We start from the raw sequence: 113,504 nt of genomic DNA on the forward strand, positions 1-113,504 counted from the left end.
TCCTACTCTGCAATCTTAAAGATAATCAAGCACTAATAGAGCTGCACTACAAGGCCTGCTTCACTACTTAAATCCATTGGCCTGGGCATGTAACTGCTGGCAAGTCTCTGGAAGGACCCTAGTTGATTGAGTTGGGGAAAGTGAGTGCAGATGGTGTTGCCTCTGGTCCTAAATAAGCATTGTGAGGAAAAGCCAGTGATGCAAATGAGCAGATAGTGAAACCAGCAGAGGAAAGATTATTGGAGCTGGATGAAAGGCGCCATGGAAAATCAGCAGTAGCAGAAATGGTGTTAGAAAGGAAACAGCGTCCTATAAATGTGATGTGTGTGACCAAGAGACATAGTGTTTTAGACTGCCAGCACCAGTGAAGATGAAATACCAGCTAGACCGTGGCATTAAAAAAAAATTGAAATCTTTCAAAATCTATTCAAATCTATTAAAAATAGTATAGTATCATACAGTACAACCACCAGTGTTAAAAGAATCTCGACATGAAGACCAAATACTCAAAAGTAAAAGCAGAAACATAAATAAACATTAAATATTCAATATAGATGACTATACACATATTTATATTGTGAAATGCACTCTCTACCTTCAAACCACCATTATGTGATTACGTTTAATGCTTTTTCCTTCTGTTAAAAGTAATATTCTTTGCATTTTAATGGACCAAACTTGAATTCATTCCAGGTTCATCTGTTGTTATTTGGATGATGCAAATATATCTGTTTAATGTCACATGCAAATTGAATTCATGTAATCATTTTTTTAAATATATATAAACGAAATGAGCTACAAACTCATGGTTCCCCAGATCCACCTGAATTACAGCTGCTTGCAGTCTAAAGATTGAAAGTCACTTGTAAGTCATTATTGTAAGTTATACAATCCTAGTGTCTTAGTAAAACTAAATACTCGCTAACTACCTGTTACCACACCTGTTCTGGACAACTGCTTTTCTAAAATTCTTTCCATTAATTTAATTTCTTCATATATGACATAGAAAATTTATGGGTTAACCGTCTCAGGATTTCACCGGGATTCATTTATTCTCACATTGCAAGGTCAAATAGTAGTCTCCCTAGTTGATAGCATTTACACATTGTGACTATAGATGGCGCTATACCAGCTCTTGACCCAACACAGACAGACACGGGAAGTACACTACTGAAATAAAGTGCTTTTATTTTTTCTTTGCTCGAGTGGAATGTCTTCCCCATCCCCACAACACTACACATAATACTTTCCTTTATTTGCCCTCTATCTTCACCACTCCTCTCCGGGAAGCTTAGTCCCTCTCCTCCCGACTCTAGCTCCCAGAGTGGTTGCTGCTGGCTCCTTTTATAGCCTACCCGGAAGTGCTCCAGGTGTTTGATGACCTATTTCTTGCTGTACTTCTGGGTGTGGTGGGAGGACCACCCACATGGGTTCAGAAACAACTGCAGCATCCCCTGGCAGAGACCCCGAATACCAACAGGGTTGTAGGGAACTCCATCTCCCGTGGAGCCCTATGGGAATCCAAGGCATCACTGCCACCCAGGGGGGCTGACATCTAGCATTCCGGGGTAGGTACTGTTTTAACCAGGCTTGCTCCCCCGGTCCATACAGTGGTCGGACAAGGATGCCAGCTGTCTGTGACAACATGAAACGCTAAGGTGCACCACATTTCAGAATCTCTAATCACCAGCTTGTTTTTCTAAAGAGGAATACACTGGTAAACATATTATTATTTCAAATAGTGTACTTAAATTGCAAGGACACACTTATAAAAGGAACCATTAAAGGGAAAATTCAAAACAGATAAGTATGAAGCAGAAAGGTTCAGAAATATGCCATTGCATTTTTAATATTTTGGAAAGTTGCATGAGCGACATTTTTTCACCAAATGCCTGTGGCAGATATATTACAACTTTAGTTGTCCCTTTGTTATTAGGGTATACTTGCCATGAAGCAAACAGATCATGGTGTTATATATGTGCACTGTGATATTAATTGCAGGGTTCAATTATGCAGCCATGTACGGTAGGTCTGCTTTTTGTGAGAAGAGCTTGATTGCTTAGGTCTGAGAGGTGTAAGAGAAAAAGGAAACAATAAAAAAGGTTTTGAGGGTGTTGCACTTACCAGCTATCAGCATCTCTCTCTTAGACATAAAATTTGGTGAAGAGAACGGCTGTTTTCCTTTTCACCACCCCCCGTCTCCCTTCCTACTTTTACCCAGTGAGCCTCCAATTCCGTGGACTCGTTGGCTACAATCCTTTGAAGTCTATCTCACTACCTTGGGGCTTGAGGATGTTTCGGCCGCTCGCAAAAGGGCGCTACTCGTTCATTGCTTGGGAGCGGAAGGGCAACGAGTGCTTGGGTCTTTGGGACTGGCTGACACATCCGATACTGCAGTTACACTTTTGAATGCCCACTTCTCTGCCCCACAAAGTGCTCTACTATGGATAACAGGCCTCAGCTCATCAGTAATCAATTTACCTAATTTCTGGAATCAAAAGGCATTAAACATGTTCGCACTGCATATTATCATCCACAGTCTAATGGAGGGGTGGAACGTTTCAACCAAACACTAAAAAATGGCCTTAGGGCAATAATACCCTCTTGCACTACAGATCATCCCAGCATAGCAAAACTGGAGTCTTGCCTGCTTTCCTCATGCTAAGTCGTGAGCTTACCCTACCACTCGACAGACTTCGTCCTTTTTTCGGTCAGAGTATGCCCTGTGCCCTCCCTTCAATTCCTCACGTTAAGCACTCTGTCACCAGACTGCAACACAGAATGAAACAAAGGTTTGATCAATGAAAACGGGTCAAGGAGATCAGCATAGCAGTCTCAGATTGGGTCAGAGGTCGGAAGCCTCATCGCAATAACAAAATGGCCACTTTCTGATCCTCACCAGTGCAAGTCACTCAACAGCTTGGCCCAGCCTCATTTGGTCTTGCTGACGGTTCTCGGTGGCATGCCACACGTCTTCGAAAGGTGTCACCACCATCATCTGTTGTAGAATTTCATCCAGCTAACAAAAGCAATGCTAATTCTTCAGCCATTCCAAATGCATGGCTGGGTGACGCTATTATGCAGCCTGATGTAGCACAAAATGAAACTGAGCCTGTTATTCAGCCCCAGGAGCCTTCTCCACGTCCCAATCAGTTGCGTTCTCGCCCTGGACATTTGCAGGATTTTGTTACTACGTTTCATGTTTAACTGTTCTTAGATTTCTTTTCTGTTGGTAGGAGGGGGGAGAAATGTTATATATGTTCACTGTGATATTAATTGCAGGGTTCGATTATGCAGCAATGTGTAGTAGGTCTGCTTTTTGTGAGATGAGCTTGATTGCTTTGGTCTGAGGGGTGTAAGAGAAAAAGGAAACAATAAAAAAGGTTTTGAGGGTGTTGCACTTACCAGCTGTCAACGTCTCTCTCTTAGACATAAAACATGGCTGTGGCTGTTGTAAACTGTGTCAACAATTTCCTTTATGCCTTGAATAGAAGGAAGCTTCACATTTCAAAATTGTACAATTTATTAACACCTTCCAACCTGCTAACCTTAGTAAACAACTAAAGTAGCTAGTGACATAGATCTTTTCACTTACTATGGGGGCCTTTTTATAAAAATATGAAGGGGATTTTTTGTAATACATCAAACGAAACTGTACTACTAGGGTGTTGTAGTTAGGGGATCCAAACCACACGTTGCTGCGCAACGTAAAGGGCAAAACACGTGTCGCTTTGCATTATTTGACAGTAAGATTATGCGATATACTGTATATATATATATATAGCATTTTTAATGTAGGTTGATCATTTCATTTTAAAAGTAGCTTGCAAGCCGAAAAAGTGTGGGCACCCCTGGACTAGATTCGGGATTCCCGAATTCCCAGGAATGGATAAACCCGTCTGGGAATGGATTCCCTAGTTGTAGTGTGTTAGCCATTATGAACGTAGTGAGAAATCAAGCAAAATGACACCTTATATTGGCTAACTAAAATCTTGCCTGAAGAAGGGGCCTGAGTTGCCTCAAAAGCTTGCATATTGTAATCTTTTGTGTTAGCCAATAAAAGGTGTAATTTTGCTTGACTTCTCACATCAAACCAAACTAAAAGATTTTGTTTGCTGTGAGTCACTCTTTCATAGGTTTTCAGTTTGTTCCTGTTTATGGAGGGAAAACCTTTGTAAACTAAGACCGCCTTTTCACTTGAACATGGCTCACTATGTACACTCTACAGTGTAATAAACTTTTTGAAGTTCTTGGTCCTCTGGATGAATTCACTCATTTAGCACTTTTTCCAGCTTTTTAATGCTGATAACTTTTTCATAATCTGCTACCTTTGACTGAGCATGTTGCAATTTGTGTTAAATGATCAATTAATATGTCCAAACATTTTTCTGTGTCTTGGATTTAAAATTAACAGATGCTAACATAGTATATTTAGATAAGAACTGTGAGCTAAGTATAATTTTTTTTAAATAAGGAGTCTAACATGGTGAAGAGAAGAGAAAAATTGTGGACTAATGCAACTATGAATATTTTTAGTCTATAGTTACAACAGCATTAAGAGGTCTTTAATCATCAATCTCTATTTAGGTTGCCTAAGTTGCATTCATATTGTGTGCTTCCCTTGTATTTCGAAGATCAAAATAAATTCTTTAGAAGTATCTCTTTTTAGCCCTTATATTGATAAACATCATTTCAATATGGATTTAGTATATTTGTGACACCCAAAGCTAATCTTTTGAGACCTACAGTAGAGCTATTTTACTTCTACTTTACTTCTCGTAACAGCAAAAACGTTAGTAGTAACATGTAATCTTGCCAGATATCTTTTCTGCATTTGCTAGTCAACAAAAGTCACAGTCTGCATATGTCAGTCAATCCATTTTGAATGTATAGCCTCTTCTGCTTAATGGCTGAATAGTGATGGAAGTAGGTAAGGTAAGGTAATGACACTTGCTTGTCAGGGTGCTGGAGAGTAATGATGTGTTACACATAAGTAAGATAAGAATTGCCTTGTATTCTTTACATGTGACAATAATAAGTGTGTAAACATATAATCTATAATCATGTTCATTATTTTGTAAAATAACTTGTGATGATGCTTGGTAATATATATGCTGCATAATATAATAAATTATTCAGTGATTTGCTGATTGATTAATCAACTGATTTGTAACTAGTAAATATACAAAAAATGATTGTATAATAAATGATAAATGTGAAGAATGTAACAAGTAACAATATTGCATGGCACCTCATTTTTAGATTGGATATAAATCATTTTCCAAAGCTGGATCTGAATTATTCATTTTGTAAATAAAAAGCATCGATTTAGACTTGATAGAAAATCGACTGCACTACAAACACAGATATTGAACTCTGTGTCCCGGGACGGGAAAGATCTTACTTCCTAATCAAGCAATTGTATTTTTATTTATAGAAACAGAAAATTTACCATTCGAATGAAAAAAAAGTTGAAGTGACGTGCTTTGTCTTTACAGAGTTCACTGTCCCTCTTGTGCTTGGAATGTTTACTTAGCATTTTGGCATTTTGTGTTTAAGGTCTTTGGCCCACTGTTGGGACCATTTATTCCAAGCATGTGTCCAGTCTCGTGTATTTCGTGTGTTCCTCATAGCACCAGATCATTCAGGTAAGATGATTTTCAATTAAAACATTTTTTTATTATAACACCCTGTACAATGGAATTTCCACAGTATATTTAACTGCATAGTATTTTAAAGTTTAATATATGTATATTATACAGCAATAAAAAACAACAGATGCAAAAATATTTAATGTGCTTCAGTATATGGAATCATATATTGGGAATGAAAATAATAAATAAATGACACTAAATGCAGATGTAAGAGCATAAAATGTCTCTTAATATTACAATATGAAGACATACAAAGGCAAATGTAGATACACAAGGGAAATAAACGCAGAGTGACAGAAGCGGCACTGAATGAGATTTCTAGATCTTTGTGCTTCCCATATGGAGATACTATACCTGTCTGAGATCACAGGGAATGGGGGGCATAAGATGTACAGATTTTGACTTTTATTTTGTGAAAGCACTCCTTTGTGAATAATTTAATGATAGTGCTATGAAAAGTAAAATGGGAAGCAAAGTGCTAGTGTATTTAGATAGATAGATACTTTATTAATCCCAAGGGGAAATTCACATACCCCAGCAGCAGCAAACTGATAAAGAACATTATTAAAGAGTGATAACAATGAAGGTATAACAGACAAAATCATTTTGTATAATATTAGAGTCGCATAGTGTTGGGGAGGAACGAGCTCCTCAGTCTGTTAGTGGAGCAGGACAGTGACAGCAGTCTGTCGCTGAAGCTGCTCCACTGTCTGAAGATGATCCTGTTCAGTGGATGCAGTGGATTCTCCATTATTGACTGGAGCCTGCTCAGCGCCCATCGCTCTGCCACGGATGTCAAACTGTCCAGCTCCATCCATACAATAGAACCTGCCTTTCTCACCAGTTTGTCCAGACGTGAGGTGTCCCTCTTCTTTATGCTGCCTCCTCAGCACACCACTGCATAGAAGACGGCACTCACCACAACCGTCTGTTAGAACATCTGCAGCATCTTATTGCAGATGTTGAAGGACGCCAGTTTTCTAAGGACGTATAGTTGGCTTTGTCCTCTCTAGCACAGAGCATCAGTATTGGCAGTCTAGTCCAATTTATCATCCGGCTGCACCCCCAGGAATTTATAGGTCTGCACCCTCTGCAGGGTGATGATGTTCATTATGAGGTGACATCAAAATTGTCTGTACTGTATTTCTTTTTATGATCATGCTGGGTGAAATAAAAACTGTATTAAAACCAGTTTACTATAAAATCAGCTATGCAAAATTAAGCATGCTTGACCCTCAACTAGACAGGATGGTTAGAAAATAGACGGATGCTTTGTAATGCATGATATAAGGCCTGCTTTAAACCACTGGAAAAACAAGATTACTTTGAAAAGCAGCATTTGATTGTCTATGAAATGAATTATGACAAAGATGAACTACTTTCTAAAGTTCTTTGTCATTTTGTTCATTGTGAAAGGTACCATTAGGAGTAAAGATCAGTGCTTTGAAAAGAGTTACAAAATTATGCTTATACTGAAAATTACTATAAAAACTAAACATTAGAGATCCTTTAATTTCTAAAGCTATTTTCAAACATGATGATTATGAAAAGTACTGTAGATGATAAATTGTTGAGGCTTTCTAAAATATTACATTACTGATGTCATAATAGAATGTGTTATGTTAGTTAAAAGCAACCTTAATTGGAAAAATCTTGCACTTGTGAACAAAATGACTATGTGGAATAAAATAAGAGTGGGCAAGGAAAAACATGTTATGGTTATGCATATTAAGAATAGGCAATCTATAAAATGAACATTATCTTGTTATCTGTAAACCATACATATGACCATTGACAGATTATGGCCCAATTTTCAGTACTATATTCTTTATCTCCTTGTTAATGGTTTGGTAAAATCCTGCCTGAAAGTACACTAATCCATAAATGTGTGTAGTCAAAACAGCCTCACAGTGACATGTGCTTAAATATACAAATTCATTACACAGGATGTCAAAGTGAAATAACAGGTTTTATTATAATAATTAAAATAACTATTTACATCATACAAGATCAAAGCCAGAAATGCAGGAAAGTACCCAAATATTTGATTTCTACCTGATAATTAAACTATTACCGTCTTCACAGGTGCCCATAGCTGTACCCTTGGTTAAAAAAAGGCTTGTCAAGAATGAGCATGTTGGTGTTGCAGCTCTCAGGCTTTCTGGCGTCATTCCTGGGGTTCATACTACAAATTGCCTGCACCGTTTCCAGCAACTGGAAAGTCTCCAGCATGTCAGAATCTGTGATTACTGCTAAGTGGATGTTTGAGGGCCTATGGATGAACTGTGCTGCCACCTCATCTGGATCCGTCCAGTGCAAATGGTTTTCCAGTGTTCTGGGACTTGAAGGTATGTGTGCCAACAATTCCTGAGTAGGAATTCAACCATGTATGTGATGACATTATGTTTTGATTCTGCCCTACCAACTAAAGAAGCGGTGGGTTCAGGTCAACATTGACCTCTTAGGCGATGAAAACTTAAAACTCTATTTATCAGTTTTAAAGTAGTGAGCCTGCACTTTTCCCCACAAAATGCAAAAGTTGATGTGCCGTTTTAGGGATTTCCATCCCCTCCTTTTACTTTAGCTAAAATCTTGACAGAAATTCGGAGGCAAGGATGTTCATGATCCACCTATACATTAATGTTGGTTCTACTCTAAAGCATCTAACTGTGCCTAAGCATTTGGTGCCTCTTGCTTGCTACTGAATTGTTTAACTTGGCATGCTGACACCTACTAGTTTCTCATGCACTTGAAAACTTTTCCCAATTATTTAGGTGCACTCTGCTTGTTGCTGCTGTATCACAATCCTAATTAGCCAGGTTTGGAGCCCAAACCAGTTACTCAGTGTGGAGTTCCCACATTCTCCCCATTTTCGTGTGGTTTCCTGTTTTACTTAAATGTCCTCTCCTATTACAATTAGTGCAGGTTACAATAAGTTAATTGTAGAAAGTTGATTCTGTTCATCTGAACATAGTTTTTTTTTTTTTTTCGATACGTTTCATCACTCATCCAAGTGACTTCCTCAGTCTCAGTTGACTGCAGGTTTCTCCAACCTTATAAACAGTACCTTGGCCTAATGACCGAACTAGCACCATTGTTTAACAATGGGCCATGTGATCAATGATATGCAAATTGTCCATTGATCAATTGCCATGAGTACCATTCACAGAGAGTTGGGGAATGGCTGCAATCACCGCATTGTAAGATGGTGAAAGATGTACCCTTAGGCCCCCTCCTCGGTTCAGAGATGGTAATTCCTTTTTCATGTCAAAAGGCCTCTTTGTCTCCTCGCTCAAGTTCCTACCTGTCCAGGATATGCACATCTTCATCACTGAAAGAGTGACCACTGTCCTGTAGATGTAAATATTGTAGACTTACCATCTTACAATGCAGTGATTGCAGCCATTCCCCAGCTCTCTGTGAATGGTTCTCATGGACGCTGATCAATTGACAATTTGCATATCATAGATCACACAGCCCATTGTTAGTCAATGGTGCTAGTTTCGTCATTATGCCAAGGTACTGTTTATAAGGTTGGAGAAGCCTGCAGTCAACTGAGACTGAGGAAGTCACTTGGATGAGTAATGAAACATATCGGAAAAAAAAACTATGTCCAGATGAACAGAATAAACTTTCTAGAATTTCCTTACCTGGACTATTGAGCATGCATCGAGACAATAAGTTAATTGACAACTCTAAATTTGCTCTGCAGAGATGGGTAGTATCCTTTCCTGGGCTAGTTCATGTCTAAAAAAGGATTTGACTCCCTGCAACTTTGTAATGGAATAATCAGGTTCAGCTAAGCTGGCACATTTGTGAGAAAACGTTTGTGAAAACTTTGGTATTTTTCTGAATTCTTGCATGAATGGGTCCTAAAATGAGAATTGTGCCCTTATTTATCAAGTTTCTCTGAGTAGGAAAATGGTCCTAACTGGCTCAAAAATCTTGAGTGACACAATTCTAGCCCTACTCTTACTTTACAGGGATTTAGCAGAGCATATGAGTTGTCCAATCTCACTAGGAGCTGCCAGAACATGGCATTCTGGCAGATATCTTCACGGACACCCTGGGAAAGGTAGACTTTTGTAGAAAAACTGCACAACAAGGAGCTTGTAAAAAGATATTGATCTGGCAGAGATGTGATAATATTCATCACATATTTTGTCAGTTATGTTATTGCTCGATCTACAGGGAGAAGCCATGCGCTGCTGGCAGAACTGTAGTAATGAAAGTGTAATGGTACATGTGAAATGCAGCATTACAATAGAAAATATTTGTATATTTTACACCAAACTTTAAATAATGCATGAGATAATAAGCAGATTAATATAATATTGTACTCACTACTCCATGTAAGGTAATGTTAAAGAAAGCAGTATTCATGCAAATCGTCATGCACATAAAGATCATTGCCTCACGTGTAGATGAGCATTCATATGAGAATCACAAGTGATATCACAGCATCAACACACAGGTGGTCATGAGTGCAAACTATATTGTAGCAGCCAGCATATTATCCTATAAGATAAGCAGGAATGGCTGGGTGATTGATAGCAAAATGTCACACAGTTATGCTGAATTTTACATTACGCAAACCCTCGGAACATTCCCTTCACATTTTACAAGCCTGGGAAGGCTCTGGAAGGCAAATACTTCTGGAGTATTGGATAAAGAGAGTCTTGCAAAGATAAGGTAGGATCACTGAGCGAGACATATCACAGCACAACTGAAGACGCACTGGAAGAGTGAGCTTGACTTCAGAAACGCTGCAAGAATACCTGTGGTTAGTTTCAGTAACTTTTACTTTACCAAGTGTTTTCTGTTGGCATAACAGTAGGAAGTTGATTCATCTGAAAGTACAGCTGTGGATCACCATCAGTTCATCCATTTTCTAAACTTGCTTTATCCTGAACAGGGTCATGGGGAAGCTAGAGCCTACCCAGCAACCACAGGGCACAAGGCATGAATAATACCTGGAGCATTCATTGTTAAATAAATATAAATAAATACATATATTGCAAACTAACTTAAAACTACATGCTCGTGCTCCTTATCACCTCCCACTAGTAATCATGTATTGCTTAAAAAAAATGATTATTTTGAATATTCGTGATCTAATCACCATATAAATTTGGCTATGTCCCTGAATGAAAGCTTTACTTTCAAACCATGGCAGAACAAAGAAAACTCCCTGAATGTGAATGTAACATTTTACTCACATTTGACGGAGTTTAAGCCCCCCTTCTCAACTGATGTACTTTACTGCCTCATATTAAAGAGTCCAGGGGTCACATCCCAGGTGCTCCCTGTGTGGAGTTTGCACATAGGTCCGTGTGGGTTTGTTCTGGTTTCTTCATAGTCCAAATACATGCCAGTTAGATGTATTGGCTATGCTAAATCATCCCTTGAAGCATGTGTGTGTCTGTGTGTGTATGTATTCAACCTGCAATGAGCTAGTACTGGAGTTGCCTGTGCCAGTTGCATGCTAGGATAAGCTCCAGCTATGTTCTGCCCTGGATAAGTGGGTTTAGGCTGAGGATGAATGAACAAAACAAATACTGCAATCTATCCTCCTCAAAGCAACTCTCTTTTGCGCATCACCAGTCCTTAAAACAGATTGAAATCGTACAGACTATTTCTTCATTACAGGTTAATTCACTGTTTCAGAATTAGCTTAAGAGAGGTGATTCCAACTTGAATATGTGGTGTACAGTTTTTCCCTTTATAAATGCCAGTCAGTTCAAGCTATTGAAATGGTAGTGCATGTGACTGCAGCTTATGCCTGCTTGTACAGCGGCATGGCAGTCTAAGTAAATCTCCATCACATGTCACAACAACATTTATGTACTGCATATAGCATGTTTTCATACAAATAATGCAGCTCAAAGTGCTTTACAAGATGTCAAGGAAAAAATTACAAGAAAAGAGAAACAAATAAGATTCTTTAATATTATTGCCTTTTAAGTAACAAAGAAAAAAATGAATCTAAACGATCTTAAAAATAGATAAATATCAAGTAGAAGAGTCGCATCCTTATATACAGTGTCATGATGTAAATGTCTCAGGATGAGTCCGGTGATAAGGTCAGATGGCTGACTGGAGGCTAAAAGACCACTGGGCATTCTACCTAACATAAATATTCTTAGGTCAATCATCTTTGTTTCCAGTCTTTATATGAGAGGATTCGATTAAGTCAGTCTTGTGGTCAGGCTGGGCACCAACCTTCCTCTCAGCAACACAGGTGGCTGCATTGTGCCTTGATCAGGTGGAGGTGGCAAAGACCGCCACCACTGAAGAACCAGAAAAGACAGCACAAAAAAGCAGAGATGAGTAAGATTGCACATCCCTGAAGAATATGATAATTCTATGCCCATATAGTCTATTAGGAGTACAACTAAAATGTAGCTACATAAAGCCAAATTAAAATAATTGGTTTTTAGAAGTTTGTTAAAATGTTCCACAGTATTAGCCCTGCAAATTTTTGTTGGTAAAGTTTTCCAAATTTTAGGTTCATAGAAACAAAAGACCGCTTCACCACTTCTTTTAAGCTTGGCTCTTGGAATTATAAGCAGACGTCCATTATAAGATCTTAGGTTAGGACTTGGAGTGTAGGGGGACAGGCATTCCAAAATATGGGACAGAGTAAGATTACTTAAGGCCAAAAACCATTTGTAGTATTTTAAAGCAAATTCTGAACGACCCGGGAAACCAATGGAACGATGCTAAAACTGGTGAAATGTGCTCAGATTTTCTTTTTCTAGTCAATATTCTGGCTGCTGCATTTTACACTAATTGCAACCGATTGATGTCTTTCTTAGGTACTCCTGTTAGGGGTCCATTACAGTAATCTAGTCGACTAAAAACAAAAGCGTCAACTAATTTTTCAGCGTCTTGTAAAGTTATAAGAGGTCTAATTTTTGCTGTATTTCTTAATTGAAAAATATACAGTCCTAGTTCTCTGTTTAATATGTAATTTAAAGTTTAGGTCAGAGTCAATGATTACCCCTAAATTCTTTACCTCCATCATGACTTTTAAAACTACGGGATCAAGTTTTTTTTTTTCTATCACCCTCACTATTTCCAAATGTGACAGTCACTAAGACTTCTGTTTTTTCCTTATTTAGTTTTAGAAAGTTTCTACTCATCCAATCGGAACTACATAAGATCAGAGAGCCAAGAGCATCTGGGTCATCAGATTTAATCGATATATACGGCAAGGGTAACTCATCTTGTGCTTTGAGATAATCTGACCTAATGGAAGCATGTAGCTTGAAAAAAGCAGCAGACCCAGAACTAATCCTTGTGATACACCATATACAATATCATGGGTCTCCAAAGTACAATCACCACAATTAACAAAGAAATTTCTACCTGATAAGTAAGACAGAAACCAATTTAAGACGCTGATGGAGAGGTCCACCCATTGTTTAAGGTGATTTATAATAATATGCTGCACTCAAGTCTAAGAGAACAAGAACAGATATACGGTGTCTGTCCGCATTAACCCACAAATCATTTACTACTTTAACCAGTGATGTTTCTGTACTATAATTTGTTCTAAAACCTGATTAAAACTTGTCAAGAATAGAATGTTTATTCAAATAATAATTTAGTTGTTTTAAAACTGCCTTTTTTAGAATTTTACTTAAGAAAGGCAGGTTAGAAATTGGTTGTCAAAGATAGAGGAGTACAGATTCTTTTTTCTGAGGGGTTTAACAACTGAGATCTATAGACGTCAGGGAAAAACGCTGTATCTGATGATGAGTTCACTATGTCAAGTACACTATCAATTAGCACATCAGAGATTTCTTTGAAAAAGCCTGTTGATACTGGGCCAAGGACTCAGGTGGAGGGTTTCTGCTGATAAATTACTCTATTTAGTTTGAGTAGATCTATTTCAGTGAAAAAAATTAACTTGGTTAAAAGGAAATGCTGGGGGATATACTATATTATTTCTAGTATCATTTCTTATTTTGCCACAATTAAAACACCTAAACAAACAAAACTTAAAAGCACAATATTGTCATTTAAATATTGCTAACTGTAGTTGTGACTTCTTTCATGATGATTCCTGACCCATAAGCCAGAAAAGACTTCCTAATGCTGTCCTCTTGGTACTTTATGCCGAGTTGGAGCCTACATTACAGTGACCATCACACAAATGTCATGTGATCCCTGTTCTATTACAAGTTTAGAACAACCAGGTTTAGAAAGTGAATGGACAGACACACACTGAAATGTAACTGACATGTCAACGAAATATGCCATGAAAGAGATTTTTCTTTCATGTCATTCTCCTGCTGCATGTAGATGTTAAAATACCAACACCAAAAAAGTCTGTGTAGGGTTTACAGATGGTAGGAACATTCTGTAACTCTAAGACAATTTCCATGTATTTTAATCTTAATGTTTGGATAAGAAATTGCTTACACACGTTTCTGAGCATAACGAGATTTATACATGAGGCCCGTGGTGTGTGCCATAGCACAATATTTTGAAATAATGTTACATTTATATTAATTTTCTCACTGTAGACAAATATGTGAAACTCTAGTTAACAAAATAATTATAATATACAGGCTGGAAAGGGAAGGTTACAATCGTTTTGAAATTAGACTAACCAGAAATAAGGATACAGTATATACTGAAATTGACATGTGTTGCTACACATCTGCGGTCTCCTACAAAATGATCAAATCCTAGCCAGATGGTCGGTGTCTCTTTCTCTCTTGGACTGTCCCTGAAGTTCTTCCCATTCCGAAAACTAAACTGTGTGAAAATCTCAGTCACAAGGAATGCTCAGTGTGGATCAGTGAAAATCAGGTTAATTAATTGCTGTATAGTGTGCATCTCATTGGAGAAGCAAAGAGGTATTGATAATCAATACTATAAACCACAAATGATGGAAATTTGTAATTTACATAGAACAGTACACTGGAGCTACCATAATCTCTGGCCACTTTGAAAATCAGCAGTGTCGAATACCACCGTTAGGTTTAAGGTTTTACGCTATTGATCACATCTTTTAATCCATATCAGGGTCACAGTGGGATGGATTAGAATGACAGCTGAATTGACTGCATGGCAGGAAATGGGGCCACACAGACCACACCCCCAGCAGCAGCTATAACCACTGATAGCAACACCATACTACCCTATATTTAAGAAACACCAAAACAATAACAGGTAAACATTTCACTTTCCACTCATAAAATCTAGCCGAATGATTTGTCAGCACTAAATGCCTTCTCATTACTAGTCATCTCAGTTTGATCTATTAAATTCATAGAATCTGAAGTCTATGGGCTTTTTGTGTTTTTGAGCATTTTAGTTTGTTAAACAACTTTACGTTCATGAATTTATTGGACTTTTCCATGTCATACTAAGTTTAGGGTCAGTTTTCTATTCTTGATCAATATTAAAACACATTGCAGTTACCTTTCATTACATTTAATCCATCTAAACCCTGCAACCCACAAAGTCCATCATGATCAACTGACCTTTACTGATGGGTCATACAAGTGAACAAAACATACATCTGTCAGCTTTATTGTTGGAGTTATGGCTTGATCCATCCTAAACTCAGGGAGTAGGAATCCCTGCACATCAAGAATATTTACCAATGAAAGTGCACTCATCAAATGGCAAGAACTGTGTCTCGGGTATGGGACAACAAACTACATGCTTTTTTATCTTACAATCTGACTTACTGTGTGACCTAAACTTGGAGCAAAGTTTGATATAAAATAGTTATTACTCTTGATAAAGCCTGAAACCACCATAAGACATAGATTGATAGATTGATAGATTGAACCTTTTGAAGTCTTGCATATTCAGTTTTCGAAAGAAGAGAAGTAGGCAGGAATCACTGCCCTTGGTGTTCCAAACACATCCAAAAAGTTCATATTTTGCTCAAGTTAAAGCTTTACAGGTAATGCATCTTGCTAAAAGGCCACACAGTCTTTTGTTGTAGGATATATACTGGTATACAAACTGAAGATACTGAAAGCCTGAACTTTTTAGCTTTGCAAAAAAAGTGGCAAAAAAAAACAACATTTTCTAAAGCACATAATAGAATAGGTGACAATTTAAACAAGCCTGGTATGACATGGCCTGTGATAGATTAGAATCCCATCCAGAATTCTTTTCTGACTTTCATCCAGATGCCATTAATCTGGTACATTATGTGTAAATTAAGCTACCTAAAAATTAGATGAATTAAATTATATTTTATGAGTGGCATCATGGCACAGTATTTAGTGTTGCTTCTTTTATAGCGCAGGGAACCTAGCTCAATCCCCAGCATGGTCAACGTTGTGTTTGTGCAAGACTTCCCTAGGTGGTCTGGCTCCTCAAGACTCTGTACGATAAAGCCTACATATTCTTATTGATACCGCACTTGTTCTGGTGCTCATTTACAAATTTTTACTAATACATCAATCAGAGTGATAATTCTTAAGAGTATATGTTCCACAGGAAAAGAAATTAATTTCTTTTAGTTTTAAGATATCTCAGGAAAGTTTTTCAGTTTGCACAGAAATTATCAGTGTGTCTACTAGCAACTCCAATAAAGTTTATTGAACTGATTTCCCAAGCAACCATTAACCCTCTCCAGTTTTTGGTTGTAATTGACCTGTAAGTTCACCTGCCACTCCTTATGACTACTAGAGGAAGCAGCTGTCTTATCATTTTATAGCCTCTGTGCAAAGCTCAAAGTATCATCCAACCCAAACGGCAGACAGGACAGACACGTTTTCAGAGGGCTCCATCTGAGCACAGGAAACAGATCCCAGCGTAAACGGGACATATTTTCAGCTCTTATACTCATTCGTTTAAATTGATTTTGCTGAAACATATTTAGAGATCTGTATATCTTTATAAAAAAAACATGTCAACGGGAATACAATTGCTGGGATTTTTGCTGAGTGTGGGAGGCTGGCTTGCCACTCTTGCTTGCTTGATGAACAGTTACTGGAAAGTGTCCACAGACTACGACCAGTTGATTACAACCACCAACTATTATGAGAATCTGTGGAAGACCTGTGTCCAGGACAGCACTGGCCGAACTAACTGCCAGAACTTCCAAACACTACTCAATCTCGAAGGTGAGTAACCATTGGTGGCAGGGTGGGATGAGATTGAAAACTTCTGTGAAACATAATTGTAATAGCTGAATATAAGTTATGCCTGAAAGGGTAAATGAACAGAGCAGATTTTGGGAAATAAATAGGAGGTAGCAAGGAGCCTAATTCTACACAACCCACAGGCCACACCTTGTATATGAATGGAGTACAATTGTTCCTAAACTTTTAATTAAAAAATAATAAATGATAATAATATTTATAAATTAAATAAGTGAAATTTGTACCACTCTTATTCACCACTGATTTCAGTTTTGTGCATAGCGCTGCCAGAAAAAAAACTATAGCTGACAGTAAAGTTTGGGGTTTTAGCAAACAGATGGGTAGAAAATTATTCTGAAGAAATTTCACAAAAAATGTTAGAAAACATTTTTTCATGCACCAGTTTAATAACATATGGAACCAAAAACCTAGCGATAATTTGGAAACCACTGAGTTTTCATGTGCTGTTTGAAAATTGTTAGGTAAATAACTTTTTATAATAAATGGTGGGACCTCATCAGAATTTTTCTCTTATTTTCCTAATAAAAAAGCCCTTGACATTATTTGTGACCTTCCAGGATTGGATTCAATCCCCAAAATGGTATATATTCGGAGAAGTAAGCTCAGAAAATGAATGAACAAATACTATCTGTGAAAGAGTTAATGTTCGGATTGATTAAAATTTGCTTAGAAGCCCATGCTGTAACATAGCCGCATTGTTTTAGTTCCTGAAAATGCCTTGATGATAGTGGTAATTTGGATAGAGAAACCTTTTTATATTTCTTTTATTCTTTGTCCTATGCTGTTCTCCATTTCATACTTCTCTCTGTCCTATGACCCACCCATGTAATGGCGCCATTTTCTCAGTCTAGCAGGCTTGAAGCAATGATAGTAAAAAGCTGGGGCTACTACCTATGACTTCTAAGTTTTGCAAATCTAAAAATTATAATTATGGAAGTTACACCATCAAAAAATAGCAGCCTGTTGTAGTCAGTAATGGAATTAGTGATTAATCTGTACATTATGTTTGTACTTTTTCTCTTTGACTTTCACTTTCTAATATGACTTTAAGACTATACTTCTGTTTTATAAATAATTATGACACCAATTAAAAGGGTACTCTTCTACAAGAGTATGAAGCACAATCTTTCTATAGTGCAACATGGCTGAGTATTAGCTTTTTACAAGATATATGATGATGTCAGATAACTTGGGGTGACTTATTTTTATTGATGTGTTGAGGCTAGTTGAATTGCATCAGAATAGACTTCCATTTCCATAAATCAGTGAAAAGAGGGAAACTGTGCATCAGCTTTGAACCACTATTTAGGATTACCTACAACATGTTAAAGGTCAAAACTGAGACAGTTATGCTACGGGGAATGTTTGATGCATATAAAGGATGGTTTCAGGGTTCATAAATACACTCAGCACCTCAAAGGTGCTGCATCATAACTGACATTCTTCTCATATATGATCACAAAAGTAATTAATTTTCTCTAAAACTGAAAAAGATTTGTGCAAAGTGCTACAAAAAATATAAGAAATCAGATCACACTAAAGCTGGCATAAATCCATCCATCTGTCCATTTTCTATACCTGCTTATCCAAAGCAGGATCATGGGGAAGCTGGAACCTATCCTTCCAAGCATCGGGTGCAAGGCAGAAACGTGAGGACAAGGCATAAATCTATTTATATTATTTGGTCTTTATTACTCTCTACTAGTTTTCTTTATTAAAGGTTCTTTTTTAAATAATATTGCTTAAATTGCTCTGATGAACAACAATTAAATACATTTTTGAACCATGCACATGTTTACAGTGTTACTTCGTGTTAAGTCAGTTTATGTAATTTATATTATTCTTAACATGAAGAAATTGAAACCAGCCTTCAAGTAAATGTTTAGCTTTGCTAGTGCTGATTGTCCAAAGCTATAGAAACATGAAGGAATGTTCTTTTATCAGATCAAGCTGGGTTTTTAATTTTTTTTAAATACTTTTTTGAGCTCTAGCTGAAGACTGGGCTTTGAACTCCAAAAGCTACAAAAGCATCTGGCACATCTGGTTTGCCACAACAAAAGTATAATTAAAATGTGACAGAAGGACACACAGTACAAAAATATAAAAACACAAGAATCACTCTGGTACCTTTATGTTTCTATAAACTCAGGACACATTGTTATTTTGTCATTGTTTAAAAAGAAACCGCCCACCTCTAACATGTGAACCATTTCTTTAATTTTAATATAACTTAAATAAAAAAAATGATAATAATGATAACGTATCAGGTTCAACTGACACAGTTTAGTTTGTAGGTTGCAATGCCTTGTTTTTTTGCACTTACAAAACAACTGGGGCCTCATATATAACGCCGTGCGTAGAACTCACACTATAACATGGAGTAAGCACAAAAGCGGGAATGTGCGTATGCACAGAAAAATCCAGATGCATAAAACTGTGCATACGCAAACTTCCATGTTCTTCCGCTACATAAATCCCGGTCAGTGTGAATAGTAACGCACGTGCATGCACCTGCTGTCCTGCCCCCTCTCCTCCCAGAATTACGCCTCTTTGAATATGCAAATCAATATAAATAGATAGATAGATAGATAGATAGATAGATAGATAGATAGATAGATAGATAGATAGATAGATAGACCTTAAGCTCAGTGTTTTGTGAAAAGGCAATGGCAAAAGCACGAGGGAAAACAGAATTTCAGCGAATACCAAGTGGAGGAAAGGAAAAAGTACTATTTGTTGGCTTAAACAGTGGTATAACCAACAAAAGGAAGTTGATCGAGTGACAGAGTGTCGGAGAAACTCGAAAGCTCAAGTTCACAAAGTCGCACAGTGCCCGAAATAAAAAAGAACTCGCATATCAAAGTCGCCGTGAGAAGGCGAGTCATAGTCCACCGTCTGAGTGTCATATGAAAGCTTATTAGGGCACAGACAAAAAAAATAGGCACACAGTGGGGAAAAAAAGCACGAAATGTCAACTTTAATCTCAAACTTTCCACTTTAATCATATAGTTTGTCATTAAAATAGAACATAAAAAACTTCATCTTAAAATCATTTAATTTACTAGTTTCTCAAATCCCATCGTAACTAAAGTTACTAAATGCTTTGTTTTGTATTTTATCCTCTATGTACTCTGTGTGTGTGAATCACTATGTGCTTCTGGGCTTTCTCTTCCTCCGACAGGACACAGAATCCATTACATTCGTGATATTACAGCTCTTTGAGTAATTAAAATACTGAGATGTATACGTGATATCATTTTCATGATGATAGGAGTTAAATCATGTTATTAAACATCTCACACAAGATGCTTTCTGCGCCATGCACGACCTTCAATGAAATACTTTATTGTAGCAGTACTGTCTCTTTCAAACATACTAACCCCCAATTCCTGTCCTTGCTTTTCTTTCTCCAAATACCCAATTGCCACACAATCAGCTCTGTAATAGACGTTAAGCCATCTGTAAGCTTAGAATGCCGATTCTTCAAAACTTTTAATGAACATTGAAATATCTTCGTAGTACATGTTTAATTATTCTATCCATCTATCCTTCCAGTGTCACGCCAGCACAAGCAAGAATACAACGTGATGCAGGAACAATCCATGAACAGAATCCAAGCTCCTAGCTAGCGCTGCGGCACCGTGTCCTGGCATGTTTAATTATTAACAATATAGATTAATGCGGTGAGCTGGCGCCCTGCCCAGGGTTTGTTTCCTGCCTTGTGCCCTGTGTTGGCTGGGATTGGCTCCAATATAGATTTTTAAATGAAGTTAAAGTTTTATCTGTATAATATAATAAACATATTTTGCTGCATTTCATCTTAAAAATTATATCGTCATCATATGTAAATACGCACTTTATAAAGTGGCTCAGGTTGTGCAAGATTATAACTGCAGTGCAAGTTTACAGTGAGGTAATTCTACTTATAAGTACAAACAGGTCTACAAGGAGCACTTGATTGAGTGCATTTATAGTTCTTGGGATGAAACTGTTTCTGAACCGCGAGGTCCATACAGGAAAGGCTTTGAAATGTTTGGCGTGTAAAAGCAGTTCAATAGACAGCATGGCTGAGGAAGTGTGTGCTTGATGCAGTATACCGATAATTCTCTTTCTCAGATTCTGTAGATCTTTGATTCCCCTCTCAGATACAGTGATATAAATGGTGGTGCAGTGAGAGTAATATGGAAAAAGTTGATCTGCTCTGGCAACACCTAATGGGAGCAGCTGAAAGAAGAAGAAGGTGCAGTGAGAGTAACAACGCTAAAGCAGCTATTGTATTTAGAATAGATTGACCATTCCGTGGACCATTATATTGTTACTGGTTAATTACAATCAGATGCATTAAACTAATAAACAATATGCAGTTAATTTCAGTTTATTTATAAAGCCGCATCAGGGATGTGGATCTGAAAAAGAAAGGATAACCACACAGGAACAGTAGCACTGCTTTGACGCTAGGTGGCACCAGTCTTCAAAACCGAGCAGAGAACTTGCATACGCCAGGGTATGAGGTACCGTGGAAATGTGCGTGACTTTACGGCAAGTTTAGATTTTATACATCGCGATTTGAATGCGGAAACATTCTTGCGCAACATTTTTGTGCGTATGCACTGTTTATACATGAGGCCCCTGGTGATTCAGTTAAGCTTCAGTGAAAAAATAGAAAAATATCCAGTTTGCCAATATGTTCATTGGCCCATTCTCTGTGTTTAAAATTTCCTACAACAGCTAACTATATTCTAAATTCACTTAGTTCATTCAAAGTTTATAGAGAACTCAAATTTATTCCAGTAGCACCAGGCACAAAGTAGGAAACAGCCCATTTGCTCACATCAACAGAGTGGTGGCTCTGAGGCTAGTGATCTGCTCTGACAATCGGAAGGTTGCTGTTTGAATCCCGTAAATGCCAGAAGTGATTCCACTCTGTTGGGACCTTGAGAAAGGTTCTTAAGTCACAATTGCTCTGTCCTGGGGATTATGGTAACCTGCAAGCAGGTCTTCCAACTTGAAGGGAAAACTCAGGGGTTGGTGGCAGGATTGGTACATCAGCCACTGTATAAAACCTCACACTGTTCCATCCCATTGGAACTAGTGTGGTGCTGAGGTGTCACCCATTGTAAGGCTGAACTCGGGATCCTGAGGTAGTTTATCATGTGTGGTTGGTGTGGTAACAAGCTGTATCAGTGCATGCTTCCAACCTCTGTAACTGTAAAATCAATAGCTCAGTATAATCATGTAATTTTGGCTTTAACACTCAAGCTATTGCATTTCAGTGTATATAAAGTTTAGACTAATAAGTTGTAAATAAATGCATAGTTATGCTGTTTGACTTCCACATGTACATGAATATTTCCCTTTGATTCCCCAAACTACACCGAAGTATAATGCTGTTACATTTTAACTTTTAACACCACCAAGTACAGTATTGTAAGGCAATGGTAACTTTTAAGTCGCTACTTCATTTATCATGTGGTTTACATAATAAAAAGTTCCCTGATCACATTCCTTAGCTGCCACTGCTGAGTTTTACATTTATCCATCACCTCATTCTCTAACCTGTAATTAAGTGGTTTTAGAAAATGAATTGATGAAAAATGTATGTAGTTTTCTTAAAAATCAGTCCATCCTTATCCATCAATGGATCATCCGTTTAGGGTGGCAGCATTGGGCACAATATCAGAAACAACAGTTAATGGTGCATCACTACAACTGGAATTTTGAAATTAGGTTACTGGTTATGTTTTCTTGTTGTGCAGAGAAAAACTTGCTAAGTGACTTGAAGTACTGCAGAAATAAAAAATGTGATGGATTAGGAGGACCTGTAGGCAAAGGTTTTGTTTTGAACTGGGAAGGCCACATTTATCTATTTGAAAAATGCAAGTCACTGCTTTCTTTAAAAAGATAAAAGCAAAGTGGTGGGACATCACAAAATGAACCAAACAAGATGCAGAAAAGAACACACTCTGCCTGGGAGAGTTAGGTAACTGCATAAAGTAGGTAAATTCTGCCAATTCTCCAGATAATCATGATTTCGACTACTTACTTACTTAACCAAGTGAAGGGTAATTGAAGCAATTACTTTTACAGCTTTTAATACTTGTGTTTCTCTACATTAATTTACAATAACAAAATGTTTCTGGCTTCCTCTGTGCAAGTGGTAATTTCCAGTTCAAATTGAACACCATTACTAGCTCAAGCTACAACAGGCACTAGAAATTTGACTATAGTCCAGTATTCTTTAGACTATTTTTTTTCTCAAAATAAATCCAAAAAAAAAAAAGTTAATATTTTTGTCACCTAAAGCATGACAACATAGGATGTTAGTGGCTATGACATCAAAACTGCATCATTGAAGGTGTCTACATTGGTTACACTTAAAATACTGAGCTAGCACAACATGAAAGATTAGGTATTATGAGTAGGTCAAGGAACCGTTCTGGTGTAAAATGCTAATAATTTAGCCACTTACAACAGAAGGATGCTTAAGCAGCTGCTCTGGGACACTGCTGTTTTGTAAGGTCAAGGACAAGGTCATATGTGTTATATACACCTGCACAAGACCAACAAATAGGGTTTACTGGTTTATAGTTTGCTTGCTGTAGACAATTAAAGCTCAGTAAACTGTAGCCTTCATACAAAATGATTGAGATAGAGGGAGTGAGTGAGAGGGCCAACAGAAAAAAGGAGGGATTTTCAGTTGAGCAAGTAACTTAGTAAGCTTAACATTGGGCAGGTAGCCAAGGCATTAAGAACCCTAGGAGAGCTTTGTATCATTACTCCTTCGGAAAGACGACTATCAAACAGAAGCAACAAACTCTGTCTTCACTGTAGGTGACACTATAGACAGAATCAGAATGAAACAGATGAAAACCACTATGTGAGATATTAGTTGGAACAAATATTGGTAGGTCCCTGCCTTCACCAGTATAGCCAGGATTTACAGTATTCCATAATGTTAAAAAGTAGTGTATTTTGGGATGGTGATGGGGTTGATTAGAGTGGTCTAGTGTACCATAGTAGCTCTTAATCTCAAGAGTCCCAGTTCAATTTCATACTCTGACCCACAGTTTGACCCCGCACAAGTCCTTTCTCAACCTGTAACAAATATTTATCTAAACTGTTGCACCACACAGGCATATTTGTAAAATACCTTGGAGTGGTGTTCACTAGGCAGAGGTGCTACATAAAATAAAGGTTGATTGCTTGTGTTTAAAAGCTACTGCAATGTCTTTTATTAAATTTTAGTTGATAATCGTCTGGATCATTTCATTTGGAAACAGAACACCACATTAGAACACAATTCAATTAAACATATGAGAATTCCATAACAAGTACTAGTATGTTTTGAAACCAATACATAAAATTCCACAATCATACAAATAGAACAATACAAATAGAGAACCCAGTCAAAACCAATTTTTTATATATGATAAAACAAAAAGTAAAATAAAAAGGGTGAGCAAAGGTAATTTTTACTTTAAAATTATAGTTTATTAATTTATTCTCCTCCTTAATCTAAAATTTCAATGAAATCAATGGTTTGTCTAGGTCCTCTAAAAGTAGTGCATCAAGTTGCATTAATTTTAAATTCTCAAGGATATTGTTAACATTGGCATCTCTCTTAAGCAGAAATATTAAGCAGTCACAATCTTAGTATTTCCACAGTATTTTATGTAAATAGATTTCTGAAAAAAATGAAGCAATCTTGAAGGATTTTCTTCTTATTTTAATATACTGCATTTACTCTGTCTTTTGATAAGCACTACATATTGAAAACATAACTGGATCTTCTTAAAAGAAAAGAAAGCAACAGAAAAGCAGCATTTAATGTGGCACCAAAAATGGTATTTTCAGCATTAAAATTCTGGTGGATCCATACCATAATTTTTCTTTATGTGTGTAGATTTCTTTATTGTTAACATTAACTTGCCTAAATAGTAATTTCTGCCTCCCTTACCCCCTTTGCTGATGACTAACAAGTCTTTCAAGTTTTCATATTGTTCATTTCAAAAAAATCAAAAAAATAGGATGGTGATGCCTGATCTGTCTCAATTAGCATAAGATAAATTATGATACTTTTTAACAATGTCAATGTAAGATGTAAAAATACAGTAAAATAAATTTAAAAGTTAGGCAAACTGAAAACTTTAAAACCACCTATTGCCAGGAAAATATATTAGCTATAAACTGGCCAAATTGAAACACCGCCTCAAGTTTAGAATGAAATGGTTTTGATGTCAAAAAGGACAAGTAAAAGGATACTAGAGAAAGCACAGAGAGACTACACACACACACTTCACACCTTGCATTCAGCTGTATAGGGGTGTCTGGTTGTGGCTCTAACCACTGTGTATATTCAGGTGTTTCCTGGACAGTGTTATGCAAGAAAACACCTGCTATTTCCACAGTAGAATTCCATGCTTCTTTGAAACAGACATACTTGTAGCTGCTTTTCCATGTAGTGGAAGTTGTATGCGAAAGTTACCTTGATGGTGTTTTCAAAAGTAGTGTTTTAAGGCTTTCCACCTTAGGAGTTGGAAAAGATCAAGATGACATTCAGCTCTATCAGTAATACCTTATATTTGATGCATTCCTGACAGGGGGTGGCACAGTGGTGCAGTAGTTGTGTTGCTGCTTTGCAGTAAGGAGATCGGGGTTCATGTCCTAGGGCCTTCCTGTGTGGAGTTTGCATGTTCTTACCGTGTCTGCATAGATTTCATCTTCGTGCTCTGGTTACCTAGAACAGAAGAAAGACATATAAAAGTTAGGTGAATTGGTGATGGTAAACTAGCCCAGGTGTGTGTGTTTATTTGCCTTGTCCAAGAGACTCTTCCTACTTTGCTCCCTATGCTGGCTGGGATAGATTTCGGTTCCCGGATGACCCTGCTCAGGGATAAGCAGGCTAAGAAAACGGTATGGTATGGCATTCCTTATATTGAATTGCATTCCATTCAGCCATACCAAAAAGTTAAATCAATGTGATGTAGGGATAAAATTCAGTGGATCATAAATAAGAATATACAGATGGAAACAAAAAATAAAAACTGCAAAATGTTTGCTCAACAAATCTTATCAATAACATATGAATGAAACACATTCTACATTTTTCAAACTTTATTATTACAATACAGGTAAATAGAAATCCAGAGCCAAGGAGCACAGGGTGCAAAGTAGAAACCCACCCCAAATATGATGCTAGTCCATCATAGGGCTCACAACTTACACTCATTTATACTATGGACATTTTAGAACTGACAGCTAACCAAATATATGTGTCTTTGAAAGGGGGATGGAAACTGAAAAACCTTTTCAATCTTATAAAGAATGTTCAGTTCCCACAGATTAAGTGATCAGGCCAGGATTTCAACCCAGGCCACTGGACCTGTGAGGCAGCAGCACTAACCACTGCACTACTGTGCCATTCATTTCACTGATAAAATATTTTTTTTCTTTAGGCATAACTGGCAAGTGTGTCATATGCTGAATATTTCAACAGCCCAAGACTAATGCAGAGCTAATAAAAAGGAGAGAAAAACAAAGAAAAAGGATTGGGGTACCACCTTGGTAACCCTGTTTACTTTTGAAGCTGTGAGAGAAAAATATAGCATGGCTTTATAGACAGGAATCCAATGCAGAACTGAGGGAAGAAACAGGTGTGCTGGTTTATGAAGAGTGACAACAGGATGGTGCGGGTCCAGGAAGGTGGATACTGGAGATGATGTCACTGGTGGAAGGGCAGTCAGTCAGTCTGCAGAGGGAGGAAGAGAGAAAGGATCTGAGAATAGCGCCAACCTCTGGCTCTGCTTGAAATAACAAATTACTCAAGCCAGTAAACTGTCTCCCATGCGCACACATGTGACATCGTGCCTTGGTGTTTCAAGAAAAAGTGCACTGGCCTCATGGGAATAGTAACTCAAGATATATCTTTACTTCACTTGCTGATGCAAAGAGCATAAAGTAAAATTTTCCTTTGTGTATCTTCCTGTATAGTATACTTCTTTAGATTTGTGTAGTGCTTAAAGCTGATGGCAGAGTGAAGGCCATTAAGTAGAATACCGATACTTGCTCTCTGCTCTACCTGAGACCAGAAAAAAAATTTCCTAAACCACTAACACACACACACACACACACACACACACACACCTCTGTTTTCATTACAAAATGCTTTTGAGTTGACCTCAAATACCCAATCAGATTTCTGTAACTGAAGCCCAACAACAAAAACACTTCTCCCACCTCCACTTCAGCACAAATGATTAATCTTTTTTCTTTCACTTTTACAGGGTATATCCAGGGCACACGTGCGTTGATGATTCTTTCTCTGGTAGTGAGCCTGATTGGTGTCATTACAGCTCTTTTTGGGATGAAGTGTATTACAATTGGAAATTCTGATGAGCAAACTAAAGGAAAAATATCTGCCACTAGTGGCACGCTCTTCATTGTTGGAGGTAGGTCAAGATGGAGCATCCAATCTACTTTTGTGTTTGACACTTGAGGAAAAAAAATTAAGGAATTAGGCAAGCACACCTCTGATACACATGTATGATTTAAATAAGTAAAAGAGGGACACAGTACAGAAAAATAATTCAAAAATGCATCAAATGTTATGTGCATTAGACTTGGTTAAAAGTAAACAACCAAGGACAGTTTGTATGTTGAAGCAGAGATCTCTAACATAACATTTCATTTGTTGGAGGCACTATGAAGGGTGTGTCTAGATAAAAGCTCACTTTGTTGTGTCAGTGATAACAGCGCTGGACATTTCTTCCTTTTTGTGCCTACAACCCCAAAAGGAAAACGATTCAGCTCTTTTTAAACTACTTAACCTCTCTGTTACTAAGGAGGTCAAGAATTTAAGTTAAAAAAGAACACTGCTTGGTTACAATTGAATTGTTTGTATTTTTAATACTAGTTAAAATCAGTGTATTTTTAGTTGAAGTTGCATCATCGTGCCATAGTGATTGCTCATGTCTCATTAAACTAGGGATGTGCGCTCAATGTCCATTCACTATCAAAATGAATGGGTTTTCTCCCAGTACTGAAGATACATGTCCTGGGGACACTGAGGTTATTTCCAACTTTAAATTATCCCAGTGTTAGCATGTGTATAAAATGTGTTTTGCATTGGACTGGACCCATCTCCAAGGTTGGTCACCGTCTTAAGTCAGATATTAACTGGATATTTTCCTTTTACCTGTGGCCATAAAACTAGATAAACTGGGTCTCAATTAATTGGACAGGTGGATGTTGGGGGCAGAAGTTGTAGGGGCAAGTGATAAATGGAAGGAAAGAAAAGAAAGAAAGCAACTCATTTATTTATTTAAAACTCAGACATCTTTGAAGCAACATCTCACTATTTTAAGCCAAAACAACTAAAGAGTGATATTTTGTTCTTTAATCAAGAAATATGAATTCTAAAATGCATAAACATCATAACATGGATAAATCAATATACTGTATTTTGAAAGATGGAAGGTTAAAGGTCTTAAGCATGAAATCAAGAGCCTGAAAGTGGTTTCACATCTTAGCATATTGAAGTCAAAAATGGGTTTTGTGCTGGAAACTCCATAACCTTGCTAATGCACTAAACATTCCACACTAGAACCACAACAGCTTGAATATAAGATGCAATAATCATTCTGACTCTACACCTGCACAAGGTGGAACTGAAACAAGGATTGGCTTTCAACTCAAAAATTAAAGACTGCATAAACTTTAAATTGAACAGAAGTGCCAATTTAGACATAGTTCTAACATTTTACAAAGTTGTGTCTTGCTCAATATACAGAGGAGACAGTTTTTAGGACAGAACTCCAAGGTGGATGGCTTGTGTGGCAAGCCACATCTGCCCTAAACTCTGAAGCTATTCATCTTTTGTTATCTACAAATAGCTTGGCACAGTTTCCTGCATCTTTACTGTCTCTAGATCAAGCTTCTAACTGTCCTATAATCTAGTGAACTGATGAATCCAGTTTCAACAGATTTGGTTTGCATCCATGAAGATATTCAAATGGGGATATATTAATATATACTAACAGGTGAATGATAAAGAACATTTAGTGCAAATTCTGCCACAGACAAAACAGAACTCCAAATGTTCTTGAAGGTGACATTTTTGCAAGTGCCTATCCATTAACCTAAAGTTAAAATTAAAGTACAGCCAATTTTCTCCTAAAAGAATTACTAAATACAAATTGAGGGGCATGATCATAAAGTTATTGAAGTAAGAGATCCATGCAACCCAAAAACATCTGCAATATAAGTATCTGCCATTTCTTTTGCCATTTGGAGTTTTTTTAATGGCACAAAATGATCACTGTTGGAAAACTGGTCTGCAATAATGTATATTATATTGTATTGTTGAGATGGGGGAAGATCTGTGGTAAAAACCATACAAGTAAATGCCCATGGTTTATTAGTGGCTAGGATATGCTGTAATGAACTTATTGGAAGACTCAAAGATGTCTTAGCTCTGACAAACAACCTCACATTCCAGCACATAATCATGAATTTCTTTGACACACATTTTTCCACCAATAATACCTCTGGAAGAGTTCAATGGCTTAATATTAGAATGACAAAATATTTTAATTAAGTGTGCCCATTCTAGTACTGTATTTCTCTGTGAAACTCAGTAAGAACATAAATTAATCCCAATGATACCCGCAGTGGGACTGAGCAAGAACTAGAATCAGTAATTCCCTTATTAATTCTGTAGGACTGATTAGTAGAGTAGTGGCTAAACACTGCTTTGAAAGATTGATGTTTTCAATTTTATGTGATAATGAATCAGCTATCCTACTCTTATTTGCCTGTCTATAAATAATTACAAAATTGAACAGGCTAACAAACAAGTTCCACTTGGCTTGTTATGCATTTGAAAGCTGTGCCATGTTTATGATCAGTGTATATGATACACAGAAATGAAGCACCCCCCAACCAGTACCTCAAGTTCTCTAAAGCCAACTTTATAGCCAGTAATTCCTAAATACTCACATCATAATACAGTTTGGCTGCAGTGAGGAAAAAGGCTCAACCATGCAAATTATTAGACTCATTCATTTTTTGAGAAAATATGGCCACTATCCCAATACTTGATGTGCCATCTTCCATAATTAATTGTTTTGTGGGGTAAGTGTAACCTAGTATTGGTAAAGTGGTAAATAATTATTTTAATAAATCAAGAGATTCCAGAAATTTTGTGTATAATTTTGGTAAACATATTTATTGGATAAATAATATTACTAAAATTTCATGATAAAATGTCAATAGAAATTAGTGAAATCCACAAATCTCTAAGCTTCAGTCCAGTAGCTGCCAATTTACCACTGTTAAAACTTTAGCCTGATCTATGCATAAAGGATAAGTTCTGTATTTTTCAAGTCAAAGTTATTTATTCACATACTACATATGCATTTGCCACATGAAATTGTGTTCTCAAGTGATAAATTTGAAAATCAAATTATATCTTGCCGGCACTTTACATTGTAGTCTATGGCACACGGAGGAAAAGCTACAGACTTATCAAATACGTCCATTTTTCAAGTCAAGACAGTTGTTGAGTATTGACCTGTGTCATATCACAGTAATATGACCGAGACTGAGAATTCACATTTCTTAAGCTTTGCAAACAAGAACTTTTCTAATATGTTTCACATGGTTATCCAAATCATTTGAGAAAAATCAGTATGTTGTTTATATATATATATACCAGTATAGAAATGTCTAACAAATCTCAAAAAATATAATTTAACAAAAGATTAAAAATCCACTTGGGCTGTGGCTAATCTCTACAGCACAGATTTTTATTAATAATGACCTGTGGATGTATTAAATGACATCTTCCATTCAACGCCCCCCTTAATGCATATTGACTTACAAACGTCTTACAGCTTTAGTGAAAACTGCAGAACTGTTAACATGATTAAGTAATGATGATATTAATGAAAAAGGGTATTTTTCACTGTGATTTTACAGTTTTCAGTAATTGATACTGTACAGGACGTAGCCTTCCAGCCTTCTTCCAGCAAAAAAAAAAGAAGGGACTATTGGATTTTTAAATAAACCCAAATGCTAAGTTTTCATTAATATATTTATTCATTACTTAGGTTTCTGGTCTAATTAAGGTATAAACTTTCCATTTAGATTAAAGAGCAACAGTTTTATGGCATAATCATAAACACGGCAAGGAGGTAACTCATACGTTTTGAATTTGTTCATCAACTGAAAAATTATCATAGCTGGAGGTTATTATGCTTTATTAACAAGTCTATATAGCATGTTATTATATAGTAATGATTAGCATGATTTTGCTGTTATTAAACAACTAGGGGGCTTTGCCCCCTGCTCGTTTTGCTCGCCAACCCCCAACCTGCGCTACGCACCAGCCACTTCGCATTTCTGCCACTCGGATATGTGGATTTCACTTTCACCAAACAACAAATTTTTTAATTCTCGCGGATACACCTCTTCACTGGGAAGAACCACTACTTTTGCCTGATGGCAACATAAATTAGACAATCTACATGTCTTCAACTTAAAAGTTTAAATCCGAACAAAATATATTCAATCTCTTTTCGCTGTTCCGTTATTTCACCAAGTAATAATTTGCATTTGTTTGAGCTAATGCGATCTTTACTATCATTTTTTGAGGCTTTCGAATTTTAATACTTTCATTATCTTTAACCTGCTCTGCATGCGTATTGTGCCAAAATTTTTGAATTCTTTACGACGAACTACTTTGTCATCTCCTCTTTGTCTTTTATTTCCGGCCCTGGCATGATTAAATCTCTTGTCACAAAGTCTCATCTCACAGGACTTGAAAGTATCTCTCTGAAAAAGTCATGTCTTGTCCCAGGATTTTTTTATATAATCGAGAGATTGGTCTGGCAATATATGCACCACTGGACAATTTCCATCGGTTTCCAATTGATATCTGTTTTATAACCCAAACTAACAATTAAGAAAATGTATGCAGGGCATAACATTTAGGTGCTGTGCAACTGCTATTTCCCACAATGGACAGAGTTCAGCAGGTAGGATCTAGAATGCATTTCAGGTTGATAGGAACCAAAGACTTGCCAAGAATGGACAAAATGTTGAAAACAGGCATGGTCAGGACTCTAGCTCATCACAAAGACCACTCTCACTCAGTCACTCTATCACATACACAAACACCATATTCACATGCAGTGACAATTTGCAATTACCAATTAACCTAAAAAAAACCTAAATAAAAAAATGCAAATAATCATTTTTTGAGCTTTTTCATGAAATGTGCAACTTGCAGTTATGACAAATGCTGTGGAATAACAATAGTAAAAGGCTACCTTTATTAAAGTGAATGATCATTGTAGATATGAAGTGTATTTGGCACTATGATGGTAAATTATAGAGAAACCAGATTTTTAAAGTCCCAAACTGGGACACTTGCATAGCATGTATGACTACTCTTAAAGCTCATGTTCATTTGTTCAATGCTTACTTAATCACATCCTCAGCAGTAATGGTTTAGGGCATGGAAAAATAAAAACAAATTTTCACAAATGAACATATATAATTCCACACAGTGCTAGAAGTGGAAAAATACATGGCTGTACTGGCTGGCTTTGTCTGCTTCACTGACATCCTTGCAATGCTGTTTAAATTTAACACAAGTCCTTAATCATTGTTTCTTCTGTCAGAGTTTTGGTGGTCTCCCTTGGAGCTTTGTACACACAGTTCTACGTACTGTATATTGTGAGGATGTTTGTTACAGAAAAGCAATATTTTATTAGATGGGCAGCCTGCTAAAACTGGGACATTTCTTGATATTGTTCAGTTATTTACACATAGCCTAAAATGGGGACGGTCCCTATCACTTGGATGATTGGCAACCCCAGTAAATTATACTTAAAGTGAAAAGGTGAATCAATAAAATCGGCATATAATTTAGCTACAAACTTGGTTTAGTGTAAAGTAAATAGTACTGACTAAATGTTTATTTGCTCTGTGCCACATGGTTACGTCATTCACATCTAGATAATCAATTGTGTTTTTTGTTTGCTTGCATTTTTTATTTTCTCAGCTAGTAAGATCATTTAACTTACCTGCTCAATCTGTTCAAGATAACTGAAAGAAAACTGAATTGTCTTGACAAATTTCCTTTAAGAATTTCAACAAAAGTGGTCCACAGGGGGATGAGTTGTTTCATGTGGATGGACAGAAGGTCGCAGGGGTTACTGGAGCATACCTCAGCTAGCATAGGGCGCAAGGCAGGAACAAACCTTAGATATGGGGGAGGTCTGTCACAGGGCAAACACACACTATAGCCGATTTAGGGTAGCCAATTCACTTAACCCAGATGTGTTTGGACAGTGGGAGAACATGCAAACTCTATGCATGGAGTACACGGGATGCAAACCATGGTCTCGTGGCAGAAGCACTACCATGTTGTCACTGTAATTTTAATATCTTCAGTCTTAATTGGTTTGATGCTATTGCATGTTTAAAACATAAAAACTATACTTACATATTTTTAGAAGCAAATTCTTCCATTATCACAATTTTTTTGTCCTTGCAGGTATATGCTCCCTGGCGGCCGTTTCCTGGTATGCAGCACAAGTCATTCAGCAGTTTTACAGTGCAATACATGGAAAATCTAGGTAAGCTGTCTTAACATGTTATGAACAAATAAAGGACTAGATATGAAGGGGGTAATCTGAAGAAAATGTCTTCTCTTTATTGTAAAAATATAAGCAATGCAGTAAACCTACACCTGCTCACCTATACCCTTTATGATTTGCACCTTTATAGTGATTTCTTCTATTACATCCATTATTTTGTATGATCAGTTTTGCTCTATTGAGTACTGACAAACTGAGCATCCTGGGGGAGATTCTAAGTGAATCACAGTCACTTCTGGGGAGTTGTACAGTAGACTATAAGCAATGTAATTTTTGAGGAAATAAGGTAAAGCAGCGAAACCAAAAATGATCCAATTGGAAACCACCCACATTACTCAACTGGAGGTGGGACTCTTTATCAGTATTCTATTTGATCTGTGCAATAAGTAATGTGTTTAAGTTTATGTTGTGTCACTGACTGAAAGCAAAGGACACAGTAATGACAGACTTAATTGCTTGCAGATATGAGCTGGGATCTGGGCTCTACATTGGTTGGGCAGGATCCGTATTGGCAGTTCTTGGAGGCATCTTTCTGTGCTGTTCTTTCAAGAAATCAAGGAAGTCTTCCCCAAGGTAACAGTTATTGATGTGTTAAACAGAAAGAATACGGTCATACATTAGTCCAAGAAACAGATTAAGATGCAGCTGACGGAGCTCAGAGTCCTAAGCAAAGAAATCACAAGAGAAGGAAAGCAAAAAGAAAGAATTACATCTTGCATTTACTAATTACCTTTTCCTTAATTTAACTTATAACATTAAAAGAAGAAAAGAAGTGCACAGAGTTTATATCACTTAATAATACAGTATCTCTGTCAGTTTTACAGCAAATATGGATGTGTGCAAGAATGATGATGTGTATTGCATTACTGAGTTGTTCTTTTTAAATAAGTCTTTTTAGAATGGCACTATATACAAGTAAATTTATGACATATTTTACACAAATTGATTTATATGCTAACAACAGTCTGATGAAGGCCATGGCAATTAAGGCTTTTCTGGAATCAGGACGGCAAACACAAAATATCTCTCTTGTCCACAGATTAACAAAGCTCACATCCCAGGTGAAGGCAACCAAGCATTTCAAGAAAGGTCCATCATTAAGAGGCTGCAAGGCTTCAAATCTCTAATACAACATTGCTTTTTCTTAGAGTATATGTAGCATCTATAAACATGAACAATCCCTAGTTATTTATGTCATGGCCTAGGAATAAGAAATAAACGGTCTACCACTTTACTCCTGTCCAGTTTTACTCCTTAAAAAAAAAAAGTAGCCGAGTTTCTTTCATTAGTATTCTGCAGCCAAAAAAGGGATAGTTGCTAGTGACCATGACTATCTTTGTGGCGATCTTATGCCCTTCTCCTTTGACACTCTCAACCAGTGATTCAAGAAGATGGCACACTGCAGGGTCTGTTCAGGTCAACAGTTAGATGTTGTATTAAAGTGAACCCTACAAGTGACCTTTCACATGAAAAAGAAAATGGCACTATTTTGCCGGAACTGAATGGAGCTCAGCTTCTGACCCCATTTCTGATCCTGTTTACCCCAACCCAGAGTGAGGAGTGGTGGCTGTGAGGCTAGGGATCTGCACTGGCAATGGAAGGTTGCCAATTGAATCCCGTAAATGCCAGAAGGGACTCTACTCCATTGGGCCCTTGAGCAACACCCTTAACCTGCAATTGCTTTGTCCTGGGTATGATGTTAATCTGCATTGAGTCCTGTAAGCAGGTCCTTCAACTTACAGGGAAAACATGGGGGTTGGTCCGCACTCCAGTCACCATAAAAAAAAAACCTCACACTGTTCCAGTGTGGTGTTGAGGTGTCACCTGCTGTGCTTGGGTCCCAATCCAGCTGGTTTCTTGTTTGGTGGGTGCAGCTATGCATTATCAGCGCATGCTTCCAACCCCTCTCTCTCTACCCTAACTCCACCTTATCTGTGTTTGATATTATTCAACACTATTTTTTATTGCAGTCAAATGTTGAGATGGGAATGGGTAAAAATTCAAGGAGTTCAGATAGTGATATTTTCCTGGCACTGTGTACCTTTGTACCTCTGCACTGTTCATTTTTTACCTTAATGTGTATGATCTTATTCTCATTCCTTTGTTGAATCACAGACAAAATTCTTTTACTTATTCAGTATATTACTTTTTAAGTTAGGTCATCCCAATCTGCAAACTTACTAAGACTCATGCTGCCAGTCTTGCTTTAAAGCACCATCAGCTGAGCTACAGGCTTGAAAATCAGCTTTTTCTCTAGAGGCAAAAGGTTATATACTGTCAGATGAGGAAAAAATAATCAGGCAAGAGTTGTCACAAGCACTATGCAAAAGCAGAATCTAAAAACAGACAGATTTCATAACAAAAGGACTATGAAAAAATCTTAGACAATAAAATATATATATATATATATATATATATATATATATATATATATATATATATATAAATAATCAAGCTATAAGAACTATTAGGAGGCCTTAAAGTGATGGTTTTTGCAGTGACAAAAGGGTACTTATACAATGTCAAAGCAACATCACAATCCGTGCTGCTTCTTATTATTTCCCAAATTCCCCCATAATGTGATTGTTATACTATTAATGTTGCAGAGCAAACAGCATAGAAATGAGGGACTAGATTAGATATCAAACTAAAGGAATAAAATAGCTCCAGACAGTTCTTGGAACCATTTAATTTAGAGAATACTACTCCATGGGCATGTGTCTCATATGTTTTGGAAGTAGTCTTTCATAAATGACATACTTTGGTTCTGTACCATTGAATATTTTACTTTCACTCAACAGCATATATTTCCTCAGTCCTTTCAAGTAGTGAACCAGTAAATGCATACAGAACATGAATGAACATACTATTTTTTGCCGTCAAAATCCACAGAAACTAGTTTAAATCATTGTTTGGACTTTATGGACAATAAAAAATAAAGCAGTTGTAGACTCCACACATCCATCACCCTGGTGCTGAATCAAGTTTTAATGTAATATAGAAAGCTATCCTCCACATGCTTTTTAAGAAATGTTCATTTTAAATCTTAGTGACACATGGTGAAACTGTTGGGCGTCTTATCTTTGCAGGGCGTACAAATATTCAGCACCCAGCAATGAACAGAAGATTTACAAGCCACCATCTCAAGCGGAAAAGGCTTATGTCTAAGTCTTTGGTTTGCAATGTTTTTAACTTTTTTTACTTTGATAACTTGCTGTTTAGAAGTTTACTTGAACGTCATGCTCCATGGAACTTTTTTTTTTTTTCTGCCAAAAATGATTTTCTCCACCATGTTACGGACAAAGAATAAACAACTTAATCTTAGACAACTCTCACTTTGTGTATAAGGGGAAGATTTGTTTTGGGTCCTCAATTGTTGTAATGTTTTAATTAATTTTTACTAATGAAATCATAATAATAGAATAAAATATAATTCAACTCTCTTAACTGCTTAGTTTCAATTTGCAAGTGTCTGAGACTTCAATAAAAATGTGTTTAATAAGTTATTAATGTTTCTTCATTTGAATATTGAATATATACAGGTATTTATTTATATATACAACTGATCTAAGTAACCTCCATCTTTAACCATGGTGCCATTTAAAAATGGCTTTTTTGCATAAGATCAATTCAACAAAAATGTTGGGCAAAATGAAACAATTTCTGAACGATGGCAGTCTTGACCTAAAAGGATCAGGGCTCTAGGACACGGAGGAGCACTTTCCTCATGACAGTTGTCACTCAGGTCCTCAAATGGCATTCCCAGTCTATTTTTACTTTGAGCCTCAGATCATTTTGCCTGTCTCTCCTGCCCTGTGCCTGTTTCCGAAATGCAGAGGCTCTGTAAAATAACTGATTCCCTTTTTATTTCCAATGCTCGGTCAGCGTGTAATTGTGAGTTTCTATGCAAGGAGGGGATCACTCTGTGCATTAATGTGTCCAAACAGCAGCCTTTCCCTCATCTAGAGCTCAGCACTATTAGGGTGCCAGTTCATGATCAACCAACAGAAAAACTCTATGAGCATTTTGACTGCTGTGCTGATGCTATTGAAGGAGCTGTAACTAGTGGGGGACATGCTGTGGTATACTGCAAAAATGGCCGCAGTCGGTCTGCAACTATCTGTGTGGCCTACCTGATGAAGCACAGAGGTCTTGGGCTTCTGGATGCATTTCAGGTGAGCTAGCTCTACATACAAGTAAAATAAAAATGTTTGGGGTGTTACCACAATTGCATGCTGCAAATGGAAACTATTTCTAATGACAGTTTTAAGTATTATTAAAGGGAGAATACCCTGTATTTTTACATTAAAGGGAGATAACGAGAGCTGAGAAAATAACTATGTGGAGAGGAAAAATAGATAAGAGGTCATGTAGAAGGCTATGCTGCTGATAGGCAAAATATCAAGAATAAACAATTTTTTTGCCTAACAATGTAATTTCAAAACAGAGCAATGGGGAAAAAAAACACCACAAGTTCTGGAAGGGATTTAATAATTTTATACTTCTACATGATGTTATTTATTAATATGTAAAGTCAACTTCTTCAAGAGAAACTCATCCAGACAAGTAAATATTTTGCAAGTTAAATATATGGATATGGGAGAATTCTAAATGCCTGTTTTTCTTTTCCTAAAATGTAAATGTTAAAGTAATTCGTAACTTTATACAGATTCTACAATAATGTATCTGAAAACATTTTCTAGGTGTTATGGGTATTTAGGATGTCTTTTTCTGGTGGTGCAGGGATTAGTTATATTGCATAATAATCCCAGGAACCTGTATTTTGCAATCATTTGGAATTCTAGTCAAGGTTAGTTTCTGCTTTGTTGCAACTAAGCAGCTCACTTTGAATCTATATTGGAAATGTAGGTGCAGAAAATGAATCTACCATTTAATAAAACACTATTATCTCAGAGTAGGTTGGTGCAAGTGTGTGTATGTTTTGTTTTTTTTTTTACGGTTAGTTGGGGGTCTGGTCCCACCAAGCAATCTGATTAGTCAGTTTGGTTTTAATGGCTAAGTGGTAGGCATGATGACATGATACTTTAGGGGTGTGAGTTTCAATTCCTGATTAAGGACTTTGTTTTCTTTTACAAAAATACAGCATTTCAAGAACAGCAAAATTAACAACTTACCAAGCAATGCTGGGTTAGTAAATACTAATGAGATAAAATCAAAGTCAATGCGGCCTGTCCACTATTGGTGGTATTCAAAAAGTGGATGGAAAGCAAGTAAGGTATCCCCAAATGACAGAGTCTATAAAGTCGTTTTCATAGAAATACAATTAATGCAGAGGCACGAGAGACTGAGGCATACAGGGATAATGAGAAAAGGCATAGGACAAACACTAAGGGTACATGTAGGCCAAGAGAGGTTGAGACATGCAAGGATACCAAGAAGAGGCACAGGAGGAACACTGATGGTACATGTATGGCAACAAAGGTTGAGATGTGAGGATACCAAGGAGAAGTGTATGACGAATGCTACAGGTACACATACAGCAAGAGAAGTTGTGGCACTCAAACATATCGAGACAAGGCTCAGGGACAGATGTTAGAACAGGTATATATCTAACTCAGGCAGTGCTTGCACATGGCCAGCTATCTGTGGCTCTGTCTAGAAAATAGAAGATGTGAAGGAGATGATAGCTGGTGAGGAAAGAAACATAGTATATAGAGAAGTCCTATAGAGTTATAAGTATAACAGGGTTTGGGCACATGGTAGCAGAACATTTTGGTTTCATTTCAGTGAAAGCTATATTTTGAAGTAGTTGTACATGTAGTATTTGACAATACTATTTGATAAAGATAATAAATAAAAATGGAATTACAGTATATACACTTACTAGCCATCCCCTGCGGCTTGCATGATGTCAGGAGTGGGGAACCAGGCAGGGCCCTCTTCACTGTCCTGTTTCACTTCTATACGGGTGAAGCCAAGGGGGGATGGCTAGTAATACATAAATAAAACTACAATACCAGTTAAAAGTTTTAGAACACCTCAGTTTTTCTTCAGATTTGATCGGTTGAAATGCAATGTAGGATCTAAAATGACAAAAAGGTAAGATGTAAACTGCAAGAGGTTTAAATTTAAAGTTTAGATTAGCAAAAAAGGAAATTTCAGAATATTACAAATGGGTCTTCTACGGGGAACATCTAATAGGTTACAACCTACAGATATTCTGCAGCATTTAAAGTAAATTAAGCCTTGCAAGTTGAAGCAAACAATTTGCACAGTTGTCCTAACTTCTGTTGATTACTTAAAAACCATCTGTTTGTCTTAAAACAGAGTTGGAACAGACTGTGTTACTACACCCTCCAAAGTACTACTTGGACAATATTACACTGGCATAGAACAAATAAACAATGGCAAATAAAAAATAAGTCAAGGAATCATTAAATGTACAAAATTTTACTCAAATTTCTGATTCATCAAAGAAGCCACCTTTTGCTGATATAACAACTAAACTGTGGTGCCCTTTTGATTCAGAATGCCAGTCACTCTGTGCAAGTCACCAACTCTGCCTCCAGCAAAAGAAACCCAGACCATTCCACTTCTTCCTCTGTGTTTGACAGTTGGGGTCACACACTCAGCATCCCTTCACCAAATCGATAGCGTACAAACCCCCTGCATGATGAAGCAAAGATTTCAAATTTTAATTAATTGTACCTTAAGACTTTCTTCCAGTCTGCAGTAGTTCACAGCCAATATTTCAAGGCCACGTTTTGTCCTTTAAAGAATGGCTTTCTTACTGCCACTTGGTCTGAGGCACAGAGTCTCCTCTTTAAAGTAGAAACTGAGACTTGCTTTTTTCGACAACTGTTAAGCTGTACTTGAAGCTGCTGTGCTGTGAGGGGCCTATCACACTAGCTGTTGACCCTCAGTTGTCTTCGGATTGGGCTGTGACCTTGGGTCTACCAGATCTCTTCCCATCACAGTTTCTTCCAGTTTCCAATTACCTTTGGATTGTGCAGGACACAATTCTCACTGACACTTTGATTTTTTGGCAATTTCTCTAAATGAATGACCTACACTTCTAATGGAAATAATACTTGGTCTAATTTCATTTGTTAATTGCCATTTTTTTCCATTATCACTGGAATTTACAACTTTCTAAGGTGTAGAGGGTAAAGTAACACAGTCTGTTCCAACTCTGGTTTAAATACAGACAGGGGATTTTTACATAATCAACAGAACTTACAAGGCTTAATTAACCTAAATTGCTGCAGAACATCTGTAGGTTGTAATCTATTAGTTGTTTCCTGCAGAAGGCCCATTTGCAATATTCTGAAATTTCCTTTTTTCAGTTTTTGCTAACCTAAACTTTAAATTTACACCTCTGGCAGTTTACTGCTTAGCTTTTCACCATTTTAGGACATTCAATTGATCAAATTTGAAGAAAAATTGAGGTGTTCTAAAACTTTTGACCACTAGTGGATATATCTAAAATGTGACACAGACTCTCACTCAACAAAAATACCGTTGGTCTTTTAATTGAAAACCTGAAATTTGGCAGATTGGTATATCAAAGGCAGTATTTATGTCTAAGAAAGAAAATTTAGGTATGTAAATATTTAGGTGTAAAAACAATCTACAACTGAGAAACCCAAGTACTCCCAAAATCTCAAAAATGCTTTTACTACTTTGATTGAATTTTGATCAAGTTATATAAAAAAAAGAAAATTGCATGATCAGTGTGTTTTTTTTTTTATAATTTTTTAAATGTATGCATATTTATTTATATTATACTAACATACATTTTCTGCACTAAGAGTGCTTTATGCGAATGAAGGACAAGTAGAATCAATTGACAGGCTGAACAGCACCACTAAGCAATACGGAAAGAAGGGGTGGTATTCTAGGCAGGAAAAAAAAGGGACATGATTACTTTTGGGATGTATGGTCGGATTTGAAATGGAACAAAAAAGTTCTGCAAAGCTCAAGGAATATTAGAAGCTCATTGGTTAACAAGCAAATGATAAAACTCCAGTAAGGGTGCCAAGTGCTATAGCTATGAGTGTAGGTGTTGCATTAAGGAAGAAAAATAGAGGTATAAGTGGTGTCCTCCAATCCAAGACAAGCCTCAACTGAAGCAGTGGAGTTGGGTGAGGGGTTGGGGCTTTACAGGTTTTAGCTCCAGATCTGTTGCACCCAGTCCCGGATCTATTCATCAATTATATACAGTACATAATCAATAGCGGTAACCCCTGATCTTTATGTCCATTGTATACATAACCCTGAGCAATATTACATCATTATATGAACATAAACGAAATCCCAAAGGGAGCAAGCCCCGACTCTTTGATTTTACATTCATGAAAAACCTCACACAACAATTACATAGGGGACTAAGACCTTGATACCATCAATTCCTAGAATTGCCCCTGAACCAACGGTGTCACTTTAAACTTAATAGATCCTTCGTGACCTACTGCATTGTAATATAAATCCACATCTACAGTCTTCTGTGTTAGATTAAGGATACACATATAATATTACTGTGGTGGGCTGGCGCCCTGCCTGGGATTTGTTCCTGCCTTGTGCCCTGTGTTGGCTGGGATTGGCTCGAGCAGACCCCTGTGACCCTGTGTTAGGATATAGCCGGTTGATGAATGACTGATTGACATATAATATTAAGGCTATGTAAGATACATTTGTGATGATTATATTGTTTTGCAACAATACTACTACATACTTTCGCAATAAGAGCAGAATTTTGCACTTCATTACAAGCCTTGTCTTCCCATGATTTGCCCTATATGCTGGGTCATTGTTGGTTTTCTTATAAATAAATGTTGGTAATGTTTCTTGCAGATGGTAAAAAATGCACGCTCAGTAGCGGAGCCAAATGAAGGGTTTTGGACACAACTTCAAAGGTATGAAGAAGAGCTGAGAGAAAGGATGGCACCTAAAGAAAAACAAATCCATGAACTCACAAATGAGAATTCTGTACTGCTGCTGGAAACAAGTATAAATGGAATGAGCACCTAATACAATGATTGTCTTCAGTGTCTTAAAGGAACACTGCCTTAAGGGAATCACAATAGATTACTGTATGCCTGCAGAGATGAAGAATAATGCAATTTTAGATGAAATGGACATAAAACAGCTTGTTGAAAAAGAGCTAAGATTGGTGTCCAAGCTTCCAATAAAAATTACTGTGCTAAACTACTTTCTAGAATACTGTAACACACTATATAGGGATGATATACATAATGAACAAAATATAAGCCATTTGAAATTCTGCCTGGAACTGTTTTTAAGTACATTCCATACTGTATACTACGACATGCTTTATTATTTTAGAGTTGTAGGGGACTGAAGCCTATTTTGGCAGTATTTGCTATAAGGAAGAAACAAGCCCTAAATATGGTGCTGATTTGTTAAAGGTCCGACTTATGCTCACATAATCAATCATACTGAAGCCAATTTAGAGTCAACAGTTAACCTACCACACACAGCTTTGGGTATGCGGGATGGGAACCTGACAAGCTAGAGAAAAACATATGTAGACTATGGGAGTATGTGTTATTAAATAATAAAACTGAAATGATCTTCACTTAAAGTCCTGGGTCATAAATGAAGCTAGTCAGCACTAGGTGGCAAAAGCAACTGACTCATTTACTTTGTACCAGCCTGCTGGTAATGATAGGTGCCTAGTAATGCAACACCAAGCTTGGCAATCTTTATGTAATAAATGCACTGCGGTTTATAATATAAGATGATGATAATAAGTTTACATTTATAATATTCATTACTTTTCCAATCTAATTGATCACTTAAGTGGGGCAGGAAGCAATTTCTTACTGTACCAGCAATAAGTGCACATTTTAACTGTCCCTTGTATGTCAATACATTATGACAGTCATAAACAACTCCCAGTTAGTTTAACCTGCTTGTTTCTGGGCTGTGGGCAGAAAATCCAAGAGCCCAGAGACACACACCCTATTAGACATCAGGTAATGTGCAAATTTACAAAGACAGTGCCATGAACTGTGATTTTAATCCAAGATATGTGAAGCAGCATCACTTACTATTATACCAACATGTTAACTTACTTGTAATATTTTTACATTACGCAAACTATATTACCCTGTATTACATTATAATATATTTTAAATTGATTTTATAACATTTGCATAAATTAATTGCAGACCTAAAACGCCATATTGGACTGAAACAGAATTCAACACTCACTTCCCAATCACATTTGAGATCAAGAAATAAGAAGGTAATCATACTGAGGCATCGTGAATATTAAGAAAGCCTCAGGCCATTCAGTTCAGTTCAATTCAGTTTATTTTTGTATAGCGCCCTTCACGGAGTGATGGTGCAGAGTTCTACAAGTTCTTAGTTAACATGCCAAGTACAGCTTTTATAATTCACCAAATACAAAATTAGCACAGATAAAGACACAGATTTGTTAAAACACACAGAAAACAAAGAAGAAACTGGTTAACATAAATGGAAACCAACAATAATCTGTCCATTAATTTATTGTTAAACTATGGTCAGTTGACAATGGAGGAGAGAAAAGCAATACCTCCAGTCAGCAGCATCCCTGAAAAAAATAAACCCTGGGGGGTTTAAAGGTCAATTGTATGGGAGATAATCAAAGACACAGCCTCCCTCCAATCTGATGAAAGATCGCTCCCAGTACCAAGTAAATGAGTTAATTAAATAGTTAATTTCTAAATTAAATTAGATAATTAAGGACAACAGCAATCCATGTCTTCCAGCTTCTAAAGAAGTGTTGAACAGTTCTTTGAACAAGTGAATTTGAGTTTTCTGTAAACTTACATACATTTTACAAGTTACATTTTAGTTTCAGATACAAAGCAAGGATCAGCTTCCTATTGACCCATTATTTTGGGAACCGTCATGCACTTGTTAAATTTCATCATTAAAAATTAGTTTCTAATCAACACAACATATGATAGGCAGAAGAAAATCATAGCACCAGAAAAAAAATCAATTAAAACAAACTTCACACTGCAAGGGACCTGGTTTGGGACTAAACATTCTACTGGGAAGCAACAGCACTTCCCATACTGTATATTCATTAATTTAACAAAACACACAAAATATTGTAATAACTAATATTGTATAATACAGTAATAGAAATAAGTTAAATTGTAAATTATACCTTGATTTTTTTCTGAGTGTACGTATTTCATTATACAGTTTTTGTTCTCAAGCTTTTTTGCAGTGCGTCAGAAAAGAAATAAATTATAATAGATAAAATAAAATGCAACCTCATGTAATCGATATCTCGTATAAAATACGCCTTGGAACATTCTCAACAGCGTGCACGACTTTGGATGCAATAGAATAACATGAAATGGTTACAGAAAATGCTTCTGAGCGCCTCAACATTAACTAGATAAGGATATTGTCCCTGCCTACATTAAAAATGTAACAAGAAAGAACACAGTATACAAAAAAAGACCCGAAAACACAAATGCACTTTACCTCAAAGTACCTGACAACATGAAAAGACGTTCGATTTGTTAGCTACAGTCACCGGTCGAAAAGTATACAAGAGACGCAGGCAGCGTGAACTGCGTGTCACGTTGCAGCTTCTGAAGCGGTTTGGGGGCGTGACCTCCTTATCACACCCCGCCTCTAATTTAATAGTAATTTCGATGTCCCTGTAATGTGTGTGTGTGTGTTTTAACTCAGTTTTAACAAATAACTAAACTTCTAAAAAATATATATCAATTGTACCTCACGTTCAAGCTGTCAAACACGCAGAACTGTTGCCACCAAGTGCATTTGGGTAACCTCTGGTGTCACTAGCGACAGGTTACGCTGCACAACAATTTTTTTGAAAAGTCTTGCTTCCTGAAATGTTGCTGATTATGACAGGTACCTACTGGGTATGCACAAATATAGTTGTGGTTTTAGTGCATCTATAAATAGACATTTATATGTTTACTGACAATAACGTATTTAGTCACGTTTATGTTTCGCATAAGCTATTAAATTCAACAGAATTAAAAGTGTTTTGCTCCTGATTTTCTTTTGTATTTAATGTCTGGTGCATCATTTTGAAGTGTCCAACAGTAGTCAGCAAGCATTGACGGATTCCAATTGCCCTAGTATCATTTCTCCATTGTATCAATGTCCTGGTGAAACCTTTCACAGTGTTCATCACTGACAGCACCGAGATTTGCGTGGAAGAAGTCCAAGTGTGAGTGGAGGAAATGAATCTTGAGTGACATGTTGCACTTCATTGTCTTGTAAGCTTTGAGAAATTTGTCTACCAGCTGAATGTAGTTTGGGGCTCTGTAATTTCCTAGAAAATTGTGAACAACGTCTTTGAAGGCTTTCCAGGCAATTTTTTCTGGCCCAACTAACAGTTCTTCAAACCGCTTGTCACTCATGTCTGATTGGGGTCCAACAAAAATACCCTTTGATCTTGGCATCAGTTATTCTTGAGAACATCTGTGTTGAATAATGAAAACCTTCGCCTTCCTTGTTCAGTGCTTACACGTAATTCTTCATGAGTCCCAGTTTTATTGAAGAGGAGGCAAAAATATCTTTGTCAGGTTGACAAGCGATTCATGTGCCACATTTTTCTGTCCTGGAACTAACTTTTTACGGAGTGGCCAGTTCTGTCGAGAATAGTGAAACTCTTTGGCACGGCTGTCCCATTCACAGATGAAACAACAGTACTTTGTGTAGCCGAACTGCAGTCCGAGTAACAGAGCAACGACTTTAAGATCTCTACAGATATTCCAGTTGTACCTGTTATACAGGACGTGCTTCAGCAACAGTTCCATATTCTCATATGTTTCTTTCATGTGTGCTGCATAGCCAACAGGTACTGAAGGATAAATTTTGCCATTGTGTAGCAGAACAGCTTTCAGGCTTAACATTGATGAATCAATGAAGATACACCACTCTTCCGGGTTATGATCACAACCCAAGGCAGAGAACAATCCTTCAATGTCACAACAGAAACAGAGACTGTCGACTTGTGCAAAAAATTTGATTATATCATAATGTAGGCCTCGAAACACAGAAATTTTCATACCTGGTGACAGCAAATACCATTCCTGCCGTCTTGAACTCAGCAGCTTGGCTTTTGGTTTTGAAAGACCCAAATCTCTGACCAAATCATTCAATTCAGACTGTGTTATCAGATGTGGATCACCTGATGAGCACAGTTCAAAATCAATGTCACTATCAGTACCCTGCATTGCAGTTACTTCATCTGGTTTGTCTAAGGTCCAATCCTCTGGTGGTTTCAGAATTGGAAGACTGTCGTCATGTGGCACGGGTCTCATTGCTGACAGAAGATTAGGATATTCAATTGACTTGTTGCTTTTGGCAGAAAAACCAGACACATTAGTCAAACAGAAGTAACAGTCTGTCACATGGTCTTTCAGTTCTCGCCATATCATCGGAACAGCAAACAGCATTGTCTTTCAAGTGCCTCTGAGCCAGGCTCTCAAACTGACAGCACATGTCGCACAGCAAATGTGAGGCGCCCATTACTTGTCTTGATCACCAATTTTGCAGCCGAAATACAAATGATAAGCTTTCTTCACAAGAGTAGTCATTCAACGTATATGAGGCGCAAGTGTATATTTGCCACAGATATAGCAGAATGTATCACGGCTGTTACAACATTGATGAGACATATCGCCTGAAACTAAAACGTCAATAGCATTAAGCTTACTTACTGTTTTATTGCTACAGATACTATACTTTACTATACTGATACTATACATACACACTGACTATCTATATATACCAAATGAGCAGGATCGATGTATACAAGCCACCTTTATAGCATGCTGAGACAGCGTCAAGCTCGTTCAGACCTTCCTAGGCATGCCCAGGATGTCAACTTCCACAAAACAGCTTCCAAATTGGCCTGATTCCACACCAGGACATGCCCAGGCAGCACAAATCGTTGTTGATAAGTCACTTACGGGAACAAAAATGTTTGGATACAAATATAAGTAAAAATCACAACAAAACTGAAGATTTCTCTGAAAATGTGATTGGTAAATTTTGATGTGAAATTCGTGATCAGCACCAAAAAATCTATAAGAAACACCCAACAGTGTTCAAGAAGCAAAAACCTTTTTGTGCAGTATTATTTTGCTACCCCATATTTGAGCACCCGGAAGGTCCACTCAGGCCTTATCATTAGTTAACCAACTATGTATAATTTATAAACATCAAAAAGTAAATTTAAGGAGCCATTGCAACAATAAGAAAAGATGCAAACACAACACTGGCGCTATATATATCATAAATCACTGACCACAGCACTTTATTACTGTATTTGCTGTCTTCTGTACTTCTAACATTGAGTGGGAGGCTGCTGTTCAAAGACAAGAAAAGGGATGCACAAATAAGTGACAAGCATGGAGAATGAACAAGAGACAGAGACAGAGGGAGAAGAGGTCAAAGGAATTCCAGAGTGTTCCATGAAATACAAGCTACTAATGTTGACCACGCAAGTCAACCATGATCTAAGCATGGCTGAGGCAGGTAGGTTGATGCTGCCTCAGGAGAGCTGGTCCACTGTAACATCCATAATGCAGACATTTCAAAAAAGAACAGGTACTATAAATACTGTAAATCCATATATAATGCTAAACAAATATTTAACCTTTAAAGCACTGCTTTTTTATTCATTTTGAGTACTGTAAACTAGGTCATTATATTCATTATATATAGTGGGTTATTGTCATCTTTACTATCATCTGAAATGGAACTGAACAACAATCTATTTTTTTCTGTATAGGCATATGATTAATGATATTTTTATTACCAGAGTTGAACCAATGTCCTGAAGGGATGGCAGAGGTCCAGTATTCTCAGCTGACCAAGAAAATGAGGTGCTAAATATGGCAAGGGCAAATAATGCCATTATACTCCAGAAGGTCTAGCACACTGTTGTAGGGAACAACTCAGCTGTTAATAACATCATGTCTGTGACCCTGTCAAAACTGGGAATTGAGAAAGAATGTATTGTCAGTGAAAGAGCTTTATTTACAATGTTCCTTTCGAATAAAATAGTGACAGGGTAAAAAAAACTAAGACAACTACATATACAGGTAAGATCACATAAGTGCTGCTGTTTAAACACATCCCTGAATGCTGCCATGCTATTTGACTGAACAGTATGGCATGTACTGTATTTGAGAATAGGTTTGTGCTTAGAATACATTGCACTATCATTTTAAATTTGGTGCTAAAACATTTAGAATGTGTGTTGATAATTTACATGTAACTTTCTCCTGTACAAACTTTTTCAAAGGGTGTTGGAGCTGGAGGGCAGTGACATCCAACACTCATTTGTGTATGTAGATGAGACAGACGTCAGCCTCACCAAGTTCTCATAATGTGAGAGGAATATTATTGGGCATAGTGTCACAGTGGATGTGTCAGTACAGTGTGGTGGCAACATCCCCATGCATGATAATATGTCTAGACAGGGTGTGCTTCACTCCCTTTGGGCCCAGTGATACAGATTGGCTTCTGCTATTCTTGAATGGATTAGTCAATGCCATCATTCCTGAGAATAAGAGGGATGTGATGAGATCAGACCTGTCAAATTTTGTGGTGGTCTGGGACAATGTCCAGTTTCACCTTTCCAGTCGCACAAACAAGTTAATTTGCCACCTATCCAAGCATGCTGTCACAATGTTCCTGCCACTGAATTCACCCTCTCAACCCATCTGACAAGCTTTTTTTAGTGTGGAGGTAGAGGGTATATGAGTTCCAGCCACAAAACCAGAAAGGAAGCAATGAAGACTGGCTGTGAGAACATGACATCTTATATTTGCTGTGGTTGTGTAGAGCATGCAATAAGATCAAAAGAGCCTTGACAGATAAAACATAAGGTGTGATGTCGATCCAGATATGTGGCCTAAAGCAGAAGGGGGAATTGATACCCCAAGAGGGAATCCATTCTTACTGTTTTACAGTATTACATGCTCTATACTGTTGTCTATGTAGTAATTATTTGATTTCATCAATGACATCACTGTGCAATACTTGTTCAGCTTCAATGTGTTTTTTTTCAGTACTGAATGTTTTTACGTTTATTTTCTGCATTGGTTACTTTATTTTTTTACTTCGCCAATAAAAGAGAATAATGTGGTATGTTTGTAAATGATGAAAGGAATCATTTGGTGATGGTGTAAAACTGATTCATTGACTTTGTGCATTTTGATGCATGTAGCAACTACATGTTCTAAGTGTTTCAGGGTCTATTTCACAAGTGTGTTCCTGTTTGGAGAAATGCATTCACTGTTTTGTGAAAAGCTTTAACAGTTGTCAGACTGACGTTTCTGATGTGTGTAATGTGTAAAAACGATTGTGAAAAATTATAATATAGTCTCCAGCACATAACAAAGGTTCTATTAACAGGGCTTCGCTTCATTGGGTAATATTTTACATATATAAACATGGTGAAAAGAACCTTTCTAAGTGTTAATCCTATAAAACTGATGTTCAAATCGCGTGAACGTGCCTCTTTAAATTCCCTTTAACTTCTTTGCACAACAACCAAATTAAATCAGAAGTGAAAGTCCATGTAACCCTTGTGGTTAAAATTGGGCTCGTCCGGGATTTGAACCCGGGACCTCTCGCACCCTAAGCGAGAATCATACCCCTAGACCAACGAGCCACCTTAAATTGACATATGCTATATTTATATGAATTCCAGTACTACCATTTTTTCTTTGCCAAAGTTGGTGTATACAATATTATTTCATTCCACAGCAACACAATCTGAGTAGAGAGCCGTCTTTTTAAACTTTTCCAATATCAGGTAAAATGTGTCTCTGTCATTGACTCATGACATCATCAGACAGCGCCCGTCGCTTCCTTGTGTGCAGATGTTGCGCATGCTCTTTTCACAGGCTCCATCTTGGGGTACTGAAGTGCGAGAGCGAGAGAGAGAGAGAAAGTAGAAGCGAACGTGTGTTTATTTTGGAACTACTGTTCTGCTTTTTTGCGATTATTCCCTACTCTCGGTACACTTTTAAGATACAGTTTCCAGGGGGAAACTTCTGACGCTTTGCTTGGCAGGATATAAGCCGCAGATCGCTGAAGCCGGGTGGGTAAGGCCCCCGCTTACGACTTGTCTGTAAAGAGGTCTTGAGCGGTTGTGTTGGCTGTACACTGAAAAAAAGCATTGGAAGTGACGGTGTCGCGGCGATGGACGTAGAGGAAGAGGAGTTCTTTTCCGGTAACCAGTCAGGTAAGTAAATCGCACAACCAGCTGGATAACAGATATACTATTGACTTGAAGGGCCCTGTACTGCTAAATGAAAGTCCCCCCTACCCCCACTCAATTCAAATAACAGTAACTATAATTAATTAATCTTGTTATGCATTGCCTGAATGTTTTCGGATTAACTGTCGCATCCAGCCATGTCCATTTGGAAGCTGATACATTTCGTTTGATAGATTGCTTCATCTTTGTATCGGTATATGGTGCAGTCAAGTTGTGCACGTTGTCAGGGGAGCACCTAAGCTCCTTTGCTTGGCTTGTTAGTCAAAAATCTGCACTTGATATGATTGCCTTTGTTTCAACATGCTCCAGATGATGGAGGCGCAACCCCAGTCCAAGACGAACACGAGTCAGGGTCCGAAGCAGAGATGGAGACTTCACGGCGGCAGTCTGGATCGGAGACTGGAAGTGCTGGTCGACATTCCGAGGTGTGTGTTTAATTGCGTAAACTTTTACTATAGTTTAGATAAACGAGCTGACGATTTTGCAGCCTCGTCTTATTGTGATATTTTCGTTGATTTACTCGCTGTAACAGTGAAATGTTATTAATATATAATCACGTGTATCTTTAACCCTGCGTCAAAATTACGTGGACTTAGCTGCTCAGCAATGTGACAGCATGGGCTCATCTTAAAAAGTACTTGAAATGTTGATTAGTGGAAAAAAGTTCGGTAGTCTTGACATAGACACTTTTGGGCGCACACTTGCTGTTCTAATTTAGTATATTTAGATATCTGACCAGAATGACAAAAGTTAGTTAAGTCCAATGGCTCGTAACCTCTATTCCTCCAAGGTCCCCCTGTTAACCGTGAGAATATGTGAAGATCGGCCGACATTATATGTTTCATCTTGTATGTTTGCTGCAATTTTGAAAGACGCCCTTATTTTTTAACTTCCATTTATCAACAAAAGCATATTTGCTGCCAATGCAATTACTATGCTTATACTTTTTTAAAGTCATAATGTAAAATCAAGAAACATTTTCATAAATGGCCTGTATGTTTTATTAAATACCTGTAATATTATTTACAGTGCTTGAATATGGTAATCATAACAAACGAGTTGCCATTTTTAAGGATAAGTACTGTAATATCTAGTAGTTACAAACATATATTATTTCTCATTTGAGATATTTTTCCTAAAAAGCTGCTCACTACTCAGCATGGTTTAAGTATTTCTTTAAGATTTACACATAAAATTATTACATAGTTCTTAAATTACATTTTTTTTTTATTTTTTAAACTACAGAATTAATCCCTGCAGACATTTGTTTCTTAACTTTATTAGTGACCACTTCATTATCCTTTAGATTCAGCACTGAAGCATGGCATTAGCAATAGCCACATTTAACATGAGTGTAAATGCAAATGTGTTTTCTCTACACATACAACGATAAAGTCAATGGAAAAAGACAAAAGTATTTGTGTGGGAACGGTGGGAGCAGACCAGTAAACCCTGGTAATCTGGGCAGTCCTGGCACCTGTGTGATTTTAAGAAATGAGCAGAATGGCATCAACAGCAGATGTCGACCTGCATCTGCTTTATGAGACTGTTACACACTTGGCATCATGCTAAAACACTATATTGCTTTATTGCAGTGTGGTAAGCCCCTTTGATTTAACTTTTTCTTTTTTAAGTTTCTGATGACCATTACTTCTGATAACATCATTGTCCATTAACCTTAAGAATTTATTTTCTGCTGATCAACAATGCATATTACTAAATATGTTAAATTAACTTCCAGTAACCTTAATTTCATCAAATAACTTTATTTTGCGTCATAACTGTCATCAGATTATTATCTATTAACTTCAGACTCAGCCATGTAACTTTATTGCATAGTTAATGCTTGAATTATCTACTGTTTTTAATACACACACTGGCAGGAGTGTTTGGAGATTTGCATACTGGACAAACACAAAAAGAAGGGTTTCCCATTGCTACCTGAACTGGGGGCTGCAACTAAATTGTGGAAGAAAACATAGCCAGTTGTCTTCCCTTTATATTAATTGAGAATATTAATTGCAATATTCTCTGTGGTGTGGGTTTGCATGCTGGACAAAAACACATTCAGATGTACAGTATATGCTATATTGGCATGTGTGTATGTTTTTAAGCTGATGACGTGTGTTAAAACAACCAGGCCTGCAAATTATGGTGATGCACTGATCACTACCAAGACTACTTATTCAAAAAAGACAGACACTGCTCAGTTGTTTATATTTACTGATCTGTAGTTAAATACATAGTTTGCAAGATATCAATTCTATTAATAGATCCTTATCCATTTTCTTTGGAAAGCCCATGTTTTTTTTTCACTGTTTACATTTGAGCTGAAAATTAACATTGTGTTTATGTAGCAGTTGCAAAAAATAAGTTTGTTGTAATGTGTAAAATCTTACTGAAGTCCTTTAAATGGTGATTCTTAATATTAAATCTGTTAATGAAAACTAGTCTGTCTTAAATGCACTTTAATTTATTTATTTATTCTCTAAAAGTCCTCAGAGGAGTCAATTGATGCATTAAAAAATAAATAACTTCTTTGCAAGTAAGTAAAATCTTTTCTTTTAGTGGTGGGATTTTTAGTAGTTATGACTCCAGCCGATCATTTCATAGTGTGAATCAGTCTGTCCTTGGAGGAATTCTGGCCCATTTTTTTCACAAAACTGATTAATCTGCAGTTTTGACCAAATATTCCACTTTATCTTTGAATATTTCATATTTTGACTGTGTTGGGTGAAGTTCTGTACTTTTGACTCATCCATCCTCAAACAAAATGTTTTCCACCTAAGCCGTTCTTTGATTGATTTTTAGAAATTTATAGAAGCATTGTTGTGCTAACAACCGTTTTCTTAACTAAACTTCAGTTCATCAACTCCAATCTTGATGATCTTTTCTAAAATATGATATCTGTGAATTCATAGTTCCTACAGAGTTGGAGTCATCCATGTTCATGGTGAAAAAAAGTGGACCACAAATATAACACTCCCACCTTTGTTTCACAGAGGGAATATGGTTAATTTAGTCATTTTTTCCCTCATAACCCTCCATGTCTGTAAAAACAGAATATTAATGAATTATTATTTAGACTCTTTATGACCATTTAATGAAGCAGTTCTAAGAAGTGAATCATAAAGTTTAGTGAGCTGCCAATATATATATATATGGTATATGAAAGACTAATCTGCCTTCTGTGTGTGTATGTGTGTGTGTGTGAGGTGGGAGGGCTTATTTTGGTCCTGTAAAAAAAATGCCAACTTGTTTTGCAGCAAGCATGAGTAAATTATTTTATTTGGCCCATGCACTGATTGATTAGTTTAGTAAATGACTTTGAAGAATACTTGTTACTATTATGCTAGGGGGTTTTGTGTGTGACTGTAAATGTTGACCTGGCTTTAGTTTTAAAGTGCACTTTGTGTTTTGGTATGTATGATTTGGAAAGGTTTACCTATATGAATTCCTATTTAGTCTGCGATCTATGTAGTTAAACTCTGTTTCTGAAAAGCAAATTTAGTGGTCAAAGCGGAATGATTTTTTATTTAGTATCCGGGCTATATTATGACCTAAAAATATCTTGGCTAAAAGAAAATCACCAAAAATACAAGGGGCTTATGACACTTCCATGTCTTACTGTTTATATGTGGCTTAGTTGCTTTCAGTAAATTATTATAGTTGAACTGGAATAGATCTTTTAAATTGTGTATAAATTAAACTCCTGAATATGTTAGCTGATTCAACAGTTAAAGAGCTATTTAATACAATAATATTTCTCTTAATCAGATTGATCATAAATTCACAAATTGTATAGAACCCATCCAATACATTTGGGCACAGAACGATATCAAAAGTCATCAGCAAAAAGACATTTTATTCTTGAAGTCTTTTTTTTGTAATTCTTTAGACCTCCCAGTGTCTGAATTTCAGTTATTGACAAGATGGGAAAAGATTTCTCCATGTAACTACAAATGAGAAGGTGGAATTCATCATATGTATTAAAAAGAATACAGTCATCAATGGCTGCATGGTTTACCTTGTGTTTACACATTAAATTTATTTAGTGATATTTTCCTTTGCTGGGTACATGTGTGTTGCTGTAGTGGCCATAGCAGCTTTGTAGTAATACATGTACCTTTAAATCAGCCTGACAGATTCATCTTCCTGTGCTTGAATCACAAACCTGGAGGCGTCTGTATTTTCAGATTATGTGTGCTTTTCCTCTGGCAGTTAAAGGCTTCAATCCACACACCAAAAGACATAGGTATTAAGTTAATTAACAGTCCAAAACTGGCACAGTGTGGTTGTATGTGTAAGTGACTTGTGATCAACATTTACTTGCATTACACTCCGTGCTACAAAGGTAGGTGTCCTGGACCCAGAATTGGATAAAGAGAGATTAAAAATGTAATTCTGCTTGTTAATTTTTAAAATGTTTGAGTGCATTTCCATTTGAGAGAATCTAAGACATAAGCATGTTATAGAGTTGCAGTTTTAGTTATGTGACCATTATCTCTGACTTCTGTTAGGATGAGCAAAGTGAAGAAGGAGCTCCTGCACGTGACGTCCAGAGACATGGTATAGCCAGCGATTCAGAAAATGAAGATCCTCCCAGAGCAGCAGAAAGTGACTCAGAAAATGAGGACATTCCTAGTCGTAGAGACAGTGGCTCTGAAAAAGAGGATGCTCATAAACATAGGGATAGTGACTCTGAAATTGAGGATTCTCCCAAACGAAAGCATGATGACTCTGAAAATGAAATCTCAAAACAAATTGATAGTGATTCTGAGGATGAGAAGGCTCCTAAGCATATAGCTAGTGACTCTGAGGATGAAGCTGCTGAGAAACATCGACCCAGTGACTCGGAGGATGAGGATACACAGAAGCGAAGGGCCAGTGACTCAGAGGATGAGGATGCACAAAATGCACAAAAGCGAAGGGCCAGTGACTCGGAGGACGAGGATGCACCAAAGCGAAGGGCCAGTGACTCGGAGGACGAGGATGCACCAAAGCAAAGAGCCAGTGACTCGGAGGACGAGGCTGCGCCAAAGCGAAGAGCCAGTGACTCAGAGGACGAGGATGTGTCAAAACGAAGGGCCAGTGACTCTGAAGATGAAATTGCACCGGTGCGAAGAGTTAGCGACTCTGAGGATGAAGATGTGCAAAAGGGTATGGCTAGAGACTCTGATGGAGAGAATGCTCCTAAGCACAAGGTCCATGATTCAGAGAGCAAAGCTGCTGCAAAACGTAGAATCAGTGATTCTGAGGATGAAGGTTCACCAGAACGTAGGGGCAGTAGTCACAAGGATGTCCCAAAATACAGGGCCAGTGACTCTGAGGATGAAGACACTCCAAAACATTCAGTCAGGAACACTGAGCACAACGATGATGATGTTGATTCTGAAAATGAACTTGTGCCTAAGCAAAAGCGTCGCATAAAATCTGATGATGATGCAGACAGTGATAAAGAAAATGAAAGTAAACGAAAACGGCAAAAGCGTTCTGAAAGTGAGGATGAGGAGGACATACCAACCAACAAGCTTGCAGCAGGTGATGACAGTGATAAAGAGCAAGATCAAGTTCAACAACGCCGCTCAGTGGCTGATAGTGATGAAGATGGAGATCAAGAAGAAGAAAAACCAGGTATGCACAAGTGTGTTCTCTGAATTGGAATTTGTCAAATATTGCTTAAAAGATATGTTTAAATTTGTTTTGTATGTACTTAATAATTTTTAATAAGAAAGACTGGAAAAAACACAGTGCAACAACATGTTGGATTTAGAATTGGAATAATACTAATGACATCATTCAAATTTTGGTTTATTTCATATATCTCAGAAGAGAATGGAAATATCCATTGCAAGTGATCAGCAGTAAATAATTATTACACCTTTAGTGTAGGTGGTATTTAGATATATTATTGAGTTGATAACAAATTTTATATATTTATATTTTCATAATTTTGAGTAAAAGAAACCTACTTAATGAACACGAGAGATGTGATTTAATCAGTCTTTGTGATCTCAGTAATCGGCACATCTAAGTGCCGCCACTTCTTACTAAACTAGCATTACAAACAAGCAATTGTTTAAACCCAGTCTGACTGAAGAGTAGAGAATAGTTCTTTTGCTCTAACATAATTGGTTATACAGTATAGATACATGAGAAAATCTGTAAATATCCAGGTGAATGTGATACTAAATGAAGTAAAGTTTCACGTTACTGCTAACAACTTTCACCCTGATTTCTAAAACATGCACACTTCATTGTTATAAACTGACCTGATTCAGATTGCATGAGCCGAATTGTCAGCATCACTTAGATCAGATGCTCAGATCAAGCAACATTTTGGGTAATTTTGGAGGACCGATTGCTGTGCTCCTTGCATATGAAGAGGACAGATACAGTTATAATACTGTCATTAAATTTGCTATTGATAATACCATTGTGAGCTAGATGACAATACGAACAATAAGACTGCTTACAGAGAAAAGGATTGCCTTCTGGTGCCAGAGTTGTAATTTCTTTTTTAATGTCCGCTGTACCTATTAACTGGTCAGACTTCAGAAATCAGGATGCAAGCTATACTTTCATCTGTGTCACTGGGCATGTTGTGGAGAGGGACATTATCCTTCAGTTTCTTTAAATTGCCATCACAGATAACCTGAAGTTGGAGTACATCACAGTTATTGTTAAAAAGGCTACCCAAAATGTTACATTTTATTGTGGTTGGTGCACAGTGAAGTCAATCTTCATTGGCTTCCTAACATACTGGCACAACACTACATTGGGTGGTGCTACTTTGTTTACAATATGTATATATATAGGGCGGCACGGTGGCGCAGTGGAATTTGCATGTTCTCCCCGTGTCTGCGTGGGTTTCCTCCGGGCGCTCCGGTTTCCTCCCACAGTCCAAAGACATGCAGGTTAGGTGGATTGGTGATTCTAAATTGGCCCTAGTGTGTGCTTGGTGTGTTTGTGTGTGTCCTGCGGTGGGTTGGCACCTGCCTTGTGCCCTGTGTTGGCTGGGATTGGCTCCAGCAGACCCCCTTGACCCTGTGTTCGGATGCAGGAAAATGGATGGATATACAGTGTGTGTGTGTGTGTATATGTATATATATATATATATATATATATATATATATATATATATATATATAATATACTGTAAATTCACTGCATTAGAAGGACTAGCAGTAATATTTCTGGCAGAGAGTGCAAGCCTTGAGTTTAGCAAAAACAAAAAAAGTTTGGAGAATTTCATCAAACTCATCAAAATGCATTGAAGTTAGTAGTGAAGAAGGTGCAATGGTCTTAATTATTCTTGAGGGCTAGGGAAGAAGTCAGACAACTGCTGTGTCAACTGTGGTTACATACATGTCTCATATCTCACAATAATATAAACCTAAATAAGTAATTGATTAAATTTGTTGGCATAACCCATCCAGGGTGCTTTCTTCATGCAGCCACAACTTTCTGTAAGGGCTAGTTGTTTACAGCAGTGGATCTCAAAATGTGCCTTGTGGAAAAGTGGAGAGAGAAAATAATTTAACACTAGAAGTTTCACAGGTGATGCCAATTTCCATTGTTTTTATTTATTGAATTTTTTGATCCAAGTGCATGTCATGGTCCTATCCTCCTTTAGCTTTTCTTAAATATTTGCACATCAGGTCCCCATGTTGTTACAACTGTGATATTTTATTCATAAAACATGATTTGATTGTATCTTTCTATTTAATTATTTACACAAACAGCATCATAGTATCACAATGAGCAATGCCATTAAATGTTTTCACAGACACGGTGGACCTGGCAATGAAATGCAAGAGTCAATGGTGAGCTTTCTTTGTGGAAATAGATGACTTGAGTGCAGCTGTATTGAAAAGTTGGCACGTGTACTGAATTACATGTACACATAATTGTACATATTGAATCACATACAGTAAATGATTTGATGCAGATGACTATACACACACACACACACACACAAAGAAAACACACTGTTTGTTTATATATTTGTGTACAGTAAATTGTATCTGCCCTGTCTGTGAAAGCATTGCAGGTGAGCTGCATTCACTTGTCGATTGCTCCATCCACAATGTGTTATCCTTTCCCCACTTAAAATTAATGCTAGTTGTGTACTTCATATAATTACAGCTTTGCCGTTATATCAGACACTTGGAACATTTTATGCAGAACTGCATCATGCGTTATACGTCAGGGCAGACTTTCCCACTTAGAGCAAGGAGTTCGCATTATAAACTCGGTGAGGGGTGTTGTCCTGTCCTGCATTGGCTGTTACTGCTCTGTGATGTTGTGGCGACATTGCAGACCAACATAAGGGACAGGTGAATATGGGGAATCTTAGCTGGTTGCATGGTGAATTTGCAGTGAATAATTCTGTTGAAGTAGATCACCAGCAAACTCAGGAAATTCACTGTGAAAAGCTCTTCGGCAAATTTCATTGTGAGCACTATCTAGGATCATTAACTCTTGCTCCACTAGGTTCAGGTATATAAGGGCATGCAACATTATTTTTAAACTGATAATGCATGAGCGTGTCTAATTTCTGTTTAATATATTTTGAACTAATACACCCAAGGGGTACAAAATGAAGGGACAGTAGTTTTAATATTAATTATGAAGTGCAGAGAAATGTCTACGCTTGTGTATATATATATATATATATATATATATATATATATATATATATATATATATATATATATATATATATATATATATATATATATACACACACACACAGTGGTGTGAAAAACTATTTGTCCCCTTCCTGATTTCTTATTCTTTTGCATGTTTGTCACACACAATGTTTCTGATCATCAAACACATTTAACTATTAGTCAAATATAACACAAGTAAACACAAAATGCAGTTTTTAAATGATGGTTTTATTATTTAGGGAGAAAAAAAATCCAAACCTACATGGCCCTGTGTGAAAAGTAATTGCCCCCTGAACCTAATAACTGGTTGGGCCACCCTTAGCAGCAATAACTACAATCAAGCGTTTGCGATAACTTGCAATGAGTCTTTTACAGCTCTGGAGGAATTTTGGCCAACTCATCTTTGCAGAATTGTTGTAATTCAGCTTTATTTGAGGGTTTTCTAGCATGAACCGCCTTTTTAAGGTCATGCCATAGCATCTCAATTGGATTCAGGTCAGGACTTTGACTAGGCCACTCCAAAGTCTTCATTTTGTTTTTCTTCAGCCATTCAGAGGTGGATTTGCTGGTGTGTTTTGGGTCATTGTCCTGTTGCAGCACCCAAGGTCGCTTCAGCTTGAGTTGACGAACAGATGGCGGACATTCTCCTTCAGGATTTTTGGTAGACAGTAGAATTCATGGTTCCATCTATCACAGCAAGCCTTCCAGGTCCTGAAGCAGCAAAACAACCCCAGACCATCACACTACCACCACCATATTTTACTGTTGGTATGATGTTCTTTTCTGAAATGCTGTGTTCCTTTTACGCCAGATGTAACGGGACATTTGCCTTCCAAAAGTTCAACTTTTGTCTCATCAGTCCACAAGGTATTTTCCCAAAAGTCTTGGCAATCATTGAGATGTTTCTTAGCAAAATTGAGACAAGCCCTAATGTTCTTTTGCTTAACAGTGGTTTGCGTCTTGGAAATCTGCCATGCAGGCCATTTTTGCCCAGTCTCTTTCTTATGGTGGAGTCGTGAACACTGACCTTAATTGAGGCAAGTGAGGCCTGCAGTTCTTTAGACGTTGTCCTGGGGTCTTTTGTGACCTCTCTGATGAGTCGTCTCTGTGCTCTTTGGGTAATTTTGGTCGGCCGGCCACTCCTGGGAAGGTTCACCACTGTTCCATGTTTTTGCCATTTGTGGATAATGGCTCTCACTGTGGTTCGCTGGAGTCCCAAAGCTTTAGAAATGGCTTTATAACCTTTACCAGACTGATAGATCTCAATTACTTCTGTTCTCATTTGTTCCTGAATTTCTTTGGATCTTGGCATGATGTCTAGCTTTTGAGGTGCTTTTGGTCTACTTCTCTGTGTCAGGCAGCTCCTATTTAAGTGATTTCTTGATTGAAACAGGTGTGGCAGTAATCAGGCCTGGGGGTGGCTACGGAAATTGAACTCAGGTGTGATACACCACAGTTAGGTTATTTTTAACAAGGGGCAATTACTTTTTCACACAGGGCCATGTAGGTTTGGATTTTTTTCCTCCCTAAATAATAAAAACCATCATTTAAAAACTGCATTTTGTTTACTTGTGTTATATTTGACTAATGGTTAAATGTGTTTGATTATCAGAAACATTTTGTGTGACAAACATGCAAAAGAATAAGAAATCAGGAAGGGGGCAAATAGTTTTTCACACCACTGTGCACTTGGTTAAAAATCATCCATGATTTCATCATAAACTACCTTTCACCCATACTTTAACACTTAGTTATATATTGTGTTACCATGTTTGCATGTGCTTCAATAACCCAATTATTCACAGAAACCTGATTTCTGAAATGTCATGTAAACCTTTATTCCTTTAGGAAAATCAGGTTATTGACCTCTGAAAAACCTGAATAACAAAGGTAAAGTTCTCCATGAATAAGCTGATTATGTGGCCATGTAAACCCTTAACCAAACTGATGTTAAGGAATTCGTACTCTGCACATGTCCGTCAACCTGGTCATGTATTTACTTTGCACGTGCTTTCAGCAGCCACAGGGAGATGTATCCACAACAAAATATTTCCAGAAGCAAAGGTTTGGGCAATCACAATATTCTTTCTCATGGCTGAAATAATCCCTGTCAGTATTTTAGAAATCCCCAAATTTTTGTTGATCGGGGAAAATACAGTGCTGAGAGTAGTAGGGTAACATGTTAAAAGTAATGTGCATTAAGTATTCCAATTAGTTTTTTAAAGTAATGAGTAACCTCACACAATAATTATTTTATTGAAGCAAAAGTACTTGTGTTGATATTATTCCAGCAGCACTGAGAGTAAGGAAAGAAGCACATGTATTAGGTCCATTGCAAGGGTCAACCGTACAGCCATCGCAAAAGAAATTAACCAAGTGTAACCCGGTAATAGAAACCTATGAATAAAGTGTTAATTCCACTAAACATTTATATAACACAAGAAATTTATCATAGATGTTATGCTTATTTTTAGTTGCATGTTGGCTGATAATGATGTTTAACTGTTTTTTGCATAGTTTAATGATGTCCGAGTGTTTGGCCAAAGGAGAACTCTGGAAGATTACTTGCACATGTAAATGTGTATTATTAAAAAAAACAGTTTTCTGCCTGAACCCAATTGTGTTTGCACATAAGGTAAATGCTCTGTGCGAACTTGTCCATTCTTGGGATTGTGATATTACAAAGTAGATGAGCACATGCAGTTAAATGCTAAGTTCTTTTACATATTTATGTTTGTATGTATTTGGTTTTCATCATTTTAATAGCCCTTGGGTTGTTTGATATTTATGGGTTAGTTGGTTGCTTAATATGTTTTTCTGTTTCAGCTAAGAGAAAGAAAGCAATTTTGTCAGACAGTGAAGACGATGAAGCAAAAGAAGAATCTCGTAAGTTCATTGTTAGCCTTCATCCCAAGCTACCCTCTCCATTTTTGTTGCCTTCTGATTTTATGCTGCCTGTTGATTGTGTATTAATTCATGTGCCTAAACATAGACAGTCTTTTACCAAACAAAAATATCTTCTTGTATAAGCAGTGAATTGTTAGATAAAAAATATATAAGCATAACTGTTGATTAATAGCTGTTAAAAATTTCTGCGATTAAGTTTAATGCAACCCCTAAAATGCATTAATTTAATACGGTTAATTTGACTGCACTTCACATGTTGTTAATGAAGCAGTGCCAGATGAATCCAGGTCTAATAATAATAGCAGCTTGTTACCAGCACCTGATTGCTTTCTTTGTTGTTTCTTATTCATTTTCATCCACACAATAGTGATCAGTGGAGTTGTTACCCGTTATTTATAATACGGGATTGTCCCGTGCTGGAACATAAAATACTATGTACCATATGGAATCAATAAGGAACGTGATCCGTCCTGTATTTTCTAACAGAACGTTTCATAAATACACTAGCTTTTCAAAATGCAGAGAACAGAATGAGAACAAATAAAATCAAACCAGTTACACAGGCAGAGTGAATGAGTTTCATTTTTATGGAGCTCTAACATTACATACAGACAAGCCCTGTGCGCTGCATGAGATTGTGTGTCAGCGTCATCGTTGCTTCATTCACACATGGTTTAAAAAATAAAAAAGCGAATGTCCAGAATAAAATGACAAAATGGTACGCACACTGTAAAGATTGCTATGGTGATATCCGCTAATCCAAGTCTGCCCGTAAAAGAAGCTGTTGAAGAATAGATCTGAGTTGGATACAGAATGTCAGTGGGTTAGCCCTGTCCCAGAGGGGATACAATGGCGTGAAACAGCACTGTTCAGGTGCTACACATCTCTGAGCAGCTAAAGAACAGATGACACAGTGGAATTGATCAATTCCTTATACCTCACTTAAGACTTCCCCCACACCAGACATGGTATAATTTTGTTTAATTAATTGTATGTTACTTAATGTAGCCCACATTATAATGTACATGAGCCTAATATTATATGGGAACCGATAAATCTAGATAATAATCAGTGCAAATTGATCATACTAATGTTTTAATCCATTTGGGTTGACGGTTAAGATATATTTATTTTGTAATTTATTAACAATACATTCTATGAGAACTTGCAATTGAAAACACATAAGTAAATAAACCTATCAGACTATCCTGTATGATCCATAACCATGATACATATTTTAAGTGTTTTTTCAGTTTGTCCTGCTTTATGATATCATCTTGATCTGGAATGGAGTATTAATGAATGTTTCAGTATTCTTTTTTTCTCTTTGTTGAAGTAAATAGATTTTTTTTTACAAATACGAGTTTCATATCTCTAAGAGAAGAAATAGTAATGCAAAAGAAAAGCACAGTTTGTAATGCATTGTATTTTTTGTAATATGTAACCATATTACATATTTTGTTACTTTTTTTTGTAATGAATAATTTAACTAAGTTAATTTTAAGATTAACATTTCCCAGCACTGGTGAACCTTGTGAACATTTGTTTTCTGTATCTGAATATCATTATCAATAAACTGGTATTCTTAAGCAACTGGCTGCATAAATAGCTAGAAAATCAGTAATGTCTTCACATCATTCTAAGGGCAAACTTAAGTGCTAAGACTAATTTGCATTGTGACTACTACTTTGAGCTCTTGACTGATTAGTGTTTCACTTTTTATTTACTTGTTTCAATTACACAAAACTGTTAAAAAAATTAAATGAAATAATTTAATATGCATAGACAAGTGATTATTAAAACTTTTGTATTAAAAATTAATCATAGCTATTTTGTTTTATTGAAACATTATTGTGCTTGAAGGAAATATGATAAATTTCAATGAAAAATGTTAGTCATGCTATTATTTAATAACAATTTTTTTTAATTGAACAGCAGCCCTACTTTTTTTTTTTTTTTTTTTTTTCAGTATTTAAGGAGTAAATTGTTTGCTAAAGAGGTTAGCACTTGCTTTTATACAACTGTTCACCTTTACTACAGATTGTCAAGTTTTTAAGCATAGTGACTTGGGTATGTTGTACTGTATGTATGGCAGACTTTAATTCAACTTGGTAGTTGAACTAGCTATGTATACCTTACAGTGTTGGTCTATTTTCGTAATTCTCATCTGATGTAATACTATAAGCTGATGTGTTATCGCCCGTTTAGACATATTTGTAATGTAGAAATACCCATGATTCTGTATTTTTTTTTTTAAACTTCCTTTTCATTTAAGAATAGCTTAATGTTAAAGGGTGGCAATTAGAAGAAAAGTTAAACATTATGTAGGGTATAACTTTTTTTTTCTTCAAAATGTCAACAGTCTGCCTTTTATTTTATCCCTTTTTTTAATTATATGTACCTAATGACTAGCTGTCTATCTGAATTGAGAAGTTTTAATAATAATTCTTTGCATTTTTATAGTGCTTTTCTCACTACTGAAAGCGCTCAGTAATTGCAGGTTAAGGGCCTTGCTCAAGGATCCAGCAGAGCAGAGTCCCTTTTGGCGTTTACGGGATTCGAACCAGCAACCTTCCAATTGCCAGTGCAGATCCCTAGCCTCAGAGCCACCACTCCGCCTTTTTCATTATTCTTATGTGATTGGCCAGTCAACTTATATAGTGGCCTCAATAATGCATAGTGTTTAAGACACATACATTTTTCCTTGATTTGCTCCTCTGATCCACAGTTTAAAGGTACAAATCAAACAATTCAAACACGATTAACGTGCAGATTGCAGACTTCAATTTAAAGGTGTTTGCTGACATTTTGGACAAATCTTGTACAAATTACAGCACTTTTTCTAAATATGCATGCTCATCAACACTTGGAGTAATGATATTTATTTGTGTGCTAATTTTCATGAATGCAGCTTTGCTTTAACATTATCCTATATGGAGTCATGGGCAAATGTATAATCTGCGTATGACCTCATGTTTTGTAAGGGCTTTTAAGGTTTAGTGCAGAATCGAGAAATGCTTGGTTGTAACATACCCAAATCATCACTATTGCAGAGCTGCCTTTTCCCTGCAGCAAAAAGGCCTAATGCTATCAACACTTTAATTTTAGGTATCAACACTTTAATTTTAGGTATCCACACATCGCCGTTTCTCCTCGTAGATGGATCAGTCCAGTAGCTTACAAGAATATTATAATGTTACAGATATTATTCCATATCTGTCAAATAATACATTTTTGTAAGTTCATTATTGTCCCGCATTTCTAAAACATTCAGGCTTTCCAAGGATGTGCATGTTGATCTCTGTCTGAACGCTTCTAGTGAGTTAGGACAGCTCATAGACTTCCTTAAATTCTGGTGAAGTTAGGAGTACTTTACTAAGTTATGAAAATTGATAAAATGCTTCTGCTCCTAAGAGTAGGACCAAATTTGTATCACTCTCAGATTTTTGAGTCAGAACTGTGATTCAGCTCTGAGATGCTTGATAAATACAGGTACAGATAAGATAAGATAGTAAGGTTGTTAGTGGAGTGCCTGGAGGGTTTGCATCAAGACTGTTAATCTTTCTTATCTATGTTAATGATACTGATTCTGATACAGTTCATAATCTTGTGAAACTTGAAGATGACATCAGAATTGTAAGAATAGAAAATAGTGAGGAATCAACAGTAGAAATTCAGAAATATCTAAACAGCTGTTAAAACCTGGAAAACACATGGACAGTATAGTTTATTATAGACAAATGTACAGTAGTACATGTGGGCAAAGAGAACATTATTTGAAATAGAAGATGAGTAAAGCTTACCTACTGTACAGTAAGCAGCCAATGAAATATTTTTAGGAATTACATTGATGCTACATTCTTTTGTTGGGAAAATGCATTGAAGTGAATCAAAAGGAAAATAAAATCTTAGGCTTTATTTAAAAAAATGTACCTTACTTAAAATAATGTGCTATTTACACAGCATAGGAGTACTGTGTGTAGTTCAGGTCACCACACTATAAAAAACAGACATTGAAGCTGTTCATAGCAACAAACTGTATGTCCTGGACTAAAGGACACATCCTGCTTCTGAATGCAAAGGGATTTAAATCTCTTTAGTCTTGACCAGAGAATAGTCAAGGGAAACCTTATACTGATATTTATAATTCTCAAAATCGTCAATCATGTTGATCCAGTGAATTTCTCTTAGTTAAACTAGGGTGTCTGTTTAAGAATTTGCAAAGCACTTCTTCAATGAAGTTGTTGTGGGAATCTGAAACATTAGCTGAAGCAGAAATTTTAAAAGAATAAGGATATGAAATTGGACCAGTTTAGCCATTAGAAATATTGTTCCAAATTTATAGATTTTTGTTATTGTGCATTTCTAGACTGACCTCAGAATTCACACACCTCCTACCATTTACTGGTAAAAATACAAGCTTTTGATCATTTCATTGGATATATTTTATTAGGAATGAACTGTATTTTTTGAATGTATTTAATTGTATTTACAAATCACATCTTACAATTTTTACATTTACATTTGTTTGCTTAGTAAACTCTTTTATCCAAATTGACTTTTAAAAGAGGTCAACATAATTAAGTAAGCATCGGCCATCACAAGGGAAGAGCTTTAATCCAAACGGAACACAAAATTCATTTATCTTTACTTAGCTACAAGAACCTATCAAAGACATTCTCAATTAGACAGATATTCACAGAACAAGGGAGTCTTCAGATGCTTTTTAAACACATTGGGTTTGGATGGAGATTGGTAGCTCATTGCACCAGGTAGGAGCTATACAGGAAGGGGTTGTATTGAGATTTGGTGCCATGCAGTGGTGGCATCACCAGATACTGTTCAGTAACAGACTTATTGAGGAAGAGAAGGAGCATAGGATCTTAAAAGTGTCTCCATATACAAAGATGCTGACACATTGACTACTCTTTAGGCAAGCATCAAGTATTTGAACCTGAAGTGTGCTGCTATCGGGAGCCAATGTAGTGACCTTAAAAGTGGAGTGACATGTGCCCGCCTTGACTGGTTGAACACAAAATCTGCCACTGCATTTTAAATCAGTAGCAGCAATTTGGGTGTATCCTGCCACTAGAGAATTGCAGTAGCCCAGACATGACAGGACCAATTCCTGGACCAGAAGTTGTGTTGATTACTCTGTTAGATAGTGTCTGATCTTGCAGATGTTTTACAGAATTACTTATTCTGAATTACTCTCTTTGAAGGAGAGCTGGTTATTGATCACCACCGCTTGGTTGCATACTGACTTGGTGGATGTTAATGATAATGAGCTGAGATGAACAGAGACAGGGTGTTGAGTAGACTGACTGGTTGGCATAACTCTTTACCAGGTTGGTCTGGAAATGGTGCTTCTTCATCCAGATTAAGATATAAGTGAGACATACTGACATTGTACCTGGTACCACATGTGGAGGTGATTGCAGGCGTAGCTACATATCACCAGCATAGCACTGCTATGAGTAAATATAGCACTTGAAGAAAGGACCAACAAAGGTCTCCACACATACCGCTTGGAATTAAGGCCAAAAAGTTCTATCTTGGTCTCATCAGACCAGAGAATCTTATTTCTCACCATCTCAGAGTCCTTCAGGTGTCTGTTAGCAAACTCCATGTGGGCTGTCATGTGTCTTGCCTCTCCTCAGTGTGTGGAGACAACCAGGCACTGCTCATCACTTGTCCAATACAGTCCCCACAGTGAAGCATGGCGGTGGCAGCATCATGCTGTGGGGGTGTTTTTCAGCTGCAGGGACAGGACGACTGGTTGCAATCGAGGGAAAGATGAATGCGGCCAAGTACAGGGATATCCTGGACAAAAACCTTCTCCAGAGTGCTAAGGACCTCAGACTGGGCCGAAGGTTTACCTTCCAACGATGACCCTAAGCACACAGCTAAAATAACGAAGTAGTGGCTTCACAACAACTCTGTGACTGTTCTTGAATGGCCCAGCTAGAGCCCTGACTTAAACCCAATTGAGCATCTCTGGAGAGACCTAAAAATGGCTGTCCACCAACGTTTACCATCATCTGCAAGGAGGAATGGCAGAGGATCCCCAAATCCAGGTGTGAAAAACTTGTTGCATCTTTCTCAAGAAGACTCATGGCTGTATTAGCTCAAAAGGGTGCTTCTACTAAATACTGAGCAAAGGGTCTAAATACTTAGGACCATGTGATATTTCAGTTTTTCTTTTTTAATAAATCTGCAACAATTTCAAAAATTCTCTTTTTTGTCTGTCAATTTGGGGTGCTGTGTGTACATTAATGAGGTAAAAAATGTATTTAAAAGATTTTAGCAAATGGCTGCAATATAACAAAGAGTGAATCAATCAAACTTTTATTTCCTTCATTCATTATATTATTTTTCTAGAAAGCAGCAATAACTTGGTGATGATTTTCTAATATAAAACAGTTTTAATAACTTCTTGCCTAGGCATATTACATTATTCCAGTTAGTTTATTGAAAAGTTTTGTGTAAGAGAAACAATTGAATAAACAGTAAAACACTAATCAGTCAGCCATGTCGCAATGCAAATTTGTGTAACACTTTGGTTCTGTCAATAATGCAGTCTTTAAAATTATATTAAGATGAAAAAAGATTATAGATTTTCTCACTTTTTCTCACTTTCACTCACATTTCTGCCAATTGCTTAAGGACAACAGTTTATTTACATCTCATCCTTTGGCTGAGGATGAAGTGCTTCTACAAACAGAGGAGTTAAAGTATGTTCGGTCTTGTTCACGAGTGAGGGAAGAAGGGAGCAAGAGATCGACAGGCAGATTTTAGCAATGTATGCAGTTATGTGAATGTTGTAACAATCTTGTTGATCAATGTCCCTGTCCTTACCAATGATAATGAGCAGATGTAAGCAGGAGAAATTAACTTTTTCATAGGATGTCTGGACTCAACCTTAGAGAGAGGGTGAAGAGCTCAAAGTAGAGCCTCTGCTTCCAATGAAGCCATTTGAGACATTTTCTGGTTATGATGCCTCCTGGATGCCTTCCTGGGTAGATGTTATGGGCATGCCCAACTGGAAGGAGAAAACATCAGTACAGACCCAGGACACACTGGGGAAATTGTATCTCTTAACTGCTCTGGGAACACCTCCATATCTGTCCTGCTAGCGATAGAGGAGGTAGCGGAGAAAAGGGATGTCTTGGCATCTTTGCTTAGACTGTTGGATCCAGATAAATGGCAAAAAATGGATGCTCAAAAGGATGCAATTTCTGTACTTGAATCCACTGGGTTTTTTCCTTCTGGTTTTGTATTTAGTGGACTGAATTGGAATTGGCTATCGGTCGGAACAGTTCCTGAAAGCAACTAGGAAATTCCACTCTCAAAGGGCAGTGCTGTAAATCATCTCCTTCCTACACTCAGTGCTAGAATGAAGAAAGCCCTCACACATTAAATGTGTGGAAACCCAGGCAGTGACAAACACCACCAACAGGACACATACCTGTGCAATGTATTTATGTGGTAGTACTACACTGGTACCATTATTAATAAACTTGGATTTGTCTGTTTCATTAATAATGTGAAGCATGGTCAAATTAACTGGATCTAATTAATACATTTAGGTGTTGCGTTAAATGTAATTTCAGAAAATTTGAATGTGTTAATTTCGCAAGTTAATGCCAATTAATAAGCAGCCCTATTGAGGATCCTTTACGTTACTGCAACTCTTTAAAGGTTCTTTGGTACTGTAACTTTTCAAATGAAGTTTGTCCCCAAGTCATTTTGCTATAAATCTGACATTTGCTCTTGTTTGATTTATATTACCATTTGAACATTTAGAAGAAATTATGAGATTAATAACACTTAGTGGAAAAATGGTCTTTCCCGTTTCATTTATTATTTGAGAATAACTGTAAAACAGTTTTTATTTTCATGGAATCTTGCATAAGTAACCCAAATTACTTTACTGGTTTTGGTTTACTCAGAATAGAACAGGACTGGTTTATGTAATACAATAGAAAGATGCATCTTAGTTGCTCATACTACAGAAACATGTGGCATATGAGCTTCTGCTGCCTTCATAACATTTAACCATGTCTTCAGTAACTAATTAACTTGCCTTTGCTATTTGTTTTTATCAGTTACACTAATACACATCTCTGAGACAGCACTGTAGCTAGTACATTATTTGTAGTATCATTAGAACAGTGTGCCTCTTGCTTTCATTTCAAAATAGCATTATGGCTGATCTGCATTGGTATTTGGCAGTTTGTTGAAATGTGGAAATAATGGCACAGAATTTACTCTGAAATTAATGTGGTGCATAATTGTGTTAATTTTGTCACTATTGTCGATAACGTGTGGATACAGATACCCAAATAGTTTGAAATTTGTTTCAGTTTTCTCTTTCTACAACTGTAGATCTGTATTTTTTTAGTAAATTTGTGTGACATCTTCCTCGTTATTTGTTTATTTATTTTTTTAATTTGTTTAAGTCAGCCTGGCTGCCAACTCAGCATTATTTCTTACATTATTCTTGCTATTTGGCAGTACCATTAATGTCATCAGCAGAGATTTTGTTTTAGCCCAACTTAAGTTTGAGTTTAAAAAAAAATCTTTTAATATTTACTAAAATGATCTGTAGATGCTGCTTCTGAATAGCTGTTACTGCATTTACTCTACTTTCTACTCATAGTACAACTCCTGGTGAGGATGTCAATTCATGAAGTCCACCATTTATTCTCAAAATAATTGTTAATCAGGTTTAACGATCATTTAAAATATTTTTCCTCCCTACACAAAAAGTGTTATGCAAAAAAAAAACAAAAACGGGAGAATAAAATGAATACTCCAGCCAAAAATGGTTATCAAGTTGGTGGTAGTGATGGCTGGGGAAAAAAATAATCTCATGTTTTCAGGGAGAATGAAAATAACAAAGTTTCTGATTTTATGGACTTCAACAAGGACCATCAGGAATAACTGATGAATGACAGTAAACAATATTAAAACTCCTCTTAAAAAATCTCAAGTTTGTATCATATAATCCACATGTCAGTTATCCAGTCATATGCTCTCATAAATCCAAAATACTTTTTTTGCTAAAATATTGTTATATAATTTTTCCAGAAAATGAGAATAATGCACAAAAGTGGATTCACGCTTTTGAATTGAAGACCGTTTTTGACCAATGAATAAGGTGAAAGTTGTTAATGTTGGAAACATTAACCCTACTAGTGTTAACCCTGAGCGTGACTCAGGCTCAGAATTCTGTGCAATTACGATTAAAAACTCAGATGACTTGTAATAATACACTTTAAAGTATTAAGCCCGAGAAACTCTTGAGAAAGTATTCTACTGATATTTATTGGATGAAATATCATTATGCTGCAAAAGAAAAGAATATTTCTGTGCTTTCTGCCACTCTATGGTAACTCTAAGGTAACTACTAAATATTAATGAGTCGGGCAGAGCATCCAATGAAAAACAGAATTGCAAATAAAATGCCTTAAAAGTAGCTTTAAAATAAACTGAAATTCAGCCATTGCTCAAATGAAATGATAGTGATGACGATGTGAATTGGTCATCAGAACTTGACATGGAATGTGAAACTGATGCATCATACAACTGAACTGCCGTGATATGCCGGGTGAATTTGGTCACATTAAGCTTCACTATTGTGCCATAGTAGCTACATGGCTAAAAAGGCAAAATAAGTGGGATTAAGCGTAAGGGCAAGCAAGACATTAGCCCCCTTAGCACTGTTTACAATTCAGCTTGGTCAGTGTTTGTGTCGGAGGAAATGTGAACGTCACTTTTTTTTTTTTCTTTCTTGAGAGTAAACAGCAAGAATCATTTAACACAGAGAAGTGTCATAAGGCACATTTGTCTCAAAAACATGGATTTGATTTTGCAAGAAATTCAATAGTCTAATTAAACTTACATCCAAAAGCTAATTCTAGCTAATGCATCTCATTTCATGGAAATCACACTAATGGGCATGCTGCAGATTGTGTGCATTTTGATCGGCCTCGGTGACTGGAGAAAAAAAACAAATTAGTAGTATGGTTAAACCAATGCCACATTATACTGCGTCTTTTTCTCCACAAAAGTACTCTGCTATGTAGCCAGCAGCTGACTCCTCTGGAACTCGGTGGTGTCAGAGCTTTCATAGTTTGGAAACATTCTGTATTTTTATTTGGGTATGAGAATTTTTACTCAGTGTGTCTGTTTCAGCTTTTGTAGAACAATATTATCATACTAGTTTTGCTGTGCAGTCCAATTAGTTTTATTTATAGGCTTTATAAGAACGTTAAATAACAATCTTTAAAGCAGAATCTGAGATAGCAGCGGCTTACCGCGTACGCGGATCAAACACCGTCAGACCCCGACCAAGATCTTTTTTAGTTCGTTTTGAACGATTAATATTTAAGTTAGAGGTGATGGAACTCCTCAGGAAAAAAAAGGAAGATATTATATATGAAGACTGCCACATTCGCGTCTTCCCTGACTTCTCTCCAGCAACAGCTATTAAACGCCGCCTTCTATAATATTAAACCAGCGGCTACGGCAAGCCAATGTCAAATACGGCCTCCTGTATCCGGCAAAACTGAAAGTGGAATGGCAGGGTCATTTCTATGTCTTCGCTAGCAAGGAGGAGGAAGAAAATGAGTTAAGAAAGCTGATCCCGGGACTATTCTGATACATAATTGTGAGTCATGGCGGTAAATGATAACGCTAGGATTAATAATCTACTGTCTGATCTATTTGTTTTTAAAATACGGGTTTTTATCAGCATATATTCTCATATTCTTATATTATTATTACTTACTTATTACTTATCATTACTTAGTATTACTAGGGCGCTAAATGTTTATGTTTTATTGTGCTTAGTTACGTTTTCCTCCTCTTTTTTCTTTTCTAATTATTTCATGTGTACCCTAAATGAGACTGTTCAATATCATACCCTTGGTTTGCTGTTATTGCTATTACTGCATTAAGACTTGTTATGCTTGTTTTGGACACATCTTTAACACCATCACCTGGGTTTATTATCTGGGGATATCATCTTAATGCACTAAAATTGATGAAGATTATATGTATATGTGTATGTGTATGTATATATATGTATATATATGTATATATGTATTTATATATATATATATATATTAAGTGCAAAATTCTTTTCTTTTTTTTTTTTTCTTTTTCCTCTTTTAAAGACTATATTGGTAACAGATATCTCTATCTTTTAACCTTAAAGCGCCACTGCATGGGGGCTTGATGTGCTTTGGACGTGCTCTGTCTCTGGGTATGTCAGAGGACTGGGACTGCATGAAGTGGGTTTTAGCCTCACCTGGGGAGGCAAAAAGGGAGGGTGGGGGTTAAGGGGAAGAGAAAGAGAGCAGGCTTGATCTATATCTAATCTATCTTCTCAATCTTTATAATTATAACTATCAACGTAATAATAAGCTGCATGGCAACAACTCTTGGGGGAATAGGAAATTAAGACCTAAACTATTTCACTTCCAGTTAAGACTATAATATGACACCAAAAACTCAGAATCAGTGTCTCCATGATGGGACAGTTAACTTCGTAAGCTGGAATGTTAAAGGCCTGAATCACGAATTAAAGAGAAAGAAAGTACTTTCTCACCTAACAGGTCTAAATGCTAAAATAGTATTTTTACAGGAAACCCACTTACTAAGTAAGGATCAGTTCCGCTGCAAAAGACTGGACTGGCCAAATGTTCCATTCTAGTTTTACAAAGAAAACTAGAGGGGTGGGAATTCTCATACATAGAACAGTACCATTTGTAGCATCAGATGTAGTATTGGATCCTGAAGGGAGATATGTGATGGTCATGGGAGACTTATCTAACTGTAAAATGATTTTGATAAATGTTTATGCACCTAATGTTGATGATAAGGAATTTATACAAAATTTATTTGCATCCATTCCCAATCTGAACACTCATAAACTTATAATGGCTGGGGACTTTAATTGTGTTCTAAATCCACTTTTAGATAAGACTTCCTCCACAGGGGAACGCAACTAACACCGCAAAGATAATTACAAAGTTTATAACTGATCACAACTTATCAGATCCCTGGAGGTTTTAAACCCAAATTCAAGAACATATTCTTTCTACTCACCAGTACATCATTGCTACTCAAGGATTGATTACTTTTTATAGATAATAACTTCTTGCCTAAGATTAAATCTTGTAAATACGATGCTATTGTTATTTCAGACCATGCTCCGATGATCTTGGAGCTGAAATTACTAAGCCCCATACACTCACCCCAGATGGCGCCTCAATCCGCTTCTATTAGCTGACGAGAATTGTACTGAATTTATATCCAAACAAATTGAATTCTTTCTAGAGACAAATACATCCCCTGAGATCTCTGCAGGAATACTCTGGGAAACTCTTAAGGCCTTCTTAAGAGGACAGATTATCTCATATCTTTCCCACAGAAATAAATCCGCAAGAAAGTAGCAGAGATAAAAAGCGAAATTACTAAAATAGATGAAGAACATGCCAGACTACCAAGCGAGACTCTACATAAGAGGAGGCAGGCTCTACATTCAGAATTAAACCTCTTGACAACTAAAGAAACCGAACAACTAATTTACAAATCCAGACATCATTATTATGAACATGGAGAGAAAGCTAATAAGCTTTTAGCGCAACAAATTCACAAGCAAGATGTACGCAACGCAATCTCGTAATTACTAACACTAACGGAGATAAAATCATCGAACACAAAAATATAATGTACACTTTTAGAGACTACTATAAATCCCTATATACTACTGAGTTTAAAGAAGACAATATACAATCTAATGCATTTCTGGATAAATTACAGATACCACAAATTGACGCTATTAGTGTGGAGGAGCTCGATAAACCTCTGTCATTATCAGAATTACTGGATGCTATAAAGTCACTCCAAGGTGGAAAAGCAGCAGGCCCTGACGGCTACCCTGCAGAGTTTTACAAGAAATTCTCCGCTCAGCTAGCTCCCTCCTATTAGCAACATTTACAGAAGCCAGAGATAACCAATCTCTTCCACAAACCTTTCGCCAAGCACTAATCACTGTCTTCCAAAACAAAATAAGGACTTATTACAATGTGCATCATACAGACCAATTTCACTTCTGAATAACGACGTTAAAATACTCTCTAAAATCATAGCTAGAAGGATGGAGAAAGTGCTCCCTCAGTAATATCACAAGACCAAACTGGATTTATTAGGGGCCGACACTTATCTTCAAATCTTCGACGCCTGTTTAATGTAATATACTCACCAACTAAATCAAACACCCCAGAAATATTATTATCATTGGATGCAGAAAAGCATTCGACATGATTGAATGGAAATACCTTTTACTATTTTGGAGAAGTTTGGGTTTGGCCCAACATTTGTGCATGGATTAAATTACTGTATACTAACCCAGAAGCTTCAGTTTGCATCAATAACATTTGCTCAGACTACTTTAAACTAGAACGTGGCACAAGACAAGGATGCCCTTTGTCACCACTGCTGTTTGCAATTGCCATTGAACCACTGGCAATACATTGTCGAAATACTGATCAGATAAAGGGGATTAGCAGAGAAGGACTGGAACAGAAAATCTCATTATATGCAGATGACATGGTACTGTATATATCGGATCCAGAAAATTCTGTGCCTGCAGTCTTAGCAGCACTCACAGAATTTCAAAAGCTCTCTGGTCTCAGAATTAATCTGAATAAAAGTGTACTCTTTCCGTGAATTCGCAAGCATATAATATTAGATTAGACACCCTTCCTTTTATCATTGCAGAACAGTTTAAATACCTCGGGTAAACATCACAAGTAAACATAAAGCTCTTTATCAACAAAATTTCGTGTCTGCATGGAAAAAATTAAACAAGACTTGCATAGATGGTCAACCCTTCATCTCACACTAGCTGGAAGAATTAACACTGTTAAGATGAATATTCTTCCTAAGCTCCTTTTTATTTCAAAACATACCAATATACATTAATAAATCGTTTTTAAGCAATTAGATTCAACAATAACCTCATTTATTTGGAATTCTAAACATCCACGCATCAAAAGAGCGACCCTACAAAGACAAAAGGCAGAAGGCGGCATGGCTCTACCTAACTTCCAGTTTTATTACTGGCGCAAATATACAGTCGATAAGAACCTGGACACAAATAGAAGAACATACACAGGCATGGACCGCAATAGAAGTAAAATCCTGCAGTACTTCTTTGTATTCCTTGCTTTGTGCTCCAATAAACACACGCTATCGGCAATACACTAATAACCCAATTGTGCTCCACTCACTTAGAATCTGGAACCAATGTAGAAAGCATTTTAAGACGGAGAAGCTTCTTTCTGTGGCACCCTGCAAAAGAACCACCTCTTTCAACCCTCACAAACATATGCAGTTTTAATATCTGGAAAAATTTGGAATTAACTTGCTTAGAGATCTTTATATAGACAACGCCTTTGCATCCTATGAACAATTACATTCCAAATTTAACATTCCAGCTACAAATTTCTTTCACTATCTTCAAATCAGGAACTTTGTTAAACAGAACCTTCCAGATTTTCCTCATCTTGCACCCTCATCCACGCTGGAAAAATTATTGCTCAATTTCAAGGAGTTAGACTCCATCTCTACAATATATAAAATCCTTTTACAATCCCTTCCTTTCAAAGATCCAAGAGGACACTGGGAAAATGACCTCTCAATTAATATATCAGAAAAGGAGTGGAAAGTAGCAATGCAGAGAATTCACTCAAGCTCCATATGCAAAGCATACAATTATACAACTCAAAATTATATATCGAGCACATCTGTCTCGACTAAAACTCTCAAAATGTTTCCAGGGCATGATCCAACCTGTGAACGCTGCAAAAGCCCCAGCCTCACTAGGTCACATGTTCTGGGCCTGCACCAAATTAACATTATTCTGGACAAAAATTTTTAATTACCTCTCAGACAGTCTTGGACTCACAATCCCTCCTAACCCATTAACAGCTGTGTTTGGGGTTCTTCCAGAGGGTCTTAAAGTGGAGAAAGACAAACAAATTGTGATTGCATTCACTACACTGTTGGCACGCAGACTTATTCTGATAAACTGGAAGAACCCAAACTCTCCTCTTTTAAGTCAGTGGGAAACTGATGTGTTATATTATTTAAAATTGGAAAAATCAAATACTCAGTTAGAGGATCTGTGCAGACTTTTTCAAAACATGGCAGGATCTAATCAGTAATATTTTGAAATGTTTATAAAGCACAGAGAATTTGTTGATTTAGGTATTTTTAAAAGCCTTAAATTTTACACCGTTTGGCTTGCTCTCTCTCTCAAGGGTGGGGATCGATCTGTTCTTAACATAATTTTTTTTTTTGTAAAAACTTGATTGCTATGTATTGATTGTAATAAAATTAAAAAAAAAAAAAAATAACAATCTGAATAATTGTAAATTAGCAGTATAACCATGCTTTTAATACTTAATATTCGGATTTCAAATAATTGTAGTATCTTTAGACATTTGTTAGCATTCAAAGTACATTTTTGAATAACACTTCGTGTTCTTGACTTCTAATGCATGATTAGGTGTTTTTTTGAGGAGAATGATGCCTCTTTGTTTTGGCCAGGTTTCAGTGGATAAACAGATATCATAATTTGTGGTCAAAATAAGACTCTTGACTTCTCTGTTTAGGTGTCAAACCTCTAGAAACTGTTCAGTCACACTTTCTCCTTCAAGTTATATATAAGATGATTCAAAACTAAGAATTTTACTTTTAGGTAATCTTCTTTCAGTACTGTAAGCCTAAGCAGAGATAAGCATGGTCCAAAAGGAACGATAGTATTGTTAAAGATACTAATTGTGGCCAAAGACAAAGCCTGCAACGTAATCTTTTGCTGGCACCAATGTTCCAGGATGTTGACATACTAAAGCTTAATACAGTTTTGTTAAAGATTATATATTAATGTGTAAATAAAGGAAGGACACCCTTTGAGTAGCACCGATTTTGAATACCAAGCTAGCTCAGGTCAATTGAAATTAAAATATATTTTAATACTCCTAAATTCTTTATGCATTGCAGGTCAATAATGTCCAATTAATTTTTTGTCATAGAAATTGATTTTTTAAAGTAATAAATAAAAAAAACATGTTTTTTTCTCTCTCTAACCACCACCTCCAAAAGTGGCATCTTGTTTATAATTATATTGTCAACATAAGCTGTTGATACAATAATACAATCTCTCTTTGTGGAAAATTAGCGATAAAAATGGTTGCTTTTAATACTTCCATAGTTATTACAGTTCCTTATTTGGCAGTCTCCTTTACCCATGATGCCTTTAATGTTTACCATATATTCCTTGTCAACTGAGAATAAATCTTGTAGGTCTGGTACTGTTATTTGTCTTTCAACTTGTTTTGCAACTAGAAGTAAAAACTAACACTAAATCAAGAAAGTAGTAGATTGAGCTTACAGGGCAAATGTGCTGTACCTTAATGTCTTGTCAATAAAAATTATGAAGAAGAGAGAGACCAGATATACTATTGGTAGCATTCTATGCCCACACTAAATGCACGTGACTAAATGCCAGATTGACAGCCCAAAACACATGCAGCAATGCAGTTGGAAATCCACACTCTTGAAGCACCTTTCCCAATGTACATTAGGCTAGAGTACATGTTATAAAGTGTTCTCAGATCTACAAAGCAAATAATGATGGGGACCGACAAATTCCCACTATCCCTCAAATACCTGTGCAAGGTTAAAGGGTTGGTTCAAAGTTTGATGGTCATGACAAAAATATAAATTGTTCCTCCTGTACCCCTCACGTTTAATTATTAAATGTCGTCTTTGTTCTTTGGTAACTGAAACACTCCCTATAATCTCCATTTTTAAAAATGGGGACCACCACTTCAGTAAGTAACTGCCTTCCACACAACATTGATGAGGCGTATTAACTGAAACACCCCAACGATATACAGTGCTATCCTGACTTCTGGTCAGATTTTCCCCTTGGGATTAATAAAGTATCTATCTCTCTGTCTCTATCTCTCTCTCTCTCTCTCATTTCTGCAGTATTGATGTTGCAAAGATTGCAGTATTAATGTTGCAAAGATTTAAAATCACTTTAGTGATCTCGGCCTCAGTGACAAGCACTGCCTTTACCAAGGAGGACACATGAAAACAGGTTAGTAGTTCCTCTGAGTGCACCTTTCACGTCTCAACAATATCCCTTGTTGAGGTTAGCATTTCCCCTCCCTTCCCAAGAAAAGCCTGAAGAGCATTCTAGCTACATCACCTGAGTGTTCACATAGTTTTCTAGAACCTCCTACAGGCCATTCAAAGGTCATCCTTGATGGCTTCATCAAAAAACTTTGCTTACATGTAGGACTTTCTTTACGCCACTGCAGTAGCTCCTGCCTTTTCAGTGTACTAGTATCTCTTAGACAGATCTGGGCAGCCTCTTACATTGAAACATTACATATAAATTCTCTTTTTTTTCCCCTTTGTCTGCCAAAGGGTGCTAGATTTGCTATCGTGATGGGCACCACCAGCCATCTGGCCACAGATTCTTGTAGCTGCTTCCATTATTAAGACATGCATCATGGATAGCTTTCCACTAATATGATGTTCATATCCTATTTTTTTTTGCACAAGCAAGTCTATTCTGCTTATTTGTCTCCTACCATGCAGACCTGATTTCACACAGTCACCTTGCAAAATGCAGTGTTGAGATGTGTCCTATGCTTGAGCTCAATTAAGTATTTGTTTGGCTTGTGTGAGAGGTAGTAAATTGGTACATGTATTTTCTGAGACTTTGGCAAATCTAGTACAGTAGAGGTAATATTTGGTCGGACTTTTCTGTGTTTGTTCTCATTAGAGCCGATTTCATCATGGTGCTTGATGGTTTTTGTAACTACATTTGAAGAAATTCTGAACAAAGTTCTTGAATTTTTACATATTGACTGGCCTTTAATGTTTTAAAGTAATAAGGGACATTTGTTTCAGTTTACCAAGTTGACCTGTTCATGGTCTTACTACAGTATTTGGTAGATTACCATTGGGGCTACTGTGTTTTATACCCATATTCATTTATCAAAACAAAAGTATTAATAAGGAAAGATGTTCCAGACATTATCATTTAAAGAGCTATACATAGTTTTTTGAAAGATATGATGATCAGTTGTGTCGAAACTTTTCTGGTATTTTATGTGTGTGTGCATATACAGTATGTGCATGTTTTGCCTAATTTTTTTTTTCTATATCATATCTTGTATTTGTTTACCTCTATTTCAGCCATAACTATATTTTTAATTGTTGTATGTCACTCTTAACTGCTGAGTGCACCTAAGTTAATAATAACAAATAATTTGAACTGCAACAGAAAAACAGCCTCAAGGAGTGTTGTGCAGAGATGTTCCTCTTGAATCATTTGCATAACTGAATTTGAACTTCTGTGAGAAGATGGGAGAAAAGAGATATACAAAATATTCATATAAGTATTCAGTGTGCATACTTTTTTTCCCCAGATGGTTGTGATTATTTTTGGTTTTTGTTTTTTAGAGGTTTTATTAGGTGTCTCCCAGTGATAATCAGGTAATGTGTTGTATCTGGACTGTAAATGTTGTAAACAGCATTTTTCAGATTCAAAAACAAATTCCATGAACACTAAATCAGAAGTCTGATTTCACAACCTAGGTTGTATGCAAATATGACTTGCTCAGCTACTTGTGTAGTACTGATATTCTGGGTGTTTTCTTCTTTAACCATGCAGCTGTTAAGAGGAGCCGCATTCTTTCAGATGCAGATGATTCAGATAGTGATGCACACTCTGACACATCTAAGAAAGCTGCCAATAAGAAATCCAAAGTCTTTGGTTCCAACAGTAGTGATGATGATGATGAGGAAGAGGAAAAAGAGAACTCTGGAAAAAAAGATGGAAAAGCATTGTTTGGCAGTGATAGTGAAGCAGACGATGAAGAGGAGTAAGTATTTTATAATTATCATTTCATTAAGTGTACTAGTCTCAAAGTGGGCAGCCAAAAAGTAATTTAGTCAACAGTGTATTTGTGTAACACTGTTAATGTTTTTTTTCATTTTACAGTAATTATATTAGCAATAATATTCACTTTTCTGACTTTCTTTCTTACCTCCTTTTCTCTCATATATCTTTTCTTCCTTTATGCATTCGTAGGGATGTCACAAGAACCTATTTTTCGGTACCAAGTTGATGTTAGAATGCTCAAAACGTGACAGCACTTACTTTTTTACAGTATCGGTACCAAAGTGAAAGTTGGTATCACACTGCTGAATGACTGCAAGTAGACCCGTTACTTTGGAAGGCATATATAACAATGATTTAAATATCCAGTGGAAGGGATTTTTTTTTTTTGCAGGGGTATGGAGTAGTTATCAAGTGTCACAAAATTTCACTGATAATGGATCAAAACAACACCCCTGGAGTAATTTTCAGGGCAGTAGCCTTACTCAAGGGCCCAATGGAGTAAGATGCCTTCTGGCAATAATGGTATTAGAACGACAACCTTCCAGATACTAGGGCAGATCCTTAGCCACAGAGCCACCACTCTTGTTTCGCACATCACGAATGTGCATGTATACTTAAACATCATGCTTCCAACTGCCCAAAATCTTATATCCTTAACTGCAGCTAGCATTGTGTAAAAAGGCTTCAGCACTGTGTACCCCACTTTGTATCACTTTGTCATCTGTATTGTTAGTTGACAGTCACAGTTCACAACTGTCTGAATCTTTTGGAGCTTTGGTATTGCATCAGGGAAATACTTAGACATTAAGGAAGTACAATTCCTGAAAATGTTTCCTTTAGTAAGTTGTATTGGAACTGCATTTTCCATCATCTCTTGACATATTGTATTTAAATTGTGAATTTTTGATCCTATGATTTCTTCACTTACATTTATAGTTTTAAAAAAGTCGATATAGGTTCAGCTTCTTTGAGAAATTTGAAAAAAAAATCACATATTTCCCTTTTTGTGCAAAATAAAACCTTCATTTAAAAAAATCTTAATGACATTCAACAGGAATATTTGAGGTTGAGATTTAAGTATGCATGTAACATTGTATTACCATAACTACTAGGCATGTATCCTTTTTTAGAATGTATAATTTCTTTATGGGATTCAATAAGGAAATGTCTTAATAAAAACGCAGATTAACATACCCATGGTTTACTGAATTATATTGTATCTGATTGTACAGTTGTGCTTGAAAGTTGAATTTTCTATATTTCTGCATAAATATGACCTAAATCATCATCAGATTTTCACTCAAGTCCTAAAAGTAGATAAAGAGAAACCCTTTAAACAAATGAGACAAAAATATTATACTTGGTCATTTATTTATTAAGGAAGTTGATTGAATATTACATATTTGTGAGTGGCAAAAGTATGTGAACCTCCAGGATTAGCAGTTAGTTTGAAGGTGAAATTAGAGTCCGGTGTTTTCAGTCAATGGGATGACAATCAGGTGTGAGTGGGCACCCTGTGTTATTTAAAGAACAGGGATCTATCAAAGTCTGCTCTTCACAACACGTTTACTATCTGAGCTGTTTAGTTTTTATCCACATATTGATGTCATCACTGACAAAATTTGCCTGTCAACAGAAGTACTTCATTCATATGCAGTCTAATGTTCCCCCCTCTTAATTAGAACAACACATGCTATACATGTAGTGTGTGAAGGGTTTTGCTTTTTTCTATCTACTATGTCATTTACAGATGTAAATCTTTTTTCATTCCAGGAAAATGATTGCAGACATCTTTGGAGAATCTGGTGATGAAGAGGAGGAAGAGTTTACTGTAAGCATATTTCCTGTTTAACTTTCACCATTATGGTTTTTTAAAGTGTAGTACAAATTATGGTTATAATAAATTAAAGTTTGTTTAAAATCAGAAAGTGAATAGAATGAAAATTTAAAATAGACCAGTATGGCAGTTTGAAATGCATCTGAAATGCGGTAAACAGTTTGATTCTGTTCTCAAGTTTACTTGTATTGTTTTCTGGGGAGCATTTATTCTAATGCACTACCTCTGTATGTCTGTCTTTTTAGGGGTTTAACCAGGAAGACTTGGAGGGAGCAAAGAATCAGGAAGAGGCAGCAGTAAAAAAAGCTGCAGCAGCAGCAGAGTCCGATTCAGATGATGAAGTTGATCGAGGAGGCAAAGAGTAAGTAAAGTATAGAAATATCAGTTGTTAATATTATTGGGATTGAATATATAACTGTGGATATTAATTTTTGATCACCAATGTAGTGTATTTAAGTATTTTTAATAATACTTAACAATCGTGCACATCAGAACACCATCATAGTGGCCTTGTCTTATTTAACTTTTGCTTTGTCATTTTCTTACATCATATTGAGTGCAATACTGTACACATATTTATTCTGTTTCACTGATGATGCTTTTTTGTACCTTTCCATCATATCCTGTCCTTCTTTACCAGATTATCAGTGAACTTATCTTTTGATGGTGTTCATCATGATTGAAACTGAAAGTCACCTGGACATAGAAGTGTTTTAAAATGTATACTTCATATGTGGTTTTTGACTTGTAGTTGGCAGCTTCTAAACTGTTGTGACTTGCTTTGCCATTACCAGTCTTGCATCAAGATGTTGAAGGTGTGTTATCCCCACCTTTTGTCATCCATTGTGATGACTTTTTTTGCCTTTTTTTAACTTCTGCTTTTACAATATATAGATTATACAGGGATTACTAAAGTTTGATTTATTGATTTAGTGCATGTAGATAATGCTGAAGAATACTGAATTCATCCCTGGTTCATATTAATAATATATCACTTTTTTATTTCCCTAAATTGGCATTCATCTTCCATGACGCTATACAGATCTTCTGTATTCTTTCCAGTTTTGCTTCATGTTCTGCCTTCACATAGTGCTTTACCTGTAATAAAGTCAAATGTTTACCAGCCTGACGTAAATAGCTCTTAGTCTATTTATTTTGTGTTAAATCTCATAAGCCTGTGTTTGTTTCCCATTAATTCAAAACAGGCAATACTCTTCCCCTCAGCTTGTTAAATTTAATTTCACACCATCATTGTTCTTGTCTTCTTCCACAGTTTGGACATTCATACAGTGCTTCCTTTCAGAAAGCTCAGTACATTAAAGAGCTGCTGACCTACTGCATTGGAAAATTTCACCAGCTCCCATGCAGGATGGTCTTGCCCTTCATGTTCAATCTAGTCAGTAAACAGGGAAAAGCCCATGTGATAGTTGTTATAAAAATATATATGCATTTTTAAGTAATTCTGTTCAGACCATTTTCACCATATTTTTCACTCTTCTGGTATGCTAAGGGTACTTGTGTGTTTTTGATTAATTAAAAACATGGATTTACTTTACAATACATCGCAACTGTATGTTTTATGTATCATTAATTCTAATGGTAAAACTTGATATTCCTTGGCAGCACCAGTTTCATGTCAGATTTTGACATAATGTTAGCAAGAAAAAAAGCAGCAAGTGGAAAGCGTCGGCGCAATCGAGATGGGGGGACATTCATCAGTGATGCAGATGATGTGGTCAGTGCTATGATCACCAAAATGACAGAAGCAGCAGAGGTGAGCAATAGGGGTTTGTATTTCGTGTTGTCACAAAAACAGGCTACAGACATAAAAAAGTTTGGGGCAGCCACCCGTATGTTGTGCCTTGGCTACAAATAGGTTTAAATTGATTGAGATGATCACACATTTGAGTTTAAAACTGAACTGAATGTAATAGGAAAAGATGGCGGCTTTAAAACCCAGGACCAGAACCGGAAGTGACATCATCCATGGCACCGGGACCTGGCAAAATATTCCGTGGATGGTCTGCAGAGGATTGAGAAAGAGAGTTAGTGCAGCTCGCCACCCTCTGGTCTGGCATGTAGTACTATTCTTACAGCTTTTCAGATGTCTCCCAATCGCATTGGTGTCACAGTGTGGGAATGCTATCTTTTTTGATGGATTATGCTTACGCAGTGTTACAGTGTCATACATTTAATTCCCTCATTTTAATTGTGAGATCCATATGCTGAAGTTTCTTCACAAGCATGCTGGTAGTTTTATATAAACTTTGTCTCCATTATAAGGAAGTGAACTTGTAGTTATATTTGACATGGAAGTCAATGTTGTCTTTCTCTGTTTGCAGGAGGATAGGACGTTAAATAGTCAGAAAAAGCCTGCATTGAAGAAGCTGACTCTGTTACCAACTGTTGTCATGCACCTAAAAAAGTAAGATGTCCATTAGGGTATGGCTTAAAAAACAGCTTGTAATGTGGTAGTTGTTATTCTAAAATAAAATAGTGGGGAAGGAGAAAGGAATATTCTGAAATATCAAGTTTTGAATTGTTTTAACAGCAGAACTCGTATCCATATTCCTGTGATTTTTGTAGCTGCTTGAAAAATATCTTGTTGGAAAGCTACTTTCTTGACTTTGTGTGTTTTCTCAAATGAGTGGGTAAATAACAGAGCCGGTGCTAAGCTACAACAACATTTATTTATATAGCACATTTTCATACAAAAAGTAGCTCAAAGTGCTTTACATAATGAAGAATAGAAAAATAAAAGACACAGTAAGAAAATAAAATAAGTCAACATTAATTAACATCGAATAAGAGTAAGGTCCAATGGCCAGGATCGACAGAAAAAACAAAAAAAAAAAAACGCCTGGAGAAAAAAAATAAAATCTGTAGGGATTCCAGACCATTAGACTGCTCAGTCCCCTCTGGGCATTCTACCTAACATAAATGAAACAGTCCTCTTTGGATTTAGGGTTCTCACGGAAGGACTTGATGATGATGGCCACGTAGACTTCTGGCTTTTGATCCATTCATCATTGTTAGAGCATCATGATGCTTTGAGTAGGTGGTGGCCACCACCACAAAGAAACAGAAGAGATAGTAGGGGTCAGTACGGATTTTAGAGCCACCATGAATAATTATTTTGATGAATTGAACATACAGAGTATCAGGATTAAGTTAAAGTGAAGTTATGAAAAGGCCATGTTAAAGTAATGTGTTTTCAGCAGTGTTTTAAAGTGCTCTACTGTATTAGCCTGGCAAATTCCTATTGGCAGGCTATTCCAGATTTTAGGTGCATAGCAGCAGAAGGCCGCCTCGCCACTTCTTTTAAGTTTTGTTCTTGGAATTCTAAGGAGATACTCATTTGAGGATCTGAGGTTATGATTTGGAATATAAGGTGTCAGACATTCCAATATATAAGATGGGGCTAAGCTAAAGGCTAAGCAGCTAGTGAGGAAGTGGCAATACAAGCCTTCTGTGCCTTCTGTGATGCTGGGAAATGTGAACTCACTACCAAATAAGATCGACGAACTGGCTGCGCTGGTGAAAAATGTCAGGACCTACAGAGAATGCAGTTTGTTGTGTTTTTGTGAAACGTGGCTAACAACTAGCATCCCAGATGCTAACGTGATGCTGCCCGAGTTTAACACAATTTAGAGCGAACAGTGACACAAATACCTGCGGGAAGCGGAAAGGAGGAGGACTCACTCATCATGTGAACACAAGGTGGTGCAACCCTGGACATGTAAACGTCAAAATCCCCACTTGCTGCAGGGACATCGAACTGTTGGCCGTAAATCTGCGTCCCTGTTACTTGCCCAGAGAGTTTGGACACGTCATTGTTATTGTTTACATCCCTCCTCATCTACATCTTGCACTCCGCTGTTGCTAAACTACAAACACAACACCCCGAAGCGCTTGTGCTAATCTCTGGAGATTTTAACCATGTGACGCTGGACAAAACATTACCTGCCTTCTCCCAGTATGTGGATTGTAACACCCGGGGAAATAAGATTATTGACCTACCGTATTTAAACGTTAAGAACGCATACAGCGCCACCCCACTGCCTGCACTTGGGAAAGCAGATCATAACCTGGTTCTGCTTCAGCCTTACTACAAACCAAGAGTGAGGGAGCTACCTACAACCACAGGCTAATTTAGGAAGTGGTCCCCTGAGGCAGAGCAGGCTCTGAGAGACTGCTTTGGAATTACGGACTGGGATATCCTGCAGGGGTCACATAGTGAGAACATTGAAGAGGTTGTTGACTGCACTACTGACTACATCAACTTCTGTACGGATATTGTAGTTTCAGTAAGAACAGTATGCTGCTATGCTAACAACAAGCCATGGATTACAAGTGACATCAAGGGCCTTTTGAACCAGAAGAAAATGGCTTTTAAAGGCAGTGATCAGCATGAGCTCAAGCGCGTGCAGAAGGAAATCTGAGTCCACCTCAGGGTGGTGAAGGAGCAGTACAGGAGAAAACTGGAGCAAAAGGTGCAGAATAACAGCATGAAGGAAGTATGGGATGGGATGAAGATCATCACTGGCTGCAGCTTGAAGCGGGGTGCCTCCAAGCAAACCTGATGAACAACCTTTTTAGCAGGTTTGACCACCCTAATCCACTCTCACCTCAGAGTACTGCCACCCATCCTTCTGCTGATACCAGCATAGGAGAGAGTTTCCCCCCCCCATCCACAATTACAGCAGCCCAGGTAAGCAGAGAGCTAAGGAGACTTCGTGCCAGCAAAGCAATAGGTCCAGATGGAGTATCGCCACAACTATTGAAGGCCTGTATATTGGAGCTGGGGAGTCCTGTACAGGGCATCTTCAACCAGAGCCTGGAACAGGGGAGAGTCCCGAGGCTATGGAAAACATCTTGCATCACCCCAGTTCCAATGGTATCACGTCCTGGTGAGCTGAATGACTTCAGGCCTATCGCCCTGATGTCACATGTGATGAAGACCATGGAGCAGCTGCTGCTTCACCACCCGAGGCCACAGGTCCGCCACGCCCTCAACCCTCTGCAGTTCGCATACCAGGAGAAAGTGGGAGCGGAGGATGCCATCATCTACATGCTACACCGATTCCTCTCCCACTAAGACAGAGGCAGTGGTGCAGTAAGAATTATGTTTCTGGACTTCTCTAGTGCCTTCAACACCATCCAACCTCCAACCACTGCTCCTTAGGGACAAGCTGACAGAGATGGGAGTAGATTCATACTTGATGGCATGGATCGTGGACTATCTTACAGACAGACCTCAGTATGTGCATCTCGGGAACTGCAGGTCTGACATTGTGGTCAGCAACACAGGAGCGCTGCAGTGGACTGTGCTTTCTCTGGTCCTGTTCAGCCTATATACAACAGACTTCCAATACAACTCTGAGTCCTGCCACGTGCAAAAGTTCATTGCAATATGATGCTGCAGATGTTCTATCAGACGGTTGTGGGGAGCGCCCTCTTCTATGCAGTGGTGTGCTGGAGAGGCAGCATAAAGAAGAGGGATGCCTCACATCTGGTCAAACTGGTGAGGAAGACAGGCTCTATTGTAGGCACAGAGATGGACAGTTTGACATCTGTGGCAGAGCAACGGGCGCTGAGCAGACTTTCAATCATGGAGAATACACTGCATCCACTGAACAGTATCATCTCCACACAGAAGAGCAGCTTCAGCGACAGACTACTGTCACTGTCTGCTTCACTGACAGACTGAGGAGATTGTTCCTCCTCCATACAATGCTACTCTTCAATTCCACCCCTGGTGGGGGTATTAAATGTTAATATAATACAATGTTGTTGTCTGTTATACCTGCCTTGCACTCTCCACCTTGCATTGTTTTAACTTGCACATGCATTCTTTGAAGAGGAATATATGTTTGCATTCTTTTGATTGTGAGAAAGAACTGTCATCTCTGTCTTGGCATGGAGCACAGTTTAAACCTTTGACTAAAGGGTGTTATTTCATGTCTAGAGGGCTCTAATAATGCTAACAGTGTGAGAGAGTTTAAGGGCTTAAAATATATAAAAATAACCATACAAACATATGGTTTCTACTTCGCGTATTTTCATCTATCGCGGGGAGTTATGGAACGCAATCCCTGCAATCGAGGAGGAATTACTATATATATAAACTAGCAGAAACCCGCGCTTCGCAGCGGAGAAGTAGTGTGTTAAAGAAGTTATGAAAAAGAAAAGCAAACATTTTAAAAATAACGTAAGATCATTGTTAATGTAATTGTTTTGTCATTGATATGAGTGTTGTTGTCATATCTATCTATTTATAATTTTATATATATATATATATATATATATATATATATATATATATATATCAAAATACCTGCGATTGGCAGCGGAGAAGTAAAAAGAAAAGGAAACATTTTAATAATAACGTAACATGATTGACAATGTAATTGTTTTGTCATTGTCATGAGTGTTGCTGGCATATATATATATATATATATATATATATATATATATATATATATATATATATATATATATATATATACACACACATCTATACAGTTATATATACAGTATATACATATACACACATACATATATATATACATATACATATATACACATACTGTATATATACACACACACATATATACATACTGTATATACAACATATACATATCTACATATATACTGTATATACACATATATATACAAATCTACATATATATATCTACATATATATATTAGGGGTGGACTCGATTAAAAAATTAATCCAATTAATTAGAGGCTGTGTAAGAATTAATCTTGATTAATCGTATGTAATCCACACGAATTTGCCCCAAATCGCAAATGTTTTTTTTATTTAATTTAAAACGGTTTTAGTGGGCTTACAGAATCAAATAATAGACATGGACATGAATATTGTAAACTGAAGCTGTTTTAATTTCTGAAAAAAAGCTTTTAAACTGCATTTGAATTCAAAACAGAAACAAAAATATCATCCCTGGTTAAAATTGGGCAGACCTAAAAATAAAGTGGTAGTTTAAGTACTTTAAGTACATTTTCAGAATAGTATTGTCTTTAAATAATAATAACCAAAATTTTCAACATAAAGTGCAGTTTTCTTCTTAAAAAAATAAGTCAGAAACATAAAAGGTAATTTGACCAGCTTACTCTTTACACTCTGAGTAACATTAGCCAAAATTATTTTGTACATTAGGCTAAAACAGTGTGATCATTGAACATTTTGTAATTAGATGTATTTAGAATTACTAACGGTCACGGAAGTCCAATGATCCCCAGTAAGAGCCACAAAGTCCGCTTTCTGTAATGCATCTAATTTTCCTTGCTTTTCAGTGTGCACAAAACCATGCTTTTATCAAGGCTTACTCGGGTAGTGAAATGATCAGTCGTAGGAACGCTTTATTCCGACTGTAACATTTTTGTAGCTGTGATGTGTGCATCAGTGTAATGGATGTACCAGGAAATCATGCATTGACAAAAGTTCCCGTTTGCTTGGAATTGAAAGTGTGATTAAATGCGTTATTTTTAACGCGTTATGGAGTACATGCATCAAGCTTCTCAGCTGTGCTTGTGCTAAGAAAGGGAAAATTTTAAAAATAACGTAACATGATTCTGCGTTAACCTAATATTTTTCATACATCCCAAACCAAGGAGATGCTAAGGTAAAATGAATCAGGTAGCGTGTGACATAGTCAGTACACCCCCTCTCGAATCGAACCTCGAATGTCGGCGTTAGAGGCTTAAGACTTTACAATTGCGCCACAGCGTGTGGCTTGTCTATGCTAAAGTATGTATTGTAGATCGGGGTATATATATACATTTATATATATATATATATATATATACCCGTGTACCGCAGTGGAGAAGTAGAAGTTATGAAAAAGAAAAGGGAACATTTTAAAAATAACGTAACATGATTGTCAATATACAGTAATTGTTTTGTGAGTGTTATTGAATGTTGCTGTCATCAAGGATTTGATTGTCATTATTTCTTTCAATCAGGCTCGTATTTGTAGGATGTGTTCAAGTTACATTCCGTGTTTGTCAATCGTTGTAAAGATAAGAGGTTTCATTCATCGATTAGTTCCTTACTGCATCAATAAACAGCTCGTCTTCCTCTTTATCTGAGATGTGACAAACTGCATGCACGTTTTTTTTTCGCTGTCTTCCTTTAGCAGGACATTCACTTTTACCACCGTGTGCTTTGTTTCCGCAGTAGCTGCACTTATGAATATGATTGTATGTATAAGACGCTTCATATTTTTTGCTGCCTTCTCAATTGTGTAATTCGGTTTTGTTCAGCACTCTTTGGAACTGTTGCTTTTGTCTGCGCATTGCGTCAGTTCACGTGAGCCGCTTGGTGTTCTTGCATCGAAGGTTCCCAGCTTTACTGGTGCCATCTCGTGTAATGTCAGCTAAGACCCGGCACTTAAAAGTTTCTCTCGCAGTTTCAATGAGTTTGTGCCAAACACCACCCTGACCATCTCATCTTCCTCTGCATAAGCGCAGTCCTTCACCCGTGAACATTTACCGGCAGTGTTTGTATTGGATTGCCGCTGATGGACGGCCTTATATGGGCAGGCACTAAATTACAAACGCTAGTGGCAGCCTGTCTATGAACTTAATTTAATATAAACTTACGGTTCACGCCGTGCTTTGTTTCCGCAGTAGCTGTACTTATGAATATGCTTGTATGCATCATTTGCTTCATAATGTTTTTCTGCCTTTTCAATTGTGAAATGGCGTTTTGTGCTCATCGCTGTTTGGAGTTCTTCCTTGTTCTCTACGCATTACGTAGGGAGGCGTGATGATGTCACACAAAACTCCGCCCCCCACGGCCATCTCCAACTCAAGACTCCATTACATTATATGGGGAAAAATAGCTTCCAGTTATGACCCTTATGCGTAGAATTTCGAAATGAAACCTGCCCAACTTTTGTAAGTAAGCTGTAAGGAATAAGCCTGCCAAATTTCAGCCTTCTACCTACACGGGAAGTTGGAGAATTAGTGATGAGTCAGTGAGTGAGTGAGTGAGGGCTTTGCCTTTTATTAGTATAGATAATATATCACAGATTTTTCGCTGGTTCGCGGATTTCTGCAGACAATGGGTTTTTTAATTTATGGTACAGTACATGCTTCCTCAGTTTGTTTACCCAGTTGATTTCATACAAGGGATGCTACTGGCGGATGGCTTAGAAGCTTCCCAATCAGAGCATATATTACGCATTAACTAAAACTCCTCAATGATATACGATATGCTTCCCGCGCGGTGCTTGATTGTTTGCTTTTCTCTGTCTCTCTCACTCTCTGACATTCTCTGCGTCTGACGGAGGGGGTGTGGGCAGAGGGGCTGTTTGCACAGAGGCTGTTTGCCTAGAAGATACCAACGCTCCTCTTAAAAAATGCCGCTTTATCGCGGTGCTTCGGCATACTTAAAACCCCAAAAGCACGTATTGATTTTTTGAATGTTTCTCTCTCTCTCTCTCGTTTTTTTGAATGTTTCTCTCTTTCTCTCTCTGCAGAATGTTTTAGTTTAGGAGAATAAATTACTATACAGGAATTCACTTTCATACCACCATTTAACTTTATTAGTAGTCTTGAGAAAAACGAACATAGCTCCTCCAGATAATATCATTTTTAAATGATGCCCAAGCTGCTGGTGGGATTTCTAATCAAGCGTCTTGAAGTTGAATTTGAAGGAAGTCAAATTGGTAAAATTCAAATTAATGACTGCATCATGAATGCAGATGTGTCTTCATTTGAAAAATGCATCAACTAGTTCTTCAACAGAAATTGTTCGGAATCATCCACCCAGACCCCCTGTATATTTTAAGCATGTGGGTTTTGTTATGTGCTTTATTTGAAAAGTCGACTCTGCTCAACTAAATCCCCACAACACGTCTTTGAATAGCCTTTCCTATATCAGTGTTCATGCTAGGTAGCACCTTCCTTAGTGTTAGGAGGAAAATTAAATAAAGAGTAACAATTGCTGAGGATTAAATACTCCTCTCCTTTCCATTTGAGGATTTTTGCCTTTTAAAAATTTTTAAGCACTGACATTTTTTTTTTTTAGGCAAGACTTAAAGGAGACCTTTATTGACAGTGGGGTCATGACTGCCATTAAAGAGTGGATTAGTCCACTCCCAGACAAAAGTTTGCCTGCTTTGAAGATCAGAGAGGAACTACTCAAGATTCTGCAAGAGGTGAGTATTGCAGGTGACAAGACTTGGACAGCAGTCTGGATTTTTTTTTTATTAATGTGGAGCTAGGACTGGGCATTATAGTGAATTTTCAATTCAATTATTAAGAAAAATAAATACACAAAAGCCGATATTGCAATGTTCCGCACTTTGATTTTTCACAGCTTCTTTTGATTAAGCGTGACTGCATCTTCTTTCTAAGCATGACTGCATCGACTCCGCCCATTTTGCATGGCGGCGATAAGTGTGAGAAAAAAATGGAGTGAGGCTCAGAAGAGAAAGAGTTTAGAACAGGTACATTAGTGTTAGCTGTGCTGTTTGCGTGTAGTATATTTTCTAAAGTTAAAATGTGTTACTGCGTATAAATAGGCCATTATGCATTTGCGTAGCCTACAACATGCCCTCCCACCTCCCCAGCAGAATGGGACCCTACTTAGCAAAGGTCCATGAATTATTCAGTGTTTTTGTGTCAGTTATGAGGTAAATTGCATTAATGGCCCTTTTATGTTTGTATTTTTTGTTTAACAAGCTAAATGAGCTTCTTAATTGGAATTGATTATGGATATTCAACACATTACCTAATTTAGCATTAACATTTATGAATACGTTGGGCTGGTGATCTTTGAATCTGTTAAGATTACTGGAGGAAGTGAAAAAATACAATCAGTCCTTTTTGAGTGGAGGTTGGTAATAGATAATAAATATCGGTTAATGAAATCAGAATCTATATAATTTTATAATGGCAAATTTAATAAGGAGAGTTACATCACTATTCTTTGGGATTAAAAGTGAAAGTGAAGTTTTGTTTGTTACTTATGGTGGCTCCAGTTCCACAAAAATGTCACCTGCCTATACTGTAAAGAAATCAGAATTCAAGAAGCTTTTTGTTAGATGCAAATTCTGAGCTGCCCAACCAGAAACAGAAGTACAATGCTCACTATACTAGTAAATGACATTCAAGGTGTATGTAATGCTTACAAAAGAAGCTCAAAAATAAGTATGGGAGATATGAAACAGAAATAGTTGCGAAAACATGTTATCTGAGTTGACTATTTTGTTTGAGACACAGCTATTCATGAAATTGTTATCCAGTATATTGAAAAGAAAATCAACTGTACTCTTTGCTAATACGTCATAATAGTACTGTGAGAAAATATACCAGTCTTTTGTAGAAAATCTGTATGTACTTAGCTGTATGGTGCTGATCTTCAATTTTAAGGTGTTCTGACAACATATTGGGGAGTGTATTGCAATATCGGTTTATGTCCATATCCCACAGCCCTATATGAAGCACAACTTGCTACAGCAGAGATACCGTCCAGCAGAAGACCTTTTCATTCTTGTCCAGATTTAATTGGAGTTTGTTATGCTGATGGTGCTGTATCAGTAATTTTTAAATTTCCTGCTTTGCAATTGACTATGCTGCTGTTTTGTTCATATGAACATAATGGAAGAACTAAGTGTAGTGACATGAAGACTCCAAAGTAACCTGTGTTTGTTTATGATCTTCATTAATCCTAAATTTGCAGTAGTTCTGCTTTCCTCTGTAAAACAAAAGTATTGCTTTTCACAAGGTAACACAGGAATAATGGAATTGATGTGTATACTCTAGTTGTAAAGCTCAATTGACAAATACTCCTTTGTTTTGTTGCAGTTGCCCACCGTTAGCCAGGAAACCTTAAAACACAGTGGAATTGGTCGTGCTGTCATGTGTCTGTACAAGCATCCAAAAGAAACACGTGCTAACAAGAACCTTGCAGGAAAGCTTATTAGTAAGTAGATTGCAATTGAATATTCATTTTGTTTGCCAGGTGTCAATGTTAATTTTCTTTTACTTGAAATCGGACCACATTCAGTATGCGAGTATGCATGTCATATAAGGGGAAAGTAAGTCTATAGCCAGACAAAAGTGAGATCAGAAGACTGTTAAGAAGTTTACAACTTCATACTGATTGTCCTTTGTTATTGTAAACATATAGCTCTGGATAAAAAAGTAGTTTTTAAAATAAAATTCTAAAATCACAACAAACTACACATGCAGAAGTCTCTTTCACATGGTCATCTATGACTAGGAAGAATAAAGAATACATTGTGTTTAGTGATGGCCAAGAAAACGTTTAGTCTTAAATTTTCCTGTAGAGCAGAAAACACAAAATTTCTGATACAGTGGACTTTGATGGAGACCCAGCTTTATATCCCGAAACAATATCAAAATGTCAAAGAAACATTTTCAAATTACTTCTTTTGTATAATTCAGTGCTCAGATATCCAGTCATGTACAATGTTTAATTCAAAAGTTCAATCCTACTTGACTCAGCTTCTGCCAAGAGAGCAAGGGCATTTTCCAGAAGTGGTTTATTTAGCAATATTTTAGCCAGAATATCTGTGATTGGAACCAGTTTTGAGTCACTGGATGAGATCATTGGCAATCAACAATCTATTGGGTATATTGCTGATGGATGTTATTTGCCAATGATTGGGACTATGTGATTGAATATGTTGTAAATACCCTGTTTACACTAGGCACTTGTGTCCCTGTTATACACCTATAGCCTGTAAATGCTTTGTATATGCATTGCATTTACACTGGAAACTTTGCTTGTCTTTAGTTGAAAGAAACAAAGCTTATTATTTTTCGTCTTTCAAGATGCAAATTAGCAATCTGAGAACTTCCTTTGTTGTAGGGTTCAACATTGTGGGTACACCAAAGTTTTGTATGCTTTATACATTTTTAATTGTAATGATATTCCACGGAATAATCCTTACCTTGCGTAGTATTAAAGAACATAAGAGAGGTAGAGTATGGTCTATAATGCTGCAGTTCTTAAAGCCTTCATTAAGATGACAAGTGTTCTTTGGTCACCCTTGATGTGGTTACGAATATCCAGACTGGTCGGATAAAATTTTGTATCACATAAAAATTAATCTAAAAAGACTTGAATTAACAATTGAGAATGTTTCACCAGATGAATGGTCACGACCGATCTTTGGATTGTCATCTAATTACAAGGGTATGACGAGAGAAGAAAGGCAACAGAGGGATTTGGACCAGCAGGTTGCACCTCGCCAGCGACTTAGGTATGTGTCTGATGCTTAAGTTTTAGTGTAGTATTCATGAGTAGGTTAAGGAAGCATTTACTGTATGCCTGAACATTGTCAGCAAATATTTACTTTCTACTTTCATTAGTGGCATTTATCATGTAACAGTTTGATATACAGGAACATGGCTACGTGAAACTTAAACTTTTGCCAGGTGCCTGTGTGGATTTTTCTCGAATGGCTCTTATTGTTCTCCCAAACACTAGAGATGTGTCTATTAGCTTAACTGGAACTCTAAATTGACCAAGCATGAAACGATATGAGTGTGTCAGTGAATGCAAGCTGAGATGCAGTAATACATCAGAGGTTATTCCTAGAATTGAACTCAATGCTGCCTGGCTGCACTCTAGCCTGCTATTCCCCAGCAATGTGACCTTGAACTGGATAAGTGAGTTATGAAAAAAATAAATTGATTTTACAACATTTATGCAAATGCCTGATAAATATCATAGATCTGTGTGATAGATAATAAAGTACCATGTTTACCACTGATCAGAGCTGTAAAGTTGGTTGAAAAAGCAGCTGCACATATGCACCTGACTTTAGACTTGTAAAACAGGGGTGGAATATTCAGTTCAAAATATTAGTTGCTGCTGTTTTGGGCTTTCCGTATCAGAGTGCCTAAATTGATACAGATGTTGGGCTTTCCATATTAGAGTGCCTAAATTGATACAGATGTAACGCACCATATCTCACTCCTTGTGATAGTTGATAGTCTGCTCAGATGTAACATATAGATCTGCAATCTGTCCTATTTTTAAACTGCATTTACTCAGTTGAAATTTCAAAAGATGGGTGTCCAGGGCAAATAATTTTGCCACCTGAACTGGTGTGTAGCCTAGTCCATTGCACTAGTTGTTAGATGTTTTCAAAAATGGTTTCATCAATATTGTAGTCTAAATGGGCCACCAACTCCACGTGCCTATGATCGAACTTTACACGCCTACTTTATAGAGTCATAGGTTTGTGTTTTTTTTTTTTACTTTATGTGAAAGCAAGATGGAGAGCTTCAGGTGGTTATGAATCGGTTTTCATTATGGACCTTGGTAATTGTTTCTGGGTTTTTTTCCTCTGTTTCTCTTCCTGTGTCTGTGCAGTTCTGGAGGTCAAACGCCCCGTCGAGATTTGGAGAAGGTGCTGACAGGAGAAGAGAAGTAAGTATAAGCATTCCATTTTCAAAAGTTAATTAAAAGTGAAAGAAAAACAACAGATGATTCAAAGCTCTGAAAGATGCATAATTCCATGGATCTAGACATCAAGAAGACCAGTTGTTCCTCATGTTTGCAATCCTGGGAAAACAGATTCATTTCAGACAGCTCCCATTTGAGATAACAGCCTGAGAACTCAATTATTATGAATTTTGCAAGAGATGGCATCAAACACCAAACATATGCTGCTTTGCCAGAAGTAACAATTAGAAAAGATGAGAGGTCTGCATTTCACACCCCACTGAGATCTGTAAGAAGGGTTTTGAAACCAGAGATCAAGCCAGAACACACAAACACACTACATGTAGCAAACATGTAAGGAAAAGGCTGTTTAACACTAGAATCCCTGAAGCCTATGAAAATATTGTAACGCCACGCCACACTAAATTCCCTGCAACCTCCTCTTCGGTGTCTTTGTTTGCAAATGTGTCAATCACCACAAGCAGCCTGCTATCCCACCCCCCACAGAGGCAGCTGAAGTCAAGTCAGATGCAAAGTTCTCTCTTTTCTGGGAGTTAAGTGTCTGGAATTTTATAGGGTAAATAATATTTTGTTAGTGTTCCGTGTCTACAACGATCTATGTAAATGTAGGATGACCGGAAATACGAAGCAAGAAATATTGAACACATAACTAAAACAGAAACTTTTTTCATGTTATAGTAATAATGACAAAATGCTGATGTGAACTGTATAATGTGTGAAGCCTAAAGTCCAAGTATCAAATAAACACTTTCACAAAATGTATAACAAAACAAGTGCACTTTTAGTCAAGAATATAACTGAAGAAAACTGAATTATTCAATTTACATGCTGCTGTAAATTTTTAAAAACCAAAGCCCAAATATCAATCAACATAAAGTAAACATATTAGCTTGGCTGGTGCAGAGGCAAGAGCTGCTGCTTCATAATCAAGTGGTTACAAGTTCGAGCCTGGGTCTTCCTCTTATTTACAATTTTGAGTAGTGAGCTGCAGTTATTAACACTAGAATCCATGAAGCCTATGAAAAAAGTTGTAATTCTGGGCCACTTTAAATTCCCTTGTCCCTCTTCACCAACGTCTTTGTTTTGCAAATGTGTCAGTCAGCACAAGCAGCCTGCTATCCCATCCCCCACCAACTCAGCTGAAGTCAGTCGCAAAGTTCTCCCAACTCAAGTCAGTTTATCTAGGTGTGAGGTGCCTTGAATTGTATAGGGTAAGTAATATATCATTTTTGGAATACATACATTTCATTTGTGTTCCGTGTCTACAACTATCTGGATAAATGTTGGATGACATGAAATGTGAGGCAAGGAATGTTGAACACATAACTAAAACAGAAACCTCTTCTCATGTTATACTAATAATGACAAAATACTTATGTGAAGTGTTTAATGTGTGAAGATTGAAGTCCAAATATCAAACACTTTCACAAAAGGTATAATAAAACAAGTGTGCTTTTATTCAAGAATACAACCAAAGAAAAATAAATCATTCAATTTTCAAGTTGCTGTCAATGAGTAAAAACCCAAGCCTAAATATCATTGATAGAAAGTTGACATGTCTGCTTGGCTGGCGCAGAGATAACAGCTGCTACCTCTTAATCAAGCTGCTATTATTATTATTACTATAATGTAATAAAACATACTTTTGATTTGAGTTTGTAACACCCGGTATATGTTTTTGCTACCTGTAAAAAATATCACCGAAGGGATATAAGCAGACACACAAATGCTGGTGAATCATGTTTTCTTGTCAGTTGAATTTTTTAAATTTAGTTTAATTCTTAATTAAAAGCACACTTGTTTTGTTATACCTTGGTGAAAGTGTTTATTTTATATTCCAGTAGCCACCTGAATGACATCAAATCTGTCTCTGCCTCTCTCGCGCTTGCACACACACATCCATGCATGAAAACATTGTTATTTGAAAAGACTATTGTCATTTGAACTTTTTTTTTTGCTTTTCCCCGATCTTGCCCAATCTCCATGTTACGGTGCATGGTACTGAGAATGCAGACAGACTTCTTCTTTTTGGGCGCATACCCTGTCAGCATGGTACTGCCAGATCTAAACACTAGTGCGGAGAATTGCACTGTATGTAAAACAGTACTCAGTAAATTATACTGATGAATTTGATTGAATTTTACATAAATAGTAAATTTGTTCCTAATGTATGTTTGTGCTATATCATATACATCAGGATTGTTAAATTTTACATGTCGAATTGCAACATGTATACATTAAAGTAGGTGAAAGGCCACTGTCATGTTTTTTTTTTTTCCTCCCCTCTTAGAAATGTTTGCATCATGAAGATTACATTTTCACATGGGCTTTTGATTTAGGCTAACAATTACAGTGATTTATGATAGAAAGACTTTTAACATACAGATGCTTTTCTCATGCCATTTCTTTTGTATGTTTGGTGGTGCATGTCCTTAACAAGGCTGTGTGTGATATGTATGGAGTCCAGTTCATGGAGGGTTTTATAGTTTATAGTTCAGAGAATGGTGTTCTCCAGTGAAATCACTAATTTTGTTGTGCTGAATTAGCACAGTATTTTGTCTTTTTCATTATAGAAACATGGGACTGGATTTCAGCTAATGTTGAAAGCCTGGTGTTTGCCTTTTTCAGTCCTGACATGGCTGCTGACTGTTCTAGTCTAGTCTGCATTAGAAATGGACAGGACATCAATAACAATCCACTATAGAGTGATATTCAGGCAATAACCCATTTAATCGAGTTCATAGCCATGGTAAATCGCAGTCTTTCCTTGAGGTTACTTAGGCATGAGACAGGATATAACATTGGACAGAGTGCCAGTCCATTGCAATGCAGACTCCCAGGAGAGTTTGTAATCACCATTTACTCAAGACTGCATGTCTTATGAAAATCGGAGAATGTGCAAACTACTCATCTGCAATAAATGAGTGGCAGGTATGAGACAAAAGTGCTATGATGCTACCGTATACAGTGTAATTTTGTTGGGAAATGCCTGGTTGAATTTATTGGGATACCTTTGACCTGGAAATGTATCTTAACATCCTAGAATGTCATGCCGTTATGAAAGGGTCTGTTTCATACTGAGAAAGCATATTTGTTGCATTTTAACTGTTCTTTACTCTTAAGTATTTTAACTCCAATATTACCATATGAGGAAGAGAGCAGTAGAAGCATAAAACCACATTAATGTTTTAAAGGGTTAGTGCTCCAAAAGGGCATTTCTTGTGTTTGCCTCTGTACTGCTCCTTTTTTTCATTGGGCACTCTGGTTTAAGGGGTGGCACAGTGGAACAGTGAATATAGCACTGCTGTCCTGGGTTCAAATCTTCCACCTATTCGTTGTCTGTATAGTGTCCACATATTCTCAGTAGTTTTCTTTCCACGTTCCTAAAGTTATACGTTAGGTGTAATTGGTGATTCCAAACTAGGAAATTTTGAGCAAAAGTGTGTCTCAGACATTCCTCTGCTGATAAATGTAGAATGCGGCTCTGTAAAACTGATATTGAAATGCATAAATTGATCTTAACACTTACTGATTTGTGAAATTATTTCACCTTTCTAATTCTGTTCCTTTTTAGGGCACTGCGACCTGGAGACCCTGGATTTTGTGCACGGGCACGAGTGCCCATGCCCTCCAACAAAGACTATGTTGTACGGCCTAAATGGAATGTAGATGGAGAAACTAACAGAGTGAGTTTATAAGTATAAGTTTTTAAGCTGTGGCTGAACTTTGTGATTTCTGATTAACTTTCAGAGATGGCTTTTTCTCAACAAATGTTTTAACTTTCAGAGATTGTTTCATCTCATCAATTCACCTTTTATAAATAAGGTTTTGGTATCCCCAGTTTCCCAAATACTTTCCTTCAGTGTACTCTGACTTTACAGTTACTGACCAGCAGTTGATTATGCTTTTGATCATTTAATTCTTTTTGATTTTTCTGTGGGAGTGCAGGGATTATCCTTATTTATTTATATATGCAATTAAAATTGTCATTTCTAGTTCAAATAAAGCTAAAATGTCCTTGATATCTGAATATGATGAAACATACCACCATGTTGCTGCAAAAGTATTTCCTGTTAGTGGTTCCGTTTCTGGATATCCTTTTTTGCATGCTGCCAGATTTGCAAAGCAGAAATAGCCTTACATAAAGTTACCCAACAGGTGGCTTGATGGCTTTGCATTGTCTTTTAGGTTTATTACAGTTACAATAGAAGCTACTCTAGGTGCTGCTGCTAGTTTGTAATATAAAGACATAGACTGATTTCCTTTTCTGTCACCTAAATTCTGTATGTTGATTCTTTTTTCCCTATAGCTTCAATTGGTTAAGCTTCTTATTTCAGAAAGTGATTATTACTGAGTAAATAGTAGTAATATTTTCAGTAAATAAAATTGTATGTAAACTCTTCAGTAAAGAACAAAGTATCAAACTCAAAGCAGCCTTGTATTGCAAAATGAAACAGTAGTATAGAGTTTCATGTCATCTAACTTCTTGATTTGGGTTTGGAATGGCATTTAATAGACACAGTATTCAAAGAAAGCCATCAGCCGCTTGGAAAAGCACAAGAGGCGCATTGCAGAAGAGAGGAAACTACGGAGGTTGCAGGGTGCTGTAAAAATCAGCGTGGAGGGCAACAGGATGCCTCTGTAGTAGAAGGAGGCTTGTACCTTCTGAACACATCTCAGAAGAGTTTGTAAGTGGTTCCTGCTTGTACATGTCTACAGGGCTGTTATTCAGGAACTAGTGCCACCTAACTGATGTTTGCTTGCAACACATGCAACTAGTAGCACACATCTGCACTTGGGATGTGCTAAGAAACTTTTAAAATTACAGAGAATGCATGAAAAAGCTTTCTGAAAGTCTTCCTGAACAGGACAGACCCTTGAAAATGTTTTATATCAATTGCTTTGAAGAAACCCAAATGCAGTATCTGTGTTCTTTTACTGCCATATTCGGACAAATGTGACATGGGTTGCACAAATGTGTGAGTGTATCTGCATGTGTTCAGTAATAGTAGTAAAATAACCACTAATACTTAAGCATGTTGTGACTATTTAAAAAATGGAAATCGGGAAAAAGATTGTGCTACTGTATTGTGCATGTTTTGTATGGAAATGTAAACAAAGGCAAGCCAAAGACATGGTTTAGTTAGAGAGAGGTATAATATTTGACATCCAAAATGAAGTTCTCTTCCTCCAGTAGCAGCATTATTAGCATTGTAGAAAATGTGGATGCCTGAGGGTGTGGTCAGAGAACGTTTGTAATCCCATAGCAAGAGTTACAGGGCGAATAATGGTAAGGACTTGGCCCTACTACTCCAGGTTATCCTTGTATAAAAGTGTGAGGACTGTCTAGGGTAGGGGTGTTAAACTCAGATCCTAGAGGACCTCAGTGGCTGCAGGTTTAACCCTAACCCTAATTGGTACCCAGTTATTACTGCTAATGAAACATGCTTCTTTTTCCTTAATTTTAAATAACTTTTTTCTTAACTAATAATGGGATTAAAAGTGAGTCAACACATAACTAGCTACCCCTAGCCCATTTGCACACATGTGCCCATTCTACAATCTGTTTCAGGTGAATATTAGAAAAGAACGAATGGAGAACATCTGAGAAATATGGCATGTGTGAAGTCTCCACGGTTTCATACTAAAGACACTTACTTGAGTGTTCTTTTTAACAATGTACTCCTGTTTCCCTCCCAGATACCAAAAATGTGTGCCAACGTAAATGTTGACTCTGTTTAAAAAAATGTGCATAAGTATTTCAGATATAAAATGCATATGTTGACAGGTAATTTCAACATATTGTGTGAGTAGTTGTGCTCACAGTCCCAGGTGTATCCTAGTATCCTTTCCAGGACAGGTTTCTATCTTCCGTTATTTCCTTCTGTATCAAGTACAGTATTGACAGCTTCGACATTGGATATACATGTTTACAAAAAGAAAAACTGGTTCGGTGTGCATGATCTTCAATGGTTATTTTGATAGACCAAGTAATTGGTTCAAAATTTTGGCTTTGCATTTTTGACAGATTTATATATTTGACCCATTAATATGATAGGCACAGTTTATGAAAAGGCTAATCAAGCCTAAAACACTGGAACCTCTTTGATTTTATACAAAATAAGTTAATGACAACTTCCTTTTTTACTCAGTACTGTTTGTATTGTATCTGTAATATAGCTGAAATCAGAAATTTATATACACTTTCGGTGAATACTTTTAAACTCACTTTATAACCCCACCACAGATTTTATACAAAGTAAATTTGGCATACCATTTAAATCATCTACATTGTCCAGGGCAAAAATATTTTTTTAAAAAAATGTTCTCAGACAGATTATTTCACTTTTTATTGACTATATCACAATTTCAGTGGGTCATAAGTTTACATACCCTTTGTTAACTATGCCTTTGAAGAGTTTGGAAAATTCCTGAAAATTATGTCAATCCTTTAGGCAAATAGACAGTTAGCTTCTGATTGCCAGTTAACCTAACTGGAGTCAACATGTGAATGTATATTAAGGCGTGTCATCAATCTTATGCCCCTTTGCTTGACATAATGGGGGGAAAAAAAAAAAATCAGCCAAGACTTCCGAAAAAATTGTGGACCTCCACAAATCTGGTTCATTCTTGGGAACAATTTCCAAACTCCTGAACATTCCACATTTATCTGTACAAACAATAATGCTCAAGTATAAACATCATGTGACCAGACAACACTCATACCGCTCAGGAATGAGACACATTAGGTCTCCTAGAAAAAGTGCAAATCAGTTCCAGAACCGCAGCAAAGGACCTTTGACGATGCTGGAGGAAGAAGGTAGACAAGTATCTGTATCCACAGTAAGACAAGCCCTATATCGACATAACCTGAAAGGCTGCTCAGCAAGGAGGAAGTCACAGCTCCAAAGCCACCATAAAAAAGCCAGACTTCAGTTTGCAATGGCACATGGGGACTAAGATCTTACCGTCTGAAGAAATATCCTCTGGTCTGATGAATCCAAGATTGAATTGTTTGGCAATATTGACCATCATTATGTTAGGAGGAAAAGGAGTGAGGCTTGTAAGCCGAAGAACACATGGGGCATCGTGTTGTATGGTTGCTTTGGTGCACTTAACAAAATAGATGGCATCATGAAGAAGGAAAATTATGTAGATATACTGCAGTGAAACCTCAAGAGCTCAGCAAGGAAGTTGAAGCTGAGTCGCAAATGGGTCTTCCAATTGTACAATTAACCCAAGCATACCACTATATTTGTGGCAAAATGGCTTTAGGACAACATGGTCAAGGTATTGGAGTGGCCATCACAAAGCCTTGCCCTCATTCCGATTGGAAAATTTGTGGACAGAACTGAAAAGCGTGTGTGAGCAAGGAGGCCCATAAACATGTCCCTTTAACACCAGTTTTTGTCTAGCGGAATGGGCCAGAATTTCAGCAACGTATTGTAAGAAGTTTGTGAAAGGCTACAAAAGCCATTTGGCTTAAGTTAAACAAATTAAAAACAAATTGTACCAAAGTGTATGTAAACTTGTGACCTTCTTTAATTGTGATATAGTTAATACAAAGTGAAATATCCTGTCTGTGAGGATTGTTGGATGTGTTAATTTGCCAAATTTATTGTTTGTTAGTATAAAATATGTAGAGGGGTTATAAAGTGAGTTTTAAAGAATTCGCCCTAGGTGTATGTAAACTCCACTTGTAGACTTCAACTGTACCATTGAGTATTTGTGTAAATTGGCTAATTTTTTACATTTAGATTTATTCACTTGTTAGACTCTTTCATCCAGAGCAACTTATAAAAGAGATCAACATGATTTAGTAGACTTCAGTCTGGGGACTGTTTTGAAATAAGTGCTACAAGACAGGGTATCTAAAATTAACCACTGTAAGCGAAGAGTTCAAAAGAAAACAGATTAGCACAAAACCACTTATTTCAAAATCACTGTTAATTAAACCGATATTCTCAGAACAAGAGAATCTTCAAATACTTCTTAAAAACCTTGGGAGAGAAACAGTTCAGATGGAGGTGGGCAGCTCGTTTCACAGTTAAGAGCTACTCATTAAGAGTCTGGATTGAGATTGGGTGCCATGTAAAGGTGGCTTCGCCAGACACTTTTTACTAGCTGACCTGAGTAGGCAAGAAGGAGAGTAGAACCAATTGAGTTCCTCTGTATATCTTGGTGCCTAACCCATTGACTATTCTGTAGGGAAGCATCAGAGATTTGAATTTAAAGCCAGTTGCTACAGGGAGCCAATGTAGTCACCTGAAAAGGGACCTGACATGCGCCTCTCTCGGGTGGTTGAACACAAGATGTGCCACTTCTTTTGAACTATCTATAATGTTGTAGTAACAGATGCAGGTACCCCTGCTGGTTAAGAGTTGTAGTAGTCCAGACTTGAAAGCCAATGCTTGAACCAGAAGTATTGCTGTATAATCCATCAGATATTGCCTGATCTTGCAGATGTTATACAGAGTGAATCTGCATGAACGAGAGAGAGCTGCAATGGGGACTTAAAGGATCATTGGTCATCAAAGGTTTTATTAGAACTTGGTAGGTGTTAATGATAATGAGCCACGCATTCCAGAGATGATTCTAAATCCTAACTCATCCACTCGATGATATCTCTTCTGTCCTATACCTTATTTAACTCTTCTCAAGTGAGCAGTGGTACCAGTTTTCTTATTTTTAAATTGTACCCTAGAGCAAAGAAGGGCCTGCCAATGAGAATGCACAGAGCATTCCCTCCCCTTGTTAATACTTAATTCTGATACAGGACACTGATCTGTGCCCATTGAAAAAGTAGGTGAGGGCATTAGGAAATTTTTTAATTTCTCAGTTTTAGAGTATTTGTAGCTAATATACAACACTGTGCAGGAAAAAAGAAATGTAAGTGCTGCCTTACTACAGCTCCCATTGGGCCAACTGATAAATCTTCCTAGAGACTCGGATATACAGTATTACTACAATCCAGCCATTTTGCTTGATCCAGTTGATCGCTGGGGTCCAGAGGTTATCTCTGTAGCATCAAGGATGATGCAGCAACCAAGCCTACATGGGGTTTCTAATCCATCAGAGCTCACAGTCACTGACATGTACAGTTCATGTGTGGTTAACCTAATACACATGTCCTTGTGGTGCTAAAGGAAAACCAGAATATACAGGAGAGAAATCCCATGCAGACACAGGTGAAATATGTACATCTCACCCAATATTGTGTGGTTCTGTAAACCTCTGTGTTTTATTAGTCTTCCCCTGACCATGGAAATGTAATTAAGCTCAAGACTCTCCATTACATATGTCAAAAAAATGAATACATTTTGGAAATGGTTTTGGCATTTTCATGATTATCAATGGAAATAAATTAAGTATTGCTTCTGACGGTTGCAGCAAAGCTGTTTGTATCTGTCCAAGTTCATCCTTGGGATACCTTCTGGGTCATGTAGTGATGTAGTGCATGCGCTTGATGTGCATTTTCTTCTTCTGGTTTTGTCACTCTAATGCTTTGTTTTTTGTAATTTTTTTAAGGCACCAACCAAGAAGGGTTTATCCCGGGTTGACAAACAAATGCGCCGATTTGCTGACATCAAGAGGCTGACCAAGCCTGCACATGCTGTGAAGATCAGTGTAGAGGGAAACCGGATGCCTTTGTGATTTTTGTTCTCAGGCCAACACTCCACCTCAGATTCAGCCACAACCCTCCTTCCCTCCCTCCCTCTCCCTCCCTCTCCCTGTCCCCTTCCTACACAAATTTTTATTAATTGTTATGTTTTTTGTCATCTCTATTGTTTAGTCCCATGGCTCAGCCCTGGTGGTAAGGGGTTATCTACATAAGTGTCTGGGTATCTTAAAGACTGTAATAACTTAAGAGGGCTCTATGTTTCCTTCAATTTCTGATGCAGGCTTATAGGGTTTTCTCAGTGGGAAAGAACACATTTCATCAGCAGTGTGCTTAAAATGGAGTTTCTTGTACAGAAAGAGAGCCACAGTTTTATTTCTCTGTAATGTTATTGCAATTGTTTATGAATAAAATGTCATAACGTTATTGATTTTTCTACTTCAGCCTTTCAGAGTCTGTTGTTCTGGTAAATTACAATTGTTTAGTACAGGGTCTTGGCTTATCCTCCAGGTTTTTGTAAGACACGAATGCTTTCTTTGATTTTTTTTTTATTGAATCTGTAACTGTAAATAATTTATTAATAAAACTAAATTGAATTGCACTCTAAACACATTTTAGCTTATATAGAGGATAGCCATAATTAATAAAAATAACCCAATTGACTTTACAGTATTTATGAAAGTAAACAATGTTAATATTATTACCTACAATAATTTTATGTCTGTGGTGGGCAAGTGCCCTGCCCGGTGTTTGTTTGATGCCTTGTGCCCTGTGTTGGCTGGGATTGGCTCCAGCAGACCCCCGTGACCCTGTAGTTAGGATATAGCGGGTTGGATAATGGATGGATGGGTAATCTTATGTAATGCAAATTTTTTTTGGTACTTGTATTATTTATCCCCTCAGGAGTTTTGAAAAATCCCAAAATGTCAACTTGCCAGTCTGAAATGATTATCATTAAAACAAAACAAAAAAAAAAAACCCTAAAGTAATGTTGTACAGCCATTCAGCCTTTAACCATGGTGGTTGGCTGTGTTTATTTTCCACTACTGGTGGGTACCACGTGCTCGAAGCACGAAGTGAGTGGCAACAAGTTTAAAGCACACAGATTGGGTGAGGAGTGAAATTTCTGATGATGGATTACCCATGATGCAATATGACTGCAGTATTAGTGTAAATTCAGTTACCTTATGGGTATGCTGCAGTCACTCTCATTCAGCAATGGATAATCACAGGATTATATCTGCTTTTTGTAGAGACCTCATGGGCCAAGTTACTAAAAAGCAAAATCACAAACACATCAGTGGAAATGGACAGTTACAATCATGAAGCACAAGTTAACAAAATGCTAAGTGAGTGTTGTCTCAGTGTAAGTTAAAAGTGCATTTGCCAAGCAACTGAGAGAAAGATATCAAAACTATCCTTTATCTGGTCAAACTCCAAATGCAAAAGAGACAAAATATGAAAGGTATTTATCTTGTCAAAATGCAGTGTACTAGTACTGTAAATGTACTGCCACTGTGAAGCAATTGCATAGTGGGCCTATTTAGGATAACTTGAAGTGTTGGAAATGTGGCCTTAATACTTAAAACAGTATTCAAAATGTGTCATTAAGTAATTGAATGATATATCATTGTTAATAGGTTTATGTTCTTTTTAATGTTATATATTTATTAACAGAAATGTTACTCAGCATTAGTTTTGTTATCTTCATTTTTAGACATAGCTGCAAGACACAAGATATTGCGTTTTTTTTTTTTGCTGCATATAATTGAACATTTTTGCTTGTTTAAGTAACAAATTGGTCGAGAACCAAAACTAGCACAATTTGAAAAATGAGTTTAATGTGAATTCATAAAATATATACTTTGTACCAATGAATGTTCATTTTATAATCTCATGACACAGTTAAGTAAAAATGTACAGTATCAGGTTCCTATTCAGAGTGTGTTATTGGGTTTAAAGTACATTAAGTGCTTGTATTTCCCTGTACAGTGGAACCTCGGTTCACGACCATAATTCGTTCCGATTTGGTCGTGACCTGAAGTAATTTCCCCCATAGGATTGTATGTAAATACAATTAATCCATTCCAGACCGTACGAACTGTATGTAAATATATTTTTTTTTTAGATTTTTAAGCACAAATATAATAATACCATAAAAGGCACAGCGTAATAGTAAACTAAATGTAAAAACGTTGAATAACACTGAGAAAACCTTGAACAACACTGAAAACTAACACTGCAAGAGTTCGCGCTATGGCGCTTACGAACCGCTCGCTAAAAACACTTTTTTTAATGAGTTTTAAGCACAGGGGAAAAAATGAACATTTGAAAAATCCGTAATTTAATAAACCACCAAGAAAAGTAACATTGCAACAATGCACGCTACGAACCGATCGCTGTAAACAGAAGTAAAGTGGAGGTTAAAATCCAATAGAAAAAAGTCTTCATTAAATACGAGGTTAAAACAATGCTTGGATCTGTCTCTTTATAAACAAGCCTGGTGCATTCTTTAACTTCCTTCTTGGCCTTATGCATCCAGCCTTCTCTCTCTCTCTCTCTCTCTCTCTCTCTCTCGCACGCACGCGTGTGTGTGTCTCTCTCTCTGCACAGCAAATGCATAGGGAGAGACTGAACACGTGCGGAAATCATTGGCACGCACAAACCGAAAGGGAAACTGGCTTTTTCGTATACCGAGTCTGTGGTCGTGAACAGATGCAAAAGTTTGGCGAACTTTTTGGTCGTTAACTGATTTGTACATGTTCCGAGACGTTTGTGAACCGAGGTTCCACTGTACTTCCTTTATTACGCCTGATCTGGCTCTGTATCATTTGAAACCATACTATGATACAGTTGGTTTTATTTATTTTTACCTCCAACTGGCTCATACCTGATATTTCTTGCTTTGTGGGTTAGGTCTTACAGTTGCTGCTGTTTCTGCACTGATGCCACTTACTCTGGTGTGCAACCAGTGAACTGATGTTTAGAGAGAGATTCCTTTTAATCATATTGTAGGAGATGCCATGTTCTGGATATCATTACATTTAAAAGGAGAAGAATAATGTTATGGTATTTGGGTCCAAAAGGTGTTCAGATTTATTGCATCCTTTCCAGAAGAAAAATAACTACAGGATAACAAAATAATTTATAATAGAGAAGCCAAATTGAAAACATTGCTACTTACAAGATTGTTCAGGCAATGTGCAGGCCCTGGTCACAAACAGTTACATCCCTCAGTTGACTTGTGAGTTTGTGGGGAATCCTCAGGAGTTGCCAGTATACAATTAGGTCCATAAATATTTGGACAGAGACAACTTTTTTCTAATTTTGGTTCTGTACACTACCACAATGAGTTTTAAATGAAACAACTCAGATGCAGTTAAAGTGCAGACTTTCAGCTTTAATTCAGTGGGTTGAACAAAAAGATTGCATAAAAATGCGAGGCAGCTAAAGCTTTTTTTTTAACACTTAACACAATCACTTCATTTCAGAGGCTTAAAAGTAATTGGACGATTGACTCAAAGGCTATTTCATGGGCAGGTGTGGGCAAGTCCGTCGTTATGTCATTATCAATTAAGCAGATTAAAAGGCCTGGAGTTGATTTGCGGTGTGTTGCTTGCATGTGGAAGATTTTGCTGTGAACAGACAACATGCGATCAAAGGAGCTCTCCATGCAGGTGCAAGAAGCCATCCTTAATCTGCGAAAACAGAAAAAACCCATCCGAGAAATTGCTACAATATTACGAGTGGCAAAATCTACAGTTTGGTACATCCTGAGAAAGAAAGCAAGCACTGGTGACCTCGGCAACACGGGGGGCCTCATGTATAAATGGTGCGTATGAATAGAAATGTTGCGTAAGAACATTTACACGTTCAAATCGCAATGTATAAAACGGTAACTCATACCTTGTCGTATGCAAGTTCTCCACTCGGTTTTGCAGATGGGTGGCACCCAGCGTCAAAGTAGTGCTACTGTTCCTGTGTGGTTATCCTTTCCTTTCCTGACGCGGCTTTATAAATACACTGAAATTAATCGCATATTGTTTATTAGTGTAATGCATCTGATTGTAATTAATCTGTAACAATATAATGGTCCAAGGAATAGCCATAGTATTCCAAATACCATACCTGCTTTAGCGTTGTTACTCTCATTGCACCTTCTTTATGTTCTTCTTCTTTCAGCTGCTCCCATTAGGAGTTGCCATAGCGTATCATCTTTTTCCATATTTCTCTCACTGCACCACTCGGAGTATTTATATAACTGTATCTGAATGTGAATTGCAGCAGCTTATCAGAAACAGAATTATCGGTATACAGCTTCAAGGACACGCTGTCTCAGCCACGGCAAAAGTTTCAAAGCCTTTCCTGTACGGACCTCGCGTTTCAGAAACAGTTTCATCCCAAGAACTATAAACGCACTCAATCAATTGCTCCTTGTAGAACTATCTGTACTTATAAGAACTACCTCATTGTAAACTTGCAGTTATAATATTGCACAACCTGAGCCACTTTATAAAGCGCGTGTTTACATATGATGACAATATCATTTTTAAGATGAAATGCAGCAAAAATATGTTTATTATACAGATAAAACTTTAACTTCATTTAAATAATCTATATTCTTCACTGGGACTGGCGTGAAGGATAGAATAATTAAACATGTACTACGAAGATATTTCAATGTTCCTTAAACGTTTTGAAGAATTGGCGTTCTAAGCTTACAGATGGCTTAACGTCTATTACAGAGCTGATTGTGTGGCGATCGCTTACTTGGAGAAAGAAAAGCAAGGACTGCAGGGGCGGCGACGGCAATATATATCTATACTAATAAAAGGCAAAGCCCTCACTGACTGACTCACTGACTCATCACTAATTCTCCAACTTCCCATGTAGGTAGAAGGCTGAAATTTGGCAGGCTCATTCCTTTCAGCTTACTTCTAAAAGTTAGGCAGGTCTCATTTCGAAATTCTACGCGTAACAGTCATAACTGGAACCTTCTTTTGTACATATATACGGCCATAGCCTGCAGCTCGGTCGCCGTGTGAGGAGGAGTTGCGTCCCGCATCATCACGCCTCCCACGTAATTGAGTGCCTGCCCATATAAGACCGTCCGTCGGCAGCAATCCAATAGACACACTGCCGTTAAATATGCACGGGTGAAGGACTGTGCTTATGCAAACGAAGATGAGATGGTCATGGATGGACTAGTGTTTGGCACAAACTCAACGAAAGTGCGAGAGAAACTTTTAAGTGCTGGGTCTTCGCTAACATTAAATAAAGCCGTGGACATCGCAAGATCACACGAGATACCACAAGCACAGCTGAGAACCTTCGATGCATGTACTCCGAGCGGCTCACGTGAACTGACTGTGAACGCAGTACGTAGAAAACAAGGAAGAGCTCCATAGAGCGCTGAACAAAAAATGCATTACACAATTGAGAAGACAGGAAAAGAATATGAAGCAAGTGACGCATAGTCACAAGTTTAAATTAAGTTTATAGACACACTGTCATGTCTACGACGAATAGGATGTTCGCGAGATACAAGTTTAATGAGAAGACGCAGGGTATAAACGAGACTTTGGATCACTTTGTAACATAGTTAAAATTGCTGTAACGGAGTTAAACTTGCTGGTGAAGGACTGTGCTTATTCAAACAAATAGGAAAGCAAGGTGTAAAGCTTAACTTTAAAGTAAGTTCATAGACAAGCTGCTGCTGGCGTTTGTCATGCCTAAGACGAATACGATATTCGCGAGATACAAGTTTACTGAGAGGACGCAGGGTATAAACAAGACTTTTGATCACTTTGTAACTGTGTTAAAATTCTTGGTGAAGGACTGTGCTTATGCAAACGAAGATGAGATGGTCAGAGATAGAATACTGTTTGGCACAAACTCAGCAAAAGTGCGACAGAAACTTTTAAGTGCCTGGTCTGAGCTAACATTAAATAATTGCTGGTGAAGGACTGTGCTTATGCAAACAAATAGAAACCAAATGTTACGTTATTTTTAAAATGTTTCCTTTTCTTTTTCATAACTTCTTTAACACACTTCTTCACCACTGTGAAGCGCGGGTATTTTGCTAGTTGAATATAAAACAGAAGAAGAAAATAATGACACAGCTAAAAACGCAGCAGCAAATTTCAACAAAAGTTAAACGCTTGTGTCATGAGCACGAGGCGGCTATGCAGTGTCCGCAATGGACGTGGCCATCCACTGTGCATAAGATACCATATTGACATTGGCGGGTGAAGGG

General features: G+C 37.1%; 3 protein-coding genes and 1 non-coding gene across 4 annotated transcripts; 3 read left to right on the plus strand and 1 right to left on the minus strand.

Moving 5' to 3' along the window:
- Positions 1–5,522: 5,522 nt before the first annotated feature.
- LOC120535020 (claudin-19-like) lies at positions 5,523–36,909 on the plus strand. The gene is made up of 6 exons (XM_039762526.1): positions 5,523–5,648; positions 7,740–8,002; positions 27,082–27,246; positions 33,360–33,441; positions 33,925–34,035; positions 36,552–36,909. Exons 2-6 carry the CDS (start codon positions 7,783–7,785, stop codon positions 36,628–36,630), a joined length of 657 nt encoding a protein of 218 aa, XP_039618460.1. The 5' UTR covers positions 5,523–5,648; positions 7,740–7,782; the 3' UTR covers positions 36,631–36,909.
- Positions 36,910–37,260: 351 nt separating this feature from the next.
- Positions 37,261–42,706, plus strand: dusp28 (dual specificity phosphatase 28). Its single transcript, XM_039762535.1, has 2 exons — positions 37,261–37,637; positions 42,277–42,706. The coding sequence occupies exons 1-2, from the start codon at positions 37,293–37,295 to the stop codon at positions 42,451–42,453; spliced, it is 522 nt and encodes a 173-aa protein (XP_039618469.1). The 5' UTR covers positions 37,261–37,292; the 3' UTR covers positions 42,454–42,706.
- A 7,341-nt stretch (positions 42,707–50,047) lies between these two features.
- Positions 50,048–50,119, minus strand: trnap-agg. Its single transcript has one exon. It is a non-coding gene; the product is annotated as a tRNA-Pro (tRNA).
- A 233-nt stretch (positions 50,120–50,352) lies between these two features.
- On the plus strand, positions 50,353–108,208 carry LOC120535037 (protein IWS1 homolog). The gene is made up of 15 exons (XM_039762548.1): positions 50,353–50,695; positions 51,041–51,156; positions 55,252–56,365; positions 62,233–62,292; positions 81,086–81,296; positions 83,090–83,147; positions 83,399–83,514; positions 84,777–84,927; positions 85,496–85,578; positions 93,214–93,343; positions 94,995–95,112; positions 96,307–96,418; positions 97,537–97,593; positions 101,204–101,315; positions 107,158–108,208. Exons 1-15 carry the CDS (start codon positions 50,653–50,655, stop codon positions 107,281–107,283), a joined length of 2,607 nt encoding a protein of 868 aa, XP_039618482.1. The 5' UTR covers positions 50,353–50,652; the 3' UTR covers positions 107,284–108,208.
- Positions 108,209–113,504: the final 5,296 nt, after the last annotated feature.

Source organism: Polypterus senegalus, chromosome 1 (genome assembly GCF_016835505.1).
Source record: "Polypterus senegalus isolate Bchr_013 chromosome 1, ASM1683550v1, whole genome shotgun sequence".
Lineage (NCBI taxonomy): Eukaryota > Metazoa > Chordata > Cladistia > Polypteriformes > Polypteridae > Polypterus > Polypterus senegalus.

What these genes read in the sequence shown, in the direction of transcription:
- LOC120535020 (XM_039762526.1), top strand. Translation starts at nt 7,783, where the DNA reads ATGAGCATGTTGGTGTTGCAGCTCTCAGGCTTTCTGGCGTCATTCCTG. An exon ending in CAGTGTTCTGGGACTTGAAG is followed by an intron (nt 8,003 to 27,081) that starts GTATGTGTGCCA and finishes TCACTTTTACAG; the next exon opens with GGTATATCCAGGGCACACGT. An exon ending in TCAAGGAAGTCTTCCCCAAG is followed by an intron (nt 34,036 to 36,551) that starts GTAACAGTTATT and finishes TTATCTTTGCAG; the next exon opens with GGCGTACAAATATTCAGCAC.
- dusp28 (XM_039762535.1), top strand. Translation starts at nt 37,293, where the DNA reads ATGCAGAGGCTCTGTAAAATAACTGATTCCCTTTTTATTTCCAATGCT. An exon ending in GGCTTCTGGATGCATTTCAG is followed by an intron (nt 37,638 to 42,276) that starts GTGAGCTAGCTC and finishes TGTTTCTTGCAG; the next exon opens with ATGGTAAAAAATGCACGCTC.
- LOC120535037 (XM_039762548.1), top strand. Translation starts at nt 50,653, where the DNA reads ATGGACGTAGAGGAAGAGGAGTTCTTTTCCGGTAACCAGTCAG. An exon ending in GTTGTCATGCACCTAAAAAA is followed by an intron (nt 85,579 to 93,213) that starts GTAAGATGTCCA and finishes TTTTTTTTTTAG; the next exon opens with GCAAGACTTAAAGGAGACCT. An exon ending in TAGATGGAGAAACTAACAGA is followed by an intron (nt 101,316 to 107,157) that starts GTGAGTTTATAA and finishes AATTTTTTTAAG; the next exon opens with GCACCAACCAAGAAGGGTTT.